The sequence below is a fragment of the Hyla sarda genome, chromosome 4 (assembly GCF_029499605.1).
Source record: "Hyla sarda isolate aHylSar1 chromosome 4, aHylSar1.hap1, whole genome shotgun sequence".
Classification (NCBI taxonomy): Eukaryota; Metazoa; Chordata; class Amphibia; order Anura; family Hylidae; genus Hyla; species Hyla sarda.
This window is the reverse complement of record NC_079192.1, coordinates 374,307,451-374,451,629: the sequence shown is the minus strand read 5'-3', so window position 1 is coordinate 374,451,629 and position 144,179 is coordinate 374,307,451. Positions and strand designations below refer to the sequence as shown.

At 42.8% G+C, this 144,179-nt stretch overlaps 1 protein-coding gene across 2 annotated transcripts; it reads right to left on the bottom strand.

Moving 5' to 3' along the window:
• Nucleotides 1-29,979: 29,979 nt before the first annotated feature.
• LOC130267301 (LON peptidase N-terminal domain and RING finger protein 1-like) lies at nt 29,980-121,998 on the bottom strand. 2 transcript variants are annotated; one of them, XM_056516834.1, is made up of 11 exons: nt 121,374-121,998; nt 88,498-88,616; nt 85,634-85,756; nt 84,134-84,292; nt 73,463-73,607; nt 67,115-67,214; nt 57,813-57,927; nt 57,604-57,725; nt 51,918-52,076; nt 50,644-50,956; nt 29,980-35,426 (listed from the first exon to the last, which is right to left on the bottom strand). In XM_056516834.1, the coding sequence occupies exons 1-11, from the start codon at nt 121,672-121,674 to the stop codon at nt 35,271-35,273; spliced, it is 1,812 nt and encodes a 603-aa protein (XP_056372809.1). In that variant the 5' UTR covers nt 121,675-121,998; the 3' UTR covers nt 29,980-35,270. The 2 variants fall into 2 exon arrangements, with proteins under 2 accessions (XP_056372809.1, XP_056372810.1); XM_056516835.1 differs by having other exon boundaries at nt 73,484-73,607.
• Between the last annotated feature and the right edge of the window lie 22,181 nt (nt 121,999-144,179).

The following is a 144,179-nucleotide window of genomic DNA, read 5'->3' as shown; positions in this document are numbered from 1 at the left end:
AGGAACTGTCCAGAGCAGGAGAAAATCCCCATAGCAAACATATTCTGCTCTAGACAGTTCCTAAAATGGACAGAGGTGTCAGCAGAGAGCACTGTGGTCGTGGCAAAAGAAATCCCAAAAGAAAATAATTTCCACTAATAAGTACTGGAATGATTGAGATTTTTTTTAATAGAAGTAATTTACAAATCTGTTTAACTTTCTGGCATCAGTTGATTTAAAGGGGTACTACCGTGGAAAACTTTTTTTTTAAATCAACTGGTGCCAGAAAGTTAAACAGATTTGTAAGTCAATGCTTGCAGTGAGAAACAGCGTTCGGCACAGCCAGCCGTGCAGCCTAGTGATCGCTCTTGGTAAAACAGGTGTGCATGTATGTCGCTGCTGGTGGGGTGCTCGGCCAGGACAGAATCATGAATCAAACGTGTGAGAGAGCATAGAGAAATGGTCTGACGAAGTGCAGAAGCACGATACGGCTGTGACCAGTCAGCCGGATTCCCCGGCGTTCTTGTCTCCCTGCACCTGTATGTTCCAACTGCACATCTAAGAAATAAAGAAGTTGTCGCTAGCTGTTTGTGGTGAGTGGCGCTCATTTTCTATGCTCTCTCACACGTTAGATTTGTAAGTCACTTCTATTAAAAAATCTTAATCCTTCCAGTACTTTTTAGGGGCTGTATACTAAAGAGAAATCCAAAAAGAAATGCATTTTCTGTGATGTCATGACCAGAGTGCTCTCTGCTGACCTCTGCTGTCCATTTTAGGAACTGGAGAAAATCCCCATAGCAAACATATGCTTCTCTGGACATTTCCTAAAATGGACAGCAGAGGTCAGCAGAGAGCACTGTGGTCAGGACATCACAGGAAATGCATTTCTTTTTGGATTTCTCTTTAGTATACAGCCTCTAAAAAGTACTGGAAGGATTAAGATTTTTTAATAGAAGGGATTTACAAATCTGTTTACCTTTCTGGCACCAGTTGATTTAAAAAAAAAAAAAAAAAGTTTTCCACGGTAGTACCCCTTTAAAAAAAAAAAAAAAAAGTTTTCCACCGGAGTACCCCTTTAAATCACAGCCAGACAGCTTTAGCACCAGCTCATCCCTCCAAGAGCAAAAAAATTGGGTGGTGAAAATCCATCACACCACTCCTCTTTACCGACATCATTTGTTAGTGGAGAGTTGGGAAGCCATATTTAAAAAGTTGGCCAAACTCACCAGCTCCAGCTTTAATATAAGGTGTATGGGTGCTAAAACTTAGTTTAACACTCATGCACCAGAGGAAGTGTCTGGAAGGCAGTTTTTTTTTAAATATTATCCTGCCTGGCTTGACAGCGCTCTTCCTATAAACAAAACCAGGAGAGCCCTATGTAACTTTTCAGCAGGTGCCTTTCCCTCCACGGTTGCTCAATGATTTCCTGATTTTTTTTCCAACTGTAAAGCCACTATTTGTTAGTCAGCAAGAGTAACTTACCTGTGAAGACCTGTCTATTCAGGGCCAGATTAAGGCTGCCTGGAAGATGGAGCACTTCATTATGTTGTCCCCCCCCCCCCCCCACCACCACCCCGACAGTTTCCTCACATTAGGTGTAGTATAGTTCCCCCACATTAGTTGATGTATAGTTCCCCCACATTAGGTGCAGTATAGTTCCCCCACATTAGGTGCAGTATAGTTCCCCACATTAGGTGCAGTATATTTCCCCCACATTAGGTGCAGTACAGTTCCGCCACATTAGGTGCAGTATAGTTCCCCCACATTAAGTGCAGTATAGTTCCCCACATTAGGTGCAGTACAGTTCCCCCACAGACATACAGCCTCCAGCCATATACAGTGTATGGATGGAGGCTGTATGTCTGTGTACTGCCCCACTTCAGTGTACCGGGGTCACGATCTACTGCTATGGCCAAAGCAGTAGGTCCCGGGAGCGGAGGTCGGAACACTGAAGATGACGTGCCGCTAGTGACTTACCATGCGCGCGCGTCCTCCTCGATGCTCCGCTCTGCTTTTCTCCTATGGGCGCACGCACGGGATATCAGTGATGTCCTTGTGTGCGCTACCTCCTGGCAGCCCCTGCGTTTTTAAAGTTAACGCGGGGGCCGCCACAGAGAGGTAACCGCTGGGACATCCTTGTGTCCTGAAAAGATTTTTTTCGGGACACAGGGATGTCCCGAGCATAACGGGGGCCCCCTGCGGGCACGGGGCCCGAAGCGGGCACTCAATAGCACCTATGATGATCCGGCCCTGTGTCTATTTCCATATCTATTTTGCAGTTGAAATAAAAGTTTTAAGTACCACTATCAGACATCTTCAAGTGCATTGGGAAGCGCCAAATGTAGGAGAGATCTCAACGGGACAGAAGGAGGTGTCGTTCCATTCTTACACTAAGTTCATTCTTATTTCACCACTGATCAAATCCTGTGAACAAGACCTTGAAATGTTGGATCATTGCTATGATTAAAGTAGTAGATATTCTGTGTTACACTTACTACTAATTCTACGTTGATATGTACAAACAAATAAAAGACTTTCACATACGAACTTGGAGTGCTGTGGTATCTCTACAAATGGAGGAGAGACTGTGACTGGGACCTTAAAACATAAGTTGAATAAATGCACTACAAACAAATGTTCTGTAAAGTCTATAAGAATCTATATTTCCTGCTGAATTTTTTTTAGATTACATCACAATCTCAGACATTAAAGATATACGTTATGTACATTTTCTAATGTTAAACATAAATTTTGTTGTTCTGTCAGAAACAGCAAAATAAATTTATGACAGAAGTTATAAATACAGACAAATACCCATGAATGCAATTATATTTTATATTTATCCAAGCCATTGGCATAGCTATAGGGGGGGGGGGAGAGGGAAGAAGTAGCAGTCACACCAGGGCCTTGGTGCCTGAAGGGCCCCTCTGCCACATTAGAAGTCACCAGTATTATAAATGGTAAATGATGGGTGGAGGCTCAGATGCACGTCGGGTGATATAGGACAGAGTAGGAATTTGCAATAAGAAAATGTGTGCGTGTGTATATATATATATATATATATATGTATATATGTATATATATATATATATACACAGAAAAGTTTTTTGTGGTACTGACCACTGCATAGGTTAGGTCTCCCAAATTTTAATTAGAAAGAATTTTCGTAAAGGGAACCTTTAAAATATTGCTTTTAATTTATCCTTTAAAAAATATACAAAAAACAAAAAACAAAATAATGAATGAAAGATTTTTTTGGAAAAAATTTTTTTGGAAAAAATCTTTTGAAAAATTATTTTCTTGACCGCCACCAGTGTATATGATTAACTTGTGTTCAAACAATGTTCATAATTCCGTAATAATTCTGAAAGTTCAAACAATGTTCATAAGTTCCTGTGTGTTAAAGGTCTATCGATCAATCTCAGTATCGGTGCCTATTCACATAGGTAGCCGCTGTGCCTGCGTTATTCTCCTTTTCTTATTTCGATATGTAATAAGCGCATCCACATTGGAATACCAGTACAATACAACAACAATTCCGTAATATAGTGCTGTGTTAAATTGCAATTAATCTCATATTGCTATATGCTTGTTCACATTCATGCCGGTTGCGATATATTGGTTATACTCCACATGAGTGTGTTCATTGGTATACAGGGTTAATCACCATCCCGGGCGTGTATCCAACACCTTGTATGTGCGCTTGTTCACACTCCTGCTAATGGATCGTCAATCTGGGTATATGTACGAACCCCTATATATGTGTTTGTTCACACTGCTGCCGGTTGATTCCCCTTCTGGGCGTATGTCCAACACCTTATATAGGTGCTTATTCACACTCCTACTGGTTGTAATATTTGAATAGTTTACAGATTAAAGTTCCTAAATAAATCGTTTTATCACCGGCTGAGGCATATATCCTCCACTGTATAACACTCTCCGATTGGGATCAATTTAATTCACATATGAATATATACGGTCCTGGTTGTTCGTCCTCGTATTTGTTTTATTTTTGTAGTTCTAATATCCACTCTGCGTTATTAGGTTTTAGCTTTCTGTTCACATTGATGTATTCATGTCTCAGCCTTTTTTAACCCTCTACATGAGACATTCGCAGTCACCACAGCACCTCATTCATACAGTGTTATCTGTTAATTATTATTATACTGAGGTGTATATATTCACTGCACTGTGGAGCTCTATATAGTGAATACTCAGGGTGTAATTCATACACCTCGATTCTTCACTATTACTTGTAGTGAGTATATTACTATGTATGTGAACCCATCAATCATCACAATACCAATAAATCACCACATGCATATTTCACACAATTTGTAGCCTTTTTGTTACTCATGCACAAATAGATTCAGGTATGATTGGACGATTGCATATAAACCTCTGAGTACGTAAAGACTCTATTCACATTGTGTTGCGGTCACACATATTGTTCAGCGTATATGGAGCCAATTGCAGATATGAGGATATTATCCAGTTTAATAATTTGTAGAGTTCAAACGTTAGTAATCATTAATTGTAGTTGTATTTAGTATGCACAGTCTATAATGCGATTGTCAGCAACTTATGACCTTTATCATATTGATATATTTAAATATGCACTTATTTCTTTTTGTTATCCATTTGCATATTTGATATATTTTATACAAGTGTTCCGTAATTATTATTCACTTAGTATCATATTTCCTTTCCCACAGGAATCCATTTACACTTTGCATGCATGCATTGCCTTATATCTTGTTTTAGAGAGGTCAATAGAAAAAAGTGCAAATGGAAAGAAAAAACCTGGTGTAGATCAAGGATGCAGTTCACATTGTCTAGGTTCGACGCGTTTCTTTTGCCAGGTCTTCAGGAACCATATTAGGCCATTTTCTTTCATCAAAAGTATAGAGCCATGTTGTTTGATGTCCGACACTGATGGCGGTCAGCACCAAATGCCGCCATTGTATCTTCCTTAAATAGGACGTCATTCCCACTCCACCCTCCTTCCTTTCTGGTTCTACCTATCACTGCTTGCTACGTCAGTTACCTGTCGTGTCTATGTGCAGAGAAGGTGATTGGGACCAGGTGTATGGGGGAGTGTATTCTGGTCAGGGTTAGGGTATTGCTACACGTTCTAACCAATCTGTCAGTTTTTGTTTAGATGGATTTATTGAGGCTGCAATGATATATTAATACGGAGATTCGCATTGTTACCGAGAAGCTGCAAATTCATTGACCGATCCAATATAACTATGAAAAATTATATATTTATTATTTACTTTATTTTGTTGGTCTTTCTTACTTTCTAGGGAGTATATTAGGGACGTTGGGGGAGGGATTATTTATTTCTCATTTAAATGAAGCTTGAAAATGCTATGAATTCATTCAATCCCTTGGGTCTGACTGAATCCATAAGAAATGTCCATTTAGCTTCTACCTGCAAGAGAATTTTATCCCAATTCCCCCCTCTGGCTGGGGGCTTAACCACTTCCAGTACCTGTACCATAAGTTCTCTAGGGTCACCGTCGTGGCTGCATGAGAAGTGATTTCCTACTGGGGTGTCTCTTCGATGCCTTATATCAGCCAAATGTTCCTGTACCCTATTTTTCAATGTTCTAAATGTTTTACCTACATAGTTGACCGGGCACGGGCAACTCAACACATAGACCACCCCTTTCGTGTTGCAATTTGCCCAATGCTTCAGGGGAAATGACTTTTGATTAGTAGCACTCATACAGTGATTACCCCTTTTGATATGTGGGCATACAATGCATCCACTACATGGATAGGTACCTTTTGCTCCCGTTTTTAGCCAGGTCTCCTGGTTTGTTTCTGGTTCCAAATTACTTCTAATGAGTCTATCTTTTAAACTTCTACCTCTTCGATATGTTATAGAGGGATCTTCTGGTAGCACTGTTGCCAGTGTCTTATCTGCCTTCAGGATCTCCCAATATTTTTGGAAAATTTCTTTTACCTCCCTCGATTTAACATCATAGTTACCTATTATTCTGAGAATCTCCTCTCCCTCCTGTTTAGGTTTTGGAATCAAAAGTTCTGTCCTAGGGCTATTCAGGGCCCTATGATAGGCTTTTTTCAGGACTTTATTGGGGTATCCCCTTTCCCTCAATCGCTGTCTTAACTCCATAGCTTTGGTTTGAAATTCCGAAAGACTTGAGCAATTGCGCTTTACCCGTAGGTATTGTCCTGTCGGAATACCCTTCCTCAGGGGGAGAGGGTGATGACTCTCCCACCGGAGAAGGGTATTAGTAGCTGTCTCTTTCCTATGAAGCGTGGTCTCAATATTGTTATTAGTTGTCAATTTTATTTTAATGTCCAAAAATTCAATTTCATATTGACTAATTGTGTAGGTAAATCTAAGATTCAATGCGTTTTTATTCAGACTTTGCACAAACTCTTCAAATTTGCTTTTGGATGACGTCCAAATTAGCAGGATATCATCTATAAATCGTATCCATAAACTGATATGTTGTGTCCATTCGATCATTTCGTCTCCGAATACGGTTTGGTCCTCCCACCAGCCTAAATATAGATTAGCGTAACTGGGGGCGCAGGGGCTCCCCATAGCTGTTCCACGCTGCTGGTGGAAGGACCTCCCCTCGAAGACAAAATAGTTTTTAGTAAGGACAAATGATAGCAATTGGATGACAAAATCATTGTGTGGAGTGTATTGAAGTCCCCTAGTTTTTAGGAAGGACTCTGTGGCTTGAAGCCCCAAGTCATGTGGGATGCTCGAGTATAGCGCCTCTACATCCAAAGACGCCAAATAGGACCCTTCCTCAAGTACTAACCCCTCGAGTCTTCTCAGTACATCCATTGTATCCCGTACATATGATGGTAATGAGTATACAAATGGTCTAAGTACTTGGTCCACATATTGACTTGGGGCTTGCGTCAAATTATCCACTCCTGACACAATGGGTCTTCCCTTCAGTGGGGGGTACCCTTTGTGTATCTTGGGAATAGTATAAAAGCATGCTGTTTGTGGCATGTCTGGTTTTAGATATTCATATTCGGCATTACTTATCAATTTCTCTGTTTTAGCTTCATTCAATATCTGTAATAGCTCAGCACTAAATTTTTTAGTAGGATTTTCCGGCAGACGCTGATAGCATTGCCTGTCATCTAGTAGATCGAGGCACATCCTTTTATATTCATCCCTGGTCATCAATACAATGTTTCCCCCTTTGTCCGAGGGTTTGATGACCAGGGAGGAATCCCGCTCCAGGGTTCTCAGTGCCTGTTCTTCTGCCCTAGTAAGATTTTGTAGTACACTGGATCTTGGGTCCAGGGATCTCAACGCTTTAGTCACAACATCTGTAAACACTTCTATATTGCTATAGTCTCCAATAGGGGCTGGTCTTGTACTCTTTTTATGTAATTTAGTGAATGGCCCCAATCCTTCACCCATCGATGCTTCTCTTGTTAGATCGACCATGTTGTGAAATAATGGTATGTCCTCTAATTCTAACCCCATTTCTCTACTTTGTTTTTGATCTTGTTGGAGGAAATATTTCCTCCATTTCAATTTTCTTGTAAACAAATTTAAATCTTTAACCCATATAAATGGGTCGAATTTTACTGTGGGAACAAAGGTGAGTCCTCTCGCTAGTAAATTCATTTCAGCCTCACTTAGTATTTTCCCTGATAAATTTATAACTTGCAGATCTTTTGAAGTGTTTGCACTATGTGTTGTACCTACTGTGCCCTGTATATTTATTGGGCCCCACTCCTGAGCAGGTAATTGGATATGTTCGACGGATTGTCTAAAAAACCACCTCGTCCTCCTCTTGATCCTCTGGGGCCTCTCGCTCCCCTCCTTCTACCTCTATTATATCCTCTATCTCTTGTACCTCTTGGAATATAATAATTGCTTTGTGGTCTCTCAGGGTCAGATTCCTCGCATTCAGAGGATGATATATCCGTTTCTTGAGGTTGAGCCCCGGAATTACGTAAAATTTCGTATTCTTGTTTATTTTTAAAGTCCTGAAGATCGCGTTTAAACTGTATATGTTTCCGCTCTTTTATATATGCCACAAATTTTGATACTGTTTCTTCTAATATTTTTTCTTTGTTTGAAAATGTAGAATCTTCTTTAAATATTTTTATATTCTCTATTGTTTGATTTAATTTAGCCGTTATTTGTTCAAATTGTATTTTCTCCTCTTCCAGAAGGATACGCATCAAACGGAGGGAGCTTTCTGTTGCCTCTTTCTCCCAACGGTCTTTTATATTTGGTGTTTGTATCCGTGATGCTGGTGCTAGTGGGATTCTTAGGCCTCTTGGTACAATAGAGTTTGCGAGATAGCTTTCCAGACTTGATATTTCCCAACTAGAACGGGCATGATCCTTGAACAATTTGGTCACATTTTTAAACGCTTGTTTAATTGAAGTTGCTTGAGTATTGAATGAAACTTCTTTTTCGGAAAACACCTCCTTTATATCCTCCAGCCAACGATTTCCATCAATTTTTCCTGACAGTAATTTCGCCATACCCTCATTCGAGGGGAATTATATACAGAAAAGTTTTTTGTGGTACTGACCACTGCATAGGTTAGGTCTCCCAAATTTTAATTAGAAAGAATTTTCGTAAAGGGAACCTTTAAAATATTGCTTTTAATTTATCCTTTAAAAAATATACAAAAAACAAAAAACAAAATAATGAATGAAAGATTTTTTTGGAAAAAATTTTTTTGGAAAAAATCTTTTGAAAAATTATTTTCTTGACCGCCACCAGTGTATATGATTAACTTGTGTTCAAACAATGTTCATAATTCCGTAATAATTCTGAAAGTTCAAACAATGTTCATAAGTTCCTGTGTGTTAAAGGTCTATCGATCAATCTCAGTATCGGTGCCTATTCACATAGGTAGCCGCTGTGCCTGCGTTATTCTCCTTTTCTTATTTCGATATGTAATAAGCGCATCCACATTGGAATACCAGTACAATACAACAACAATTCCGTAATATAGTGCTGTGTTAAATTGCAATTAATCTCATATTGCTATATGCTTGTTCACATTCATGCCGGTTGCGATATATTGGTTATACTCCACATGAGTGTGTTCATTGGTATACAGGGTTAATCACCATCCCGGGCGTGTATCCAACACCTTGTATGTGCGCTTGTTCACACTCCTGCTAATGGATCGTCAATCTGGGTATATGTACGAACCCCTATATATGTGTTTGTTCACACTGCTGCCGGTTGATTGCCCTTCTGGGCGTATGTCCAACACCTTATATAGGTGCTTATTCACACTCCTACTGGTTGTAATATTTGAATAGTTTACAGATTAAAGTTCCTAAATAAATCGTTTTATCACCGGCTGAGGCATATATCCTCCACTGTATAACACTCTCCGATTGGGATCAATTTAATTCACATATGAATATATACGGTCCTGGTTGTTCGTCCTCGTATTTGTTTTATTTTTGTAGTTCTAATATCCACTCTGCGTTATTAGGTTTTAGCTTTCTGTTCACATTGATGTATTCATGTCTCAGCCTTTTTTAACCCTCTACATGAGACATTCGCAGTCACCACAGCACCTCATTCATACAGTGTTATCTGTTAATTATTATTATACTGAGGTGTATATATTCACTGCACTGTGGAGCTCTATATAGTGAATACTCAGGGTGTAATTCATACACCTCGATTCTTCACTATTACTTGTAGTGAGTATATTACTATGTATGTGAACCCATCAATCATCACAATACCAATAAATCACCACATGCATATTTCACACAATTTGTAGCCTTTTTGTTACTCATGCACAAATAGATTCAGGTATGATTGGACGATTGCATATAAACCTCTGAGTACGTAAAGACTCTATTCACATTGTGTTGCGGTCACACATATTGTTCAGCGTATATGGAGCCAATTGCAGATATGAGGATATTATCCAGTTTAATAATTTGTAGAGTTCAAACGTTAGTAATCATTAATTGTAGTTGTATTTAGTATGCACAGTCTATAATGCGATTGTCAGCAACTTATGACCTTTATCATATTGATATATTTAAATATGCACTTATTTCTTTTTGTTATCCATTTGCATATTTGATATATTTTATACAAGTGTTCCGTAATTATTATTCACTTAGTATCATATTTCCTTTCCCACAGGAATCCATTTACACTTTGCATGCATGCATTGCCTTATATCTTGTTTTAGAGAGGTCAATAGAAAAAAGTGCAAATGGAAAGAAAAAACCTGGTGTAGATCAAGGATGCAGTTCACATTGTCTAGGTTCGACGCGTTTCTTTTGCCAGGTCTTCAGGAACCATATTAGGCCATTTTCTTTCATCAAAAGTATAGAGCCATGTTGTTTGATGTCCGACACTGATGGCGGTCAGCACCAAATGCCGCCATTGTATCTTCCTTAAATAGGACGTCATTCCCACTCCACCCTCCTTCCTTTCTGGTTCTACCTATCACTGCTTGCTACGTCAGTTACCTGTCGTGTCTATGTGCAGAGAAGGTGATTGGGACCAGGTGTATGGGGGAGTGTATTCTGGTCAGGGTTAGGGTATTGCTACACGTTCTAACCAATCTGTCAGTTTTTGTTTAGATGGATTTATTGAGGCTGCAATGATATATTAATACGGAGATTCGCATTGTTACCGAGAAGCTGCAAATTCATTGACCGATCCAATATAACTATGAAAAATTATATATTTATTATTTACTTTATTTTGTTGGTCTTTCTTACTTTCTAGGGAGTATATTAGGGACGTTGGGGGAGGGATTATTTATTTCTCATTTAAATGAAGCTTGAAAATGCTATGAATTCATTCAATCCCTTGGGTCTGACTGAATCCATAAGAAATGTCCATTTAGCTTCTACCTGCAAGAGAATTTTATCCCAATTCCCCCCTCTGGCTGGGGGCTTAACCACTTCCAGTACCTGTACCATAAGTTCTCTAGGGTCACCGTCGTGGCTGCATGAGAAGTGATTTCCTACTGGGGTGTCTCTTCGATGCCTTATATCAGCCAAATGTTCCTGTACCCTATTTTTCAATGTTCTAAATGTTTTACCTACATAGTTGACCGGGCACGGGCAACTCAACACATAGACCACCCCTTTCGTGTTGCAATTTGCCCAATGCTTCAGGGGAAATGACTTTTGATTAGTAGCACTCATACAGTGATTACCCCTTTTGATATGTGGGCATACAATGCATCCACTACATGGATAGGTACCTTTTGCTCCCGTTTTTAGCCAGGTCTCCTGGTTTGTTTCTGGTTCCAAATTACTTCTAATGAGTCTATCTTTTAAACTTCTACCTCTTCGATATGTTATAGAGGGATCTTCTGGTAGCACTGTTGCCAGTGTCTTATCTGCCTTCAGGATCTCCCAATATTTTTGGAAAATTTCTTTTACCTCCCTCGATTTAACATCATAGTTACCTATTATTCTGAGAATCTCCTCTCCCTCCTGTTTAGGTTTTGGAATCAAAAGTTCTGTCCTAGGGCTATTCAGGGCCCTATGATAGGCTTTTTTCAGGACTTTATTGGGGTATCCCCTTTCCCTCAATCGCTGTCTTAACTCCATAGCTTTGGTTTGAAATTCCGAAAGACTTGAGCAATTGCGCTTTACCCGTAGGTATTGTCCTGTCGGAATACCCTTCCTCAGGGGGAGAGGGTGATGACTCTCCCACCGGAGAAGGGTATTAGTAGCTGTCTCTTTCCTATGAAGCGTGGTCTCAATATTGTTATTAGTTGTCAATTTTATTTTAATGTCCAAAAATTCAATTTCATATTGACTAATTGTGTAGGTAAATCTAAGATTCAATGCGTTTTTATTCAGACTTTGCACAAACTCTTCAAATTTGCTTTTGGATGACGTCCAAATTAGCAGGATATCATCTATAAATCGTATCCATAAACTGATATGTTGTGTCCATTCGATCATTTCGTCTCCGAATACGGTTTGGTCCTCCCACCAGCCTAAATATAGATTAGCGTAACTGGGGGCGCAGGGGCTCCCCATAGCTGTTCCACGCTGCTGGTGGAAGGACCTCCCCTCGAAGACAAAATAGTTTTTAGTAAGGACAAATGATAGCAATTGGATGACAAAATCATTGTGTGGAGTGTATTGAAGTCCCCTAGTTTTTAGGAAGGACTCTGTGGCTTGAAGCCCCAAGTCATGTGGGATGCTCGAGTATAGCGCCTCTACATCCAAAGACGCCAAATAGGACCCTTCCTCAAGTACTAACCCCTCGAGTCTTCTCAGTACATCCATTGTATCCCGTACATATGATGGTAATGAGTATACAAATGGTCTAAGTACTTGGTCCACATATTGACTTGGGGCTTGCGTCAAATTATCCACTCCTGACACAATGGGTCTTCCCTTCAGTGGGGGGTACCCTTTGTGTATCTTGGGAATAGTATAAAAGCATGCTGTTTGTGGCATGTCTGGTTTTAGATATTCATATTCGGCATTACTTATCAATTTCTCTGTTTTAGCTTCATTCAATATCTGTAATAGCTCAGCACTAAATTTTTTAGTAGGATTTTCCGGCAGACGCTGATAGCATTGCCTGTCATCTAGTAGATCGAGGCACATCCTTTTATATTCATCCCTGGTCATCAATACAATGTTTCCCCCTTTGTCCGAGGGTTTGATGACCAGGGAGGAATCCCGCTCCAGGGTTCTCAGTGCCTGTTCTTCTGCCCTAGTAAGATTTTGTAGTACACTGGATCTTGGGTCCAGGGATCTCAACGCTTTAGTCACAACATCTGTAAACACTTCTATATTGCTATAGTCTCCAATAGGGGCTGGTCTTGTACTCTTTTTATGTAATTTAGTGAATGGCCCCAATCCTTCACCCATCGATGCTTCTCTTGTTAGATCGACCATGTTGTGAAATAATGGTATGTCCTCTAATTCTAACCCCATTTCTCTACTTTGTTTTTGATCTTGTTGGAGGAAATATTTCCTCCATTTCAATTTTCTTGTAAACAAATTTAAATCTTTAACCCATATAAATGGGTCGAATTTTACTGTGGGAACAAAGGTGAGTCCTCTCGCTAGTAAATTCATTTCAGCCTCACTTAGTATTTTCCCTGATAAATTTATAACTTGCAGATCTTTTGAAGTGTTTGCACTATGTGTTGTACCTACTGTGCCCTGTATATTTATTGGGCCCCACTCCTGAGCAGGTAATTGGATATGTTCGACGGATTGTCTAAAAAACCACCTCGTCCTCCTCTTGATCCTCTGGGGCCTCTCGCTCCCCTCCTTCTACCTCTATTATATCCTCTATCTCTTGTACCTCTTGGAATATAATAATTGCTTTGTGGTCTCTCAGGGTCAGATTCCTCGCATTCAGAGGATGATATATCCGTTTCTTGAGGTTGAGCCCCGGAATTACGTAAAATTTCGTATTCTTGTTTATTTTTAAAGTCCTGAAGATCGCGTTTAAACTGTATATGTTTCCGCTCTTTTATATATGCCACAAATTTTGATACTGTTTCTTCTAATATTTTTTCTTTGTTTGAAAATGTAGAATCTTCTTTAAATATTTTTATATTCTCTATTGTTTGATTTAATTTAGCCGTTATTTGTTCAAATTGTATTTTCTCCTCTTCCAGAAGGATACGCATCAAACGGAGGGAGCTTTCTGTTGCCTCTTTCTCCCAACGGTCTTTTATATTTGGTGTTTGTATCCGTGATGCTGGTGCTAGTGGGATTCTTAGGCCTCTTGGTACAATAGAGTTTGCGAGATAGCTTTCCAGACTTGATATTTCCCAACTAGAACGGGCATGATCCTTGAACAATTTGGTCACATTTTTAAACGCTTGTTTAATTGAAGTTGCTTGAGTATTGAATGAAACTTCTTTTTCGGAAAACACCTCCTTTATATCCTCCAGCCAACGATTTCCATCAATTTTTCCTGACAGTAATTTCGCCATACCCTCATTCGAGGGGAATTATATACAGAAAAGTTTTTTGTGGTACTGACCACTGCATAGGTTAGGTCTCCCAAATTTTAATTAGAAAGAATTTTCGTAAAGGGAACCTTTAAAATATTGCTTTTAATTTATCCTTTAAAAAATATACAAAAAACAAAAAACAAAATAATGAATGAAAGATTTTTTTGGAAAAAATTTTTTTGGAAAAAATCTTTTGAAAAATTATTTTCTTGACCGCCACCAGTGTATATGATTAACTTGTGTTCAAACAATGTTCATAATTCCGTAATAATTCTGAAAGTTCAAACAATGTTCATAAGTTCCTGTGTGTTAAAGGTCTATCGATCAATCTCAGTATCGGTGCCTATTCACATAGGTAGCCGCTGTGCCTGCGTTATTCTCCTTTTCTTATTTCGATATGTAATAAGCGCATCCACATTGGAATACCAGTACAATACAACAACAATTCCGTAATATAGTGCTGTGTTAAATTGCAATTAATCTCATATTGCTATATGCTTGTTCACATTCATGCCGGTTGCGATATATTGGTTATACTCCACATGAGTGTGTTCATTGGTATACAGGGTTAATCACCATCCCGGGCGTGTATCCAACACCTTGTATGTGCGCTTGTTCACACTCCTGCTAATGGATCGTCAATCTGGGTATATGTACGAACCCCTATATATGTGTTTGTTCACACTGCTGCCGGTTGATTGCCCTTCTGGGCGTATGTCCAACACCTTATATAGGTGCTTATTCACACTCCTACTGGTTGTAATATTTGAATAGTTTACAGATTAAAGTTCCTAAATAAATCGTTTTATCACCGGCTGAGGCATATATCCTCCACTGTATAACACTCTCCGATTGGGATCAATTTAATTCACATATGAATATATACGGTCCTGGTTGTTCGTCCTCGTATTTGTTTTATTTTTGTAGTTCTAATATCCACTCTGCGTTATTAGGTTTTAGCTTTCTGTTCACATTGATGTATTCATGTCTCAGCCTTTTTTAACCCTCTACATGAGACATTCGCAGTCACCACAGCACCTCATTCATACAGTGTTATCTGTTAATTATTATTATACTGAGGTGTATATATTCACTGCACTGTGGAGCTCTATATAGTGAATACTCAGGGTGTAATTCATACACCTCGATTCTTCACTATTACTTGTAGTGAGTATATTACTATGTATGTGAACCCATCAATCATCACAATACCAATAAATCACCACATGCATATTTCACACAATTTGTAGCCTTTTTGTTACTCATGCACAAATAGATTCAGGTATGATTGGACGATTGCATATAAACCTCTGAGTACGTAAAGACTCTATTCACATTGTGTTGCGGTCACACATATTGTTCAGCGTATATGGAGCCAATTGCAGATATGAGGATATTATCCAGTTTAATAATTTGTAGAGTTCAAACGTTAGTAATCATTAATTGTAGTTGTATTTAGTATGCACAGTCTATAATGCGATTGTCAGCAACTTATGACCTTTATCATATTGATATATTTAAATATGCACTTATTTCTTTTTGTTATCCATTTGCATATTTGATATATTTTATACAAGTGTTCCGTAATTATTATTCACTTAGTATCATATTTCCTTTCCCACAGGAATCCATTTACACTTTGCATGCATGCATTGCCTTATATCTTGTTTTAGAGAGGTCAATAGAAAAAAGTGCAAATGGAAAGAAAAAACCTGGTGTAGATCAAGGATGCAGTTCACATTGTCTAGGTTCGACGCGTTTCTTTTGCCAGGTCTTCAGGAACCATATTAGGCCATTTTCTTTCATCAAAAGTATAGAGCCATGTTGTTTGATGTCCGACACTGATGGCGGTCAGCACCAAATGCCGCCATTGTATCTTCCTTAAATAGGACGTCATTCCCACTCCACCCTCCTTCCTTTCTGGTTCTACCTATCACTGCTTGCTACGTCAGTTACCTGTCGTGTCTATGTGCAGAGAAGGTGATTGGGACCAGGTGTATGGGGGAGTGTATTCTGGTCAGGGTTAGGGTATTGCTACACGTTCTAACCAATCTGTCAGTTTTTGTTTAGATGGATTTATTGAGGCTGCAATGATATATTAATACGGAGATTCGCATTGTTACCGAGAAGCTGCAAATTCATTGACCGATCCAATATAACTATGAAAAATTATATATTTATTATTTACTTTATTTTGTTGGTCTTTCTTACTTTCTAGGGAGTATATTAGGGACGTTGGGGGAGGGATTATTTATTTCTCATTTAAATGAAGCTTGAAAATGCTATGAATTCATTCAATCCCTTGGGTCTGACTGAATCCATAAGAAATGTCCATTTAGCTTCTACCTGCAAGAGAATTTTATCCCAATTCCCCCCTCTGGCTGGGGGCTTAACCACTTCCAGTACCTGTACCATAAGTTCTCTAGGGTCACCGTCGTGGCTGCATGAGAAGTCCTTCCTAAAAACTAGGGGACTTCAATACACTCCACACAATGATTTTGTCATCCAATTGCTATCATTTGTCCTTACTAAAAACTATTTTGTCTTCGAGGGGAGGTCCTTCCACCAGCAGCGTGGAACAGCTATGGGGAGCCCCTGCGCCCCCAGTTACGCTAATCTATATTTAGGCTGGTGGGAGGACCAAACCGTATTCGGAGACGAAATGATCGAATGGACACAACATATCAGTTTATGGATACGATTTATAGATGATATCCTGCTAATTTGGACGTCATCCAAAAGCAAATTTGAAGAGTTTGTGCAAAGTCTGAATAAAAACGCATTGAATCTTAGATTTACCTACACAATTAGTCAATATGAAATTGAATTTTTGGACATTAAAATAAAATTGACAACTAATAACAATATTGAGACCACGCTTCATAGGAAAGAGACAGCTACTAATACCCTTCTCCGGTGGGAGAGTCATCACCCTCTCCCCCTGAGGAAGGGTATTCCGACAGGACAATACCTACGGGTAAAGCGCAATTGCTCAAGTCTTTCGGAATTTCAAACCAAAGCTATGGAGTTAAGACAGCGATTGAGGGAAAGGGGATACCCCAATAAAGTCCTGAAAAAAGCCTATCATAGGGCCCTGAATAGCCCTAGGACAGAACTTTTGATTCCAAAACCTAAACAGGAGGGAGAGGAGATTCTCAGAATAATAGGTAACTATGATGTTAAATCGAGGGAGGTAAAAGAAATTTTCCAAAAATATTGGGAGATCCTGAAGGCAGATAAGACACTGGCAACAGTGCTACCAGAAGATCCCTCTATAACATATCGAAGAGGTAGAAGTTTAAAAGATAGACTCATTAGAAGTAATTTGGAACCAGAAACAAACCAGGAGACCTGGCTAAAAACGGGAGCAAAAGGTACCTATCCATGTAGTGGATGCATTGTATGCCCACATATCAAAAGGGGTAATCACTGTATGAGTGCTACTAATCAAAAGTCATTTCCCCTGAAGCATTGGGCAAATTGCAACACGAAAGGGGTGGTCTATGTGTTGAGTTGCCCGTGCCCGGTCAACTATGTAGGTAAAACATTTAGAACATTGAAAAATAGGGTACAGGAACATTTGGCTGATATAAGGCATCGAAGAGACACCCCAGTAGGAAATCACTTCTCATGCAGCCACGACGGTGACCCTAGAGAACTTATGGTACAGGTACTGGAAGTGGTTAAGCCCCCAGCCAGAGGGGGGAATTGGGATAAAATTCTCTTGCAGGTAGAAGCTAAATGGACATTTCTTATGGATTCAGTCAGACCCAACGGATTGAATGAATTCATAGCATTTTCAAGCTTCATTTAAATGAGAAATAAATAATCCCTCCCCCAACGTCCCTAATATACTCCCTAGAAAGTAAGAAAGACCAACAAAATAAAGTAAATAATAAATATATAATTTTTCATAGTTATATTGGATCGGTCAATGAATTTGCAGCTTCTCGGTAACAATGCGAATCTCCGTATTAATATATCATTGCAGCCTCAATAAATCCATCTAAACAAAAACTGACAGATTGGTTAGAACGTGTAGCAATACCCTAACCCTGACCAGAATACACTCCCCCATACACCTGGTCCCAATCACCTTCTCTGCACATAGACACGACAGGTAACTGACGTAGCAAGCAGTGATAGGTAGAACCAGAAAGGAAGGAGGGTGGAGTGGGAATGACGTCCTATTTAAGGAAGATACAATGGCGGCATTTGGTGCTGACCGCCATCAGTGTCGGACATCAAACAACATGGCTCTATACTTTTGATGAAAGAAAATGGCCTAATATGGTTCCTGAAGACCTGGCAAAAGAAACGCGTCGAACCTAGACAATGTGAACTGCATCCTTGATCTACACCAGGTTTTTTCTTTCCATTTGCACTTTTTTCTATTGACCTCTCTAAAACAAGATATAAGGCAATGCATGCATGCAAAGTGTAAATGGATTCCTGTGGGAAAGGAAATATGATACTAAGTGAATAATAATTACGGAACACTTGTATAAAATATATCAAATATGCAAATGGATAACAAAAAGAAATAAGTGCATATTTAAATATATCAATATGATAAAGGTCATAAGTTGCTGACAATCGCATTATAGACTGTGCATACTAAATACAACTACAATTAATGATTACTAACGTTTGAACTCTACAAATTATTAAACTGGATAATATCCTCATATCTGCAATTGGCTCCATATACGCTGAACAATATGTGTGACCGCAACACAATGTGAATAGAGTCTTTACGTACTCAGAGGTTTATATGCAATCGTCCAATCATACCTGAATCTATTTGTGCATGAGTAACAAAAAGGCTACAAATTGTGTGAAATATGCATGTGGTGATTTATTGGTATTGTGATGATTGATGGGTTCACATACATAGTAATATACTCACTACAAGTAATAGTGAAGAATCGAGGTGTATGAATTACACCCTGAGTATTCACTATATAGAGCTCCACAGTGCAGTGAATATATACACCTCAGTATAATAATAATTAACAGATAACACTGTATGAATGAGGTGCTGTGGTGACTGCGAATGTCTCATGTAGAGGGTTAAAAAAGGCTGAGACATGAATACATCAATGTGAACAGAAAGCTAAAACCTAATAACGCAGAGTGGATATTAGAACTACAAAAATAAAACAAATACGAGGACGAACAACCAGGACCGTATATATTCATATGTGAATTAAATTGATCCCAATCGGAGAGTGTTATACAGTGGAGGATATATGCCTCAGCCGGTGATAAAACGATTTATTTAGGAACTTTAATCTGTAAACTATTCAAATATTACAACCAGTAGGAGTGTGAATAAGCACCTATATAAGGTGTTGGACATACGCCCAGAAGGGCAATCAACCGGCAGCAGTGTGAACAAACACATATATAGGGGTTCGTACATATACCCAGATTGACGATCCATTAGCAGGAGTGTGAACAAGCGCACATACAAGGTGTTGGATACACGCCCGGGATGGTGATTAACCCTGTATACCAATGAACACACTCATGTGGAGTATAACCAATATATCGCAACCGGCATGAATGTGAACAAGCATATAGCAATATGAGATTAATTGCAATTTAACACAGCACTATATTACGGAATTGTTGTTGTATTGTACTGGTATTCCAATGTGGATGCGCTTATTACATATCGAAATAAGAAAAGGAGAATAACGCAGGCACAGCGGCTACCTATGTGAATAGGCACCGATACTGAGATTGATCGATAGACCTTTAACACACAGGAACTTATGAACATTGTTTGAACTTTCAGAATTATTACGGAATTATGAACATTGTTTGAACACAAGTTAATCATATACACTGGTGGCGGTCAAGAAAATAATTTTTCAAAAGATTTTTTCCAAAAAAATTTTTTCCAAAAAAATCTTTCATTCATTATTTTGTTTTTTGTTTTTTGTATATTTTTTAAAGGATAAATTAAAAGCAATATTTTAAAGGTTCCCTTTACGAAAATTCTTTCTATATATATACACACACACACACACACAAGACACTACAGGGTGGGCCATTTATATGGATACACCTTAATAAAATGGGAATGGTTGTTAAAATTAACTTCCTGTTTGTGGCACATTAGTATATGTGAGGGGGGAAACTTTTCAAGATGGGTGGTGACCATGGCGGCCATTTTGAAGTCGGCCATTTTGAATCCAACTTTTGTTTTTTCAATAGGAAGAGGGTCATGTGACACATCAAACTTATTGGAAATTTCACAAGAAAAACAATGATGTGCTTAGTTTAACGTAACTTTATTCTTTCATGAGTTATTTACAAGTTTCTGACCACTTATAAAATGTGTTCAATGTGCTGCCCATTGTGTTGGATTGTCAATGCAACCCTCTTCTCCCACTCTTCACACACCGATAGTAACACCGCAGGAGAAATGCTAGCACAGGCTTCCAGTATCCGTATACACTGCTATATACTACTATATACACCGCAGGAGAAATGCTAGCACAGGCTTCCAGTATCCATAGTTTCAGGTGCTGCACATCTTGTATCTTCACAGCATAGACAATTGCCTTCAGATGACCCCAAAAGATAAAAGTCTAAGGGGGTCAGATCGGGAGACCTTGGGGGCCATTCAACTGGCCCACGACGATCAATCCACTTTCCAGGAAACTGTTCATCTAGGAATGCTCGGACCTGACACCCATAATGTGTTGGTGCACCATCTTCCTGGAAAGACTCAGGGAATGTACCAGCTTCAGTGCATAAAGAGGGAAACACATCATCATGTAGCAATTTCGCATATCAAGTGGCCTTGAGGTTTCCATTGATGAAGAATGGCCCCACTATCTTTGTGCCACATATACCACACCATACCATCAATTTTTGTGTTCCAACAGTCTTGGAAGGATCTATCCAATGTGGGTTAATGTCAGACCAATAGCGTTTGTTAACATCACCATTCACATAAAAGTTTGCCTCATCACTGAACAAAATCTTCTGCGTAAACTGAGGGTCCTGTTCCAATTTTTGTTTTGCCCATTCTGCAAATTCAGTGCGCCGATCTGGGTCATCCTCGTTGAGATGCTGCAGTAGCTGGAGTTTGTATGGGTGCCATTTGTGAGCAGCTAATATCCCCCAAAGGGATGTATGACGAATGCCCCTCTCCAGTGACATGCGGCGAGTGCTACGCTGTGGGCTCTTGTTGAATGAAGCTAGGACAGCCACTGATGTTTCTTGATTAGTGACAGATTTCATGCGTCCTCATTTTGGCAAATTTAACACTGAACCAGTTTCACGAAACTTAGCAAGCAGTTTGATAACTGTAGCATGGGAGATGGGTGGTCTCGTAGGGTGTCTTGCATTGAAATCTGCTGCAATGACCCGGTTACTGCGTTCACCAGACATCAACACAATTTCTATCCACTCCTCACGTGTTAACCTCGACAACATGTCAATGGCTGTAAACAAAGAGAAACTTGTAAATAACTCATGAAAGAATAAAGTTACGTTAAAACCAAGCACACCAGTGTTTTTCTTGTGAAATTCCCAATAAGTTTGATGTGTCACATGGCCCTCCATGGTCACCACCCATCTTGAAAAGTTTCCCCCCCTCACATATTTACTAATGTGCCACAAACAGGAAGTTAAAGGGGTACTCTGGTGAAAACCTTTTTTTTTCTTTTAAATCAACTGGTGGCAGAAAGTTAAACATATTTGTAAATTACTTCTATTAAGAAATCTTAATCCTTCCTGTACTTATTAGCTGATGAATACTACAGAGTAAATTATTTTCTTTTTGGAATGCTCTCTGATGACATCATGAACAGAGTTCTCTCTGCTGACCTTTATTTATTGTTGTCCTTAGTGGGATTTGAACCACTGTGAGCACTGTGTTCGTGATGTCATCAGTGTTCCAAAAAGAAAGGAATTTCCTCTGTAGCATTCAGCAGCTAATAAGTACTGGAAGAATTAAGATTTTTTAATAGAAGTAATTTACAAATATGTTTAACTTTCTGCCACCAGTTGATTTAAAAGAAAAAAGGTTTTCACCGGAGTACCCCTTTAATATCACCAACCATTCCCATTGTATTAATGTGTATCCATATAAATGGCCCACCCTGTAGTTTTACAACAGCTGTAGGCACACTGGTGGGGAACCACTAAGTTAGAAAACAGACTCTAGCTCAGTGATTCCAACCCGTGTGCCTCCAGCTGTTGCAAAACTACAACTCCCAGTATGTACGGTCTGTCAGTGCATTCTGGGAGTTGTAGTTTTGCAACAGCTGGAGGCACATGGGTTGGAGTCACTGAGTTAGGAAACAGACTCTAGCTCAGTGTTTCCCAACCAGTGTGCCTACAGCTATTGCAAAATTACAATTCCCAGCACGCCCAGACAGTCAGGGATGCTGGGCGTGTAATTCTGCAATATCTGGCCCTTCAGATGTTGCAGAACTACAACTCCCAGCATGCCTGGAAAGTCTGGGCATGCTAGGAGTTGTAGGTATGCAACAACTTGGGAAGAACAGTTTGGAGACCGCTAAGTAGTGGTCTCCAAACTGTAGCCCTCCAGATGATGCAAAACTACAACTCAATTTAGCCAAACAACAAAAACGGCAAAACAATACGTGCCGTATGTAGGTCCTGGGGGTACCAATATATAGCCAAAAACAAAGAGACCCACAATACTAATATTTCAAAAAGTATAACAATCTTTATTAGACAATAAAAAACAATTTAAAAAATTAGTAAAAGGCAGAGGATGACCTTACGCAGGAGACAACAAGTGCCAGTGGACCTGGTATGGGTAATGTAGGCATTCAGTCAAGAGCATACATAGTGTAAGACTAGCGTAGCTGCATAGATATTATATCTATTGTTACGATATCATAAGTAACATACATTGATGTAACATAGGGAGCAGCAATGCAATATAACAAACATAAATAGGGACCCAAGATGGGTGATACCTAAAAAGACTACCTGTCATATACCCAAAGGCCAGGAACACCAAGCACCAACACCCCAACGCACGTTTCGCGTATGGGCTTCGTCAGGGGGCGTGTGACATGCCCCCTGATGAAGCCCATACGCGAAACGTGCGTTGGGGTGTTGGTGCTTGGTGTTCCTGGCCTTTGGGTATATGACAGGTAGTCTTTTTAGGTATTACCCATCTTGGGTTCCTATTTATGTTTGTTATATTGCATTGCTGCTCCCTATGTTACATCAATGTATGTTAGATATTATATCTATTGTTACGATATCATAAGTATGCAGCTACGCTAGTCTTACACTATGTATGCTCTTGACTGAATGCCTACATTACCCATACCAGGTCCACTGGCACTTGTTGTCTCCTGCGTAAGGTCATCCTCTGCCTTTTACTAATTTTTAAAATTGTTTTTTATTGTCTAATAAAGATTGTTATACTTTTTGAAATAATATTAGTATTGTGGGTCTCTTTGTTTTTGGCTATATAAAACTACAACTCCAAACATGCCCAGACTGTCCGGCCATGCTGGGAGTTGTAGTTCTGCAACATCTGAAGGGCCAGATATTGCAGAACTATACACCCAGCATCCCTGACTGTCTGGCAATGCTGGGAATTGTAGTTTTGCAACATCTGGAGGGCTACAGTTTGGAGACCACCATATAGTGGTCTCCAAACTGTGCCACTTCAGATGTTGCAAAACTACAACTCCCAGCATGCCTAGACAGTCAATGCATGCTTAAAGTTGTAGTTTTGCAACATCTGGAGGACCACAGTTTAGAGACCACTACACAGTGGTCTCCAAACTGCGACCCTCCAGATGTTGCAAAACTACAACTCCCAGCATGCCCAGACAGCCTTTGGCTGTCTGGTCATGCTGTGAGTTGTAGTTTTGCAGCTTTTAGAAGGCCACAGTGAAGATCACTTACCGCGATCGTCACTCCAGCCTCCTCCACGCCGCACTTTCCGGCCGCACTTCTCCTGCCGTCGCCGATGCCGCCGCTGCTCAAGGATGCCGCCTCCGCCGGTCTGTGTAAGCCGGGCCATGCTCCCCACCTCACCGCCCGCGCTCTGCCCGGACTTTGATCGGTGGGCAGAGCGGGGGAAATGAACTCTACCCCCCGCGCCCAACTGCCATTGGTCATCAGCCTGATCAACCTATGGCAGGGGATAGGAGGGGGTGGCAACACTGCCACCTCGCTCTTATCCTTTAGGATGATCGGGGCTGTCGCTGACAGCTCCGATCATTCTTATTTTCCGGGCGATTGGCCTGGATCGGCGATTTGGGGGGGAGGGGGTCTCAGGACCCCCCTAGGCATTGCCATGGGATGCCTGCTGATGCTGGGATGCCTGCTAGATATCAGCAGTCATCCCGGTCCGATCACCCCCCGCGGTGATTGGAAATACGGAGGACATACAGGTATGCCGTCCGTCCTTAAGTACCGGGACGCGAGGGCTATCTATATGCACTCTGTCCCCAACATGTTAAATAAAAACCCAGTCTCTCGCAAATGGGGGTGGGTAAGGGTTAAATTACCTATCCTAGGTTTGTTGTTGACATATTAGTAACATGTGTGGCAAGTTTTATGTTAATATCTTTAGCGGTTTGGAAGTGATGCTGGAACATACACGTTGAGTTTTATATATATACACATATACACACACACATACACACACACTAGCGGAGCACCCAGCGTTGCCTGGTTTTTCCTTCCTAATCCTTCTTGGGGAGGAAAATCAACAAAGGAGGAAGCTTTTGACTTCATATCCCATCCCCATGTATTGTTGTCATATCCTAACTCCATATCCCTTCCTCATATCTCGTCCTCCTACCTTGACCTCGTATCCTGACCTCATAGCCCGGCCCCATATCCCGTCCTCAGGTGGGATTGATTTGTGATGAATTTATTGTAAGCTGAAAATTGAAGGGGACGAGGCTTTGTGGGACTGGGCATGATTTGCAAGCCAGACCGATGCACAAACAGGTTAGAGAATAAAGGGGTGTGGCTTAAACAGTGGGCGTGTCTTTGTGAGATGGGCTGTGGCTTGCAAGCCGGACTGACACATTCACCAGGAGATGCAGAGCGGAGCTTTTGGAGTAAGGTACTGGAAGTCCCATATACTTGCATCAGACTTGAAACAGAAGCCCATCTTTTATAGAAGGGTGTAGGTAAGGGTTAATTCATATATTTTTATTTGACATATGAGTAATATGTGTACCAGGTATTATTGAAATATCTCCAGCCGTACGGAAGTTATGTGGGAACATACATTTCCCATAGATTTGAATGGGACTTTAAACAAAACCCCAACCCTCAAAAATGGGGATAGTTAAGGGTTAAATTAACTATCCTATATTTTAAGTGGACATATAAGTAACATGTGACTATTGAAATTATCAAAATATCTCCAGCTGTTTGGAAGTTATGCAGTAACATATATTTCCCATAGACTTGTATGGGATTTTAAAGGGGTATTCCAGGAATTTTTTTTTACTTGACTATGCTGCATGGGCTGTAAAGTTAGTGTAGTACATAATATAGTGTCTGTACCTGTGTGTGATGGTTTTCTCACAATTCTTCTGTGATTTTCACCCCACTATTTATTTTTACCAGCATACAAAATGACTGTTGTCTCAGATTTTTCCCAGCTTGCAAAGACCTGACTCACTAGTCAGCTGATGACAGGGAGCCTGTCTGCTTCAATGGGCGGAGAGAGCAATCTGCAAGTAATGCAACAGCTGGAGGCATCCTAATTGAAAACCACAGGTATTTTGTTTCAATGGGTGGGGTGTCTGATGTGTGGGAGGGAGGAAAATGGCATTATGGGATTTGCACTAAAAAAAAACATAAAAGTCAAACAGGAAATACAAGTTCACAAAAAGCTAGCCACAGTGTTATGGTAATCTCATGACATAGCCATTTAGCCCCAAGACAAGCACAGATCATTCCTAAGCATGTCCATTACTGCCTGCCAGGTACAAAATCACCTTATGGTGGAGAACCCCTTTAAATCACCTATCCTATGTTTGTTGTTGACATATAAGTAACATGTGTGCCAAGTTTCATGTTAATATCTTTAGCCCTTTGGACGTGATGCTGAAACATACACACATATACACACATATACATACACACATACACAGTGAGTATATATATATATTGATATCCAATAAGAACAGCACCTCCAAAAATAAATAGAAAAAAAGAATTTAGGGTGCCCGCATCACCTGAACCTCGGTCCACTGGAAAAATATATAGGCAGCACACCAAGTAGACTTCAAACAAAAATAGGATTTATTCCATGATGTGGGAGACTACGTTTCTCCAGCCTCACGCCGGCTTTGGTAGATAGATAGATAGATAGGGAATAGATTTCCAATTACAAAGTATGGGTAAAAATGTTTTTAAATTGTAGGCGATCTGGGAAACTTGTATAAGCATGTGATCCACATTACTTCATGTAGCTTTACACATTCATTATAATGTGGGCGGGGGGGGGGGGGGGTGATTTAATAAGACAATAAGATTTTCCTCCATTTCTTAGCAAATGTGATGCCTAGTGTATTTGTGAATCACATTGGCTCACATTTATCATAGTAGGTGTAAGTGAAGCATTTTTTTTTACACCTTTTTTTGTGTGCTGATAATGTGTAGGTCACATTTTCTCAAATTTCTCTCTTCACGTACACTAAAAAGCTATGCCAGGTCTGGGATGGTGTAGTTTTAGAGACTTTTCAGTGGGTTTGCGCCTTTTTTGCACCTTTTTACAAAAAGGCGCAGTTCATAAATCCCTTCTATATCATGTGTATTGCCAAAATCAGTGGATTGCAACTCAAAATCAGCAGAAATGTGTAAACAAAAATGCGCAAATAGACCCTGCTTGCGCCTTTTGTAGACACAAAAAACAGTCTAAAGACAATGATAAATGTCGACCATTGGGTTTACCAAAAATGACTCCTTACCCCAGATAAACAGCTTAAAGGAAATGGTCTACTCACTGCTAGAATAGAACAGATTTCACAAAGTGGGTGCAGGTTTAGCTACTGCTATGTTCAGGGAAAAGAGAGCATGAGAGAGCAGAGGCTGTGGACCTGCACGCTGAGAGAGTCTGTCCGCTGAGGATGATCCACACGGTTTCTCAAAGGTTAATCAAGGCCTCGCTTTTATCTTTCATAACGCATAAAGCTTAGGTTAGCTGTTTCTTGTGTAAATACCAGTGTACCTACTGCTGTATGACCACAATGCAGTGTAATATATTTCTACAAAAAAAATTAAATCAGTATAATTTAGGTCTAAAGCTCCCCAAATAATTAAAAGTGAAGCGCCATTTAGCAGCACTAAAATCCTTTAAATGTAAAACTTAGTATCTTTTGTGAAATTTAAAAAAAAAAAAAAAAAAAGTCCAGCGGTAAGAAACTTCTCCCCTATCCTCAACTGCTGTGACCACCCCCCCTCCCCCCGCCAAAGATCTCCCATAAGGGGGCCCCGGCTCAACTCCTGTGTGTGACGTTTTGCACACAGTATGTCAACTGGTCCAAATACTCCCCCTCCATTCATCTCTATGGGAGAGGCGAAGACACAGCGTTTTTGCGTCTCCGCCTCTGGCATAGAGATAAGTGGATGGGTCGTGTGTTTGGGCCAGGGCAGAGCCCCCCATAATCAGACACATAGGATGCAGACAGGGAAAATGTTCTTACTGCAGGACATCTTCTACACTTCAATCAATAGGCAGACTATTTTATTCAATCTATATGGGGAAGATTTATCAAAACCTGTGCAGAGGAAAAGTTGTCCAGTTGCCCATATCAACCAATCAGATCGCTTCTTTCATTTTTCACAGGCCTTCTTAAAAATGAAAGAAGCGATCTGGTTGCTATGGACAACTGGACAACTTTTCCTCTGGACAGGAGTGCAGTGTAAAAATGGATAGATAATGAATTAAGGGGAGTTTGTCAGGAGAACTGCATAAAATCTCAACAGGCAAATGTTAAAATGTCTGGAAGGCGGGCTCTCTGGCTTAAAGGGGTTATCCACCATAAGGTGATTTTAGTACGTACCTGGCAGGCAGTAATGGACATGCTTAGGAAGGATATGCGCTTGTCTTAGGTCTAAATGGCTATGTTGTGAGATTACCATAACATTGTGGCTAGCTTTTTGTGAACTGGTATTTCCTGTTTGAGTTTTTCTTTTTTGCCTACAAATCCTATAATTCCATTTTCCTCTCTCCCACACATCAGCCACCCCACTCATTGAAACATAAATGAGCTGCATCCATTCAAAAGACCTGTGGTTTTCAATCAGGGTGCCTACAGCTGTTGCATTAGTTGCAGATTGATCTCTCTCCAACCAAGCGATCACTCCACCCATTGAAGCAGACAGGCTCCCTGTCATCAGCTGACTAGTGAGTCAGGTTTCGGCCGCATTACGACCTGGGAAAAATCTGAGACAACAGTCATTTTGTATGCTGTTAAAAATATTGGGGTGAAAATAACAGAAGAATTGTGAGAAAACCGTCACACACAGGTACAGACACTACAGGGTGGGCCATTTATATGGATACACCTTAATAAAATGGGAATGGTTGGTGATATTAATTTCCTGTTTGTGGTACATTAGTATATGTGAGGGGGGAAACTTTTCAAGATGGGTGGTGACCATGGCGGCCATTTTGAAATCGTCCATTTTGAATCCAACTTTTGTTTTTTCAATAGGAAGAGGGTCATGTGACACATCAAACTTATTTGGGAATTTCCCAAGAAAAACAATGATGTGCTTGGTTTTAATGTGACTTTATTCTTTCATGAGTTATTTACAAGTCTCTGACCACTTATAAAATGTGTTCAATGTGCTGCCCATTGTGTTGGATTGTCAATGCAACATTCTTCTCTCTTCACTCACTGATAGCAACACCGCAGGAGAAATGCTAGCACAGGCTTCCAGTATCCGTAGTTTCAGGTGCTGCACATCTTGTATCTTCACAGCATAGACAATTGCCTTCAGATGACCCCAAAGATAAAAGTCTAAGGGGGTCAGATCGGGAGACCTTGGGGGCCATTCAACTGGCCCACGACGACCAATCCACTTTCCAGGAAACTGTTCATCTAGGAATGCTCATACATTGGATAGATCCCTCAAAGACTGTTGGAACACAAAAATTGATGGTATGATGTGGTATATGGGTACAAAGATAGTGGGGCCATTCTTCATCAATGGAAACCTCAAGGCCACTGGAAATGCGAAATTGCTACATGATGATGGGTTTCCCTCTTTATGCACTGAAGCTGGCACGTTCCCTGAGTTTTTCCAGCAAGATGGTGCACCACCCCATTATGGGTGTCAGGTCCGAGCATTCCTAGATGAACACTTTCCTGGAAAGTGGATTGGTCATCGTAGGTCAGTTGAATGGCCCCCAAGGTGTCCCGCTCTGACCCCCTTAGACTTTTAGCTTTGGGGTCATCTGAAGGCAATTGTCTATGCTGTGAAGATACGAGATGTGCAGCACCTGAAACTACGGATACTGGAAGCCTGTGCTAGCATTTCTCCTGCGGTGTTGCTATTAGTGTGTAAAGTGTGGGAGAAGAGGGTTGCATTGACAATCCAACACAATGGGCAGCACATTGAACACATTTTATAAGTGGTCAGAAACTTGTAAATAACTCATGAAAGAATAAAGTTATGTTAAAACCAAAACCACATCATTGTTTTTCTTGTGAAATTCCCAATAAGTTTGATATGTCACATGACCCTCTTCGTATTGAAAAAACAAAAGTTTGATTCAAAATGGCCAACTTCAAAATGGCTGCCATGGTCCCCCCCCCCCCCCTCACATATACTAATGTGCCACAAACAGGAAGTTAATATCACCAACCATTCCCATTTTATTAAGGTGTAACTATATAAATGGCCCACCCTGTATATTATGAACTACACTAACTTTACAGCCCCTGTAGCATAGTCAAATAAAAATAATTCCTGGAATACCCCTCTAAGTTTTTTAATGTGAAATATTTTACAAATCTGTACAATCAGGCATGTTAATTTGAAAAAAAAAATTGCTCAGAAATATTCCATTAAATGTTGATAAACCAGTCACACCAACTGCCTACCAAATAGTAGATTTGTAGTGCAGTTAAGAACTGGCAAATAAAGAAGTCACAAATCTCGGGACACAATAGCAGAAAAAGTTTAAATTAAAATCCTTATTTACTAATATACAGTAATGATCTTCTATATGCATTATATCACTGTATGCAAAAATTAAATTTTGAATCATCACAACCCCAGTAATGTCACATGGGTTCTAAACATCTCAAACCTTAAGGGCCCATGCACACTACAGAATTTGTAATAGGCGGAGATTCCGCGTGTAAGCGTCATCACCACTGATGGCGGAATCCGGAATTTCCACTGCAGAAATTTCACATAGTACCTCGAGCAGCACAATCCCATTGAAAACCATGGGAGGTGTACATGGGCCCTAAATGTTTCTACATATCTGACCCTGTAGTTACAGTTCCTAAAGAAACAATTAATTGACATTAGTTTACAACATTTAGAATAAAAGCAGAAGAGGTAGTCTAATAAGTTATAACCTCATAATATAATCTGATGATAAAATCCTTATATAAAGATATAAATACACTTAACATTTAATGCAGTTATCCTACATGACTTCGTTTCTGGGATTGGTCAAGCTTATTAAGAATTACCAAATCACTCATCTATACCCTGACCTCAGCTTAGTGCCAACTGGTTGCTAGAGACACTGTTCTGGACAACTCGCTGTAGTTGTTAGGCAGTGTATCCATAGCAATCAGTCTTGTTGCATGCCCTTACCTAAAATACAAAACTAATTTGACAGTAAGGCTATGTTCACATGGCGTAAAATGTGCAAAATGCCCGCCCGAAAAACAAGTAGACATTCTGGGTGGACATTCCACACATTAGAATAATCCGTCGGATGCTAGGACCACTCAGAAATAAAGGGATAGAAGGCAATGCATTTCCAAGTGAAATTCGCAAAAAGAATAGTCAAGTCCATTCTTTCTGCAAAGCAAGAAGCAGGATTTCCGCAGCAGAGACATCTTTCCAACAGTACAGCAGAATCCAATTTAAATCAATGGGACGCTATTGGGGCTCTATTTAATACAACTTTAACCTTTAGTAATCTGAGACAGACTGGTTGCTATGGATAAGCTATCTGACCAAGGCAGAGTAATCCCAAGCAACCAGTCTAAGATTATTCAGTGCTGAAATGGTTCTGTGCTGATAAAGAAAAGCACTAAATGGATTCATCCAGTCCATATCTACACTATGAATCTGATAAAAAAAAAAAAATTATAATAATATCTGTAAGCCTTTTTACAGATATTACAACATGTTAGGACCAAGAAACCTATATAGACATCCCATTCAATGTAGTACATTACATAAGCAATAGTGTCCACTGAGAATCGAAAAGAAAAAAGTATATTGCTCAATTTATTTTTGAGTTTAAGGAGCGAAACAAAAGGCGATAGAATGCATTTCTTTTCATAAAAGTAGAATATTTACAGAGTTAACTTGTACACCATAAGCTGCCTAGGACCCATGCTCCCATCATGCAACCTAGGATGATGGAGTTCATAATGGTTGGTACAATGGTTGCCACCAGTTTAGGCAGTGTCTGCTGTGTGGGGTATATAATGAATCCACAGCACCATAGAACACAGAAATATTTAAAAACAATTTCAACAAAAGCCAAGTTTAATAAATTGTTGAAATAAAGAATGCTACATAATTTTCTTACAAACCCACCAGTGAATAATCATGTCCGGATTTAAAGGGCACCTGTTGAGTTGAACTCCTGTCCATTATTTCGAATGAAATGGAGAGATGCAGGTATACACTGGACGGTCAGATTGCCGGACCAATAGAGTATGCCAAGAGAGTTGCCAACTCAACTGCCTAGTATGGACCTTCCTCTCTCCACGGTGATCTTAAGAAAAAGGATGGAAGTTCAACTATGCAGGTACCCTTTAAAGGGAATCTGTAAGCTGTGTGTGCTGCAGATAGCTGTTAGGGTATAAAAGCAAACTGTACATCTCCTGGAGCTGATGATGGATGTCTAACTTATAAAATTGCTTTTTATTTCTCAGGAGATTGTCAAAGAGGCAGGGCCGTGCTGCTCAAGTGCCACAGCTTGGAACACCTCCATGCTCACACTTGCCTCTTAGCAAGGAGGGCTGCCAGGCTATGAAACTTCAGAAGCTAGGCTCTCCCTATTTGACACTTAGCTGAGAAATAAAAAGGGCAATTTTATATGTTTGCCACCCACCATCAGCTCCAGAAAGTTAGTTTGTATTTATACCTTTGCTACTACCGAATTGTGTCTGCAGCAAATACAGCTGACAGATTCCCTTTAAGGGTGCATGTTGTAGGAATTTTTGCATTTCAAAAACATACAGACAAGCTTCTTCAGAAAAACGATGGCTGTCATCTAAAACATTTCATAAAGTGCAAGTGTGCCTGCTGGACACTACTGCAAGAAAATAGTAACAGCATAGTATTTTCCATAGTAGTGCCAGGCTTTACAAATATCCATTCCCTTCTACTAAACAAAGTCTTATAGATAAGCCAACTATAAATACAGAACTGAACCAAGTAAAGAGGTACTTAAAGAATATGAACACCTTAGCAATAGTATCTATTTTATTGTACATTTGCTTCCTAAACAACATCCTTATTAGCATTAAAAATGTCCTACCATTTTTCTGCTGTGGGAACTCCCTTTACCTACAGGGCTGCCCTGCTGAAACTGACATAGAATCAACAGCAGTATGCTGCCTGTGGCTGTCAGCTCTCCCTACTTTCCCGCTTTTCTTCTCTCAGTGTTAGAGATAGCAGCAGAGAGGGGAAGGAGGTGTAGCAGACCAGAGAGTGGAGAGGGGGGAAAGCATCCAAGTTATCAGGGACAGCAGATCACACAGGCTGTAGATAGGAAAGCGCACAAGGCAGTTTTCAATGAAGAGAAGGGTGCATTACATAAGCTTTCATTGCAAATTCTAGAACAAGAGGCAGTCACACGCTTCTTACATCAGTGTCTATCCATAGAAGTGGAACCAGGACAGGAGGCTGTGCTGATACACAGGAGCTAGTGACAGCAGCATCCTGGACAACAGACCTCACATCCAGCATGTGTTACTGGAAGGGATACCTCACAGAAGAAAAGTCTATAACTTGTATCAGGTTTCAAAGTACTTATATAGGGGATCTGAAAACTAATGTAGGAATAAAGATTGCACCTTGAAACTTTTTTTCTTAAAGAATCCAGCAACCAATTGTGCAAGTTCTCCCACTTAAAAAGATGAGAGGCCTGCAATTTTCATCATAGGTATCTCTCAACTATGAGAGACATAATGAGAAAAAAAAATCCATAAAATCAAATTGTCTGATTTTGAAAGAATTTATTTGCAAATTATGGTGGAAAATAAGTATTTGGTCACCTACAAACAAGCAGGATTTCTGGCTCTCACAGACTTGTAACTTCTTCTTTAAGAGGCTCCTCTGTCCTCCACTTGTTACCAGTATTAATGGCACCTGTTTGAACTTATCAGTATAAAAGGCACCTGTCCACAACCTCAAACACTCACACTCCAAACTCCACTATGGCCAAGACCAAAGAGCTGTTGAAGAAGACCAGAAACAAAATTGTAGACCTGCACCAGGCTGGGAAGACTGAATCTGCAATAGACAAGCAGCTTGATGTGAAGAAATCAACTGTAGGAGCAATTATTAGAAAATGGAAGACATACAAAACCACTGATAATCTCCCTTGATCTGGGGCTCCACGATCTCACCCCGTTGTGTCAAAATTATCACAAGAACGGTGAGCAAAAATCTCAGAACCACACAGGGGTACCTTGTGAATGACCTGCAGAGAGCTGGGACCAAAGTAACAAAGGCTACTATCAGTAACACACTACACCGCAAGGGACTCAAATCATGCAGTGTCAGACGTGTCCCCCTGCTTAAGCCAGTACATGTCCAGGCCCATCTGAAGTTTGCTAGAGAGCATTTGGATGATCCAGAAGAGTATTGCCATATGGCCAGATGAAACCAAAGTAGAACTTGTTGGTAAAAACTCAAGTAGTCGTGTTTGGAGGAGAAAGTTGCATCCAAAGAACACTATACCTACTGTGAAGCATGGGGGTGGAAACATCATGCTTTGGGGCTGATTTTCTGCTAAGGGACCAGGTTGACTGATCCGTGTAAAGGAAAGAATGAATAGGGCTATCTATCTTGAGATTTTGAGTGAAAACCTCCTTCCACCAGCAAGGGCCTTGGAGATGAAATGTGGCTCGTCTTTCAGCATGACAATGATCCCAAACACACCACCTGGGCAAAAAAGGAGAGGCTTTGTAAGAAGCATTTCAAGATCCTGGAGTGGCCTAGCCAGTCTCCAGATCTCAACACCATAGAAAACCTTTGGAGGGAGTTGAAAGTCTGTGTTTCCCAGTGACAGCCCCAAAACGTCACTGCTCTAGAGGAGATCTGCATGGAGGAATGGGCAAAAATGCCAGCAACAGTGTGTGAAAACCTTGTGAAGACTTACAGAAAACATTTGACCTCTGTAATTGCCAACAAAGGGTATATAACAAAGTATTGAGACAAACTTTTGTTATTGACCAAATACTTATTTTTCACCATATTTTGCAAATAAAATCTTTAAAAATCAGACAGACAATGTGATTTTATGGATTTTTTTCCTCATTATGTCTCCCATAGTTGAGGTATACCTATGATGAAAATTATAGGCCTCTCTCATCTTTTTAAGTGGGAGAACTTGCACAATTGGAGGCTGACTAAATACTTTTTTGCCCCACTGTATGTAAAAATAACTTTTTCATTATTAAAAGGTGTCCATAGCAGTTACATCAAACAAAAGGCATATGGTATAGTACAATCATTATGCAGAAGTTTATCTACTGATTTGTAGGCAATAAAAATGCACTGCAAGAGAGAGCAAAATGGCCAATATGAGCTTAGGGGCCTTGTGGCACTTGAAGATAGTTTAAACAATAGAGTGGCTCAGAAAAGGAAATATTTTCACTATTTAGTTTTTCCAGGCAGGTTAAACATCATTGATGATATTGACAGAAAAAGGGGACGAGATGTTGTCCTGTCCGTAGACATCTTCAATTAGGTCTTCTTTATTTCATACTTGAAGTCAATCCAGTTCCTACCACTTGTAGTGCACTTAATCTCAAGTGACATTGGAAAGCACCAGAAACCCATATTTATATAATGGACGGAGGCCACAAGGTCTTAGAGGATCAATGGTTCCTAAGACCTGTTCTGAAGGAAAACAGATAGAATATGTTTCAAGTGGAAAAGCCTTTCTTTTAATGATGTCATGGAGAGAATCAGCATCTGGTAGGTTGGATCCAATGGTAACACGGACAAGAGCCACCAACACCAGTTAGGACCATCTGGAGATGCCTGTAAGAGAGATAAAAACTATTTTTTTTAAATACCTAAAAATTTGACATAACTATCGTTTCACGAGTCAAGAGTAGGTTTGCTTTGGTAGACTTGAGTCATTACAGTGGGCATAATTGCCAATGTAAGGGTTAACTACAATTGCAAAGCTCTATCCCACACTTGTCTCTTATACATGCTACAAATTGAGCACAAAGTATACCCCAAAAAGTCCACACATCCAGGAATACTAATGCTGCCACAGCTTATTAAATATGAGTAATAAATTCCAACACCGCACACACAGTATACTCACTGATACCAAACACACTACCAGTTAAATAGGTAACAAGGAAAGCAAAAACTTATATGCTACTAAGATATTGTACCAAAAGGTTCTTTAGGGCATCAAGGCAAAACTAGGAGTTTTAGCCTTTAACAAAGGGACAGTTATTAATAGAGTTCTTAAAAATAAAATAGTAAATGATATACACCAAGTATGAAGAAAAAGGAGAAACACAGAAAAGTCTAATACTGATCAGTTAGTGCGCACAAATCTACTTGGAATGGGTCACCAACTTGTCTCCTCATACAATTAGAATGTATATATATATATATATATATATATATATATATATATATATATATATATATTTTTATATATATATATATATATATATATATATTTTTTTTTTTTTTACGCTCGCGTAAGTTAGACAATACCCTTCTTACGTCAGCCCAGGGGAAGGGCACTTCATTATGCACAATGCCACCTACCCCTATAAAATATATTGCAACATATATCCAACCCACCAGGAAGACGTTACATGAAGGGTAGGGTCACACTCAGCACATTTGCAGCATATTTGACACTGTGGATGCGCTGCCAGCAGTCACAGAGCAAACTCCGTGTATCCACTCGTAGCTGCGGAATTCCTTATGGCAGTCATGAGCTGACACACACAGCTACCCATACTCAGCAGGGACACCTCTGCAGTTGCTCTTTGACTGCCGTCAGCACATCCGCAGCGTCAAACAGCTGCAGATGTGCTGTGTGTGACCCTACCCTAAAAGAGTATTCCAGGATTTTTCAGCCTTTGAGTGTATGATGCTAACTTACGAAATATTGTCTCTGGCTGCCTGAAATGCTGGGAAAGGTCAGAGTCAAAAGTAAAAACAAAAAGACTTGCACCACATCACTTTCGGTTGTGGGAACCTTGCATGAAAGCTGGACAAATGGAGCATGGAGATAATAGAAGCATACCACAAAGTATGATATCTTGGCATTAATGACACATTGTCCATGGCAGCATGAAATGCTGGTAAAGGTCAGTAAAATTAAAAGACTTGCACTTCCAGGTGTGGGTCCCATGCCTGAAAGTGGAAAAATCAGCACACAGAGGTAATATAAGTATATTTGAGCCTATGATTTCAAGTTATAATACTGTCTAAGGTTAAAGAAAAAAAAATCCTGGAATATCCCATTGGGGTAGCGTATTTGACGCTGCGGATGCGCTACTGACTGTCCCCAGAGTGAGCATCCTGCTGTGGTCATGTGTCCTGTATTGTCTGCTCGTAGCAGCAATCTGCCGCTAAGAGCAGACACAGGGATCTGCGAGTCGTGCGCACATTGCACAAACATTGCGGACGATCTCGGCCTAGCTCAAACTCTGAATGCACGTGCGACTCGCAGATCCCTGTGTCTGCTCTTAGCGGCAGATTGCTGCTACGAGCAGACAATACAGGAGGCACACGCTAGGGATGGTCAGTAGCCCATCCACAGTGCCAAATACACTGTGGATGTGCTAAGTGTGACCCTACGCTTATGGTGCGTTTACACATGCAAATTTTCTGCTGCAGACTTCAACAGCAAATCTGAAGCAAAAATGTGCATGTGTGAACGTACCATTAATGTAACTTCTTCCTGGTGAGCTGGAGATATGTGGTATTATATTCTAAAACAAAAAAAACAGTTGGTGGGTAAAATCCCAGCTCCTACACACATTAAAACAGTTGTCCGATCCAGTCAAAATTGGTGGGGACAACTGACTTTTCACTGATGTGTATAGAGGCCTTAACCCCTTAAGGACTCAGCCCATTTTGGCCTTAAGGACTCAGACAATTTAATTTTTATGTTTTCATTTTTTCCTCCTCGCCTTCTAAAAATCATAACTTTTATATTTTCATCCACAGACTAGTATGAGGGCTTGTTTTTTGCGCGACCAGTTGTCCTTTGTAATGACATCACTCATTATATCATAAAATGTATGGCGCAACCAAAAAACACTATTTTTGTGGGGAAATTAAAACGAAAAACGCAATTTTGCTAATTTTGGAAGGTTTTGTTTTCACGCCGTACAATTTCTGGTAAAAATGACATGTGTTCTTTATTCTGAGGGTCAATACAATTAAAATGATACCCATTATTATATACTTTTATATTATTGTTGCGCTTAAAAAAAATCACAAACTTTTTAACCAAATTAGTACGTTTATAATCCCTTTATTTTGATGACCTCTAACTTTTTATTTTTCCGTATAAGTGGCGGTATGGGGGCTCATTTTTTGCGCCATGATCTGTACTTTTTTTTGATACCACATTTGCATATAAAAAACTTAATACATTTTTTATAATTTTTTTTTAATAAAATGTATTAAAAAAGTAGGAATTTTGGACTTTTTTATTTTTTTTCGTTCACGCCGTTAACCGTACGGGATCATTAACATTTTATTTTAATAGTTCGGACATTTACGCACGCGGCGATACCAAATATGTCTATAAAAAATGTTTTTTACGCTTTTTGGGGGTAAAATAGGAAAAAACGGACGTTTTACTTTTTTATTGGGGGAGGGGATTTTTCACTTTTTTTTTACTTTTACATTTTTTTACATTTTTTTTACACTTGAATAGTCCCCATAGGGGACTATTCATAGCAATACCATGATTGCTAATACTGATCTGTTCTATGTATAGGACATAGAACAGATCAGTATTATCGGTCATCTCCTGCTCTGGTCTGCTCGATCACAGACCAGAGCAGGAGACGCCGGGAGCCGCACGGAGGAAGGAGAGGGGACCTCCGTGCGGCGTTATGAATGATCGGATCCCCGCAGCAGCGCTGCGGGCGATCCGATCGTTCATTTAAATGGCGAACTGCCGCAGATGCCGGGATCTGTATTGATCCCGGCACCTGAGGGGTTAATGGCGGACGCCCGCGAGATCGCGGGCGTCGGCCATTGCCGGCGGGTCCCTGGCTGCGATCAGCAGCCGGGATCAGCCGCGCATGACACGGGCATCGCTCCGATGCCCGCGGTTATGCTTAGGACGTAAATGTACGTCCTGGTGCGTTAAGTACCACCTCACCAGGACGTACATTTACGTCCTGCGTCCTTAAGGGGTTAAAAGGGTACTCCTGCCCTAAGACATCTTATCCCCTATCCTTTTGGAGAGGGGATAAGATGTCTGATCGCGGGGGGTCCCACCACTGGGGACCCTTCTATAAGGAAAGCACATCGTGCTATCGTGATGTCACAGCTCCGCCCCCTTGTGACATCATGCCCCACCCCCTCAATGCAAGTCCATGGGAGGGGGCGTAACGGCCGTCAATGCAAGTCTATGGGAGGGGGCGTGACGGACGTCAATGCAAGTCTATGGTAGGGAGGCGTGACTGACGTCACAATACTTAGGCCCCATAGTCGTGACCCTTCGGACACGGAGCGATCATGGCTCTGTGCAGCTGCCACAGGTGGGTGTCTGTATGAGAGATTGCGGGATCCCCGCGATCGGACATCTTATCCCCTATCCTTTGGATAGGAGATAAGATGACTTAGGGCTGGAGTACCCCTTTAAGCTTTTCTTGCAACCACACATTCTTGGCTCTTTAGCCCTAAGCCAGGCTGGCACTGTGCTTTCCTTATAGAAGGGTAACAGTAGCATGACATCAATCATATCATGCCAACCTCCCTCTTATGCTGTGGTATTAATCAGATTTTTCTAAAGCCTCTAAGTGCACAGGGTACCAGGTAGCACTGTCAGAAGATCTTGGCAGATCCGATATGCAATGTAGATTAGAAGCGCCATCAAAATGCTATATAAATTGTAGAACCAAAGACGACTGGATCAAACTGCAGCCTGTAATGTGAACATACATCCTACTTTTGCATGTCTATTCTCCGATTCCAGAATATTGAGGAAATGAAAATAAAAAAAAAATACTAAGAGAGTCATTTATAATCCCCTGTTTGGGTGAAAGTGTCCCCTCGGAGTCTTTAAGTATGCTATTTTGGTTTTGAGAACATTTTCCAGTCATTTGCTTGCAAGCACCTGGCGGCTTTTTAATGGACAGCAGTATCAATCTCGCTTTCAGAAGCAGACAGTGTGGGCAAGGAGAAGGACTGCAGGATGCGAGAAGGGGGAACAACTCTACACGGTGCACTGAGTCCGCTAACGTCTGACTTTAACCTTTTCCATGCCACCTTCCAGACTGTAATGATAATACACAGCAGGTATGTGTAATCGCGTTATTTGGCTTTTTTAAGGGCAGCTCCACCCTAAAATGGAGAATGTATCACATACTTTGACATCTTACCTCTAGTTTTCATGTACAGTTGTTCATAATGTACTCTCTTTATGCAATAGTTGATCATACATGCCTACTGCAAGTTCTTAGGGAAGACTTGCCAGAATCCTGGAAGAAACTTTTTCCCCAGATTATCACAGGTTCATTGGTGGTTAAGAAATGGCAACCCTAATGCCTGTATAATAGTGTGTGAGTGCGTACTTGTGTAGCATGCATGCATTCAAATGTATTCAAATGTATGCAGCCACCACTGTGCAGGCTGCAGGGTCCCTGCCTTATAACTGAACCACAAACGATGTCCATCCCAGGAAATAAGTAGGGGCTCTGAGCTGAGCACTATGACTATCCTAGAAATGGGGCACCGTAGCTGGGACTGCTATGTGTTCAAGGGCAATAGGTTGGGGGGGTTAGTAAAGATCTCATTTCAAGGGGTAGGATGAAAGACTGTGCATTTTCCTGCAGACGTTTTTCAAAAGCAAGCAAGTCTATAAAAAAAAAAGTTGACCTGTTGCATAATGTTCACATATCTCTAGAGATCCTTAGCCATGCTGGATGGAAACACTGGTTGCAAATAGATGGATTCATAGGACCAAGCTGTCCAAAGGCTGAAATAGAGAACGGAGCCCAGACCTTTAAAATATCCAGCATACATTGGGATTCAAAAGTTTGGGCACCCCAGGTAAAAATTTGTATTAATGTGCATAAAGAAGCCAAAGGAAAGATGGAAAAATCTCCAAAAGGCATCAAATTACAGATTAGACATTCTTATAATATGTCAACAAAAGTTAGATGTTATTTCCATCATTTACACTTTCAAAATAACAGAAAACAAAAAAAAATGGTGTCTGCAAAAGTTTGGGCACCCTGCAGAGTTAATATCTTGTACTGCCCCCTTTGGCAAGTATCACAGCTTGTAAACGTTTTTTGTAGCCAGCCAAGAGAGTCTTTCAATTCTTGTTTGAGGTATCTTTGCCCATTCTTCCTTACAAAAGTCTTCCAGTTCTTTGAGATTTCTGCACTACTCTTTTAAGGTCTATCCAAAGATTTTCAATTATGTTGAGGTCAGGAGATTGGGAAGGCCACAGCAAAAGCTTCAGTTTTAAGCCTCTTGATGTAATCTCTGTGGATTTCTAGGTGTGTTTAGGATCATTATCCATTTGTAGAAGCCATCCTCTCTTTAACTTCAGCTTTTTCACAGATGGCATCAAGTTAGCATCCAAAATTTGCTGAAATTTTATTGAATCCATTTTTCCTTCTACTCGTGAGATGTTTCCTGTGCCACTGGCTGCAATACAACCCCAAAGCATGATTGATCCACCCCCATGCTTAACAGTTGGACAGAGGTTCTTTTCATAAAATTCTGTTCCCCTTCTCCTCCAAACGTACCTTTGCTCATTCTGGCCAAAAAGTTCCATTTCAACCTCATCGGTCCACAGAACTCGTTTCCAAAATGCATCAGGCTTGTCTATATGTTCATTTGCAAAGTTCAAATGCTGATTTTTGTGGTGAGGACGTCGAAGAGGTTTTCTTCTGATGATTCTTCCATGAAGACCATATTTGTATGTAATAGTGTTATAGTGGAATAGTGTACCACAACCCCAGTGTCTGCCAGATCTTTCTGGAGGGATTGTGCAGTCAAACGTGGGTTTTCAATTGTTCTAGCATGATGGGAGTTGTAGTTTAGCATCAGCTGGAGGCGTCCCGTTCCTAAACTACAACTCCCATGATGGGAGTTGTAGTTTGGCAACAGCTGGAGTCACCAGCCACCCGCTAACTGTTGCAAGACTACAACTCCCAGCATGTCCTTTCAGTGAGGACATGCTGGGAGTTGCAGTTGTAGTGGCGAGCAGGTCGTGGTAGATGCAGGCTGTCCGGCTCCCAGGAATATGAAACTACACTGTAATTTCCTATTTCCCGGCCTGAGCCATGATTCGTTGAGAGCGACCAGCCAATCACAGCGCTCACCGGGAAATATGAAGTTACAGTGTAATTTCATATTCTGTGGAGCTGGTGTAGTGAAGAAAACGGTTCCCTATAGAGAAACGTTCCCAAGCAATGAATGATAAATGCAGTCAGCAAAAGCCACTGTGATTGGCTGAGAGGCGCACACCCGACCCATACTATTGGTTGTTGGGGGGGGGGGGGTGCATCCTTGCTCAGCTCAGTATTGGGCACCAGCTCCCTGGACACATTTCACTACACCCCGATCTCTGCGCTCTCACAGCCGGTTAAAGCAAACTGTATCCTTGCTATGAGAGCAGAGAGATTGGGACAGAAGTGGAGAACAGTGATGTTGAAAACTGTGTCCCTGCTTCTCCGGCTCACTCTCAACGCTGCTGTAAAACTGTGAACCCAATCCCCACGGCTTTCATCAGCCTGGGGGATGTAGAAGTGTGTGTGTCCACTGCTGGCTCCCTCGATCCTGATCCCTGCGACAAGGATGTAGGAATGTGTGTCCAAGTGGAGAGGCGGTGGAGACCGCTATCCATCACCGCTCTCCCCTGTCTCTGAGTACTTCTTCTTCAAATCAGTGTACCCGTGCCTCACTGCTTCCCCGTGAAGGTGTCCCCCCGCGCAGAGGCAGGGGAGAGTGATCACCGCTCTCCCCTGCCTCGAGGATGTAGAAAATCTGTGGGGAAGCAGTGAGGCACGGGTACACAGATTTGAAGAAGCAGTAATCAGAGGTAGGGAAGAGCGGTGATGGATAGCGGTCTCCCCTGCCTCTTCACCCCAAGACACACATTTCTACATCCCCACAGCAGGGATCGGGGATGGAGAGAGCCAGCAGCACTGACACACATTTCTACATCCCCCAGGCTGATGAAATCCGTGGGGATCGGGTTCACAGTTTTACAGCAGTGGCGAGAGAGAGCTGCAGCAGCGGGGACACAGTTTTCAACATTCCTGTTCTCCGCTTCTCTGCCCTCATAGAGAGGATACAGTTTGCTATATTCTGCTGTGAGAGCACAGAGATCAAGGTGTAGTGAAATGTGTCCAGGGAGCTGGTGCCAAATACTGAGCTGAGCGAGGATGCAACCCCCCAACAACCAATAGTATGGGGCGGGTGTGCGTGTCCCCGCCAAATCACAGTGGCTTTGCTGACTCAGCATTTATCATCAGCTGCTTGGGAACATTTCTCTACAGGGAACAGTTTTCTTCACTACACCAGCCTAGATCTACCACGGCCCGCTCGTTGCTGCAACTAAAACTCCCAACATGTCCTCAATGAAAGGGCGTTGTAATGCTGTAACAGCTAGCAGCGGGGTGGGAGATGTGCAGCGTGGCAAGGTGAAGATGAGCGGGGGCATTGTAGGAGATGATCAGGTGGGCGGGGGTTTGCGAGAGATGAGCTGGGGAGTGATGAGCAGAGGCAGATGGGAGGGCGGGGTGGCTGGTCTGATATGAGCAGAGGGGGGTTGGGGGGGTGACTGGTAAGAGGGAGATAAGGGGGTGTATGATGGGCAGAGGGGGGATGAAACACAGTGTAGGGTGGGTAGCTAGGATGGAATAAAAGAGGGAGCCCTGGTCGGCTGCACAGTGATGCCAGCCCGGACTCCCTTATACAGATATGATATCATATTTCCAGCTGGAGCCGTGGTCTCGGCTGCCAGTGGGAAATATGAAATTCCTCTCTCCAAAGCAAGTTTTGTAAGCCAGGTCCGGGCCGGCTTACATTTATGGTGCTTTGGAGGCAGTTTAGATTTTTTTGTGCGACTTTCGTACTTGATAAATCCCTGATTACTGCAAAGTAAAAACGAAATTTACTTTGGTAAGCTCTTTTGTATTTATTTGCTTACAGCCAAAAGTCACCAAAAAATAAACAAAATTATAAAATTACTTTTTGTGAGACTTTTTTAAGCAAAAAAAAAAAAAATGCTTTAAATCCCTTGATAAATCTCCCCCATAGTCAACTACACTATTGTATACAGCAATACTCCTTTTTTTAATAATGTAAGTTATGTATGGTATATAGCTAGAGCTGCAACGGTTAAATCGATAAAATCGATGAAATTCAATAACGGGATTCGTTGCCGAATCCAGTTATCGAATAATCTCGCGATTGGTTGTCCGCGGCGACAGTGAATGAATGACATGTCCCGCATGTAGGCTTCATTCATTCACCGCCGCCACCCAACATGTCCCTGCTGCTCTACTCCTAGCGCAATTAGTGCAGCGCCAGGACATGTCTATTCTTTGCTGCTCATCTCTGTACCAGACAAAGATGAGCAGCAGAGAATAGACATGTCCGGTGCGCTAATTGCGCTAGAAGTAGAGCAGCAGCAGGGACATGTTGGGCGGCGACGGTGAATGGAAGTATCGGGCCAATACTAGCAATTTGCATGGTATCAGGGACTCTTTCAGTGTCCCCGATACCAAAACTGATACCTGCTTCTCCCGTTCTCGTGTCTGCATCCGTCCCATGGAGCATGTGACACACCCGTCACTCCACCTCCTCCCCCGCGCCCAGCGTAACGCTTCGGAGAAAGCATAGTGATGTGTATGTCACATGCTCCTCCTTAGGACAACATGATACGGACAGGAGAATGGGGCAGAGGACAGCCGCAGGCGAGTGCCGTTTACAAGGGTGGGGGCTGCCGTCTACTGGAGGGGCTGCTACTAATGTCTACTCCGGGCCCTGCTGCCTAAAGGGGGGAACAAGGGTGCAATGCTCTGCACATACCCCTATCTGTATAGGAATGTACATACACTGCTATACACGTGTGTGTGTGTGTGGGGGGGGGGGGGGATATGTGCAGACTGCATAGCATTGCACCCCAGGGTCTGTAAAAGCAATGCTCTGCAGTCTGCACATAACCCCATGTGTATAGGAGTGCAATATAAATAAAATAAAAAAGCAAAAAAAAAAAAGTAAATTAACCGCTCCCCCAATAAAAATTAGCTCCCCCTTTTCCTATTGCTATACAAAAAAAACTTTCTTTTACAAATTTGATACTACTGTATGGCTAACTGTCTGAACTATTAAAATATTAATGAATCATTAACATTTTATTTTAATAGTTCAGACAGTTACCCATGCGGCAATATCAAAAACTTACCCTGGTTTCTGTACAGGATCATTAATTATGACAGCAACTGGCGTAAACGTTAAAAAAAAAATTGCTGCTGTTTGGTCACATCACATGCTAGAAACTTTTAATATGGCAATTGTACATAATTTTTCAAGTAGAATCAGCTGAACCCCTTTTTTTGCCATTTTCTTTTGATTAATCGATGAAATAATCAACAACTAATCGATTATTAAAATAATAGTTAGCTGTAACCCTATATATAGCAGATAAAGATTTTAGCATCCGTTAACTTAAATGTAAACAAATATAGAGTGTGAACGCATTCAAAATAAGGAAAGTCTAAAACACAAATATCTTGAGGCTTAGGTATTCACACCTAGAACCCTGGACACGCTCAGCAAGGGATTTTGGCTGTGCTTTAAGTGTGCCAAACAAAGGTAGGGATTTACTGCGAGGCAATTATATAGAGCCGCTGGGAGCCGGTGATAATATGCAGGGTATGAATAATTGAATACTGTCATCATATACCTAGTCCCATAGCAGGCGCTGGCAATTACACTGATTCACGTTCCCATATCCACCTGGTAAATGTTACATACAGCCACAATCCCCTCGTTCAATGACATCTCTTGTTGCAGAATTTCACTGCCGAAAGGAGGACACTGCCTTATGCTGGACAATGGTGACGCATAACATAACTTTCTTAGCCATGCAAATACTATAAAAGGTGCCAGGTAAACACAGCACATTCAGAGGTCACATACTGGTACAGCATAAATATCAAGGTTGTCCTTAGGAACCTGTTAGATGTCCTACACATAATCCCATTTTTGTGTCTGGAATCCTTAGTTAAGTGTTAAAACAATTATACAGAAGACAATACAATTACCTGTTATTGTGCAATCCCCGGTGGCGAATTGGGGGCTGGTTCCTAAAGGACTACTGCATGAGAATTGATACACTGTGTTATGACTAGTGCAGGGTCTGAGGGGTGGTGAATGACATGAGGGGTTGGTGCAAGACACAAGATAGGCCATTGACTACTTGCCAATTGCCATGGTTGCTGAAATCCCAGGCAATCATCTCAAGATCACGTGTCTCTAGAGTACACATGTCAAACACACAGCCTGTGATCCACATCATGATGTGGCCCGCGAGGTCCCGTCTGGACCTAACTACTATATAGAGGCAGTGTAGAGAACCTAATTACTATAAGAGGTAAGTATGGAGGCCTAACTAGTCTATGGGAGGGCAGATATGAGAACACACAGCCTGCAGCATTGCATAAGCTTTTACACTTTCATTGAGAAATACATTAAGTTTATCGAAAGACTTATGGTGGCATTTATCTAGCTTCCCCCAGCACACAGGCTCCACTACCAGCACACGGACATTGAGCCTGTGTGCCCATGCTGAACAGCTGGCAACATCAGTTTACGCTGGTTTGCCATGTAAACTGCCATAAAACTAGTAAGAGGGGTGGACAGGCTCCATTCGCCGCAAAGCTGTTCCCCTCTACCACAGGGCCACGTCTCTTTTGCGAGCCACTGCAAAAACTGGAAATATTCATACAACTGCAGCTAGCACAGGAATTGAGCAAATATTTGCGTTTTCGCCAGGCAGCAATATAATTGCAAATTATATATACCTCCTTTATTTACAGTGGAGACCTTTTTCAATTTCTGGGCCAAATCCTGACTGATACAAGAGATAAATCCCCCAACAGGGTGACGGGTTACATCAGGCGCTGAGACCAGGTAGAAGTTAAATGAGGTTTATTACCCACAATGCAACGCGTCTCACGGATTGCCTGCTTCCTCAGGCCTAAGGAAGCGGGCACTCCGTGAAACGCATTGCATTGTGGGTAACAGACCTCATTTATCTTCTACCTGGTCTCAGCGCCTGATGTATCCAGTCACCCTGTTGAAGGATTTATTTCTGTTGTATGCCGTTTACCTAAATGTGGAGTGGAGACAGTGCCCCTGATATATGCAGTCCCATTGTTGTACTTGGTCAACAGTACAACCACTTGTGGTAAGCGCAGTTCACATTAGCTTTTCCCACTGTGACGAAGGTATTACACCACGGAGCACATCCTTTTCTTTCTTTTTTAAATCCTGACTGATGACAACACAATTTTTCTGAATCGGTGCTTGGAGTTTATACAATTTCAGTGTTTTTGTATGCCCTCCCACTTTTTGAAGATTGACCAAAGGTTCTCAATGAGACTGAGATCTGGGGAGTTTCCTGGCCATGGACCCATAATTTCAATGTATTGTTTACAGAGCTGCTTAGTTATCTATCACATGGGAAAAAGCATTGTGGGAATAAGCATTGTGCATCACCAAATTGTATCTGGATGATTGGAAGAAGTTGCGTTTGGAGAATATTTAGATACCACCAAGTGCCAGGACCATCTCCTAAAGAGGAATCAGGAGTTTGTCACCCGATAAACCGATCAAGAATGATGTCTATGAGCAGCTTTACAGCAAAGGGCAAGCAATACTTACACACTGCAGTTGCATTGACGTGATGTGCGTCAAAGCCGTAGCTCTGTTCCTGGCAATCACATTAAGGCGTCTGCTCATTACTCAGAATAATTTAATAAAAGCAGTCTGTAGCAATATTGACATTACTCAGAACAACTGTGTGCTTTCTGCTTGTGAGGAGATTATTTTTGGAATAAATGAGGCTTGTATTTTTGGAGAGTGACAAGAACATTTTGCAGTCAACTTTTACGGCTAGTACAGTGGGATGAGATTATTGAGAAGTGCCAATGCTGTGTGCGGCTTAATGCTCATTGCCGTACCTGCGGAGAACATGTGGGACAGTAATAAAATGTGGGGTGTGAACAGTGTGTGGTTAACAAAAGCTGAGAGTAAACTGGCATGTAAAAACAAATGTGTGTGTGATGGGATGAGGTGTCGGATTGTACTCTAACACAAATAACCCATTTTATATCGTTCGAACACAACACTTTACTGTACATAAAGTTATACAAACAAAAGAAGTCAATTGTGTCAATTTCTGTTTTGACATATATGATTCTGGGGGTCCTAGACCTTGAGATATGCCATAAAGGTCCAGATGCGAATACCTCTTTAAGGGTAGGGTCAGGCAGAGTATACACAGCATATTTCACGCTGCATGAAATCTGCCAGTCAGTGGCAAATAAGCTGTGTGTTCTCCTATGAGCAGACACACAGGGCTACATGGCGGCAGCTTTGTGTGTACAATAGAAGGTGCGGCAAAAAGAACCCTTGAAACTGGCGCTGCGCCTATTAGGAGTGGTAGTGCTGTAATCCAGGTTATGGAGGAAGCAATGATGAAGTCCAGGTAATGGTAAAGATCCTCAACAGGATCATTTATTGACAAGAAATAAAATAGATAAAAGATTATGCATTTCGGGAGGAGCCCTCCCTTCCTCAGATCAGGGTCCCAAAACGCGTAATCTTTTATCTATTTTATTTCTTGTCAATAAATGATCCTGTTGAGGATCTTTACCATCACCTGAACTTCATAATTGCTTCCTCCATAACCTGGATTACAGCACTACCACTCCTAATAGTCGCAGCGCCAGTTTCAAGGGTTCTTTTTGACGCACCTTCTATTCACATGCAACCCACTGGTTTGACAGCGTCTCTAGGATTGATGGTACCCCATGTTGTTGAGGTTATATGCCTATTACTACCGTCTTGAGGTGAGCGGCCATCTATAAGCCCCGTGAGGTCATCCCCACTTTCCCCCCACCTCCTATATATATTTATATATATATTGGGGTAACACACGAGGCGCCGCCCGTTGGTCTTTCTCTTTTATACAGATTCTGTGTGTACAATGAGGTTTGGAGGAGGCACTGCCTGTCACAGTCACATGCGTCTGCCTCCAAACCTTACTGCACACACAGTGCTTCTGCAGCTAGACCTGTGTGTTTGCTCGAAGAATACTATGCAGCATATGTGTGATGTGTTGTGCCTTTGTTATTCCTCCTGAAAATGTATGAATAAACTGACAACTGGGCGTTACCATTCTCCTTGACCATAGAGTGCGTCCCTGCACACACATGACATTGCCAGTAGATTGGAAAGCCTATGTAAGAATATGCACCAGATATGTTATTTCACTAGAAATGCAATTATCTTTTAAAACAGACACAACATCAGATTTCCTTTATACTTCTGATTCTTTTAACACCTTAGAGATCCATGGGCTTAAGGTTGTATGGGGAGGTCTCAGGACTCAAGCCCACTCCACGTGCAGTTACAACCAGCTCCTTTCATCAGCCGAGGGCCGCAACTACCGGGGGGGAGATATCTCCACTGATGACTATAAACCATTTAGATGCCCCTGTGAAAAATGACAGCTGCATTCAAATAGCCACCCTATGTAACATTGGTGGTGCAGTGGTTTAAATTTGCTACCAATAGAGAGCAAATGTAATAGATCGGTGCAATATTGAAGTGTCTGAGCATGTAAATGATTCATACAAGTCCCCTGGGGGGGAGGGGGACAAAAAAAAAAAAGTGTAGAAAAAAAAAAAAAGGGTTTTAAAAATATAAATAAACCTCTCCCATGATAAAAAAAAAAAAAACATTTGGTATCACGGAATTGTCTGAACTATAAAAATATAAAATGTTTATTCCAGGCGATAAATGGTGGAAAAGAAAAAAAAAAATGCCAGAATTGCATGGTCTGATCTACGCTTAACTGGTACCAACAGAGATCCATAGGCTAAAAAATGTTTTAAGAGTTGGGGGAGTCAGAACAGCACAATTTTGAAGGAGTATTCTGGCCATAGACATCTTATCCCCTATCCAAAGGATAGGGGGATAAGGTGTCTGATCGCGAGGGGTCCGCCGATAGGACCCCTTGCGATCTCCATGCAGCACCCGGCATTCTGTGAGATGTGACATCACGGCGAGCGCCCCACGATTAGACATGTTCAGTCACGCTCCCTCCCAGTGGCAGGCATCCCACGATTAGACATCTTCAGAGGTCTATGGCCGGAATATCCCTTTAAGCAAACTTTTTTTTATTTCTTTTAAGTTTTACATTTTAAAACTGGTAAAGGCTAATGAAAAACTATATAAATTGGGTATAATTGTAATCGTAGTGACCTAAAAAATCTAGATAACATGTCAGTTTGACTGGATTGTGAACAGCATAAAAAAGGATCCCACATGCAATTAGCAAAATTGCATTTTTTTTTTTATCTCACAAATAATTTTTTTTTTGTTTTGCAGCACATTTTATGGAAAAAGAGAAGGATTTCATTACTAAGTACAATTGGTCCCGCAAAAAAAAAAAAAAAAAAAAAAAAAAAAAAAAAAAGGAAGAAGAAGAAGAGAAGAAAAAGGAGGAGGACAAAATGAAAAATGTCCTGGGTTATAAACCTGGCAGAAAAGTGTAAGAAAATAACAGACATGTTAAAGTCTGATCTCAGACCTCCATTGACTTTTACAATTTTTTATTGCATCCCTTTAACACTGTACTGAGATGTTTGTAACAGAAAAGTTAGAATCATATACTCGTCCCTTGCGCACACTGTAGCATAACTCAGCACAACGGATTGCTTTTGAGATTGACCACCAGAACATATGACCTGCAGTTCTTATCACCAACACTGACCTGTATGTCGTCCTCTTTCGGAGGTGGGTTGGCGTGATGAATGAAGATACGTCGGGGAAGACTCCCTCTGTTCTGGGAGAAGCATTCTTCTAGCTGCTGATACACCGCATCATGTAATCTCTGTACTTCCTGCAATTCCTCGCCTTCAAGCCTCTTGTCCACCAGGTATTCTATCTCTGCTATGTGGTATCCATCCAACTGGCCCCTCTGAAGTACCCGGAAACGTCTTCTGCCCACTGTCTCCACCAGTGACCGTCCGTCCGGCAGATAGTCTAAGTGCTGGATCTCCAGCATACACCCAAAGTCTGCAAAGCTGTGTAAATCAACAACCACAGATATATATGATCATTAATAATGAATTATTATAAGACATACATCATAAAAGCAACAAGGTCAGTATTATGGGTTATCAAGGACTAAATAAATCCTGGCTATACATTATTGACTTCAGATAGCTATATGCTGTAGTCAGCTAAATTCCATGCATCTAATGAAAGACCCTTTTCTAATCCTAGACAACCCCTTTTACAGTAGATTGTCCACTTGATGCAAACAAGAGTCATTTGACAATAGGGAACTCACAAAGTATCATCCTGCTGGAATCACTATCAATCAGCTGTGATCTGTGGGGAAACCTGGAAGTAAGTGTTTGATTTCCATGCAGCGCCACCACAGGGGACATTAAGCATTACACAGTGCCCATTCAAATTAATAGACTGTCTATTTAATGCCTGACAAACAGGTCCTCCAGATTGAGAGATGCTCTTTAAAACCCATCTCTACTCTGTTTATGAGATGAGGATTCAGAATAGTGGACCTACTACTATTATATGACAATTCTGTAATAGGGTAGACAAAAAATGATTTTTATGTTCCACCTAACAGCCAATGTTGGCTTTGTAAGAATAGTCCAGAAGTAGAGAAGTCTTCTTCACTCTTCTACTGTCACCTTCCTCTTCCAGTGATGGCTGGTGCAGATCCCAGAGTAAAATGCCATGGACCACCTTACTTACGTCTGGGTTCTCCTGGAAGAAGCACTGTTGCAGTGAGTAAGCAAGGCTGCTCTATAGGTACTTCTTTGTAATAGACAAGACAGGAGGGTGCACAAAACTTAGTAGAATACTAACCCAAATGGACGACAAAGAGTGGGCAAAAGAAAGAAGAATAAAACAAGTGTAATGTGTATCCTTTTAGTATATTTGCAGTATTTGTGTACAGCTGTATAGAGTGATGGAGGAATATATAGAAGACATGAAGTCATGTATGATCAGTACCTCTTGCCGCTCTCATATAAACACATCCCAAAGCTCTTGGTCCCAGTCTCAAGGCAACGGCGCATCATGAGGCGGTAACGTGGTTCAAATACATGGAGAGGACAGGGCACTTCAGGGAAAGCCACCGTGCAGACAAAGATTGGCACATTTCTAACCAGACTGAAAAAAGAGGCAATAAGTTTTACATGGAGTTTGACATTGCAGACTGTTTTGACATATTTTGTCATAAAATAGGACAGTTCAACAAAAAATACTTGTCCAAGGGACTAAAACAGAGCACAATCTACTTGTCCCTCATGACAAACCACTTGTCATAATACACAAAATTATTATAACCGAAATAGTACATAAATAAGGTCTTTTAAGGTTTCTTTATTTTGTTTTTGAACTTTGTCCTAAAATAGCCATAACTCTTTATATTCCCATCTACAGACGCATATGAGGGCTTGTTTTTTTTTTTTTGCTTTGTAAGGACGCCTTTCATTTTTCTATAACATGTGCTCCGAGGTGAGGTGAAATTGAAAAATAAAAAATTCAAATTTGCAAATTTAGGGGTTTTCTTTTTTACGCCATTCACCTTGTGGTCAAACTTACATGTTATTTTGATCCTTTAGGTCAGTCTGATTTCAGCATTACCAAATTTGTTTGGTTTTCGTCATATTAATTTAAAAAAATTCTAAACTTTTTAGAATTTTAATTACAATCTTCTGAACATTATTATTTTTCTGTATACTGGGCTGTATGAGGGCTAATTTTTTGCTCTGTAATCTGTTTGTATTGGTACCATTTTGGTATTGATCAGACTTTTTGATCGCTTTTTACTTTCTTTTTTCAGTTTTTTTAAATTTTTTTTTTTTTACGTTAACACCATTGACCGTATGGGATATATAATGTTATATTTTAATAGTTTGGGCAATTACGCACGCGCCAATGGGAAATTGGAAGGGGGAGGGGTGGTGTCAGCTTTGACAGCAGTGATCTAAAGGGTTAAATATCCGGCCGTGGCGAGGAATCTGCTGGAGGCCGCCAGGTATGAAGTTTGCTCGAGTCAGGAGCCCGCTGAACCCCGAGCGCTGCCAGGCCAGTCTGGCTCTGCTTGCCCGAAGCAGGGCTAAGTGTCATAGATATTCATATTTATTTTGTAATTTTTTTTTTTAGTCTGACCACAGTGCACTCTGCCGACACCTCTGTCCATGTCAGGAACTGTCCAGAGGAGGAGCAAATCCCCATAGCAAACCTCTCCTGCTCTGGACAGTTTCTGACACAGACAGAGGTGTCAGCAGAGAGCACTTTGGTCAGACAGAAAAGAAATTCAAAAAGAAAATAACTTTTTGTGGTGCATACAGCAGCTGATAAGTACTGGAAGGATTAAGATTTTTAAATAGAAGTAATTTACAAATCTGTTTTACAAATCAGTTTAACTTTCTGGCACCAGTTGATTTAAAACAAAACATTTACACCAGAGTACCCCTTTAACCAATTGGGGTGTTATGGTTAAGAAGTCCTTTAAAAGGTTATACGCATCTTGGAATTTAAGGCATATTCTTAGAATTTGTCAAAAATGTCCCATCGTTGTGGGACCTGGGATCAGCATGGAGGAAGAAAGATACTTGTAGATCTTCAGATTCCTGATGTTCTGGACTGAGGAATAGTCTCACGGACAACAGGTTAAATAAAAAAAAAAGTTTATTAAACAAATGGAATAAAATAGAACAAGTGTTATTCTATTTTATTTGCTTAATAAACCTTTTAACTCAACTTGCTGTCTAAGAGACTATTCCTGCATCTGAAACATAGGGGAGCACCAGGTCTACAAGGATCCTCCTTCCTCTAGCTAATCGCATGATGAGGCGGAGTTAAGAGTAACCCTTCGATACCGACGCTGCGACCTAAAGGGCATAAAGACAATAACGTCCAGGTTAAAAGTAAAAGATCCTAGACAGGACCATTTATTTGAACAAAAGTAAAATAAAACAATAAAAACAGTGGATTACGCGTTTCGGGAGGAGCCCTCCCTTCCTCAGATCAGGGTTCTGATCTGAGGAAGCCTGTCCATCCTAGCAGTTAAGATATACAGTTTTAGCAGGTTACTGACTTCAAATACACTGTCTAAAATTGACAACTGTCCTATTATTATGATTTGCAAACCATAGAATTTAGATACCAGAATTTGGCTTAAATCAAGCAACTTGCTTTGAAAAGATAGAAGCATCATGTTTCTGATTGGTTGCTGTGGTAAGACACTTTCATAAAATGCTGTAGCTCTAGACAGTAGATCTGCAGTCTTAGCTAAGCATATGACTAGACCAAATAGAAGACATCAGAGGGAGGTAAATTACATACAGGTACATAAATCCTTATTTTCAGGCCCAGAAGGCGGCAGAAGGTCATGACAAGTACATTAATTATGGCAGAATTTCTAAGGGCAGATTTCTAATTCTACCCGCTGCGGCTCCATATCAGCAGAGTCATTACGGAGGGGCCACAATTAGTGATCTCTGTTCTCCCGCTCAGTGCCTCTCTCTATAGTAATTATCTTTTCTTCATTATGAAGGTCTTCAGCCATTCCATTCATTCTACAGAAAGAACGTGCAGATTTACAGAACATCACTGTGTGATGTTGTGGTCTGTTTAATGGGGTACATCTGTTATAAAGCAGGGGAGCTGAACAGATTAATACATTGTTTTGTAAAAAATACCAGGAGCTTGTCATTGATTTGTGTAAACCTTTTCTCATTCTGGGCTAAGTAGTCATATGGGCGGTCCTATTCAAAGATTGACAGCTATCTGTGTGTATAAGTGCACATTTGGAGAAAGCTGTCTACCCACTTGATAACTTAGCGTGAATGAACAAATTGTTCAAGTGGGTTGTCATACTGAGCAACTGACAGCTCTTTCTACATGCACACTTATACACACAGAGCTGTCAATCACATGTTGGACCGCCCACATGACTACTTAGCCCAGAATGGACAGAAATATACATACGGTAAGTTACAAGATGTTCTGGAACTTATTCCACAAAACTACAGATAATTCTGCTCAGCTCCTCCTGCTTTATAACATGATGTCTGCAGATTGGACATAATTTTCAGCGACAAATGAATAAAGCCAAGCTATGTACTCTGCTATTCTTGTCTGGTCCATAGAGTTAAATGGAGTGGCAGTGCCATGTTCCACTGTTGCTGCATTCACTAGGACCCCTGATTATCAGGCACTCATTACCTATCCTTCTAGGTTAGATGATGAGTGTGTCTTATGAGAAGAGCTTGGCAATGTTTGGAAACCCTAGAGAAAGTAAATGGAGTGCTGGCTACACGTGAGTGCTTCTGCACCGATCATTTAGAGGACTGCATTTCTGAGTTCTCAGGATTGGCAGGCTTCCCAATGGTCGAATCCCCACCAATCTGCTAGTCATCCCCTATTCTATGGAGAGGGGACGACTTTCTGAAATACGAACAGGTGAGCATTGTTCTTAGGAGTGATTTTTATCCCCAACTGTTTGACCCTTTAACCCCTTAAGGACGCAGCCCATTTGGGCCTTAAAGGGGTTCTCCGATGCTTAGACATCTTATCCCCTCCCGTGGGCTTGCTTTGAGGGGTGGAGCATGACGTCACATGCCGCCGGCGGCGTGATGTCACACGCCGCCGGCCTTGTGGTCGTCCGTAATCAGACCCGGAGCGAACACGCTCCGCGGACTGATTACAAACGGGGTGCCGCGTGCAAGATCCCGGGAGTCCCCAGCGGCGGGACTCCCGCGATCAGGTATCTTATCCCCTATCCTTTGGATAGGGGATAATATGTCTAAGCACCGGAGAACCCCTTTAAGGACGCAGACAATAACATTTTTACGTTTTTGTTTTTTCCTCCTCACCTTCAAAAAATCATAACTCTTATATTTTTATCCACAGACTAGTAGGAGGGCTTGTTTTTTGGCGCGACCAGTTGTCCGTTGTAATGCCATCACTCACTTTACCATTCAATGTATGGCACAACAAAAAAAAAATACTATTTGTGTGGTGAAATTAAAAAGAAAACCGCAATTTTACTAATTTTGGAAGGTTTTGTTTTCACGCCGTACAATTTACGGTAAAAATGACATGTGTTCTTTATTCTTTGGGTCAATACGATTAAAATGATACCCATGATAACTTACTTTTCTATTACTGTTGCGCTTAAAATAAATCGCAAACTTTTTAACCAAATTAGTATGTTTAAAATCCCCCTATTTTGAAGACCTAACACTTTTTCATTTTTCCGTATAAGTGGCGGTATGAGGGCTCATTTTTTGCGCCGTGATCTATACTTTTTAATGATACCATATTTGCTTATATAGAACTTTTAATCCATTTTTTAAAAAAATTTTTGGGAATAAAATGTTATAACAAAGCATCTATTTTGGACTTTTTTTTATTTTTATGTTCACGCCGTTCACCGTACGGTATCATTAACATTTTATTTTAATAGTTCAGATATTTACGCACGCGGCGATACCAAATATGTATATAAAATATTTTTTGGAGGTGAAATAGGGAAAATGGGACAATTTATGTTTTTATTGGGGGAGGGGGTTTTTCACATTTTTTTTACTTTATATTTTTACTTTTATGTTTACACTTTAATAGTCCCCATAGGGGACTATTTATAGCAATCTCTCGATTGCTAATCCTGTTCAGTGCTATGTATAGGACACAGCACTGATCAGGGTTATCGGTCATCTTCTGCTCTGGTCTGCGGGAAGGCAGATCAGTGATTAAGACGCCGGGAAGGCAGCAGAGCCAGGTGAGGGGACCTCCGTCTGCCGTGCTGGAAGATCGGATCGCCGCGGCAGCGCTGTGGATGATCCGATCATCCCTTTTAGTGACCGCGATGCTGCAGATGCCGTGATCTGTATTGATTACGGCATCTGAGGGGTTAATGGCGGACATCCGAGGGATCGCGGGTGGCCGCCATTACGGGCAGGTCCGTGGCTGCGATCAGCAGCCGGGACCTGCCACGCATGATCCGGGAATCGCTCCGATGCTCGCGTTAAGTACCACCTCACCAGGACGTACATTTACGGCGCTAGTTCTTAAGTGTCAAAAAAAAAAAAAAACACCATAACTTTATCTTGATGTCTAGCCGGCGTGCACAGGATGTGCTATAGGAATACCATAGATGGCAACTGTATCTACTCTAATCATCTTTCTTCCATTTTTTGTATAACTTTGTCTTGAACTTCATAACTTACAAGGTCACTTCATGCTTATGAGATTTGAAAAAGAAACTACTCTCTAAGGTAGTGGTCACCAACCTGTTGCTTTCTAACTGTAGCAAAATTACAACTCTGAACAGGACAGCTCATAGGTGGGATTCAAATATGAAGGAAACTGTTCCTCCTACCAGCTGACAGTGGCTGTCCTTGTAGAGCATGTGGCTTTATGGGTCACACGTTTACTCCCATAGGCAGCACTTGGAAGCCAGTGTTCTTTTTTTTAGCACAACATATTCTTTTCAGCCTCTAGATGTGAGCAATGAATGCTCCACTGCATACAAGATATATTGAAAATGGTGAGGAACTAAGAAAAACTGCAGTTAAGCTAAAAAAATAAGTACCCTCCATTAACTATTGACTTACATAGTACAGTTGAAAAAAAAAAAAAAAAAAAAAAAGACCTATGTGCATCAAGTTCAACCATCACTTACTTGGACATCTCAGCGATTTCAGTAAGATGGACCTGCTTTCTGTCAGTCATCTCTGAGGGAAATATGGTCACCATGAGATCCTGCACTAGAGCAGTGATCGGATAGGATCCCACCCTCAGGTACTGCAAAGGAGATGACCAGGAATTCATTAGCTTATGGTATAATGCAGATGGGACATGAAGAATATTGAAGAGAAACATCCATGTTACCTCTCGTAAGCATTGCTTGCATAGTGGGCAGTATGGTTGGTGGTCCATGCAACGTTCCAAGCATTCCCTGCAGAATGTGTGTCCACATGGGGTGGTGACCGGCTCCAAAAACATCCTGAATTGCCAAAATTAAAAAAAAAGTTAAAAAGTTAGAAAGCTTGGCCTAGATTTATCAAACTTCCTCACTTTGCCCATAGAATGATTGTGTATGCAACTGGAGCAGATTGGTTGCTAAGGCAAAAGTCCCTACTGCAAGACTTCTATGGTCTAAGCAACCGCACCACCGCCTCTCTTGGGATACACATCTCTCCATTGCCTTTACACATGAAGGAAAATATATGACGGCCATCGATATTAGGGCCACCCCTTAAATATAATTCCTTGTTACAACGGCAATTCCAGCTGACAATCAGACACTTTCTATTCTCCTGCTCTGACTACTATATTTCACAGAGAACTTGCTGGTTGAGGCTGTGGTTTTACTCCTATGGCGTCTAATGGCTAGGAAAATTGGCACATAAAGGTAATGGCAGTCCTGGCACCTTACTTAAAGGAGTTTTTGCCACCATTAAGAGTTATCCCCTATATACAGGATAGGAAATAAGTGTTTGATAATGGGACTGCTTAAGATAGCCTAGCATTCAGCTAACTTTGACAGTCCAGTTTAGAACGAAAGGAGAGGCAGTACGTTTGGGAATGCCTCTCTTGACAACACAAGGGGTCCCATCAGTCAGACCCCCTGCGATCATACACTTATTTACATCCTGTAGACAGGGGATAGGGTAGTAGGCCTGACCTCATCTTCAGGTGCCGGTTACCATATCTATACCACAGGACCAAAGATAAGAATTACCCTGCCACAATTTATTTTTGAGCTATTGTTCCTCTGTTGACTCCTGACTGGCCATGATCTTGCCTACAATCCGGTCTTGTCCTCTGGCCCATCATATCCCGATTGCTTTCCTGTTGACAACCCATGGTTCTGTTCTTGGCGACAATTCTACCACATTGGCACTCCTTCCACCAATCCATGACCATTATGTGAACCACAATCTTCCAGTAACAAAGTCCACATCTCCTTTAAGGGTTTAAGTGTAAAAAACCAATGGATCCCCTGCATAAATAACTGTATATATTAAACCATATTCCCCACTAGAAGTTTTCACACTTTGATCCTTTCCCCAATAATGCAAATGTATTCTGTATGACAACAATTTTAAAGGATATATTTTATATATAATATTATATAAGTTTCTATAAACTAATGAAAAGTTCACATTGACATGTTCTGCGCTCTATTGTATTGTATGCAGCCTGTAATATGTCTGTGACATAAAGTGCCCTTTAGTACACTTTGTACCCCGTTGTGTTCAGGGCTCCTGCCAGGGGAGACAGACAGCTCTCCTGTGCATTAGCAGAGGCCATCAGTCCGCTTCACTCTACAAGGACAAGGTCTCTGCAGTTTTGGCTTTTTGCATGGATTCCGGCTGTGTTTTTTGCAACAATGAAACTCATTTCTGCATACAGTTTCCAGGGAAACATGCCAGCCACTCCAAATCCCACTAAATGTGTCTCTAAATAGACTGAAGGACTGTCATGCTGCTCTGTAGAGATGGCAGAGAACATCATGTAAAAAGGATGGGAAGGAGCTTGAAGATTTCGCTCGGTTAACCCTTGAAATGCTGTGAACAGTGGTAAAAAAAAAAAACATCAATTTGCCATTATTTATATAGCACTGACATTTTCTGCAATACTGTACAGGACCAATGTTAATGTAATGTCACATGCCTTGTTCCAGTATTGACAAATCAAACCTAAGGGCCTGTTCACTTCTTATTTTGGTCCCATTTTTGGCCAAAAAGAACTTTGGGGGGCATTTACTAATCTTTTACTATGTAGTCTGGTTTTTACCCTGTTTTTTTCTACTTCATTTTTGACTATGTGCGACAAATTTACTAAATTGTTGCACGGCATTAATAAATTTGGCACACATAGGCAAAAGTGGGAAATTTACTTCATGTAGTAGAAAAAATAGTCTGTTCCTTTTTCCTGCTGTCTGAATAGGTTTGGCTGCTGGTTTCCTTCTGGATCTTTTGTTTTTGAGTTTTTTTTTAGCTTTTTCACCACATCTAAATAATTCAATAACTACAGTGGTCCCTCAAGTTACAATATTAATTGGTTCCAGGAAAACCATTGTAAGTTGAAACCATTGTATGTTGAGACCATAACTCTATGGAAACAGGGTAATTGGTTCTAAAGGCACCAAAATGTCATCCAAAAATAGGAAAAAGTGACAAAGAAAAATAAGTAGATAACTGATATAGATAAAGCAAATCCTTACATATAAAAGTAATAAAGATCTGCTGGGAGCTGTAAATCACTGTCTATGTCAGTGTTTCCCAAGCAGGGAGCCTCCAGCTGTTGCAAAACTATAACTCCCAGCATGCCTGGACAGCCAAAGGCTGTCCGGGCATGCTGGGAGTTGTAGTTTTGCAAAAAATGGGGCCACCCTGCTTGGCAAACACTGGTCTATGTAGAGGACAGGAGCTTCTTCAGGGGTCCTGTACAGTACAGGCAATGTCCAAAACAAGTAATGGAGTTGCCCTCACCTGGTGTCCAAAAGAGCAGCTAACCCTGATACAGGTAAAGTGTACAGAACATGTAATACCAGTCAGTGCATACACTTCAGTAATACAGGGGTTTTACCAGTGAATGCCCATTTTGATTGGTTGGTTCTTCCAGCCATTGACACGTTTTACAGATCTGGACTGTCTGTAGCATTGTATGTTGAGTCTGGTTTCAACTTACGATGGTCCAGAAAAGACCATTGTATGTTGAAACTATTGTATGTTGAGGCCATTGTAAGTTGAGGGATCACTGTAAATTGTAGTCATGGCTCAGAAGTGGTAAACGGCGTTTAGTGTGTGTGTGTGTGTGTGTGTGTGTTTATTACATTTTTTTAACACAGTTTTTTTCTCCCTAAATGTACTTACACTTTTTTTTTTTTTGGTTACTTCTTCTACAGATCTGTGTATCCTGTGGACTCCTTCGGATTCGGTGGACTACTTCGATGACCAGCGTTTTTCTTTGCTTGATGTTAATAAAATGGTTAACGAGGGCTTGTGGGGGAGTGTTTTTTGTAATAAATTTTTTTTAAAACCTGTTGTGTTTTATTTTTATTTTACTTTACTAGACAGGCTTAGTAGTGGAAGCTGTCTTATAGACTGAGTGCATTACTAAGCCGGGCTTAGCGTTAGCCACAAAAACAGCTAGCGCTAACCCCCAATTATTACCCCGGTACCCAACACCACAGGGGTGCCGGGAAGAGCCGGTACCAACAGGCCCGGAGCGTCAAAAATGGCGCTCCTGGGCCTAGGCGGTAACAGGCTGGCGTTATTTAGGTTGGGGAGGGCCAGTAACAATGGTCCTCGCCCACCCTGGTAACGTCAGGCTGTTACTGTTTGGTTGGTATTTGGTTGAGAATAAAAATAGGGGGACCCTATGCGTTTTTTTAATATATTTAATTATTTATTTAAAAAAAAAAAACGCATAGGGTCCCCCCTATTTTCATTCTCAGCCAAATACCAACCAAACAGTAACAGCCTGACGTTCCCAGGGTGGGCGAGGACCATTGTTACTGGCCCTCCCCAGCCTAAATAACGCCAGCCTGTTACCGCCTAGGCCCAGGAGCGCCATTTTTGACGCTCCAGGCCTGTTGGTACCGGCTCTTCCCGGCACCCCTGTGGCGTTGGGTACCGGGGTAATAATAGGGGGTTAGCACTAGCTGTTTTTGTGGCTAGCGCTAAGCCCAGTTTAGTAATGGACTCTGTCTATAAGACAGCTTCCACTACTAAGCCTGTCTAGTAAAGTAAGAAAAAAACACAACAGGTTTTAAAAAATTTTTATTACAAAAAACACTCCCCCACAAGCCCTCGTTAACCATTTTATTAAAATCAAACAAAGAAAAACGCTGGTCATCGAAGTAGTCCACCGAATCCGAAGGAGTTCACAGGATAAACGGATCTGAAATGAGAAGAAAACAAAAAAATGGGTTAGTACATTTATTATCACCTGCTCACACATCTCCCGCCCCGCACGACTACAACTGCCAGCATGCCCTTACAGTAAGGACATGCTGGGAGTTGTAGTTGTGTGGTGCAGGAGATGTGTGAGCAGGTGATAATAAATGTGACAAGCTTGTCCCCTGCCCCCAGCTGCAGGACTACAACTCCCAGCATGCCCTTACAGTAAGGTGGGGCGGAGGCCGGGCACAGTGTTTCCCAACCTGGGACTTGTAGTTTTGCAACATCTGGAGGCACCCTGGTTGGGAAACACTGTTTTAGGCCAGTGTTTCCCAACCAGGGTGCCTCCAGATGTTGCAAAACTACAAGCCCCAGCATGCCTGGACAGTCAAAGGCTGTCCAGGCATGCTGGGAGTTGTAGTCTTGCAACATCTGGAGGCACCCTGGTTGGGAAACACTGGCCTAAAACAGTGTTTCCCAACCAGGGTGCCTCCAGATGTTGCAAAACTACAAGTCCCAGCATGCCTGGACAGTCAAAGGCTGTCTAGGCATGCTGGGAGTTGTAGTTTTGCAACATCTGGAGGCAACCTGGCTGGGAAACACTGGAATAAAACAGTGTTTCCCAACCAAGGTGCCTCCAGATGTTGCAAAACTACAAGTCCCAGCATGCCTGGACAGTCAAAGGCTGTCTAGGCATGCTGGGAGTTGTAGTTTTGCAACATCTGGAGGCAACCTGGCTGGGAAACAATGGCCTAAAACAGTGTTTCCCAACCAGGGTGCCTCCAGATGTTGCAAAACTACAAGTCCCAGCATGCCTGGACAGTCAAAGGCTGTCTAGGCATGCTGGGAGTTGTAGTTTTGCAACATCTGGAGGCAACCTGGCTGGGAAACACTGGCCTAAAACAGTGTTTCCCAACCAGGGTGCCTCCAGATGTTGCAAAACTACAAGTCCCAGCATGCCTGGACAGTCAAAGGCTGTCTAGGCATGCTGGGAGTTGTAGTTTTGCAACATCTGGAGGCAACCTGGCTGGGAAACACTGGCCTAAAACAGTGTTTCCCAACCAGGGTGCCTCCAGATGTTGCAAAACTACAAGCCCCAGCATGCCTGGACAGTCAAAGGCTGTCCAGGCATGCTGGGAGTTGTAGTCTTGCAACAACTGGAGGCACCCTGGTTGGGAAGCCTGCGCAACTTACCGGCTTCCGTAGGATCCAGCGCTGCACGACACTGCCGCGCGACAGTGCCGCGCGACGATCTCCGACAGCGATCGTCGCTGGAGCCTCGGAAGGGTAAGTGAACCTCTTCGCCGGTCCCCTTCAGCTGTTTAGTTTTGCAACAGCTGGAGGACTACAGTTTACAGACCACAAACCAGGGGTCTGCAAACTGTGGCCCTCCAGCTGTTGCAAAACTACAACTCCCAGCATGCCTGGACAGCCAATGGCTGTCCAGGCATGCTGGGAGTTGTAGTCTTGCAACATCTGGAGGCACCCTGGTTGGGAAACACTGTTTTAGGCCAGTGTTTCCCAACAAGGGTGCCTCCAGCTGTTGCAAAACTACAACTCCCAGCATGCCCGGACAGCCAATGGCTGTCCAGGCATGCTGGGAGTTGTAGTCTTGCAACATCTGGAGGCACCCTGGTTGGGAAACACTGTTTTAGGCCAGTGTTTCCCAACAAGGGTGCCTCCAGCTGTTGCAAAACTACAACTCCCAGCATGCCCGGACAGCCAATGGCTGTCCAGGCATGCTGGGAGTTGTAGTCTTGCAACATCTGGAGGCACCCTGGTTGGGAAACACTGTTTTAGGCCAGTGTTTCCCAACAAGGGTGCCTCCAGCTGTTGCAAAACTACAACTCCCAGCATGCCCGGACAGCCAAAGAGTGTCCAGGCATGCTGGGAGTTGTAGTCTTGCAACATTTGGAGGCACCCTGGTTGGGAAGCTTGCGCAACTTACCGGCTTCCGTAGGATCCAGCGCTGCGCGACACTGCCGCGCGACAGTGCCGCGCGACGATCTCCGTCAGCGATCGTCGCTGGAGCCTCGGAAGGGTAAGTGAACTTCTTCGCCGGTCCCCTTCAGCTGTTTAGTTTTGCAACAGCTGGAGGACTACAGTTTACAGACCACACACCAGTGGTCTGCAAACTGTGGCCCTCCAGCTGTTGCAAAACTACAACACCCAGCATGCCCTGACAGCCAAAGCCTATGGCTCTCAGGGCAGGAGCCCGGGCTGACATTACAGTGCAGCCGCCCGGGCTCCTCATACGGTCTCCCCGCTACCCCCCTTGTCTCCCGCCCGGGCTCCTCATACGGCCTCCCCGCTACCCCCCCCCCCTTGTCTCCCGCCCGCGCCGCTCAGCTCCCGCTGCTACAAGACTACAACTCCCAGCGTGTCCTCACTGTAAGGCCATGCTGGGACTTGTAGTCTTGCAACAGCAGACAGATGGGAGTTGTGTGGCGCTGGCAGGTGAGAGGGGGGAGGGGATGTAAATCACTGTAGTGTCCCGGTAGCGCAGTGAGGGTAGCGGGGAGAAAGTATGTCGGAGCCCGGGCGGCAGTAGCTTTTCCTGCTCCATGTTGGAGCTGGAGTAAATTTAGTCAATTTTTATGGCCGTTGCGACAGTTTATTGCGCAACTGCGACTGTCTCAGTTAATAAATTCCTGACCACTGCAAGTCAAAACTGAAAACTTGCGTAAATTAAGCGGGAATTTTTTTTTTGACTTTCTAGCTCTTGCTAGGGAAAGTCGCACAATTTATAGGGTAGGCGCAATTGCGACAATTTTGCGCCAAAAATAGTCAGAAAAAAATGACTAAACCCCTTAGTAAATGCCCCCCTATAACCTTTTGATCCACTGCAGATTTTCAGCAGTGAAATTTCCTCTGTGGAAAATCTGCCGCAGATCCCAATGAAGTAAAAGGATTCTGCAGCGTATTTTCTCCAGTGAAAATTCCGCTGTCGAAAGTCTGCCGCAGAAAGAGCCTGCTCCCATGGTAGCGGGAAACATGCTGCAAAATTTGCTAGCAAATCGGCAAGCCCCTATAGTAAGTTTTTGAAAGGAGAGGGAAAGAAATCTTCAGAGTTAAACCATGCAAACAAAGGGATGTGTGATCACACTATGTACCTACTATGATTTAGGGATTATACAGCCTAATGGAGAATGGTCCCCTGAACAATAAGTCGCCAACCTCTATCCCACAACTTACACTTATTTTTGCATAAGTAACAGACCCGAGTTAAACATACCATGTTATTTATTTTACTAGGGTGCTTTCACATGGGATGAGTATTACAGCGCCATTGATGTGAGGAAGAAATCTTCAGATGGAAACTAACATGTGGTTTGGATTTTAAATACTATGTGGTCCATTAGACACCATCAGTATCCATGGTATTACACTTCCCCAAACACCAATCTTCTCATTTTTCCTTCTTCAATGATGGAGAAGAACAATAAGAAATATAATACAGGTGTGAACACATAGGGCCGCTCTGGCCTACCGGAAAAATTTCTGGTAGGCCGTCTGCCCTGTGGGTTGGTCGGGCTTGGCCACCCAATGCGGCCCCAGAGAAAGAAGAAGTGCAGCTTGGCCGCCACCTTATGCTGGCACACAAGGTCCAGACACTGGTATCAGGTCCTTGCATGCAGCGGCCATATAGAGTAGTGGAGCTAAGAGCTAAAAACTCCCAGCACGTTATGTACGGGCAGCACGATCATATGACGTCATCACGCCGCCTGCGCTATGACGCTGACGTTACTGCGCCAGACAGAACGGCTCTGCGTGGGTGCGGTGGTAGGTAAGTTGCTGTTTATGTTTTATTTATTTTTTTTATACTAATAGTGCTAATATGGACGGGGGAGGTGTAAGGAAGCCAGCCAGCTATCTTACCTACCTGCCTAATTTAAAGGGGGGAGATCTACCTACTGGTATGGAGGGTGGAAAGGGGGGAGCCTGTATAGGGGGAGGGGAGAAGAAGCCTGCCTACCTACTGTAAAGAAGGGAATAGATTTACCTAGCTAAAATGAAGGGAAGGAGTTATAGATGGAGGGAGGAAAGGGGTGGGCACTCTTACCTACCTACCTTTCTTATATAAAGGGGGAATCTATCTAGGTAACATGGAGCAGACTGCTTACTGCCATATGTTGGCACAGAGAGGGCCTAACTACTATATAGGAGCACAGAGAGGACCTTATTACTATATAGGAGCATAGAGGGGGCCTAATACTATATGTTGGCACAGAAGGGGCCTAAGTGCTATATGGGGGCACAGAGGAGGCCTAACTACTAAATGGAGGCACTATTGCTATGTGAGACAATATTGATAGGAAGTTTGTAGAGATACGGATGGTGCTGAAGTGAGGAGCCTAATATAATAGTCTGGCAGATTCTGCAGTGACAAGTCTTGGCCGGGAGAAGTCATGATGCCCAGGACAGATGGAGAAGAAAAGTAAAAGTGAACCACTCTGAACAAAGAAGATGTCAGGTGGGATTCACTTGGAGAAGAAGTCACTTAACATTCACTGGATGTAACTAAGCATTTATCTGGTCTTCAAATCCTGTGTAGTGTTGGTGTCTATCTGTATATGGTCACTGTGTGAAGGGAATCTTGGTCTTTGGATAGTGGATTTTATTCAGTAGCAGTGTGGGAGTATTAGTCATTCTGTGGTGGTAGTGGTCCCGGTGTAGCAGTATTTTTTGTCCCTTGTATGCTGGTATTAGTAATATTGGTCTCAGTATACAGAATTTGATCAGTAACAGTATGAATGTATAGTGATAATATTTATCCTTGTATACTAGTAGTATTGGTAATATTGTCCTCAGTATACTGGATTTTCACAAGCAATGCTTCAGTTCCTCCATAGAACCTTTTTCAAGCATTGCCATCATTCACTATTAGGGTAGGGCCAAACGGAGCGCATCCACACTGCGTATGTGCTGACGGCAGTCACAACAGCAAGCTCTCTACTATGGCTGGGTAGCTCTGTGTGTCCGCTAGTGACTGCCAGCGGGAAATCTGCCCCTAAGAGTGGACACACAGAGCTACACAGTCGCAGCATAAGGCTCACTCTGTGTATATTATATATATTGTGTGTATAATATTTTTTTTTTTTTAAATGCCACGTAAAAACAATAGACCTTCACGCACAGCGGCCGTTGGCTGGAACAATGACACAATGCTGTGGGGCTGATATGCAATGATTTCCAGGGCTGGTTTTTATCCCCAGTCCAGCCCTGTGAACACAGCCTGGAATATGATTATTTCCTTATCTTCCTCTTTATGCAACTCACCGAATACACAGTGAACATTCTAGGTCCGACAGACTCAAGATATCTTTAAGTAATGGAGGCAGGGGGCACTCCTTGTGATTCTCCTCATCTTCCTGAGAATCTGCAAAACATAACAGAGAATGTGACATCTCCTATATTTCTTGGTAGTCTCCTATTTGCAGGGGTATAACTGCGGCACCAAGTTACATTAGTGAAAAGAGGTAGAAACAGGTTCATTCTTTGCGCAGATCAATTTCAGCAGCGGAATTCTCTGCCACTGAAGTTCTGCAGTGTGAATTGGTCCTCAGAAAACCCATTCACACCAATGGTAACGTTGATTTTCCGACACGCAATTCTGCGCAAGGAAATTCAGTTCAAATTACTCAGTGTGAACATACCCTGAAAGAGAACATAGTGCTCCAGAACGAGCTGCAGCCTCTTTTTTGTTTACCAGGCACAGAGCCGTATATCTTGTAGTGGCTGTGCTTGGTATTGAAGCTCAGTCCTTTTTAAGTGACTGGAAAGGATGAGGCTCCGACATGTGACTACAGAATTTTCTATCACCACTGCTACATCATAAACTGATAGCATGTTACATGTCGTCGAAGGTCCTACCACTATTTATACACAAAATATACAGACAACATCCCCATTTTTGGGGATTGTGATAATGGCAAGATTGGGGAAAGCCACAACATAATTGTTCGGACCAGGAAACGGGGTGTACGCAGAGCTGGGCGGTATGACCAAATATGTGTATCACAGTATTTTTGTAACTTATGGCGGCTCCACGGTATATAACGGTATTTCTTTCACCACCCCACCACCCCAAATCATGTGACCCTGCCAGCGCTGTTCTGCTCCCCCCAAATCATGTTACCCGCCAGCACTGTTCTGCTGCCCCCCAATTAATTATCAGCCCAGCAGGGTACTACTCACATATGTCACCCGCAAGCACTGCCCTCCTCCTCTTTTTTGCGGACCCCCGGCGCTGGAACTCTATACTGTACGCCAGTGGTCTCCAACATGCGGACCTCCAGGTGTTGCAAAACTACAACTCCCAGCATACCTGGACAGCCAACGGCTGTTCGGGCATGCTGGGAGTTGTAGCTTTGCAACAGCTGGAAGTCCGCAGGTTTGAGTCCACTGCTGTACGCTGTATCCCTATGCCCGGTTTGCAAAAGATATAAAAAATAAACTTTAACTTCCCTACATCAGCCGCACGCTGGGGACTGGAACGTCGGACAGCCGTCAGCCTATAACCGGCCGGAGCGATGTCCCGCCCCGGCTAGTGATAGGTTAAACGCACTGTCATGTAAGAAGCCGGCCAGAGCTCCTTACATGACAGTGGGCTCAGCCTATCACTGGCCGGTGATAGGCTGATGGCTGTCTGACGTTCCCGTCCCCAGCGTGTGGCCGACGTAGGTAAGTTAAAGTTTATTTTCTATATCTTTTGCAGTCTGGGCATAGGGATACAGCATACAACAGTGGTCTTCAGCCTGCGGACCTCCAGCTGTTGCAAAACTACAACTCCCAGCATGTCCGGACAGCCGTTGGCTGTCCGGGCATGCTGAGAGTTGTAGTTTTGCAACATCTGGAGGTCCGCAGGCTGGAGACCACTGGCGTACAGTATAGAGTTCCATCGCCGGCGGCCCCCAACAAAGAGGAGGAGGGCAGTGCTTGCGGGTGACACATGTGAGTAGTACCCCGCTGGGCTGATAATTAATTGGGGGGGGGAAGGGGAGCAGAACAGCGCTGGCGGGTAACATGATTTGGGGGAGCAGAACAGCGCTGGCTGGTCACATGATTGGGGGGGGAGCAGAACAGCACTGGCGGGTCACATGTTTTGGTGGGGGGGGGGAGCAGAACAGCGCTGGCGGGTCACATATGATTAGTTCCCCGATGTGGGGACAGCGCAGAGCTGGGCTGATAATTCATTCCCAAGGGGGAGGGGCCCAACCGGTATTGCGGTATGGGAAAAATTCATATCGTGCAGCCCAAAAATTTTGGTATTCGGTAAGAACCGGTATACCGCCCAGCCCTAGGTGTATGCAGCAGCATATAGTGTGGAGCTTTAATCCATTTAATGGTCTGGAGACAATAGGTGCAGATGCAGAACCTCTATGAGCCATCTCTTTACAGACAGGGAATGGGAGACAAGAAATAGGAGGCAAGTGGTAAAAGGATGTCAAGGGGGAAGATTCGTGCTGAAGTATGGCAGAGCGAACAGTGTGTCCCTGTCCATTATAACACCCCACTCATGTTCTCTCTCACCAAAGAGAGGACTGATATAGACTACTCAATTAGCCTGGAGTCACATTCTGTTATCTCAGTGACATCTGATATGCTTAATATGAAGTGCGGAGGGGGGTGTATTGCCTTAAATGGACCAGAATTTGAAATCTCCTGCAACCTTCTAATATACATTATGTTTGAATTCATTACTGGTTACAGGATCTCTGTTTGCAGTCAGTGAATGGGAACATGTCTTATCTTTAACAGACACTGTCAGAATTATTTTACCTAAACATTAACCTTTATAAATAAAAAATAAAAAAAAGGTTCTACTTTTCACAGAAATCATTGTTACTAGGGGTCCCCATACTATCCAGAACATAATCCTGTTCTGCTGCAGCATAATCTCTGTCCAAGCTAAGGCACAGGCTGGGACAAAGTCCAGTAAGTAAGGGCGAGACTAGCACTCCTCTGTTATCCCTCCTGTCTCATGAGACTGCAGAATGAAAACAGAGAGGGAGGGGGATACAAGGCAGCCTAAAGTGATTGGATGAAGAGATCCAGCACAGCACACTCAGGGAAGAAGTGAATGCATGGTGAGTGAGGCCGGCTCAGTGCTTGCCTCAGACACGCCCCTTCTTGAGCAGTGGATGTCAGAATGAGTGAGCAGCAGGACGGAGGGATTTGTGAGCTAAATACAGAAGGCAGACATATAAGACATGTAAATAATCTGCATAGCCTAGTACGTATAATATAAGTATTTTTTTTTTCTGTGATATAACAGGTACGCTTTTAATCTTGACCTGATTATGACCTTCCCATACAGGTGCACAGGAGAGCTCTCATACAGTGCAATTAGCTGCACAAGTGTATAAGTGTTCACATTATAGCAGTTGTTTTGTAGTAACTTTTTATTTTAAAAAAATTAATTTAAAAAAATTAATAAAAAAAAATTAATTACGTTACCACAATAATATTTTCATTCAAACAGAAGATTTGAAAATTGTGAAAAGCTGATACACAAACCATTACACAACCTCAAAGTATGGGGGAGTATGGGGCTCTGTACAGCACTTTATTATAGAACTATATTCCCCACAAAGCAATGCTTCTAGAGAGCTCTGTATTAGGACTAGGGATCGACCGATTATCGGTATGGCTGATATTATCGGCCGAAAATCACGATTTTGGGCATTATCGGTATCGGCAATTACCTTGCCGATAAGCCGATAATGCCCCGCCCCCCGCACCGCGACCGCCCCCCCCCCCCGACCCGCCGCACCGCACCGCACCGCGACCGCCCCCCCGTAGTGCTGGGCAGGAAAACCGGTATGGATTTTTGCCCATACCGCTATACCAGTCGGGCCCTTCCCCCACCCTCCGAGTCAATAAAAAAAAATTAAACTTACCCGTAATGGCGGTGGTTCGGGCCATCGATCCTTCCTGTAGTGTCCGACGGCATTCCGGGTGGAGGGTGAACCGAAGGGTGAAGGCTGTCCTTCTCCGGGGGTCATCTTCTCCACTCCGGGCAGGCTCCGGCCTAGTACGCTGCATAGACGCCGCTACGCCGTGACGTCAGGTGCGTCGCTGCGCACGGGAGTCACTGCGCAGCGGCGTCTATGCAGCGTACTAGGCCGGAGCCTGCCCGGAGTGGAGAAGATGACCCCCGGAAAAGAAGGACCGGTTCACCCTCCACCCGGAATGCCGCCGGACACTACAGGAAGGATGGATGGCCCGGTCCACCCTGAAAGGTAGGGGGAGAGAAGCAGGTGGTGGCGGCGGCGGCCTATGGCACCGCAAAAGCCACTGCAGTGCATTGATTTAAAGCGCCCGCTTTAAATCAATGCTCTGCAGCGGTGTCGAGGGGGGACAAATAGCCGATAACTTATACCGGAATATCGGTATAAGTTATCGGCTATCGGCCCTAACCTCCACAGATTATCGATATCGGTCGATCCCCAATTAGGACATCCAGTATTTGTTTCCAATGTTTCTGTCAGGTTTACAAAAAAGACTTCATAGGGATATGGAAGTATAGCAATGCTCTATAGACTTCTATGGCTATTGGATTATCACTCCATACTCTGAACCAATAGATTATATTGAGCCATACTACAGTCATATGCAGGAGACATAAGGCTGATAATCCTGATTAGAAAAGGTGGCTTTAAAGGGGTACTCCGGTGAAAACCTTTTTCTTTTAAATCAACTGGTGGCAGAAAGTTAAACATATATTTGTAAATTACTTCTATTAAAAAATCTTAATCCTTCCTGTACTTATTAGCTGCTGAATACTACAGAGGAAATTATTTTCTTTTTGGAATGCTCTCTGATGACATCATGAGCATAGTTCTCTCTGCTGACGTTATTATAATAATAGTAACACTTTATTTATTGTTGTCCTTAGTGGGATTTGAACCCAAGTCCCCAGCACTGCAAGGCAGCAGTGCTAACCACTGAGCCACCATGCTGCCCTTAGCATACATCTGCTATGCATGGTTGCTAAAATGGACAGAGATGTCAGCAGAGAGCACTGTGCTCGTGAGGTCATCAGTGTTCCAAAAAGAAAGGAATTTCCTCTGTAGCATTCAGCAGCTAATAAGTACTGGAAGGATTAAGATTTTTTAATAGAAGTAATTTACAAATTATGTTTAACTTTCTGCCACCAGTTGATTTAAAAGAAAAAAGGTTTTCACCGGAGTACCCCTTTAAAAACATTGTACAGACTTGTAACAAACTAAGGCTCTGTTCACACTGCCATTCCGTGGTCTGTCACTTTTGATGGCATGTAGTCTATTCTTACAGTCAGAATGCTAGAAACATTGACAGAACCCTAATGCTATTAATGGGGTGCACCGTTTAGGTTCAGTCGTAAGCCGTATCTGGCAAGCTGTTGTGGCTTCCATCATAATTTTAAAGGGTTACTCCGGCCCTAATATATCTTATCCCCTGTCCAAAGGATAGGGGATACGATGTCTGATCGTGGGGGTCCCGCCGCTGGGGACATGCAATCTGTCATTCAGCACCCACATTTGCGAGCTCTCCGCAGCGCTGGAAGCTCCGAGTGTGCAGCGTGACAACCATCGGGCTGGAGTATCGTGATGTCACGACTCTGCCCCTGTGTGACATCACACCCCACCCCCTCAATGCAAGCACTGCGGAGAGCTCGTAAAGGTGGGTGCTGAATGACAGAGGGACCCCCGCATTTTAACTGCTGCACCCGGCATTCGTTTAGAGTGACGTTATGGTCACAGCCCCTCAATTCAAGTCTATGGGAGGGGGCATGATGGCAGTCATGCCCCTCCCATAGACTTGCATTGAGGGGGCATGGCCTTGATGTCACGAGCCTCTGCCTCCCTTCGCCAGTCATTCGCCATGGAGTGAAGTTGACTCCATGCACCGGATGTCTGAGGTGCTACAGCCGAGATGACCTTTAAAGGGGTACCGCGGGGATACCCAGTAGCTGGACCCCCCGAGATCAGACATCTTATCCCCTATCCTTTGGATAGGGGATAAAATGTATTAGGGCTGGGGTACCCCTTTAAAGGTCATTGTAATAAATAACCCAATATTTATTTCCAACCATAGTGATAGGGATGACCCTTATGTTTCTAATGACTGATCAATATATTAATACTAATATGCCATTGCTGATGGAAAAATATATTTGTTCCCTACCCCTTAACCCACATACATCAGCTTGCAAAATGCTTGTGACTACGATTGAGGCCTTGCCATGAAGCCGATACAACTGAGATAAGGAGTAAAAGACAGAATATCTGACGAACAGAGAACTCTGGAATTTCCCAGTAGAGAAACTTCTGCCAAGAAATTAATGGACACTATATATGCTAATATATACGGACGCAATAATCAAACAGCCAATCAAAATGCAACATGCTAATTTTGACGTCATAACTAAACCTCCTTCTTTGTCCAATGTAAAAACTAATTGTACTTCCAGGATTAAACAGAAATTTTTTGGGGAACAGCTGAATTTCCTGCTAAGAGAGAGTTCATACCAACAACCTGTCTGGTGTATATTTTCTTATGTCGACACTTAGCAGTATATAACAGCACAGTCAATCACATTTGAAAGCCTCCCCTCGAGCAATCCCTAACAATAGTACTGACCTGTCAATCTTAAATGCTTACTTAGTCTCTCTTTGTTTGGCGAGGTTGACTCGTCTACGTCCTTCCTCTTCCTTCGCTCTTGGTGTAAGGCATGTGATGTCCCATCAGAAGGCTGAACCAATGGAGGAATCTTGTCTCCCTCAATCTAAGGAGCAGTAAGGAGGGAACATCTCAGTAAAGATACAGTATATGCAAAGTGTATAGAAGACCAAAAAACTGTATGTATCATATGTCCTAGGAGTAAAACTGGGAGTCACTGTAGAGAAGGATCTGGGTGTACTTGTAGATCATAGACTATAGAACAGCATGCAATGTCAAGCAGCTGCTTCTAAGGCCAGCAGGATATTATCATGTATCAAAACAAGCATAGAATTGCCGGACAGGGACATAGTACTACTACTACCACCGCTTTATAAATGATTGGTACAGCCTCACCTGGAATAGGCTGTTCAGTTTTGGGCACCGGTTCATAAAAGTGATATTATAGAGCTGGAAAGGTTACAGAGATGTCCAACTAAACTAATAAGGGGCAAAGAAAATCATATTTATAGAAGAAATATTAAAAGGATTACAGTTGTTTAGTCGTGAGAAGAAACGTTTGGTAGGATGTGATCAACTTATTTAAGTATATAAGTGGTCCAGACCAAAAAAATATATGAGGAAAACCTAGTCCCTCAAACAAGAGAAAAAATTGTTTAATCTCCAGGGCCGAAAAGCCTTCTTTATCATAAGAACAGTGAATTTATGGAACAGGAACTGGTCACAGCAAGAACAGTTGTGGGCTGCAAAACATGTTTAACTACATTCTTAGCACGAAATAACATTAAAGAAGCATTTCAGGAATTGTTTTTTGCTCATATAGTGCAACATATGCTATTCTTAGAGAATAATGTAAAGATTCTTGTGTATGTCTTGTGCTTATCTTTTTTAAGCTGATGTGGCAGGCACAGGATAGGCTTCATTTTGGTTTACAAGTGCACAATGATGTGGGTTCTGTAATGTAGCCTACATTGCCCATAACACTCTGGCTTTGGATGGGGATTACTGGTCATCTTAACAGGATCCTAATGCTGGAGAACACCCAGGTCTCACAGGTGGGTTGGTGTCCGTTCACACTGTGCACACCGCCACGATTTAGACACCATAAACAGCCAAGATGACGCATGTGACTATAAATCTGCAAAGTCTAGCAGCACATGGAGGGAAAAAAGGACTCAGAAGGTGTAAATTAATGATGCTGCCAACCCCCAGACCTCCTACAAAAGTAAAATTTTTAATGTACCTCTTCATCTGCGTGATGATCTGACGTGTACTTGGAAAAGTGTGGACATTTTCAGTAACTCTCTCCATAGCTTAAAGGGGTACTCTGCCCATAGACATCTTATCCCCTATCCAGCGACAGGACCCCCGCGATCTCACCGTTGCACCAAGCATTCGTTTAGACCATCAGGTGCAGCGCCGGAGGCTCATGAGCTCACAGTCGCGCCCCACTCGTGACGTCACAGTCACGCCCCCTCAATGCAAGTCTATGGTAGGGGCGTGACTTACATTGAGGGGGCATGGCCGTTACATCACGAGCGAGGCGTGACCATGACGTCACGAGCTTTCGTCATGCATGAAGTTCGCTCCGTGCACCAGATGTCTGGGGTGCCGCAGTAAAGATCTCGGGGGTCCCCAGCGGCGGATGTCTAGGGGCGGAGTACCCCTTTGAGTGACACTTCATAAATATATACATACTATATTCCATTACATTTACCCCAGAAAATTGATGTCAAAGCATTGACTTACCCTCTGGGGTTAAAGCATTTAAGATGCAAAGAAAAATAAAGCAGTGCCCATGAATGCTACAAGCTCCTTGGTTCTTACGGACACCTGCACCAGTTTTTTCTTTGAATTAGTTTCAATAAATCTTCTGCGCTGAGCAGGATATCCGTGAGCATTTTAGTAGCCTTTATTACTACTAGGCTGATACAGAAGTAAAGAAGAGGAAAATTCACGTGTCTACTTTGTAAAGTGACATGAACCTCTGTATACACAGCAGATTAACATGAAGCCTGAAGAGGAGTAGCCTAATGTATACACTAGGGGGCTCCATAAGACTGAATAATCAAAGAATTACTAAAAAAGACGCCTGTGTGTGCTATGGGATCGGAAATTTCCATATAGTAAATCATAAATAAATAAAAATAAAGAAATTACTAGGAAAATTAATTTGTGTCATTTGTTTGTATAGTTTTTGCCTGTTAGTGACTTCAATCCTTTAAGGATAGCGCAAAATGTATCATAGCCCTAATTTCTGTGACGGAATAAAGGAATTTTCTTTAATTTTAAGTTCTACAGCCATTTAAAAGTAACCAGTAAGCAATGTAGTTCACTGGACAGCTCTCTAATGTACAGTTGCCCACCCGCTATCATAAGTGTGGCAGCTCTACATCGTGGTAACGCAGAGCAGGTGAGATCCAGTTAACATGCACATAAACATGATCCATACACTGTATGCCTCCTGGCTTACTTTACATTTGCTTTTGCATCCTGCATATGTAGAGTGAGCGGAGATGCAGTGAATGGATCACACACTTCTGTAAAGGAGCAGGGAGCCTGGTGATAGACAGGGGTCTCTGCTTCTGTACATACATAATGGGGCCCACTACACAGCGTGATGTGCTACGGAATCATAGTAGCATGCCGCAAATCATCTTGGTGCCCGCTACATGTGTAGATGGCCTGTCTTTCTTAGTCAGCATTTCAGATGTTCCGGTGGCACACTGAACACTCCATGAAATATATTGACACTCATTTCTTGCCTGGGATATAGCAAGTAACAGGGTGTGTGCTTTATATATTACGTTAAAGTGGTACTCCGGTGTAAATTCCGGTTTGTAAATTCAGAACAGTAGAAGAAAACCGCACTCACCCGTAAGTTGTGCACCAAGACTTTATTCTGTGAGGACCATGAACACAAGATAGCAGGAAACCGGCAGGAACGCCAAGGGCACACACACGTGTAGTTACAGCTGTTTCACAGGACTCAGCCCGCTTCGTCAGACTACACCCCCTGATGACGCCTCGCAGGTTAAGTACTCACCTCCGTTGTTGTCATCAGATTGGCGTTTACACATGGAGGAACTGTCCATATGGTATGGCAGTCTTCATGGTATGGACCGCCATACCATACGGACAGTTCCTCAGTCTGCGAAGGATAAGTGATACACAGGACAGCTTCGAGAAGCAGGCTCAAGAGCTCACTTTGCGTCTTCTGGAGAGAGGGTATCCGCCCTCTGTCCTGAAGACAGCCTATGATAGGGCTAACAGACAAGAGAGAAGCATCCTGCTGCAGAATAGTGGTACATCTAAAAAAAGAAATGGACAGGGGGGCGGGGGGGGACAGCAAAAATCTGAGATTCTGCTTCACTTTTACCCACAGTCCTATGGCGGAAAAAATCTATCAAAGTATCCATAAAACTGGTACCTAATTCAAAATGATCCCTTGCTCTCAAAACACTTTAATAATAAACCCCTAATCACTTACAAAAGGGTCCCTAATTTGGGTGACTTGCTGACTTCTCTGCACAAGAGAACACAGGCTGGATCAGCAATTCTACTGTAAATGGCAATTTCCATTGCGGTAATTGCAAATGGTGTCCCCAAATGAAAATAGGAAAAACCTTTGTTATAGTTGGTGTACAAATTAGAGTGAAAGAGTTCATTAATTGTAAAATGAATTTTATTGTTTACTGTATCCATTGCGACTGTGGGCGTTATTACATAGGTAGCACCACCAGAGCGCTGCATATCAGATTTAGAGAACCTCTTTATTCCGTTCGTTCCGGAAAAGGGTGTCCTAGAGTGTTAGACCATTTGAAAACTTCCCACAATAACGACCCTGCAGCCCTCAGGTTTTTTGGGATAAAAAGAATATTACCTCGAGAAGGCATAGACAGAAAGAAAATGTTATTACGGGAAGAGGCGGAGTTAATTTTACGTACGGACGCCCAGGGACATCTTGGGCTTAACGATAAACTTGACTTTAGTGTTTTTCTTTGAAACTAGTGCTGGCGTGTCCTTAAAGTTATTATACCAACATGTTCATTGTCATAGAGTGCTGTTTTTAATGTTATTATTGGTTTTAGATGTTTCTTACCTGTGTGTAAACGCCCATCTGATGATGACAACGGAGGTGAGTACTTAACCTGCGAGGCGTCATCAGAGGGTGTAGTCTGACGAAGCGAGCCGAGTCCCGTGAAACAGCTGTAACTACACGTGTGTGTGCCCTTGGCGTTCCTGCCGGTTTCCTGCTATCTTATGTTCATGTTCATGGTCCTCACGGAATAAAGTCTTGGTGCACAACTTACGGGTGAGTGCGGTTTTCTTCTACTGTTCTGATGCCACAGCGATTTGTGCCTTTCTTACCTGCACCCCGTACTAGCACCTTTGATGGTCTCACTGCACTCCTTACGTACGGATCCTACCACTTCAATATACAACCCTTGTTTGCCAGTGCTGTGCCAGACATTCATTCATGTCTCTAGATACTATGTAGATTTGTAAATTACTTCAATTAAAAAAATCTTAATCCTTCCAGTACTTAATAGATGCTGAATACTACAGAGGAAATTATTTTCTTTTTGAAACACAGAGCTCTCTGCTGACATCTCTGTCCATTTTAGGAACTGTACAGAGTAGAAGAAAATCCCCATAGCAAACATATGCTGCTCTGGACAGTTCTGTCAGCAGAGAGCACTGTCAGCAGAGAGCACTGTGCTCGTGATGTCAGTAGAGAGCACCGTGTTCCAACAAGAAAATAATTTCCTCTGTAGTATTCAGCAGCTAATAAGTACTGGAAGGATTAAGATTTTTTTGTAGAAGTAATTTACAAATCTGTTTTACTTTCTTGCACCAGTTGATTAAAAAAAAAAAAAAAAAAAAAAAAAAGGTTTCCACCGGAGTACCCCTTTAACCCCTTAAGGACCAGGCCATTTTTCACTGTAGGACCAGAGCGTTTTTTGCACATCTGACCACTTTCACTTTAAGCATTAATAACTCTGGGATGCTTTTACCTATCATTCTGATTCCGAGACAGTTTTTTCGTGACATATTCTACTTTATGTTATTGGTAAAATTTTGTCGATACTTGCATAGTTTGTTAGAAAAATTCAAAATTTTAAATTTTTTCATAAAATTTGGGAATTTTTCACTATCTTTGAAGCTCTCTGCTTGTAATAGACATTCTAAATAAATTATATTTTCATTCACAAATACAATATGTCTACTTTATGTTTGCATCATAAAGTTGACATGTTTTTACTTTTGGAAGACATCAGAGGGCTTCAAAGTTCAGCAGCAATTTTCCAATTTTTCAAAAAAAATTCAAAATCAGAATTTTTCATGGACCAGTTCAGGTTTGAAGTGGATTTGAAGGGCTTTCTTATTAGAAATACCCCACAAATGACCCCATTATAAAAATTGCACCCCTCAAAGTATTCAAAATAATATTCAGCAAGTGTGTTAACCCTTTAGGTGTTTCACAGGCATAGCAGCAAAGTGAAGGAGAAAATTCAAAATCTTCATTTTTTACACTTGCATGTTCTTGTAGACCCAGTTTTTGAATTTTTACAAGGGGTAAAAGGACAAAAATCCTCTCAAAATTTGTAACCCAATTTCTCTCGAGTAAGGAAATATCTCATATGTGTATGTCAAGTGTTCGGTGGGCGCAGTAGAGGGCTCAGAAGGGAAGGAGCGACAGTGGGATTTTGGAGAGTGAGTTTTTCTGAAATGGTTTTTGGGGGCATGTCACATTTAGGAAGCCCCTATGGTCCCAGAACAGCAGAAAACCCCTCACATGGCATACCATTTTGGAAACTACACCCCTCAAGGCACGTAACAAGGGGTCCAGTGAGCCTTTAAACCCCACAGGTGTTTGACGACTTTTCGTTAAAGTCGGATGTGTAAATGAAAAAAAAAATGTTTTCACTAAAAAGTGCAGTTTTTTCCCCAAATTTACAATTTTTATAAAGGGTAATGGGAGAAAATTCCACCAAAATTTGTAACCCCATCTCTTCTGAGTATGGAAATACCCCATGTTAGGACGTAAAATGCTCTGCGGGCAAACTACAATGCTCAGAAGAGAAGGAGTCAAATTTGGCTTTTGGAAAGCAAATTTTGCTGAAATGGTTTTGGGGGGGCATAACGCATTTAGGAAGCCCCTATGGTGCCAGAACAGCAAAAATACCCACATGGCATACTATTTTGGAAACTACACCCCTCAAGGAACGTAACAAGGGGTACAGTGAGCCTTAACACCTCACAGGTATTTCACGACTTTTTGTTAAAATTGGATGTGTAAATGAAAAAAATAAATAAATAAAAATTCACTAAAACGCTGGTTTTTCCCCAAATTTTACATTTTTACAAGGGGTAATAGGAGAAAATTACCCCCAAAATTTGTAACCCCATTTCTTCCGAATATGGACACACCCCATGTGTGGACGTCAAGCGCTCTGCGGTCGAACTACAATGCTCAGAAGAGGAGGAGCGCCATTGAGCTTTTGAAGAGTGAATTTGTTTGGAATGGAAGTCAGGGGCCATGTGCGTTTACAAAGCCCCCCGTGGTGCCAGAACAGTGGACCCCCCCACATGTGACCCCATTTTGGAAACTACACCCCTCACAGAATTTAATAAGGGGTGCAGTGAGCATTTACACCCCACTGGCATTTGACAGATCTTTGGAACAGTGGGCTGAGCAAATGAAAAATTTTATTTTTCATTTTCACAGACCACTGTTCCAAAAATCTGTCAGACCCCTGTGGGGCGTAAATGCTCACTGTACCCCTTATTACATTACATGAGGGGTGTAGTTTCCAAAATGGGGTCACATGTTGGGTGGGTCCACTGTTCTGGTACCATGGGGGCTTCGTAAACACATGTGGCCTTCAATTCCGGACAAATTTTCTCTTCAAAATCCCAATGGCGCTCCTTCTCTTCTGAGCATTGTAATGCACCCGCAGAGCACTTTACATCCACATATGGGGTATGTTCTTACTCAGAAGAAATGGGGCTACAAATTTTGGGGGGCTTTTTTCCTATTTTCCCTTGTGAAAATGAAAAATGTAGGGTAACACCAGCATTTTAGTGAAAATTTTTTTTTTCTTCTTCATTTTCCCATCCAACTTAAATGAAAATTCGTAAAACACCTGTGGGGTGTTAAGGCTCACTATACCCCTTGTTACGTTCCGTGAGGGGTGTTGTTTCCAAAATGGGGTCACATGTACATGGTGCGCTCTCACTCCTGAGCCTTATTGTGCGTCCGCAGAACATTTTACACACACATATGGGGTAATAAAAAGAAAAGGATAACACCAGCATGTTAGTGTAATTTTTTTTTTCTTTTTTTACTCTAATAGGCTGGTGTAGACCCCAACTTTTCTTTTTCATAAGGCATAAAGGGAGAAAAAGCCCCCAAAATTTGTAGTGCAATTTCTCCCGAGTACGGGAATACCCCATATGTGGCACTAAACTGTTTCCTTGAAATACGACAGGGCTCTGAAGTGAGAGAGCGCCATGCCCATTTGAGGACTAAATTAGGGATTGCATAGGGGTGGACATAGGGGTATTCTACGCCAGTAATTCCCAAACAGGGTGCCTCCAGCTGTTGCTAAACTCCCAGCATGCCTGAACAGTCAGTGGCTGTCCGGAAATGTTGGGAGTTGTTGTTTTGCAACAGCTGGCGGCTCCGTTTTGGAAACACTGCCGTACAATACATTTTTCATTTTTATTGGGGGGACAGTGTAAGGGGTGTATATGTAGTGTTTTACCCTTTATTATGTGTTAGTGTAGTGTTTTTAGGGTACATTCGCACTGGCGGATATTTACAGTAAGCTTACCGCTAGGAGTATGTGCTGCGTCAAAAAATTTGCAACAGCTCCTACTTGAAGCAGGAAACTTACTGTAAACCTGCCCGTGTGAATGTACCCTGTACGTTCACATGGGGGGTGGGGGGGGGGTGGGGGGCAAACCTCCAGCTGTTTCAAAACTGCAACTCCCAGCATGCACTGACAGACCGACTTTTGCAACAGCTGGAGGCACACTGGTTGGAAAACCTTCAGTTAGGTACTGTTACCTAGCTCCGTATTTTCCAACCAGTGTGCCTCCTGCTGTTTCAAAACTACAACTCCCAGCATGTACTGATCGCCGAAGGGCATGCTGGGAGATGTAGTTATGCAACAGCTGGAGGTACGCAACAACAACTCCCAGCATGCAGAGACAGTTGTTTGCTGTTTGGGCATGCTGGGATTTGCAGTTTTGCAACATCTGTAGGGCTACAATTTAGAAATCTCCAAACTGTGGACCTCCAGCTGTTGCAAAACTACAAATCCCAGCATGCCCAGACAGCAAACTGCTGTTTGGGCATGCTAGGAGATGCAGTTTTGCAACATCTGGAGGGCCACAGTTAGGGATCACTGCCAGTGATATCCAAACTGTGGCCCTCCAGCTGTTGCAAAACTACAAATCCTTGCATGCCCAAACAGCTGTCTGGGCATGCTGGGAGTTGTAGTTTTGCAACATCTGGAGGGTTACAGTTTAGAAACCACTGTATAGTGGTCTCAAACTGTACCCTCCAGATGTTGCTAGGCAACTTACCGGCTTCCATCGGATCCAGGGAGCCAGCCGCAGGCTGTCCGGGCATGCTGGGAGTTGTAGTTTTGCAACAGCTGGAGGCACCCTGGTTGGGAAACACTGGTCTATCCCCTGTTTGTCAGTTCTGAGACCCACTGCAATCAAGAGTTATAACCTTGTAAAGTGCGTGGCAGCGCTCCTCACTCCTAGACCAGACCTGTCCATCTCATTCACTGCATTAGAGTCTATGGTGAATGAATCAGGTTAAGTGACAGCCAGGGAGTTAAACCCAGTGCAAGCTAAAATCTTGACAAAGTTGTGTGTCGACAAAATGTATGTCTAGGTGTCTGCGGGGGTCCCCATCTGGTCACGGGCAGGATGTCTGTAACCGACCTTATGATCATCCTGCCCGTGACCAGATGCAGATCAAAGATTTAAAGCGGGCGCTTGAAATCAATTAACTGCAGCGCCTTTTGCGGGGCCGGAGACCGCCGACACCATCCGCTACTCTTCCCCTGCCTGTCCTGGGGTCCTCCCTAGTCAAACCACCAATGCCGCTGCCCCATTGCCTCCCCCATTCCCGGTTTTATAATTACCTGTTCCCGGGGTCCGGGTTCTTCGCTACTTCTGGCTCCGGCCGGCGGCCTGAGCTGTCACTGTGCGCACTGACGGTGACGTTGCATCGAGGACGTCACTCATCATTGTACTGTGCACAGCAATGTCGCAGGAGCAAGAAGTAGCGCGGACCCCGGGAACAGGTAATTATAAAACGGGGGATGGGGGAGACAATGGGGCATATGTGGTTTACTTCAGAGTTTTAGGGTATATGTTTTTTTTATGAATTTTGTCCTTATCTTGTATATTATGATATACTGTGATTATTTAACCCCTTAGGACATGGTACATAAGGACAGGGCCAATTTTTATTTTTGCGTTTTAGTTTTTCCTCCTCTCCGTTTGATTCCATAACCAAATGTACTTTGTAATGACATCATTCATTTTACCATAAAGTGTACCACGAATTGTACCAAAAATAATTTTTTGTGAACAGAAATTTTTAATAAAATATAGTTTTTCTATTACTGTACTACTTTAAAAAAAAATGCTAACTTTTTATATATTTATATATATTTTTTTTAACAAAAATTGGTATGCATAGACTTTTCCTTTTCTGACCCCTATAACTTTTATATTTTTCCATATATGAGGGTTAATTTTTCGTCGTGGTCTGTAGTTTTTGTCGGAACCATTTTTTGTTTTGATGGGACCTTGATTGCTTTTTATAAATGTTTTCTGATATGATGTGATTAAAAATCTGTATTTTTTCACCTTAACGCAGTTTACCGTGTGGGATCATAAACATTATATTTTAATAGTTTGGATATTTACAAATGCGCCCATTCCAATTTTGTTTTTCATCCTGAAAATGTAGCATGAGCGGAGATGCAGTGTATGCATCATCGCACACTACTGTAAAGGATAGTAGCCGACACTCCCTGCTCTGCAGCAAGAGCAGATCCTGTGATCGCATCAAAGCTAAGTAAGGAATCAGATTGTACAGGTACACCCTTGGTCCTTAAAGCGGTACTCCGGTGCTTAGACATCTTATCCCCTATCCAAAGGATAGGGGATAAGATGCCTGATCGCGGGAGTCCCGCTGCTGGGGACCCCCGTGATCTTGCACACGGCACCCCTTTTGTAATCAGTCCGCCCCTCAATGCAAGCCTACGGGCCCCCTCCCGTAGGCTTGCATTGAGGGGCGGAGCGTGACTTCACACAGGGGCGGGGGCGTGACGTCACACGTCGCCCGCCCTGTGGTCGCCGGTAATCAGACCCGGAGCGAACACGCTCTGGGGACTGATTACACAGTCATTTTGTATGATGTTAAAAATAAATATTGGGGTTAAAATCACATAAGAAATGTGAGAAAACCGTCACACACAGGTACAGACACTATATTATGAACTACACTAACTTTACAGACCCTGTAGCATAGTCAAAGTGTATCCTACAAGGTGTGTAAACAAATTTTTGAGTGGTTTCCAATTGTAATGTTACCTTATTGCTGGTACCACAGTCCTGAGAACCAATGGTTGCAGCTTCAAGAGGTGCTATAAGGGTGGCTGTGTCTGCCATGGTCTGTTTTGATATGCGAGACACCTCATCCATTGGATCCTCCAGAGATGAAGGCACAGAGAAACCCAAGTCCTTCAGTATCTAAGGGGAATAATGGTATTGTTAGGCCTTGTACAGGTCCAGAACAAACTTTATATTACTGTCAATTACTAAAACACCTTTAAGATTTTAAAGTGAATAGATAAGGGCAAGTGCACATGAGCGGCCAAACGCAGAGCAGAAACAGGTGGTGGCCAATGGCCGCGCAAGATTGCTGGGATTATCAGCAATGTAGAGAACCCATTGGCCGCCACATGCAGCTGTGGTTTCAGTAACATGCATTCAAGTGTTATTCCAGGTTAAACCACTTATCCTCTATCCACAGTATAAAGGATAAATGTCACATCTCAGGGGGCCTGACTAACTGCTGGGATCCTCTGCGATCTCGAGAACAAGGACCTTGTTTTTGACAATTGTCTATTGAGCTACCTCAGATAGCCGGTAGTTTCAAAGACAATGAATAGAGATAACTTGCCGCTCTGTTCCAAAAAAAATAAAAATAAAAGACTTTGCATCCTCATTCTTGATATCCCAGGGGTCCCAGCAATCAGATAGATCCCCTGTGATCTGACATTTACCCCTTACTTGAAATACCCCTGTAGGAATATCTTGTGTATTTGAACAATTGTTCTAGAGGTCACAAGAAATTTACCAAAACCTGTGCAGAGGAAAAAATTACCAGTTGCCCATAGCAACCAATCAGATCACTTCTTCATTTTTCAAAGCCTTTCTAAAAATTAAAGCAATCTGATTGGCTTCTATGGGCAATTGCTCTATGTTACCTCTGCACAGGTTTTGACAAATCTCCCCCAATTTCTCTTTTTAGTCGTAATCGGGGTTGTACATGATTGGGAAAACACAGCTGCTTTATTAAAAAAAAAAATGCTGCACCTGTCCAAAGGTTGTGTCTGGTGTTGCAGCTCAATGTAGTAGTGAATGAGGCTGGGCTGCAATACCACGCACAACCTACAGACAAGTGTGGAGCTGCATTTGCATGAAAGCACACTTTTTTTTATAATCTTGTACAACCACGTTTCAGAGAAGTTCTCTTAATATATGAACGCTGCTTTTTGCTTTCCAAATCTCTCTAAAGATAGTGCCCCTGTTGTAAATAATACAGGACAGCAGCTAGTACGCCAGAGCTGTAATCTGGGTCATTCATTTTAAAGGTATAGCGCTTATTGTCACCCACCTACATACAAGCATACAACGTTCCTTCACGTTCTTTCCAACCTACTTTCCTTTTATCTTTCCATGTCTGTAAATCTTCAATCTTTGTTTACTGTAAACTGCTACATGTAGCTCTCTATGTTCTCAAGTATTTACATGGTGTCATCATATGTGATACACAGTATATTTATACAATACCAGAGCACGTGTTACCTGTTCAATCTCCTGACGGGCTGTAGTATAGTGGGGATTTAAGGCTAGGCATCGCTGAAATTCCTTAAGAGCCTCTTCCTTCTTTTCCATGTGAAGGAGAGCCATTCCCTTTCTGTAAAATCCCTGATGTGCAACAAGAAAACACAAAATTACAAACAAAACTTTTAAGGGTCTATCCACACGTACAGTATTCTGCGCAGATTTGATGTGCAGATTTTGAAACCATGTTCAGTCAGTCAGTTTACATTGAAATCTGCAGCCGAAAATCCTGCGCATCAAATCTGTGTATCAAATCTGCGCAGAATACTGTACGTGTGAATAGACCCTAAAAGGGTTTTACCACGAAGGTAAATGGGTCTAAACTGGTGCTTTGTGTGAAATTGATTTTAAATATGAATCTCTAAAATTATTGTTAGAGATTTGAATATATAAAAGGAGGTAACATTTCTCCTTGAGGAGAACACCATTAATGTGTGGAGATTCATAGGCCATTAGCACCAAACTGCGCTGTTTTAGGAAGAGAAATGTTACGCCTTTTACCTACAAGGCTTCTCACACACTAAGCAAGAACACCCTGTTTTGTACTGACGAGGGGCAACACCCCAAAACTACTGTCTGCAGATGGGTCGTCTTTCCTTCTGGTGAGATTTCTTGTTGGCTCAAAGTCCCTTAGCCTTGTCTTGCTTTCCCCGTGGTCACCTGGATTCTCCCGGAAGACAATTGGCTGTAGTGCTCAGGAGGCCGTGCCGGGACCAAGGACTATCCTGTTCAGCATGGACTGGCTGGCTGACAGTCGTTCACTATACTGCAGGCTGTGTGGGCCTTAGACCACTTTTTTAATAACAAAAAGTACTGATAGAAATATATGGACCTGCACTTAGGTGACATCAGCTGTGGACAGGCAAGGGACAGCTTATTTATTGGCCCTTTACTTTCTATGACAAAAACAACATTTTTCAGGCACCAAAATTTCAATGCATCCCTACTTGACACACCATGATTGAGTCACATGGGTTCCAACTGAAGACGTCCAGGACCAGCACCTGTAATGTAATGTCTAAATGCAGCATCCAAGAGCTTAAAAAGGTCCCCTCAGGTAGGAAAAGAAAAATGCCAAAACAGATTATTTTGGTTACCCTGCCTCCAAAAGGTGCGGAGTAAAAATGATCAAAAAAGTAGTATGTACCAAAAAATTCTATCATAAAAAAACTACAGCTTGTCAACCTAAAAAACAAGCCCCCCCAAATAACTCAAAAGGACGAAAAATAAAGTTAAGATGTTCAGAAAAAGATGTTCAGAAAATGGCAACACGACAGGTCCAGTCAGGTAGGAAGAGAAAAATGCCAAAAGTGATGATTTTGGTTACCCTGCCCCCAAAAGGTGTGGAATAAAAATGATTTAAAAAAAAAAAGTAGCATATACCAAAAAATGCTACCAATAAAAATTACAGCTTATCCCTTAAAAAAACAAGTCCCCACATTACTCAGATAGACAAAAAATAAAAATGTTAAAATGTTCAGAAAATGGCAGCACGAAAGACTGACTGCTGTGATGCAACTGGGTCAGGGCTGCACTCGTACTGCTGTCCCATGTCAGTCACTGTGGTCGGCAGTGGGGTGAAAAGGATAACGGACAGATTGTCAGTTTTACTTTTCTTCTTGGTGGCTACAGTGCGTGAGGCGCAGGCCCTGCACAATGATGACATTGTCTGTGCGCTGCCTTTGGTTGTTGCTCCTTGTGGCACGCAATACGGCAGAAGGACGTTGGAAGAAAAGGTCCTGTCAGCATGGGAGCAGATAGGAGGTGAGTATTTTTATTTTATTTATGTATTTATTTTTTTCAATATGGCATTGGCAACGATCTACCTAGTGGGGGGGGGACAATTGTTTACTGGGGATGGCAAACAAACATAACATACTAATCACAAATGTCCCCTAAAAGGACAATCCGGGATCTGATAAATTATAACCACTATAACCAAACAAACATAACACATACATACATAATGGGGGACAACTACTTATAAGGGGAGGCAATTATCTATCTAGTGGGGTGACAATTATTTAATAGGGGGGGGGGGGGGGCAACTATCTACCCTGCTGGGGAACTATGGGCTGGAGGAAGAAGAAAAAGCTAAGAGGATTACTAAAGAGAAGATGTCAGGAGTCATTAGACGGTGGCAATATGTGGTCAGGATGTGGCAGTATTATTTGTTTCTTTTGTGTGTTATTATTGGTAATTGGCCTTGGTATACTGGGTCTTATGCACTAACAGTTTGATAATCATTTTACAAGCTATGTAGTGGCAATATGGACCAACTCAACTCAGTAGGGACTGATTAGGGGTTATAGGTTGAACTTGATGGATTCTGGTCTTTTTTCAACCTTATGAACTACGTTACTATGTAGTGTGGTGGTACTATTTGGCCTTTATATAATGTTAGTTTTGGTGTAGAAGTTTTTTTTGTAACAGTACGCTGGTAATATGTATTGTAGTATATGTTCCTTGTACACTGGTATTACTTGGTGAACTGTATGATTATTATATTAATATATAGTCCTCTCTGCTGGTAGTGATGCAGATTTTCTGCACACAAACTTATTTTCCAGAGGGTGGCAGGGGGTGCCATTTCAGTTTCCTTCTCAGGCAGCAGAAAAGCTATAATCAGCCCTTATACTAAACCTTTATAAACCATATGTTACTACGCAGCAGAGTCTGTGCTGTATATAAATACACATGCTAAGGCAAAATGTCTAGGCAGCAGCCCCTCTGCACCCAGGGCACATGCAGCACCAGCCTCACCCACCTTTCCTAGCTATACCCCTGTAGGTCATCTCATATTTGTAAAGCTGATGTATACCTACCTCCGGGTTTTGTGGCTGCAGATCACAGATCACCTCCGCTTCCCGCAATGATTCTGGAAATTGCTTTAAACACATATACACCTGGGAGCGCAGTACTCTCAGGGGGGCATTTTCAGGAGCTGAAAAATATATTTTTCATATTATAGTTGTAGAACGTAAGAATGCTTAGTATAATGAATGGTTCTTGAGCATAACCAGTTTCTATTATCATATATGTGGCTAAGATGTATTTCACCAATATGATATATATATCAATATATCTAAGACAGTGTTTTCCAACCGGGTTACCTCCAGCTGTTGCAAAAGTACATCTCTCAGCATGTTTTATATGGTAAATCTGATGACAGGTTCCCTTCAAAGCAGTGTTTCCTAACTAGTGTTCCTCCAGCTGTTGCAAAACTACAATGTCTGGGCATAATGAGAGTTGTAGTTTTGCAACAGCTGGAGGCAAACTGGTTGCAAAACGCTGCTCTAGGGTACGTTCACATGGGCAGGTTACAAGCTGCTGAAGGTGGCCATACACGTTCAGTAGCTGTCAGGGGACAGTTATCTCTTCCCGCTTGTTATCTTTGTGTGTTCTCTATGGAGAGGGATATGCAGCAGCCAGACAGTTATGGCGGTGGCTTATCTCTCCAACAACAATATGGCTGGGCAGTTGATATCCAACATGTCTCAAAGTCTTTGGCAGTGTTTCTCAAACAGGGTGCCTCCAGTTGTTGCAAAACGACAGCCATTGGCTGTCAGGGCATGCTGGGAGTTGTAGTTTTGCAACAGCTGGAGGCACCCTGGCTGGGAAACACTGGTCTATGGGCTCGGCCAAATTTGTAAAAGGTGTAAAGGCACCTTAATCTGTGAGCAGTACTATGACTTTTACAGGTTTCATAGCCATTGGATGTAAACAAGAATGTTAACATTGACAGTAAAACGATCATGATAACAATGACATACCAAAGCATGAAGTACAGAATTACTAACCCTGAGTAATACTTAGACAGCAGAATGTGAACTAGGTGGTCTAAGGCTCTGTTGACAATACTGTGAGAGCCTCTGTTGGTAGTCCCGTTGTCACATTTGGGGGCGGGGGTGTTACCTCTAAAAGCTGTGACCAAATGTATGTGGGAGTGGGCCAGACTGGACACACATGCTGCTGGAACAGTAGGGAGTGGAACACACACCTGGCGGGAGCGCATAGTAATGGTCAGAAATCCAGTGGTAACAGGATTAAGAAAACAGTTCAGTGGAGGGGTTTAGTGTGAACCATCCCACCTTGGTAAGGTGACCCCGACAGATGCTTCTGTAAGTCAACAGGTCTGTTGGGCACAGTTGTTATCCATCAATCGATCAATGGGTATTGCATTTACATCATGGTTTCCAATGTGACGAAACATATCATGGCAATATGAATACAGCTTGAGGATGCTCCATATGTTTTCATATCTTTAGTCTACCTTTCTATTGGTTGACTAAACATTCATCAATAATGTACAACAACATTGTAAATAACAGAACAATAGAAGCACATATGCATTCACCACATAATAGGTGTCAAGAAGTTCGGGCATACAGGGTCATCCGTGCAGACGCATATATAGAGCGCTCAGAGGCAACACCGGCAGTTTTGCATGTCAGTGCGTACTTCTTCCTGCCTCCAGGAGGATGACCCCGTAAACCCAGACTCCAGAATGTTTCGACACCTATTATGCGGTGAGTTCATATTTGGTTCTATTGGGCTAGGTTTCCACTTGGCTTTTTTTGTACACCTAAAAAAACACCAGCAAAAACGCTGAAAAAACTGCCACAGGTTTTTCCTGCATTTTGGCAGTTTTTCTGGCGTTTTTTCCTGGTGTGTGGAAACAGCTAAATTTGTCCCCTGTGGCAGTTTTCGCACTGTCTTCAGGTACCACTCTGTGGGTCGGATGCTGAGCACCCGTTCCACAGAGAGTGTAAGGAGATGAGGAGTGATGTACAGCATCAATACTCCCCTCCCCCGGCCGTATAGTATACAGGGGGGAATAGTGTACTCGTGTATACTATACAGCAGCCAGGAATCCCGTCACCAGACTGACAGGACTCCCTGCTCCTATAGCCCCTTTGGGCAGTATACAGAACAGGAGGTCCACTTACCTTCCTCGCTCCCTGTCCCCGTCGGGTCCATGTAGCCCCGCCCCTAGTGATGACATCATTAGGGGTGGAGCTACAGACGGGAGTCAGGCTAGTAAGGCTCTGTTCACATTGTCTGTTTTGTATAATGTGAACGGACCCTTCTGGCAGTGTCTTCCCAGATAGGGAGACTCCAGCTGTTGCTAAACTACAACTCCCAGCATGCCCAGACAGCCAAAGGTTGTCTGGGCATGCTGGGAGTTGTGGTTTTGCAACAATAGGAGGCTCCCTGTTTGGGAAGACATTGCAATATGGGCGCTCTCCCCAGCGGACAGCGACAAAAATGTACTAACCAATATTTTGTGGGTTTTTTTGTCTTTTCGTTTCAGATCTGTGTATGCAGAACATTACGGAGGATTCGATGGATTACAACGGATAAACTGGATTTTTTTTATTTTAATAAAATGGTTAACAAGGGCTGTGGGGGGGAGTGTTTTTTTTTTTTTTTTTTTTTTCAAATAAAATAATTTTTCCAATGTGTTGTGTTTTTTTTTTACTGAATTTTCAGGCTGTAATGGAGGCTGTCTAATAGATGGAATCCATTACTAAGCTGGGGCTTAGCGTTAGCCCCAAAATCATCTAGCGTAACCGCAAATTACTACCCCGGTACCCACCACCACAGGTGTGCCAGGAAGAGCAGGTACCAAAAGACCCCGAGTATCAAAAATGTCACTCCTGGGCCTAGGCGGTAACAGGCTGGCGTTATTTAGGCTAGGGAGGGCCAGTAACAATGGTCCTCGCCCACCCTGGTAAGGTCAGGCTGTTGCTGCTTTGTTTGTATCTGGCTGATACTGAAAATAGGGGGAATCCTATGCGTTTTATTTTTTATTTTATTTTAATTTATTTATGAAAAAAAATAAACGCATATGGTTCCATGTATATTCAGTATCAGCCAGATACCAACCAAGCAGCAACAGCCTGATGTTACCAGGGTGGGCAAGGACCATTGTTACTGGCTCTCCCCAGCCTAAATAACGCCAGCCTGTTACCACCTAGGCACAGGAGCGCCATTTTTGACGCTCCGGGTCTGTTGGTACCGTCTCTTCCCGGCACCTCTGTGGCGGTGGGTACCGGGTAATAATTGGGGGTTAGTGCTAGCTGATTTTGGGGCTAACGCTAAGCCCTGGCTTAGTAATGGATTCTGTCTATTAGACAGCCTCCATTACTAAGCCTGAAAATTCAATAAAAAAAAAAAAAAAAAAACACACATTGGAAAAATTATTTTATTTAAAAAAAAAAAAAACACACTCCCCCACAGCCCTCGTTAACCATTTTATTAAAATAAAATAAAAATCCAGTTTATCCATCGTAATCCATCGAATCCGCTGTAATCCTCTGCATACACGGATCTGAAACGAGAAGAAAAAAAAAATGGGTTAGGACATTTTTTGCGCTCTGTCCGCAGGAGAGAGTGCCCACAATGCAATGTCTTCCCAAACAGGGAGCCTCCAATTGGTGCAAAACTACAACTCCCAGCATGCCCAAACAGCCTTTGGCTGTCTGGACATGCTGGGAGTTGTAGTTTAGCAATAGCTGGAGTCTCCCTGTCTGGTAAGATACTGGCAGAAGGGTCTGTTCACATTATACAAAACGGACAATGTTAACAGAGCCTTATACCCTTAACAGCCTGGATCCTGTATGTAGCTCCGCCCCTAATGATGTCATCACTAGGGGCGGAGCTACACAGACCCGCGGGGACTGGAGGGAGGTAAGGGGACTTCATCTTCTGTATACACTATATACAGCTATCTATATATAGCTGTATATCTTGTATACTGCCCAAAGGGTTAACTTACACTGTTCAAAAGTAAGTTAATGCTTTCCTTGCCGGGCTGGCTTAGCGCACAGCTCTGCAAGGGGTTAATTGAGCCAGCAATGTGTATACAGTATACACATTGCAGGCTCACTGTAAGTTCCTGCTGGGCAGTCGATATACGATGTATACATACTGCTCAGCATCAGCTGTTCTCCCGGCTCTGTAGCCTTGAGAACAGCTGAGTCCCCACAGTCACTTCAGGAGGATTGCAGCGGGTGTCAGGAGGAGTGACATCTGCTGTGATCTGTCCCTTACTGCAGGTACTACTGCTCCCAACATGGAGCACACTCTGCTTCATGCTGGGAGCTGTAGTACCTGCATTAATAGACAGCTCTCAGCGAGTGTAACTTCTGACACCCGCTGTGATCCTCCAGTATAATGTATAGATGCGGCGGACGCTCTTCTATGGTCCCCTGCACTGCCGTATATATACACATCGATTCATATTTCCCACAGAGAGCTGTGATTGGCTGGAATCATCTGACCAATCACAGCTCTGCAGGATATTTAAATAGGTGTATATATACGGCAGTGCAGGGGACCATAGAAGAGAGGCCGCATCTATGCATTATACAGGATGATCGCAACAAACCCCGGTGATCTTTCAATTAGTACAGGTAACTACTACTCCCATCATGGAACATGCTGGGAGTAGTAGTACTACCTAAAAAAAAAAAATTTAAAAGTGAAAAACAGAAACACACACTACATTTTTATTATTGTCGGCTACATTTTTTGTGCCCTACCCGCCCAAATAAATTGATCCCTGTTTAAAAGTTAACTAAAATTTTGTTATAAAAAAGATAAATTTAGTTAAATTAAATTTTTTCCATCACTACTGTATCTTTTTTATTATAATTTTTTTAATGGTACCCTACGAAAGTTCAAAAAAGAATAAAAACCGGCTGAAATAACACCAAAGTTAAAACCCACATGGCGTTTTTCTTGGCGTTTTTTCACTCCCATAGACTTCTATGGGAGAAAAACGCCAAGAGGTTGTTTTTTAGAAACTGTCAAGGAGCCCAAAAACGCCCAAAAAGATTTAAAAAAACGACAAACTGAAAAACGGCAAGTGGATTTGGCATTTTGCAGTCTATTGACTTGCAGCTAACATCTGGCCGCAGCGTTTTTTCACACAAAAAACGTCATGCGGCAGAATGGGCGTTTTTATAAGAAAAAAAAAAAAAAACAAGTGGAAACCTAGCCTTGTTCTTCTGTTATTTATACTAGACCCAAGTGAGGATTGCTGCTACTCCATTAAGATGTATGTACTCAGGAGGAATTTGAGATCTGATCACTCTGTGTGCGCCCTCCCCTTTCCTATTTTATATTTTTGATAGAACAAAATTGTGCCACACTTCATCAAATTTAAGCCACCCCAACTCCCATGAAGACATATCTATTCCTATCTAAGTCACACCCATCCTAAAGACATAATAAATGTAATAAAAAAAAATGAAGCAACGAAAGTACATGAAAAATATTTATGAAACTGAAAGTATTATGAGAAAGTTTGCAAGACTTTAAACTGGTTTTCTTAGGAAACAAATGCAATAGCCAAGGCTGGAGTTGTGTAAATGTTCACCTGGGCGATGTACAACCATATACACCAACCTCTAATACTCCACCTAAGTCTGCTGCAAGTAAACAACCTGTTATGTAAAAGGCCATCATCTGATCTCTGTCAGTGAAGGGAACGCAATACTCAATTACTTCCTTGTACTCTCAATTTACACATTACAAGGCAACAGCGCCAAGTCTTATCTATCCAGGATCAGGAGGCGAAAGTTTCTGCAAGTAGAGACAGCTAGAAGTGTAATGTATCAGCAAAAGAGACAGATTAGTGATGTGAGGCCAGGTTCACATAGGCGTACGGCTCAGTTCGGGAGGAGCTCCGTTTACTGGGTCTAGGGCTGCAGCTAACCATTATTCGTAAAAATAAAAATAGTTGGCCGATCAAAAAAATGAAAATAAAAAAATGGGATTATGGGACCAGTGAAGGGTTAACGGGAGGTTATCAGGACCGCGGGCTTCTGGTGACTTGGAGGCGATGCCAGATTCCTGATTATCCTATCCTGAATCCTATCAATAGTCCCTGGCCCTATTTTATATGAAGGATAGCCTTATGCCTATCCCATGGATGCTTAACCCCTTAAGGACTCAGCCCATTTTGGCCTTAAGGACTCAGACAATTTAATTTTGACGTTTTAATTTTTTCCTCCTCGCCTTCTAAAAATCATAACTCTTTTATATTTTCATCCACAGACTAGTATGAGGGCTTGTTTTTTGCGCGACCAGTTGTCCTTTGTAATGACATCACTCATTATATCATAAAATGTATGGCGCAACCAAAAAACACTATTTTTGTGGGAAAATTAAAACGAAAAACGCAATTTTGCTAATTTTGGAAGGTTTCGTTTTCACACCGTACAATTTATGGTAAAAATGACGTGGGTTCTTTATTCTGAGGGTCAATACGATTAAAATGATACCCATTATTACATACTTTTATATTATTGTTGCGCTTAAAAAAAAAATCACAAACTTTTTAACCAAATTAGTACGTTTATAATCCCTTTATTTTGATGACCTCTAACTTTTTTATTTTTCCGTATAAGCGGCGGTATGGGGGCTCATTTTTTGCGCCATGATCTGTACTTTTTTTTGATACCACATTTGCATATAAAAAACTTTTAATACATTTTTTATAATTTTTTTTTTAATAAAATGTATTTAAAAAGTAGGAATTTTGGACTTTTTATTTTTTTTTTCATTCACGCCGCTCACCGTACGGGATCATTAACATTTTATTTTAATAGTTCGGACATTTACGCACGCGGCGATACCAAATATGTCTATAAAATTAATTTTTTACGCTTTTTGGGGGTAAAATAGGAAAAAACGGACGTTTTACTTTTTTATTGGGGGAGGGGATTTTTCACTTTTTTTTACTTTTACATATTTTTTTTTTTTTCTTTACATTTGAATAGTCCCCATAGGGGACTATTCATAGCAATACCATGATTGCTAATACTGATCTGTTCTATGTATAGGACATAGAACAGATCAATGTTATCGGTCATCTCCTGCTCTGGTCTGCTCGATCACAGACCAGAGCAGGAGACGCCGGGAGCCGGACGGAGGAAGGAGAGGGGACCTCCGTGCGGCGTTATGAATGATCGGATCCCCGCAGCAGCGCTGCGGGCGATCCGATCATTCATTCAAATCGCGCACTGCCGCAGATGCCGGGATCTGTATTGATCCCGGCACCTGAGGGGTTAATGGCGGATCAGCAGCCGGGATCAGCCGCGCATGACACGGGCATCGCTCCGATGCCCGCGGTTATGCACAGGACGTAAATGTACGTCCTGGTGCGTTAAGTACCACCTCACCAGGACGTACATTTACGTCCTGCGTCCTTAAGGGGTTAAAGGAGTACTCCCGTGAAAAACTTTTTATTTTTTTAAATCAATCTTAATCCTTCCAGTACTTTTTAGGGGCTACATAGGAAATGCTTTACTTTTTGGATTTCTCTTCTGTCACGACCATGGTGCTCTCTGCTGACCTCTGCTGTCCATTTTAGGAACTGTCCAGAGCAGCATATGTTTGCTATGGGGATTTTATCCTGCTATGGACAGTTCCTAAAATGGGCAGCAGAGGTCAGCAGAGAGCACTGTGGTCGTGACAGAAGAGAAATCCAAAACGAAAAGCATTTCCTATGTAGTATACAGCCCGTAAAAAGTACTGGAAGGATTAAGATTTTTTAATAGAAGTAATTTACAAATCTGTTTAATTTTCTGGCACCAGTTGATTTAAAAAAAAAAAAAACGTTTTCCACAGGAGTACCCCTTTAACTCCTTGGGGACGGAGCCCATTATAACCCTAGGGACAGGAGCATTTTTTCCAATTCTGACCACTGTCACTTTAAGCAATAATAACTCTGGGATGCTTTTACCTTTCATCCTGATTCCGAGATTGTTTTTTCGTGACATATTCTACTTCATGTTAGTGGTAAATTTTTGTCGATACTTGCATCATTTCTTGGTGAAAAATTCCCAAATTTGATGAAAAAAATAGAAAATGTTGCATTTTTCGAACTTTGAAGCTCTCTGCTTGTAAGGAAAACAGACATTCCAAATAAATGATATATTGATTCACAAATACAATATGTCTACTTAATGTTTGCATCATAAGGTTGACATGTTTTTACTTTTGGAAGACATCAGAGGGCTTCAAAGTTCAGCAACAATTTTCCAATTTTTCACAACATTTTCTAAATCGGAATTTTTCAGGGACCAGTTCAGTTTTGAAGTGGATTTGAAGGGTCTTCATATTAGAAATACCCCATAAATTACCCCATTATAAAAACTGCACCCCTCAAAGTATTCAAAATGACATTCAGAAAGTTTGTTAACCCTTTAGGTGTTTCACAGGAATAGCAGCAAAGTGAAGGAGAAAATTCATGAATTTTTACAAGGGGTAATAGGAGAAAAAGCCCCCCAAAATTTGTAACCCAATTTCTCTCGAGTAAGGAGTAAGGTTTTTGAGGGGCATGTCCCATTTAGGAAGCCCCTATGTGCCAGAACAGCAAAAAAAAAAAAAAAACACACATGGCGTACTATTTTAGAAACTACACCCCTCAAGGCACTTGACAAGGGGTCCAGTGAGCCTTAACACCCCACAGGTGTTTGACGACTTTTCGTTAACGTCAGATATGTAAATGAAAAAAAAAAAATTTCACTAAAGTGGTTTTTTCCCCCCAAATTTACCATTTTTACAAAGGGTAATGGGAGAAAATGCCCCCCAAAATGTGTAACCCCATCTCTTCTGAGTATGGAAATACCCCATGTTAGGACGTAAAATGCTCTGCGGGCGAACTACAATGCTCAGAAGAGAAGGAGTCACATTTGGCTTGAGGAAAGCAAATTTTGATGAAATGGTTTTTGGGGGGCATGTGGCATTTAGGAAGCCCCTATGGTGCCAGAACAGCACAAAATACCCACATGGCATAATATTTTGGAAACTACACCCCTCAAGGAAGGTAACAAGGGGTACAGTGAGCCTTAACACCCCACAGGTGATTGACGAACTTTCGTTAAATTGGGACGTGAAAATGAAAAATTAGATTTTTAACACTGAAATGCTGGTGTTACCTAAACCTTTTCATTTTCACAAGGAGTAATAGGAGAAAATGCCCCACAAAATTTGTAACCCCATTTCTCTCGAGTAAGGAAATACCTCATATGTGTATGTAAAGTGCTCTGTGGGTGCACTAGAGGGCTCAGAAGGGAAAAAGCAACATTGGGCTTTTGGAGAGCGAATTTTGCTGAAATGGTTTTTGGGGGCATGTCGCATTTAGGAAGCCCCCATGATGCCAGAACAGTAAAAAAAAAAAAAACACATGGCATACTATTTTGGAAACTACACCCCTCACAGAACTTAATAATGGGTGCAGTGAGAATTTATACCCCACTGGCATTTGACATATCTTTGGAACAGTGGGCTGTGCTAATGAAAAATTACATTTTTCATTTTTACGGCCGACTGTTCAAAAAATGCTCACTGTACTCGTTGTTAGATTCCATGAGGAGTGTAGTTTCCAAAATGGGGTCACATGTGGAGGGGGTCCACTGTTCTGGCACCATGAGGGCTTTGTAAACACACATAGCCTTCAATTCCAGCCTAATTCTCTCTCAAAAAGCCCAATGGCGCTCCTTCTCTTCTGAGCATTGTAGTTTGCCCGCAGAGCACTTTACTTCCACATATGGGGTATTTATATACTCAGAAGAAATGGGGTTACAAATTTTGGGGGGGCTTTTTTCCTATTAACCCTTGCGAAATTGAAAAATTTGGGGTAACGCCAGCATTTCAGGGGAAAAAATTTTTTTTTTTATTTTCATGTCCAACTTTAACGAAAATTTGTCAAAGACCTGAAGGGTGTTACCTGGGAGGGGTGATCGAGGAGGTCAGACATCATATCCACTATACAAAGGATAGAGGATAAGATGTCTTTAAAGGGGTTATCCTGGGAAATAAAATAATACTTAATTTCTTGCAAAAACTGCACCACACCTGTCCCCAGATTGTTTGTGATATTACAACCCTCAGGTTGAAGGCAGGTGTGGTGCCGTTTTCAGAAGAAATCAGCTCTAATCCTGGATAACATTTTATATTATTTACTTCTTTAGCATGTCCTAACATATGGGAAACAAAACCATGATCAAAAACAAAACTGTATACCTTTTATCCTACTGAAAAGATTTAAATTAAAAGGGGTATTCTCATATCCCTTATTCACAGGATCCTGAAAATGGGGGCAAAATTCACCCCGGAATGAATGAAGCATACCATGTACGTTCAGCCAGCACTCCATTTATTTACCATAAGGCTGCCGAACATTGCTTAGCACCAAATTCAGTAATGTTCGGCAGCCCAAAGAAAGAAGAAAAAATAAATAAAAGTACTAACCTCAGTTATCCCCTACTGCTATTCCAAGTCCTACTCTCATTTAAAGGGTAAAATAAATTTTTGCTATAGCACTCCTTATGGTAAATAAAAAATATTTCTAATATACTTTGTTTTAAAAAAAAAAATTACGTTTTCTATGTGCTGTTTTATTTGTGCTTAAAAAAGCTCAAGAGCACATTTCCCCCATCTTATACACAGACTTAGGACCGAGGTTCAAACATAGAAATTGCAGCCTGGAGTGCTGAGGGTGGTGTGCCCAGCCTCATCCAATCATAGCTCCTCTCACACTTAACTGCCATATGCTGTTGGTTGGACACACACCCCTCAGCACTCCATGCTGCACTTTCTGTGTTTGGACCTCAGTCCTAAGTCTGTGTATGAGATGGGGGAAAATGTGCATTTTTTTTTAAAACAAAGTATATTAGAAATATTTTTTAAGTTTTTGAGAGTGACCATTTAAAATCCAGTTAAATCATTAAGGCAATATAAATATAATCTATATTGCAATACATTTAATATCAAAATTCTTCTCAGTTCTCGACTCCGGTTCATGGCAGGCCTCTGTATACACTAGACCTCAGTTGATGGCCATAATGATATGACATGACACGGCCATGTCACCCAACTGCTGTGGGCTTAAGTGATATTGCATCCATAGTGTTATGCCCCCACATTACTATGACATATACGGTAATCACCGCCATGGGATGTTAAGCCACTATGCCCAGAGTTTAACTAAAGCCTTGAGAGGAAGGATTTCATAAAGATTGTGCGAGCTTTTATTGTTTAATATTTCCAACAAAAAGCAATAACAAAAAAATTAAAAATTATAAACAATGGACTCCCATAGCAAAAAGTTATACCCCATTTATTTATGTCTCTAAGAAACCTGTGGAATAAACATATCACCATTACAGCTCCAACAACTTGGTTGTCATCCAGATTTCTTAAAGGGGTACTCCGCTGAAAAAAAATATTTTTAATCAACTGTGCCAGAAAGTTAAGAAGATTTGTAATTTACTTCTATTAAAAAATCTTAATTATTTTCAGTACTTATCAGCTGCTGTATGCTCTAGAGGAAGGTATTTTCCTTTTTGAATTTCCTTTCTGTCTGACCACAGTGCTCTCTGCTGACACCTCTGTCTGTCTCAGGAACTGTCCAGAGTAGAAGCAAATTCTCATAGCAAACCTATCCTGCTCTGGACAGTTCCTAAAATAGACAGAGGTGTCAGCAGAGAGCACTGTGGTCAGACAGAAAGGAAATTCAAAAATAAAAGAACATCCTGGGGAGCATACAACAGCAGATAAGGACTGGTAGGTAGGGATCGACCGATATTCACAATTACCTTGCCGATAATCCGATAATGCCCCCGTGCCGCACCACACCCCCACCGCACCGCGCCGCACCCCCCACCGCCCCGCCGCCCCATTGCCTCCCCCATTCCCGGTTTTATAATTACCTGTTCCCGGGGTCCACGCTATTTCTGGCTCCTGCGCCGTCCTGTGTTACGCTGTGCGCTGCACAGCGCAATGATGAGTCAGTGCGCACAGTGACAGCTCAGGAGGATGCCGCCGGAGCCAGAAGTAGAGCGGACCCTGGGCCCCGGGAACAGGTAATTATAAAGGACAGGCAGGGGGAGAGAAGCGGGTGGCGGCGGCGGTCTCTAGCACCGCAAAAGCCGCTGCAGTTCATTGATTTAAAGCGCCCGCTTTAAATCAATGATCTGCAGCGGTGTCGCCGGGGGGGTTGTTTAAATAGCCGATAACTTATACTGGAATATCGGTATAAGTTATTGGCTATCGGTCCTAACCTCCACAGAGTAACGGTATCGGCCCTAAAAAAACGATAATCGGTCGATCCCTACTGGAAAGGTTAAGATTTTTTAATAGAGCAATTTACAAATCTGTTTAACTTTCTGGCACCGGTTAATTTAAAAAATCCAGGGGAGTACCCCCTTTAGGTCCTACACAATAAATGTCAACCAGCCAACCAGCTTTTCCTGAAACAAATCTATAAAAAAAAAAAAAAAAAAAAGTTTTTAAAAACTTGCAAAATGCCCTTTAAGATTTATTAGTTTTTTAGCCCCCTAAAAATGTAAGATTCTGTACAGATTCTCAGGTGTTGGTTTTTCCTCAAGGAGAATATATACAAAAGTACATGCAAAATAGCTCTCCAGAAGAAAAGAAAAAACTGTATCTCTAGTGACACCTATAGGAGGCGTTCCTGCAAGTAAATGTCCACTCCAACAAAAAACGATCCAGCATTGAAGTCATGCAAGTGAAAAGCCATTATTTCGGATTATCTTCATGAATTGATACTGTAAACAAAATGTACATACTTCCTCACTGACACATTACTAAGGGTGTGCGTTCACACGGCCGTTTGTCCCCATTTTTGTATCCCGGTTTTGGTTCAGTTTTTGCAGGCTGTAAACGGATTAAAAACGTTTTTACAATCCGTTTACATACGTTTGCACCCGTCTGCACTAATTTCCGTTTTTTTTTTCACGGCAGAAAAAAATGGCACAGGCAGTATTTTTTCTTCCGTGAAAAAAAAAAACGGAAGAAAAAAAACAGACATCATAATTTTAACATTGAAGTCTATGGCAAACAGACGAACCTTTAATGTCATCCGTTTGCCCCTGGTTTATACTAACCGTTATTTCTTCTGAGCATGCTCAGAAGAGGTGAAATCAGCAGACTCCTGCAGTGTTGTGGGACCACTACTACTCCCATCATGGAACAGACTTGTTTCCATGATGGGAGTAGTAGCTCCCTGGCTGCAGGAGTCTGCGGGTGGCTGGGGAGACTACGTTATTGATTGTACTACTACCCCCATCATGGAACAGACTCTGTACAGGGGCTGAGGGATTGATCGCACCGGGTCTCACTTCTGACACCCAATGCGATCAGAAGTTATTAAGCAGGGGAGCTGTATGGGGTGTTATAACTTTAATTTTTAAATCCCTCGCGGGGAGCTTTGAATGGCCAGTACTGAGGAACCATTCAGGGCTCTTTGTGAGTAGCAGGGGTGGCCATATCTATATTAAAAGCGCTGTGGTGGGGAAAGATATATAGCGCTGCAGGGGGGGGGGGCAGACATATAGCCTATATATCTAGCCCCCCCCCCCCCCCCCAGCGCATTTATAATATGCTCCCTGCAGCGAATTAATAAATATATAACCCCCGCCAGCGCATTTATATATATACCCCCCTGCAGCGCATGTATAATGTACCTCCCTGCAGCGCATGTATAATGTACCCCCTGCAGCGCATGTATAATGTACCCCCCTGCAGCGCATGTATAATGTACCCCCCTGCAGCGCATGTATAATGTACCCCCCTGCAGCGCATGTATAATGTACCCCCCTGCAGCGCATGTATAATGTACCCCCCTGCAGCGCATGTATAATGTACCCCCCTGCAGCGCATGTATAATGTACCCCCCTGCAGCGCATGTATAATGTACCCCCCTGCAGCGCATGTATAATGTACCCCCCTGCAGCGCATGTATAATGTACCCCCCTGCAGCGCATGTATAATGTACCCCCCTGCAGCGCATGTATAATATACCCCCCTGCAGCGCAGTGCATGTATAATATGCCACCGCATCGCTATATTTGAAAAGAACCGGCCAGCCTGATGATGCTGATAGAAATACTTTTCATTCATAGCGCCGCAGGGGCATATGTATATAGATGCGCTGGGGGGGCAGACATATAGCGCTATCTTCTCCCCCCAGCGCATCTATATACATATGGCACCACAGCCCTATGAATGAAAAGTATATTTTTTATCATCATCATCTGGCTGGCAGATGTTGCTGCTAGAATGTTTTTCACATATAGCGATGCGGTGGCATATTATACATGCGCTGCGCTGCTTGGGGGTACATTATACATGCGCTGCTTGGGGGTACATTATACAAGCGCTGCTTGGGGGTACATGTACATGCGCTGCTTGGGGGTATATATAAATGCGCTGGCGGGGGTATACACATATATATATGCGCTGGTGGGGGATATATATTTATTAATGCGCTGCAAGGGGCATATTATAAGTGCGCTGTATATATAGGCTATATGTCTGATCCCCCTGTAGCGCTATATATATCTTGCCCCCTACAACGCTTTTAATATAGATATGCCCCCCCTGCTACTCACAATGTTCATTTTTAAATCCCCCGCTGGGAGCCCTGAATGGCTCCTCAGTTCTGGTCATTCAGGGCTCCCCACGGGGGATTTAAAAATGAAAGTTAAAAACACAATACCAAAGAGGAAGCCACAGAATGTTTGCATCCATTAGTAGTATGGTCCGTTTAGGGGAGAAAAACGGGAAGGAAGTAAACGGCCTTGTAAACGCACCCCAAGTCATGGTATTTGCCAATTCTTTAAAGAGCTTTAAATCATTACTTTCTTCATAATTTTAACATTGAAGTCTATGGCAAACAGACGAACCTTTAATGTCATCCGTTTGCCCCTGGTTTATACTAACCGTTATTTCTTCTGAGCATGCTCAGAAGAGGTGAAATCAGCAGACTCCTGCAGTGTTGTGGGACCACTACTACTCCCATCATGGAACAGACTTGTTTCCATGATGGGAGTAGTAGCTCCCTGGCTGCAGGAGTCTGCGGGTGGCTGGGGAGACTACGTTATTGATTGTACTACTACCCCCATCATGGAACAGACTCTGTACAGGGGCTGAGGGATTGATCGCACCGGGTCTCACTTCTGACACCCAATGCGATCAGAAGTTATTAAGCAGGGGAGCTGTATGGGGTGTTATAACTTTAATTTTTAAATCCCTCGCGGGGAGCTTTGAATGGCCAGTACTGAGGAACCATTCAGGGCTCTTTGTGAGTAGCAGGGGTGGCCATATCTATATTAAAAGCGCTGTGGTGGGGAAAGATATATAGCGCTGCAGGGGGGGGGCAGACATATAGCCTATATATCTAGCCCCCCCCCAGCGCATTTATAATATGCTCCCTGCAGCGAATTAATAAATATATACCCCCCGCCAGCGCATTTATATATATACCCCCCTGCAGCGCATGTATAATGTACCCCCCTGCAGCGCATGTATAATGTACCCCCCTGCAGCGCATGTATAATGTACCCCCCTGCAGCGCATGTATAATGTACCCCCCTGCAGCGCATGTATAATGTACCCCCCTGCAGCGCAGCGCATGTATAATATGCCACCGCATCGCTATATTTGAAAAGCACCGGCCAGCCTGATGATGCTGATAGAAATACTTTTCATTCATAGCGCCGCAGGGGCATATGTATATAGATGCGCTGGGGGGGCAGACATATAGCGCTATCTTCTCCCCCCAGCGCATCTATATACATATGGCACCACAGCCCTATGAATGAAAAGTATATTTTTTATCATCATCATCTGGCTGGCAGATGTTGCTGCTAGAATGTTTTTCACATATAGCGATGCGGTGGCATATTATACATGCGCTGCGCTGCTTGGGGGTACATTATACATGCGCTGCTTGGGGGTACATTATACAAGCGCTGCTTGGGGGTACATGTACATGCGCTGCTTGGGGGTATATATAAATGCGCTGGCGGGGGTATACACATATATATATGCGCTGGTGGGGGATATATATTTATTAATGCGCTGCAAGGGGCATATTATAAGTGCGCTGTATATATAGGCTATATGTCTGATCCCCCCTGTAGCGCTATATATATATCTTGCCCCCTACAACGCTTTTAATATAGATATGCCCCCCCCCCTGCTACTCACAATGTTCATTTTTAAATCCCCCGCTGGGAGCCCTAAATGGCTCCTCAGTTCTGGTCATTCAGGGCTCCCCACGGGGGATTTAAAAATGAAAGTTAAAAACACAATACCAAAGAGGAAGCCACAGAATGTTTGCATCCATTAGTAGTATGGTCCGTTTAGGGGAGAAAAACGGGAAGGAAGTAATCGGCCTTGTAAACGCACCCCAAGTCATGGTATTTGCCAATTCTTTAAAGAGCTTTAAATCATTACTTTCTTGGTGTCTCAAGTTTATCTAATAACTCAATTAATCAAATCAAGATTTATAAGGGTACAGCAAACCTGAACCAATTCTGCAACAAAATCCGATTGTTCTGCAGAATTACAGTGAATTTCACCCTATATATTGAAAAAGAAAAGCACACATTTTAGCAAGGTAGTGAGCATGCTAAACAGCATGTTCATTTTTCCACTACATGTAGACATGGATGGGGCCTACGCTTGGAATTGTTACATGAATTTTTTCGTGGCTTTGAGAGCCCATAAGTACCATTGACATGTTAAGTGAAATATGGCATTGATTCCCTATACAAACAATGGGACATACCTATTACCCAAACAACAGCTTCCCAACCTCTATACACATGCATCCTTGGTTCAAATGAGCATGCATGTGTTTGAAGCCACTGCTGGAGGTATATGGCCTACAAGTTAAAATCAGCTGAAGGCTTGTTCTTAACTCCCGCAAGAATAAAGTGTCAGGCGTGTTTATTTCATCAACATGTCCGATCCATTATTCCACCAACATCTGCCACTGGGTCAGGACAGTGAAGGTCAGCGGTTCCACTTAAATATTTTAAGTTCAGCCAAAATTCATCTATGTATTTGGAAACATATAGAAAGCAAATGTCCCATATTCCACCTAGGGTTAGGTGTCACAAGTTACATATGTAAATGATAAGATGTCTGTCTGTCTTATCAGCCCAGGGCTATTTCTACTAACAAAAGTAGCTACAAACCAGGATGCCTTTTAAAAAAAAAAAAAAAAAAAAAAAAAAAAAAATTATATGGAATCTACAGGTGATAAACACAGCGGTGATGTAACTCACTGTTTATGGGAACAAACCATCTATAAGTGACTTTTTGAAACATGTTTTGTGTAGGGTTTCTCCATGTTCATGATCCGTGATAATTGTGTCCTTTCTATTAAATCCACCTTAAAAAGGGGTATTCCAGTAGAAAACATTTATTTTTATTTTTTTAAATCAACTGGTGCCAAAAAGTTATACAGATCTGTAAATTACTTGTATTTAAAAATCTTAATCCTTCCAGTACATATCAACTGCTGTATGCTCCACAGGAAGTTGTATAGTTATTTTCTGTCTGACCACAGTGCTCTCTCTGCTGACACCTCTGTCCATGTCAGGAACTGTGCTGAGCAGGAGAGGTTTGCTATGGGGATTTGTTTCTGGACAGATCCTTACATGGACAGAGGTGTCAGCAGAGAGAACTGTGGTAAGACTGAAAATAACTGTACAACTTCCTCTGGAGCATACAGCAGCTGTTAAGTACTGGAATGATTCATATTTTTATATAGAAGTAATTTACAAATCTGTATAAACTTTCTGGTACCAGTTGATTAGAAAAAAAAATGTTTTCCACCATAGTACCCCTTTAAATCTAAAACACCACCAGTTTTACTTTGCCAAAAGTTCTCTATTCAGAGAGGGTGACAACCAAGAGAGACCTCATATAGAATGATAGTTCTTTTAGTTTTCCCTATTTCTCAGTCCACCTACATTAATAAGGCAGGATGGGATATATATTTACACATATAAAGAGCCCCCATATATTAGATTAAATGTGGCCTCTCAGAACCTAAGGTTTCTTTCACAGTACGTTTTCAGCATTACTTTACTTTACTTTACTTTACAGAGAAGTATCAAAGAGGGATGCAGACTTATAGACTGACCTGTTGCCAAAATGTCCACAGACTCATATAGGTTCTCTGTCTGGGACTCGAAAATGTGGCGGACAGTGTTTCCAGAGTCTATCACAGATGATGTATATACCGTATTTTTCGTCCTATAGGACGCACCGGCGTATAAGACGCACCCAATTTTTAGGGGCAAAATCTAAAAAAATAAAGATTTTGAACCCAATAGTGGTCTTCAACCTGCAGACCTCCAGATGTTGCAAAACTACAACTCCCAGCATGCCCGGACAGCCAACGGCTGTCCGGGCATGCTGGGAGTTGTAGTTTTGCAACATCTGGAGGTCCGCAGATTGAAGACCACTGCAAGAGGAGGTAATACTCACGTGTCCCCGCCGCTCCGGACCCGTCACCGCTGCCCTGGATGTCGCTCCCGTCGCTCTGGAACGTCTCTGCTGCCGGCCGGGTATCCTCGCTCTCCATCGCCGCCATCACGTCGTTACGCACGCCGACGCACGTACGCGACGACATGATGACGAGGAAGGAGAGCGCCAACATACAGGGGATCCCTGAACGGAGAAGACACCGAGGAGGCAGGTAAGGTCCCTCCCGGTGTCCTGTAAGCACAAACCCGGCTATTCAGTCGGGCTGTTCGGGACCGCCGCGATTTCACCGCGGCGGTCCCGAACAGCCCGACTGAACAGCCGGGTTAGTGTCACTTTCCCTTCAGACGCGGCGGTCAGCTTTCATCGCCGCGTCTGAAGGGTTAATACAGGGCATCACCGCGATCGGTGATGTCCTGTATTAGCCGCGGGTCCCGGCCGTTGATGGCCGCAGGGACCGCCGCGATAGGGGTGTATTCGCCGTATAAGACGCACCGACTTTTCCCCCCCAAAAACTTTTCCCCCCCAAAAACTTTTCCCCCCTAGAAAAAGTGCGTCTTATACGGCGAAAAATACGGTAATGGGCAAAGGATTGATTGTAGTCACAGATGAGCAACATTCTGCCTATTGAAGTCTATGAGTCTATCGGCAACATGGTCACGTCGGCATCCCTTTTTGACATTCTGCCAAAAGTACAGCCCAAAGCGTACCAAGAAACTTAATGTGACCGTGAATGGGTCACCCATCTGATGGCATATGTTAAGCAAAATAAGTATCTGGCATGTTGAAATTCGACATGTGCAATCCCTTGATCAAATATATATATATATATATATATATATATATATATATATATATATATATATATATATATATATATATATATATATATATATATATATATCTCAATGGCCCTTATTTACTAAGAGTGGAGTGTAGGTTTCTTTTAGGGTTATAATTCCCTACAATTTTTTTTTCCACAGTATTTACTAAGGTTTCCCTACATTTTTCTCTTTTTCTATTTTTTTATTTATTTTTTTTACACATGCTCTGATCTGTCTGGTTTTCCTCAACATTTTCTGAGGAAACTTTAGTAAATATGTTGGGTTTTTGTGAAAATGTCGGGAACATGCCCCTTTTAGGTGACCACACCGCCTTTTGCTTAAAATGGAGATTTAGTCGAGGTTTTTTAACCCATTGGGGACGGAGCCCTTTTATAACCCTAAGGGTGGGAAAATGTTTTTCAAATCTGACCTCTATCACTTTATGCATTAATAACTCTGGGATGCTTTTACTTATAAATTTGATTCAGAAATTGTTTTTTCGTGACATATTCTACTTTAAGTTAGTGGTAAATTTTCGTCGATCCTTGCATCATTTCTTGGTGAAAAATTCCCAAATTTCAGCAAAAATTTGAAAATTTTGCATTTTTCTAACTTTGAAACTCTTTGCTTGTAAGGAAAAAAGGACATGTCAAATAAATTACATATTGATTCACATAAAAAATAGGTTAACTTTATGTTTGCATCATAAAGTTGACATGTTTTTACTTTTTGAAGAGATCAGTGGGCTTTAACCCCTTAAGGACTGAGCCCTTTTTCACCTTAAGGACTCAGCCCTTTTTCGCAATTCTGACCACAGTCACTTTAAGCGTTAATAACTCTAAAACGCTTTTACAGAATATTCTGATTCTGAGATTGTTTTTTTGTGACATATTCTACTTTATATTAGTGGTAAATTTTCAGCGTTATTTGCATCCTTTATTGGTGAAAAATCCCAAAATTTCATGAAAATTTAGAAAATTTAGCATTTTTTCTAACTTTGAAGCTCTCTGCTTGTAAGGAAAATGGATATTCCAAATAAATTTAATTTTTATTCACAAATACAATGAGGGACATTTATCAATGTTTGCTTATGTATTCTTTTTTTTAGTAATTTTTTCCTTACTTTTTTTTTTGCTTATGTGCGACTTATTTATCAACTGGTTTCAGCCTGTTGATAATTTTCTTTCACGTAAGTAATTTTTCTTTTTTACTTTGGTAGTAGCTTTTTCTGCTCCATGTTTGAGCTGGAGTAAATTTACCGTATATACTCGAGTATAAGCCGACCCGAGTATAAGCCAAGACCCCTAATTTCAACCCAAAATCCCAGGAAAAGTTATTGACTCGAGTATAAGCCTAGGGTGGGAAATACATCATCCCCCCCTGTCATCATCCAGACCCCCGTCATTAACATCCTCATCATCATCACCGCCTGTCATCATCCAGACCCTCATCATCATCACCTGTCATCATCCCCTTGTCATCATCCCACACCCCCCCTTCATCATCCCCTTGTCATCATCCCCACCCCCCTTCATCATCATCCCACACCCCCCCTTCATCATCCCCACCCCCCTTCATCATCCCCTTGTCATCATCCCCTTGTAATCATCCCACACACCCCCCTTCATCATCCCCTTGTCATCAGCCCACACACCCCCCTTCATCATCCCACACCCCCACCCCTTCATCATCCTCTTGTCATCATCCGCCCGCAGTGGTCTTCAACCTGCGGACCTCCAGAGGTTTCAAAACTACAACTCCCAGCAAGCCGGGGCAGCCATCGGCTGTCCGGGCTTGCTGGGAGTTGTAGTTTTGAAACCTCCGGAGGTCCGCAGGTTGAAGACCACTGCGGCCTTCGACATCATCCAGCCCCCTCTCACCCCCTTTAGTTCTGTACAGTACTCACCTCCGCTCGGCGCTGGTCCGGTCCTGCAGGACTGTTCGGTGAGGAGGTGGTCCGGTGGGATAGTGGTTCCGGGCTGCTATCTTCACTGGGGGCGCCTCTTCTCCGCGCTTCCGGCCCGGAATAGAGGCGTTGCCTTGACAATGACGCAGAAGTACGTTGGCAATGAACGTACCTCTGCGTTGTTGTCAAGGCAACGTGACTATTCTGGGGCCGGGCCCGAAGCGCTTAGAAGAGGCCTCCCCGGTGAAGATAGCAGCCCGGAACCACTATCCCACCGGACCACCTCCTCTCCGGACAGTCCTGCAGCACCGGACCAGCGCCGAGTGGAGGTGAGTACTGTACAGAACTAAAGGGGGTGAGAGGGGGCTGGATGATGTCGAAGGCCGCAGTGGTCTTCAACCTGCGGACCTCGGAGGTTTCAAAACTACAACTCCCAGCAAGCCCGGACAGCCGATGGCTGCCCGGGCTTGCTGGGAGTTGTAGTTTTGAAACCTCTGGAGGTCCGCAGGTTGAAGACCACTGCGGGTGGAGAGTTCACTCGAGTATAAGCCGAGGGGGGTGTTTTCAGCACGAAAAATCGTGCTGAAAAACTCGACTTATACTCGAGTATATACGGTAGTCAATTTTTAACCCTATTGCTTTTTTTTGCGCAGTTGCGACTGTCGCAGTTAATAAATACCCGACTACCCGTAGTCCATTTTAAAATTATTACTATGTAGCTAATTTTTGGAAAACTTGCTTTTCTCGCTTTCCAGTCAAAATGTCGCACAAAAAATCGCGTAGTCGCAGTTGCGACAATTATAGTAAAGAAAACCTGACTAAACCCGTTGATAAATGTCCATTAACATGTCCACTTTATGTTGGCATCATAAAATGGACATATTTTTACTTTTTGAAAAAATTAGAGGGCTTCAAATTAGAGCAGCAATTTTCAAAACTGTAATGAAAATGGCAAAATCTGAAGGGACAGATGTTACAGAACTACAACTCCCAGCATGCCTGGGTGGTCTAGGCATGCTGAGAGTTGTAGTTTGGCAACATCTGGAGGGCTACCATTTGGGCACCACTGTAACAGTGGTCACCAAACTATGACCCACCAGATGTTGCAAAACTACAACTCCCAGCATGCCCAGACACCCTTTGGCTGTCTGGGCATGCTGGGAGTTGCACTCCGGCCTTCCTAGTGGTTGCCACAGTAAAGATCACTTTACTTTCACTTTCATTTCTCCCCCCCGTCGATTCCCTACCTGAGCCGTGAGCATTTACACCCCACTGGCGTTTGACAGATCTTTGGAACAGTGGGCTGTGCAAATGAAAAATTTTTTCATTTTCACGGACCACTGTTCCAAAAATCTGTCAGACACCTGTGGGGTGTAAATGCTCACTGTACCCCTTATTATATTACATAAAGGGGTGTAGTTTCCAAAATGGGGTCACATGTGGGGGGGTCCACTGTTCTGGCAGCATGGGGCTTTGTAAACACACATGGCCTTCAATTCCAGCCTAATTTTCTCTCCAAAAGCCCAATGGCGCTCATTCTCTTCTGAGCCTTGTAGTTCACCAGCAGAGCACTTTACATCCACATATGGGGTATTTCCATACTCAGAAGAACTGGGGTTACAAATTTTAGGAGGCTTTTTTCCTATTACCCCTTGTGAAAATGAAAGATTTGGGGTAACACCAGCATTTCAGGGGAAATTTTTTTTATTTTTTTATTTTCACGTCCAACTTTAACGAAAATTCGTAAAAACACCTGTGGGGTGTTAAGGCTCACTTTACCCCTTTGTTACATTCCGTGAGGGGTGTAGTTTCCAAAATGGGGTCACGTGTGTATTATTTCTTTTGTGTTTATGTCAGAACCGCTGTAACCAGCTGTCACCCCTGTGCAAATCACCAATTTAGACCTCAAATGCACATTGTGCGCTCTCACTCCTGAGCCTTGTTGTGCACCCACAGAGCATTTTACGGCCACATATTGTGTATTTCCATACTCAGGAGAAATTGCGCTACAAATTTTGGGGGTCTTTTTTTCCTTTAACCGCTTGTGAAAATAAGAAGTATCAAGCAACACGAGCATGTTAGTGTAAAAAATATTTAAAAACTTTACACTAACAGGCTGGTGTAGCCCCCAACTTTTCCTTTTCATAAGGGGTAAAAGGAGAAAAATCCCCCTAAAATTTGTAACACAATTTCTCCCGAGTACGGAGATACCCCATATGTGACCCTAAACTGTTGCCTTGAAATACGACTGAAGTGAGAGAGCGCCATGCGCACTTGAGGCATAAATTAGGACTTTGCAATAGGGGCAGACCCGGATACAAGGATGGGGCTTGTTTCCACTAAAACCGGTCTCCCCCCCCCCCCCCCCCTTGCTTGTTTCTCCCCCGCTCTGCCCAAACTTCGATCGGTGGGCAGAGCGGGGGAAATGAACTCTAACACTCCCACCCCCCAACTGTCATTGGTCGACAGCCTGATCGACCAATGGCAGGGGATAGGAGGAGGTGGCAGCACTGCCACCTCGCTCCTATCCTTTAGCATGGTCCGAGCTATGGGGTCACCAGTTACCCCATTAAACCGGAATCGCTGAAAGTCGTCGGTCTGAATTGACCGGCGATTTGCGGCGATCGCCGACATGGGGGTGGGGGGGGGGGGTCGGGTTGTCTCAGGACCCCCCCTAGGCATTGCCACGGGATGCCTGCTGATAGATATCAGCAGTCATTCCGGTCTGATCACAGCCCGGCAGTGATCGGAAATGCGGAAGGCGTACAGGTACGCCCTCCGTCCTCAAGTGATAAGACGCGAGGGCATATCCATATGCCCTCCGTCCCCAACAAGTTAAATTCTGGTGCAAATTCTGGTGCAGACAGAATTTCGCCCGCAATGCGCCAGAATTTGGCGCACAACCCCACAAAACATGTCGGGTTTGCAACAGTAAATGAGGACCAATGTGTGTGTGTGTGTGTGTGTGTGTGTGTGTGTTCCAGCATCATGTCCAAACGGCTAAAGATATTAACATGAAACTTGGCACACATGTTACTTTATATGTCAACAACAAACATAGGATAGGTAATTTAACCATTACTCATCCCCATTGGCCAGGGTCAGGGTTTTTGTTTAACCCCTACAGGACCCATGACGTAACGGTACGTCACGACACCCTGGGTCTTAAGGACCAAGGACGTACATTTACGTCATAGGCAGTTCTGGTCCCCGCCGTGCGCCGGGCGGGGATCGGACCGGGATGCCTGCTGAAATCATTCAGCAGGCATCCCGTGCAAATGCCCAGGGGGGTCATTAGACCCCCCCATGTCGGCGATTCACACATGCGATTTGCGGCTATTCCGGCGATGCGGGTCACGTGTGACCCGCTGACCCGGAGATACAAGGTGATCGGGGGTGTATGATACACCCCCTATCACCCACTGTATCTATGGGGAGGTGGCGATTTCGCCACCCCCCCAGGACCGCTGCTATTGGCTGGACGATCGTCAGGGGAGGAGATAACAGCATTCTCCTGCAGCTCCCGCGGCTGGCTGAGTTCTGTCAGCGGTCAGAGCTGCTGGAGGAAGCCGGGGACCCCCTCCCCCCCCCCCCCCCCCTCTGCCGAGATCGGAGCCCCCAGAGAAGAAAAGAAGCCCCCCCATAGATCAGGGAAAGCATACAGCCCAGGGAAAGGTAGGGTAAATAGTAAAAAATAAAGTAAAAAAAATAAATCCCCCCCCCCCTGACCCCCTAATAGGTCCCCAAGGGTCTTCTGCAGTTTTTCAGTGTGACCCGGGCCCTATTAGGGGTTCAGGGCGCTGCATGAGCCCCCCCATTTATTTTTTGGCTGCAGCATTATTTCTCCCCCATATAACGGAGAGTGATTTCTAATCACACACCATTATATATAGTATACACCAAGCACACACACAGTACATAACCCCCCCCCCCCCCCCACACACACACACACACACACACTACCCTCCCCCCGGTATGGCGTGAAGCTCTATAAACTTTGTGAGAGTACCTCCGGGTACACTCTCAAGTTTAGAGTGAATGAGGGACGAGAATCCCGTATTGAACCCCCAGATTGTTCCCCCACTCTGGGTGTTAGAGGGAAAATCGTTTGGGAGCTTGTGCACCCATTGCTGGATAAGGGTTACCACGTGTACGTGGACAACTTTTATACCAGCATCCCTCTGTTCACATCCCTTGCCGCCAGATCCACGTCCGCTTGGGGGACCATGCGGAAAAACCAGAGAGGCCTCCCTCTAAATTTTGTTAAGATACCTATTCCCAAGGGCGAGTCCCGTGCCCTTGCCCATGAAAACCTGTTGCTGGTCAAGTATAAGGATAAGAGGGATGTCCTTATGCTGACCACTATTCATGGCAACGGCAGCTCACCTGTCCCTGTGCGAGGTACCACAACACCGGTCCTCAAGCCCGATTGTATTCTGGACTACAATCGGTATATGGGGAGAGTTGATCTTTCTGATCAAGTCCTCAAGCCATATAATGCCATGCGGAAAACACGGGTATGGTACAAGAAAGTTGCGGTCTACATGGTACAGGTTGCCATGTACAACTCTTTTGTACTGTCCCAGTACGCTGGCAACACAGGGACATTCCTCCAGTTCCAAGAAGAAGTCCTAAAGGTCCTGATCTTTGGCGACCGGGAAAGAGCAGGCCGGACTTCCCAAGGAACTGAAGTAATAGGTGTCAGGATCATCCCAGGCCAACACTTTCCAGGTGAGATCCCCCACACTGGAAAGAAGGGACGAGCCCAGAAAAGATGCAGAGTGTGTTACAAGAGGGGGATTCGGAAGGACACCACCACTCAATGTGACACTTGCCCCGATCATCCGGGCCTCTGAATTAAGAATTGCTTCAGGGAGTATCACACTTCCATGGAGTTCTAAATTTTCCCTCTTCATTTTAATTTTCCACAATTTGACCCAAATGTACCAAGTCCAGAGTACATTCCAAGTTTTAACCCCATAAAACCACTAAATTGCCCAAAAAAATATTTAATCCCAAAAAAAAAAAAACTGATAAGACCTCTGGGGGTATTTTTTTTTAATAAAAAATGGGTCATGGGTCACTGAGTCACTATCATCAGGGACTTTTTATGTTGCCTCAAATGTGCAGCGCTCTCTCTCCACCTGAGCGCGGTGCGCATTTGAGGCAACAAGTTAGGGACGGCCACACATATCACATTCCAGAATGATGATTCAGAGCATAGGGTTTGGGGCGGGCATATTTTTTTGCTTTGGCTATGCTCTGGGTTATCATTCTGGGAACATAATCTGTTTTATAATTTTATGTCCCACTGTACCCCATTTTAGTTACTTAGTGTACCCCAGTTATTTACCCCATGTAATGCCCCTTGAGGGGGGGTCCCACTGTTCTGGCTCCATAGGAGAAAGCCAAAGCTCAAGGACCCTGACTGATCTCCGGCACCTCTGAGACCGGTGTGCACGCTGTTACGCCCAGACTTGAGGTATGTCCTTACTCCAAAGAAATGTATTTACACATTTACAATGACATTACCACTTGTGAAAAATGAAAAATTTGGGGTAACCCCAGCATTTTAGTGTAAAAAAAAATTAAAATTTTCATTTTCACATCCCACTTCATGAATATTTATTAAACACCTGTGGGGTGTTAAGGCTCTCTGTACCCCTTGTTATGTTCCTTGAGGGGTGCAGTTTCCAAAATAGTATGCCATGTGTTTTTTTTTTTTTTTTGCTGTCCTGGCACCATAGGGGCTTCCTAAATGCAACATGTCCCCCCCATTTCAGCAAAATTTGCAAATGTGACTCCTTCTCTTCTGAGCATTGTAGAGCTCCTGTAGTGCATTTGACGTCCACTTATGGGGTACTTCCATACTCCGAAGAGATGGGGTTACAAATTTTGGGGGGTATTTTCTGCTATTAACCCTTGCAAAAATGTGAAATTTGGGGGGAAACACATTTTAGTGGAACATTTTTTTTTACATATGCAAAAGTCGTGAAACCCCTGTGGGGTATTAAGGCTCACTTTATTCCTTGTTACGTTCCTCAAGGGGTCTAGTTTCCAAAATGGTATGCCATGTGTTTTTTTTTTTGCTGTTCTGGCACCATAGGGGCTTCCTAAATGCGGCATGCCCCCGAGCAAAATTTGCTCTCAAAAAGCCAAATATGACTCCTTCTCTTCTGAGCATTGTAGTTCGCCCATAGTGCACTTCAGGCCAACTTATGGGGTACCTCCATACTCAGAAGAGATGGGGTTACAAATTTTGGGGGGTATTTTCTGCTATTAACCCTTGCAAAAATGTGAAATTTGTGGGGGGAAACACACATTTTAGTGAAAATTTTTTTTTTCTTTTTTTACATATGCAAAAGTCGTGAAACCCCTGTGGGGTATTAAGGCTCACTTTATTCCTTGTTACGTTCCTCAAGGGGTCTAGTTTCCAAAATGGTATGCCATGTGTTTTTTTTTTTGCTGTTCTGGCCCCATAGGGGCTTCCTAAATGCGACATGCCCCCCAAAAACCATTTCAGAAAAACGTACTCTCCAAAATCCCCTTGTCGCTCCTTTGCTTCTGAGCCCTCTACTGCGCCCGCCGAACCCTTTACATAGACATATGAGGTATGTGCTTACTCGAGAGAAATTGGGCTACAAATACAAGTATACATTTTCTCCTTTTACCCCTTGTAAAAATTCAAAAATTGGGTCTACAAGAACATGCGAGTGTAAAAAATGAAGATTGTGAATTTTCTCCTTCACTTTTCTGCTATTCCTGTGAAACACCTAAAGGTTAAAACGCTGACTGAATGTCATTTAGAATATTTTGGGGGGTGCAGTTTTTATAATGGGGTAATTTGTGGGGTATTTCTAAGATGAAGACCCTTCAAATCCACTTCAAACCTGAACTGGTCCCTGAAAAATTGGAAAATTGCTGCTGAACTTTGAAGCCCTCTGGTGTCTTCCAAAAGTATTATTATATTATTTGGAATATCCATTTTCCAAGCAGAGAGCTTCAAAGTTAGAAAAATGCAAAATTTTCAATTTTTTCATCAAATTTTGGGATTTTCACCAAGAAAGGATGCAAGTATCGACAAAAATTTACCACCATGTTAAAGTAGAATATGTCACGAAAAAACTATCTCGGAATCAGAATGTTAACTAAAAGCATTCCAGAGTTATTAATGTTTAAAGTGACAGTGGTCAGATGTTCAAAAAGCGCTCTGGTCCTAAGGTGTAAAATGGCCTGGTCCTTAAGGGGTTAAAGTCCCAAACAAGTCTATGGGAAATATATGTTCCTGCATAACGTCCAAACGGCTGGAGATATTTCAATAATACTTGGTCACATGTTACTTATATGTCCACTTAAAATATAGGATAGTTAATTTAACCCTTAACTACCCCCATTCGTGAGGGTCGGAGCGTTTGTTTAAAGTCTCATTCAAATCAATGGGAAATGTATGTTCCTGCATAACTTCTGTACGGCTGGAGATATTTCAATAATACCTGGTACACATATTAAATAAAAAATATGATAGTGAAATTAACCCTTACCTTACCTTATATAAAAGATGGGTTTTTGTTTCAAGTCCCATACATGTATATAGGACTTCCAGTACCTTACTCCACAAGCTCCATTCAGCATCTCCTTGTGAATATGTCAGTCCGGCTTGCAAGCCACACCCCATCTTACAAAGACACACCCACTGTTTAAGCCCCAGCCCTTTTATCCTCTATCCTTTGTGTGTATCGGTCTGGCTGGCAAATCACGCCCAGTCCCACAAAGCCACATCCCCTTCTATTTTCAGCTTACAATATCTTCATCACAAATCAGTCCCATATGAGGACAGGATACGAGTAAGGGACAGGGGGACAGGACAGGAGGTCGGGATAGGAAGTTGAGATATGGGGTTGGGATATGACAACAATATATAAGGACAGGATATGGAGTCAAAAGCTTTCTGCTTTGTTGATTTTCCTCCACAACAAGGATTAGGAAGGAAAAACTGGGCAACGCGGGGTACTCAGCTAGTAGGTGATAAGAATGAGCATTCGGTAACTCTAGCTATAAATGTTACGGACAGCAGGAAACTTGGGTAACCACCTGTGAGGAACATGACAGGACAAAAGGGTCAGACGTAGGCAAGCAACAGCTCTAATTCTTTAAGGAGAAATATACCCAAAGGAGAACAAAAGCTTTAAGATTCCTACTGATGCCTATACCCCACATAAAGGATTGGGAAGGCTAAAATCTTTTCCCTGATATCTTGTATAAGGGACAAGAACCATGCACCCCTAAAACAAGATTGTAGGCCAATTCTGTTAACATTGGTAGGTTCAGCCAAGTCTAAGGCCAACTTTAAAGTGGGTCTGCTGAAGCTGAAATCTGAATGGTGCAAAAGTGGTTCTGACACAATGGGGGAGATTTATCAAAACCTGTACAGAGGAAAAGCTGCTCAGTTGCCCATAGCAACCAATCATTTCTTTTTTCATTTTTCACAAAGCCTCTACAAAATGAAAGTAGTAATCTGATTGGTTGCTATGGGCAACCGGTCATTTTTTGCTCTGTACAGGTTTTGATAAATCTCCACCAATGAAATTTATCACAAGCTGTGCAGAGGAAAAGTTGCCCATAGAAACCAATCTGACCCCGTCTTACATATTTAAGGCCTCTGCAAAATGAAAGTGGTGATCTGATTGGTTGCTATGGGCAACTAGAGTTTTCCCTTGCACAGGTTTTGATACATCTCCCCCAATGGTCCCATTATTCTTGGAATAGTTGTTTCAGGTCACAGACTCTTTTGTTTTGATTTTCTGTCTAGAAAACCTGAAAAAATCTTTCCATCTGAAAATATTGGAGCATTATTACATAAACATTGTGAGATAGTTATCCTTGCCTTCCCTCAGCACTGTAAAGATTGACAAAGGTGTCAATGAAATAGCTGGCCACACTACACAACAACAACACTATAGTCCTGTGTTTCCACCTGGTAATCCCCAGAACCTGTAGATGTATTGCTAAAAACACTGAAGAGGTTCTTCTTGGTATGAGGGGGATATCAGAAAACAATCATGACCCAATGAGTATAAAAGATTCCAGATACACCAGTCATCACATAAAATTAGTACTCTGGGGGGTGCTGGCTTTGCAATGCTCCATGAGAAAAAAAAATACACAAATTAGTTATTCTCCAAAAGGAAGAAAGCTTCCATCATTAAAAGGGTACTCCGCCCCTTTACATCTTATCTCCTATCCTTTGGCTAGGGGATAAGATGTCTGATCGCGGGGGTCTCGTCGCTGAGGACCCCTGCCATCTCTTTTCTGCACCCAGCATTCATTTACAGCATCGGGCCCCGCTCGTGACGTAATGGCCATACCCCCTCAATGCAAGCCCAATAGACTTGAATTGATGGGGCATGGCCATGACATCACGAGCGGGGCCTGGCCGTGACATCAAAAGCCTACGTCCCGCAAAGCTTGCTCAGATGCACCTGATGTCTGGGGTGCCCCAGCCTAGATCACGGAGGTGCCCAGCGGCGGGACCCCCCCAGTCAGACATCTTAGCCCCTCTCCTTTGGATAGGGGATAAGATGTCTAGGGGCGGGGTACCCCTTTAAGTAGTTGAAGCACGACTAAAGGATTTAGTGATAGTGTTTTTCAAAAGGAAAAGGCACTCCTCTGTAGACAGAGATTTTGAGGTTCTCGTCCCTCGTCAATGGGTTTTATGTACAGATGGGACTAGAAAGACAGGTTTCCCCCTTCTGGAGAAGAGCTCATTTGCATAAAACAGCACCTAAAGCAATAAACACTTCCCCGGGTTAAAGATCACACTAATCTGATTTGTGTAGACTTGAAGGTGTTTTATAACCTTTGTTAGCGGGATGATGGGACTCTCATGGCTGCCATACCACAGTCGATAAGGGGACCAGGTAGTTTGGCAGCGTGTGGTGCCACTGATATCTAGTGACCACTCCGCCAAAATTTTAGAAAGAAAATTTCCCTTATGGTTTTTCTCAGCCTGCTCATACCACAAAACGGAATTCCGCTCTGAAATTCCGTAGTGTGAAATTTCCGGTGCAGCAATGGGATTTCGCTACACAGGGCACACTGCAGAGTTTTTGAGGCAAACTTTCCGCCTGGAGAATCCCCTTGGAAAATTCTTGCCTTTAATATTTTATAGGTGTGGGTCCTAGAGGTGGGACCCACCGTTATCTGAGATCAGGGCTGGCTGGAGGAGGTTGCGAAGCTGAAAACAGCTGAATGGGCTGTTCTACACTCTAATGGTTCATATGTAAACAGAATGGCACCACCTGCTAGTCTTTTTACATAACTTGGATTAACATCAATGGGAGTTACGCAAAGTGCGTATAAGGCTAGGTTCACACTACAGAATTTTCGCTTGCAATTCCGTTTTGAAATTGCAGGCAGAAATTCCACTTAGGCTGCTTTCACACTATAAAATGTATCCGTTTTAAAGGTCCGTTCAATGTTCTGTTATAAAAACCCTTAAAATCGGCCTTTACAAAACCCCATACGGCCGTTAGAAAATCCCATTATAGTCTCTGGGATTTTTACAGTATCCATTTTAACCCGTTATAGCCCGATATTAATAACAGACATTATTTTGTAGCGGAAGATGGTAACGGGAGAAATAGTGCATACACTATTTCTTCCGTTCATTCTCCTGTGACAAAATAACGTCCGCTATTAATAACGGGCTATAACGGGTTAAAACGGATACACGGATTTTATAACGGAACATTGAATGGATCTTTAAAGCTGATCCATTTTGATAGTGTGAAAGCAGCCTTTTTTTTTTATTTATTTATTTTTATTGCTAGAGTACCCATACATATACAAGTCAGATATCAGATCTTCACCTGGATGGTAAATGAATGGGTTACAGAGAGCATTTACTGAAACTCAAAAAATCCACAACCAATCCACAAAGTGCGCATTAAAGGGGAACTCTGCTGGAAAACATTACTTTATTTATTTTTTTAATCAACTGGTGCCAATCTGAGGAAGGAGGGCTCTACCTCCGAAACGCGTCACTGGTTGATTTTTTTCAATAAACATAGTGCCAAATGGCACTTTAAATGGCACACCTGAATCCGAAAAATGTTATTCAATAACTGGAACTTTGAACAAAGGCGCCATACGTGGCCATTCAATGAACCAGCTTTCCTCAACCTGTTCTTCTCTAGCTGTCCCAAAACTACAGACATGATGGGAGTTGTAGTTGTGCGACAGCTGGCATGCCTCAGGTTAGGAGAACCCTACTGTAGAAGAATAGGTCAATGCAACAGATGGGGGTCAGATGAGGACACAATCTCAGGCCCATGCAGCCAACACTCCCTCAATATCTACAGCAGTGTTTCCCAACCAGAATGCCTCCAGCTGTTGCAAAACTACAACTCCCAGCATGCCCGGACAGCCAAAGGCTGTCCGGGCATGCTGGAAGTTGTAGTTTTGCAACAGCTGGAGGCACCCTGGTTGGGAAACACTGATCTATATAAATACATCTATAAGGGCAGGTTCACAGACGTTGCAGAATTAAATTTATTTTGGCAAATCGGCAACACATCATCAGGTGTCTCCGCCAGTAGTGAACATACCCATAAGGGGCATCGGCTTTTAACCCTTTCCCGCTCCTTACCCATGACTATTCCTCTGCAGGCCACCTTGCCAGCCTCCTCATACTGCTGGTTGGAGATCAGCTCCTCCAGGTCCCTTGTGATCCTCTTCACTTTGGTGTCCTTGTCCAGGCACTTGTCCACCAGGTTGGACAGGAGGGTATTGCACCTGAGATCCTGGGCACCCCTGGCCTTTAGCCTTTGCTTGCAGATCTGGCATCTATTGACCGCTCCTAGGCATTTCTTGCAGAATGTGTGCCCACAGGGCAAAGTCACAGGGTCCCAGAGGGTCTGCTGGCAGGATGGGCACCTGAACAGATCCATTGATGCTGCTTTGGACCTGTAGCTGTAGAGATAGGCAGAAGATTCCTCCGCTAGCAAGAGGGCATCTTAGCTCAGCAGCTGGTGAGTGCCATCCCTCTGCCCTGGCATGCCATACAAAGAACAGCTGATTTCCAAGCAGAAGTGGGCACGTCCTGGGAGACAGTCACCGCTGCCAGGGTACGGGGGGAGGGGAAGGGGTGCACAGACGATGCCAGCAGTGCCCCTGCCCGACGCCCCACAGTGCACCCAGGAAACCAGATCCCGCACACACAAAGCATAAGCCACCCTGATATAACATGTGCATTACATAAAGTCCGCGGTCACATGACACGGCACCGCGCCCTCCCATTGGCTGCAGCGGGGACTCCCTGCCCTTGTTGTGAAACAGCCAAGAGTCTGTGTTTCATAATGGTCACATAACCGGGAGGAGGGGGGAGCGGACTGCTATTGTGATAGTCACGATATACTGGGCTCCTACAAGAACCCTCACTGTTTTTTAATAGGGGGATTCCAATGCTAAAATAAAGATATAACCTATGTATAAAGCAGTGTTTCCCAACCAGGGTGCCTTCAGCTGTTGCAAAACTACAACTCCCAGCATGCCCGGACAGCCAAAGGCCAGAGTCCCCCTGGTTGGGAAACACTGGTATAAAGGATGTCATGTCTTGTGTAGACTGTTCTAAGATAAATCTGATCAGGGGTCAAGTCCTGGGGAAAAAAAGTGTGGGAATTCACCCAAGATTTCCACTTAAAGGGGTACTCAGCCTCTAGACATCTTATCCCCTATCCAAAGGATAGGGGATAAGATGTCTGATCGCAGGGTTCCCGCCGCTGGGGACCCCCGCAATCTCCCTGCTCACCCGGTATTCGTATAGAGCGTTGGGTGCAGCGCCGGAGGCTCGTGAGGTGCAATGCAAGTCTATGGGAGGGGGAATTACGGCCGTTACGCCCCCTCCCATAGACTTGCATTGAGGGGGCATGGCCGTGATGTCAGGAGTCTCTGCCCCCTTTCGCCAGTCATTCGGCACGGAGCGAAGTTCACTCCATGTCTGGGGGGACACAGCCGAGCACCGCCGCTGGGGACCCCTGCGTTCAGACATCTTATCCCCTATCCTTGGGATAGGGAATACGATGTATACAGGCAGAGTACCCCTTTAAGGGCTGGTCCTGCAGGACTCCTACTAATGGGAACTGCGTTCCTGCTGTGGAAAAAGTGCAGGAACTCCATTCCCATGAGTTCCTGCAGGACTTGAGCCCTGAATCTGATCCTGGAATAGTTGGATGGCTATCAATATGGCTGCCAGTGTAGCCATCGTTAACCTTCGTGGGAAAGCTGGGTGACCACCAATATGGGTGTCGTAGTCACTATTAGTTATCCTGGAAAATGTGTGTGACTACCAATATAGCCACTGTTAAATATCCTGGGAAAGCTAGTTGACTACCAATATAACTGCCATTGTAGCCATGATTGAATATTCTGGGAAAGCTGAGTGACTGCCACTATTATAGCTACCATTAAATATCCTGGGAAAGCTAGGTGACTACCTATAGAACTGCCATTGTAGCCATGGTTGAGTATTCTGGGAAAGCTGAGTGACTACCAATATAGCTACCGTTAAATATCCTGGGGAAGCTGGGTGACTACCAATGTGACCACAATTGGAGCCACTGTTGAATATCCCGGGAAAGCTGGGCAACTACCAAAATGGCCACTACTGTAGCCACCATTGAATATCTTGGGAAAGGTTGTTTGGCTACCAATTTGGCCACCATTGTAGCCACTAGAGTCGACCAAACTTACAGTAAATTGGCTCGTAGTGAATGTTGCAGCTCGGCTGTTGATTACTTTAGTCTGCATAAATTAGTTCAGCTTTCCAAGGGCTCCAGTTGCCTGGAAAAGGTGGACACAGACCTAGGAGACCTAAGACTGTCATCCAGGACTTTTTCAGGCAACCAGAGCCCTTGGAAAGCTGAACTAAATTACGCAGACTAAAGTAATCAACAGCCGAGCTGCGAGGTTTGCTATGAGCCAATTTACTTCAAGTTCGCTCAACTCTAGTAGCCACCTCTGAATTACCTGGGGAAGCTGGGTGACTACCAATATGGTCTCGAATGTAGCCCCCTCTGAATAACCTGGGAAAGCTGGGTGACTACCAATATGGTCACCATTGTAGCCACAGTTGACTGTTACATCTGTGTCAGAGGCTCAGTTCGGGGTCTCATTAAGGCCTATGGTGTCTGTCAGGCTCCGTTCGTGTCATGCAGTGATGTGGCCGGCTATGTTTACAGGTGCCATACGAAATCTGCAACACAGATGTGAACTTAGCTTAATAAGGATGCGTTCCCACATTCAGGGTTTTGAATGTAGTTTTGAAAGGCAGAGCTGAAAACGGATCATAAATGAAGGACAGGTTTAACCCCTTCCTGTTTTTGCCATCTTTCGTTTTAGGCTGCGTTCACATCAAGATTTCTCCATCCGACTTGAGTAAATGATTTTTATAACTTAAAATCATATGGAATCATATATAAAGTCAGATTCACTGACCTCCATAAAAAAAAATCGGATCCATTACACACCCAATTTGATCCGCATCCGATTTCAGACGATTTTTGTTCAGGTCTGAAATCGTGGTCAACCCCGATTTCAGACCCAAACAAAAATCGTGTGAAATCGGATGCGGATCAAATCGGATGTGTGTAATGGATCCAAGTTTTTTTTTTTATGGAGGTCAGTGGATCTGACTTTATATGTGATTTCATACGATTTTAAGCTATAAAAATCGTGTACTCAAGTCGGATGGAGAAATCGTGATGTGAATGCAGCCTTACCGTCTAATTTATCGCAAAACTGTAAAAAAAAAAAATATTTTGTTGCAAAATTAAAAAATGTAAAACAAAAACACAATTGTGCAATTGTGTGGGCCAAAATGTTTTCACTGTACAATAAAAATGTCAGATTACAGTGTTATCAAATTTATTTAGTTCTTGTTTGTTTGTTGTTTTTACAACTTTTAACCCCTTCCCCCATGATGCATTCTTTGCCTTTAAGGGATAAAAAAAAATTCAGCCTTTCTCAAGAAATCCTTAAAGTGTACCTGTCATTTGCAAAAACCTTTTATATAATATAGATAATAACATTATATGTATAGTTGTATTTTGTAAATTTGTATTTTGGGTGAAAAAAATCCTGGCTTATCCCTGCAGCTATTGTCTATGCAGAGACAAAATACAGGGCAGGGCTCTGTGCACTTGAGGACAAACAGGGCTCTGTGCACTTGAGGACAAACAGGGCTCTGTGCACTGAGGACAAGCAGGACTCTGTACACTGAGGACAAACAGGGCTCTGTATACTGAGGACAAGCAGGACTCTGTACACTGAGGACAAGCAGGGCTCTGTACACTGAGGACAAGCAGGGCTCTGTACACTGAGGACAAGCAGGGCTCTGTACACTGAGGACAAACAGGGGTCTGGACACTGAGGACAAGCAGGGCTCTGTACACTGATAACAAGCAGGGCTCTGTGCTGTGAGGACAAGCAGAGCTCTGTACACTGAGGGCAAGCAGGGCTCTGTACACTGAGGACAAGCAGGGCTCTGTACACTGAGGACAAACAGGGGTCTGGACACTGAGGACAAGCAGGGCTCTGTACACTGATGACAAGCAGGGCTCTGTGCAGTGAGGACAAGCAGAGCTCTGTACACTGAGGACAAGCAGGGCTCTGTACACTGAGGACAAGCTGGGCTCTGTACACTGAGAACAAGCAGGGCTCTGTGCAGTGAGGACAAGCAGGGCTCTGTGCAGTGAGGACAAGCAGGGCTCTGTACACTGAGGACAAGCAGGGCTCTGTACACTGAGGACAAGCAGGGCTCTGCACACTGAGGACAAACAGGGCTCTGTAGACTGAGGACAAGCAGGGCTCTGTTCAGTAAGGACAAGCAGGGCTCTGTTCAGTGAGGACAAGCAGGGCTCTGTACACTGAGGACAAGCAGGGGTCTGTACAGTGAGGACAAGCAGGACTTTGTGCAGTGAGGATAAGCAGGGCTCTGTAGACTGAGGACAAGCAGGGCTCTGTGCACTGAGGACAAGCAGGCTATGTACACTGAGGATAAGCGGGGCTCTGTATACTGAGGACAAGCAGAGCTCTGTGCAGTGAAGCTCTGTGACTTTCCCACAGCTCACACAGCAGGATGATTGACAAGCCAGGAGCCTGCACAGAACCCTGCATGTCCCACCCACACTTCCTATATTTTGTCTCCACACAAAAACAGGCAATAGCTACAGGGACAAGACAGCATTTTTTCACCCAAAAATATTAAATGAGAGCTGTAGGAGATAGGGGATAAGTTATAGATCTCGGGGGGTCTGAGCGCTGGGACCCACGGCGATCTCCCGAACGGGCCACAGCAATGTACATAAAAGGGGGCGTTCCGTCCCCGCATGACGCGGCAGCCGGCACACCCCTCTATGTATCTCTATGGGATTCCTGGAGGTGCGTGCTAGCTGCCGCGTCATGCGGGGACGGAACGCTCCCTTTCCTGTACATTGCCGTGACCCGTTTGGGAGATTGCGGGGGGCCCAGCGATCGGACCCCCCGCAATCTATAACTTATCCCCTATCCTTCGAATAGGGGATAAGTTCAGAGCACTACAGATCTCCTTTAACAATTTTGTAACCAATGTATATTACAAATATACAAAGAATGTTATTATCTACATTATATAAAACGTTTTTACAAACGACAGGTACACTTTAATATTGCATTTATTGAACATTGACAAGATGTGCTAAGCCTAGGCCCGCGTCACAGCTTCTTTGCTAGGTAAAGCGAGTAGCACTGCATGCACAGTGGCTGGCAAAGGAGCTATGATGTGGGTCCAACCTTCAGTTCAGGAGAAGGAGAATATTGATAAAGGGCCATGTTGGACAGAAGTAAAAAAAAAAAGCTGGGTAGGTAAGGGGGCATTACTCACGGCTATCTGTGTATAGGCAGAGGGGCTTCAATCAGTGCTGGTGGAGCAGCTGCCCCACTGAATAGTTACCTGGGTTCCGGCATCTTTTTAAACTATGATTTCTCATAGGAGCCATAACTATTTAATTTATCTATTGACAAACCACAGCATAGTTTTTATCAGTACCATTTTAGAGTGGATGGGACTTTTTGATCACCTTTTAGTCAGTGTTATATGGAGTGTAATGTGACCAAAAAAAAAAAAAAAAAAAAAAAATACTATTCTTGCATTTGGCATTTATTTCCTTTATAGCTTTTGTCATCCAGGAACAATAATGTTATATTTAAATAAGGCCCCTTTCACACTGTCGTTGCTCCCTGTCGAGAACAGACGTCAAATTCTCTTTTTTTAATGATTTTAATGGACGTTCTCATGATGGGGAGCAACGGCAAACAACGGGTCCCAGGGGCTACCATTTGCTATTATTGGGGCCGCCGGGCGCCATTATGAATAGTGGGAGAAAAAGACGGCACATGCAGTAATTTTTCTCCCGCTATTCTGCCCGGCTCTCCCGACGGCCGTCACACTGCCCTGTACTAACGGCAGTGTGAAAGAAGCCGAACTCTGACGTTTCCGCATGCAGTTTTACCCAATATTTTAGACTTTTTTTTATTTAAAGAATGATAAAATTGGGGTGATTAAAATTTTTAGGCAGGATTTTTCATAAAAAATACTTAAAGGGTTACTCCGCCCATAGACATCTTATGGCAAAGCCATAGGCAAAGGATGGGGATAAGATGTCCGATCGTTTTAAATAGGTGATAAAGTGTCTAGGGGTGGAGTACCCCTTTAATTTACATTAGAACTGTCAGACTGCAAACCAAATCACCATCTAAAACTTAATCTTTTATAATTACTCATAAAAGCATTTAAACAAAAACACCACAGTGATTGTGAAATATCAAAAAAAAGAAAAAGATGAACAATAAATAAATATATATGTGTGTGTATAAAGGTCCCTATAATCTCAATCAAGGTATTTCCTGGTAGCCCCTAGATAGCTATGATGCCCTGCCTAGTGATGCAAGACTGACAGCCTAAAAAGGCAATTCAGCACAGGATTCTCCTCTCTATCCTTAAATCTATACCCTGCAGATACAGACAAATTCTAACAATAAATACTCAGTGACCTGCACGTTGCACAAGAATAGGCAGAAAATTTGTTCTATTGAAAAATATAATATCTAGTGATATACTGTCTCCAAATTAAAGGGGTTATCCAGCCAAATACATCTTATCCCCTATCCAAAGGAAAGGGGATAAGATGTCTGATCATGGGGGGCCCCGATGCTGGAACCCCCCCGCGATCTCCGTGCAGCACCCGCATTCTTTCTTTCCGGGACTGAAGATGTGACGTAACACCACGCCCCCTCGTGACGCCATGACCCCTCCATTCATGTCTATGGGAGGGGGAGGGGACGTGATGGCCGTCACACCCCCTCTCCCATAGAGATGAATGGAGGTGGCTTGGCGCTTTACGTCACGTCTCCATTCACGGAAAGAAAGAGCTTTCCGAGACTGGAGATGCAGCCCTGCATAGAATGCGGGTGCTGTATGGAGATCCCAGGGGGTTCCAGTGGTGGGCGCCCCGCGATAAGACATCTTATCCTCTATCCTTTGGAATATAAAGCAGTAAATTCTATCTATATTGCACAGAACCCAATAATATGTCACAAACCTATGACGCATTTAGCTGTGCTGTGTACATGATAGCACAGCTCTTAAGAAATCGAGCCAACAAAGATACAAACTCAAATAGGATGTGTCAATAGAATAGAAAAAATGCAAAATCCTTGTTAGTTGTTTATATGCAAGGTTGTCAGTTATGAAGTGCAAAACTAAAGTAAATATGGGTGCAGGTAATGGATAATGTAGGTAATGGACAACCATGTCTGCACAGGGCCGGCCCTACAATGGGTCCTGCTGAGTCCATTTGACCAAGGCGGTACCTTCACAAGAGCAGCAAATTGCCACCCTGAGAAGATTTGTAACCTATTAAAGGGGTAGTCCAGTACTGAAAAACTTTTCCTCTATCCAAAGGATAGGGGATAAGTTTCAGATCGCAGGGGGTCCGAGCGCTGGGGCCCCGGCTCACTGGCCAGAGAGCGCGTGTTGACCACGGCAGGAAGCGGCGGCCGACACACCCCCTCATTACAGCGCTATGGCACAGCCGGAGATTGCCGAAGACAGCGCTCCGGCTTTGCCATAAAGTTGTATTGAGGGGGCGTGTCAGCCGCCGCTTCGTGCGGTGGTCAACACGCCCCCTTCCCGCGGTCTGCCAGGGCCCCGTATGGGAGATTTAGGGGGGTTACAGCGGTTGGACCCCCTGCGATCTGAAATTTTTTCAAGACTGGAGATCTCCTTTAAACGGGTACTCCGGTGGAAAACTTTTTTTTTTTAAATCAACTGGTGCCAGAAAGTTAAACAGATTTTAAATTACTCCTATTAAAAAATCCCAATCCTTCCAGTACTTATTAGCTGCTGAATACTACAGAGGAAATTATTTTCTTTTTGGAACACAGTGCTCTTTGCTGACATCACAAGCACAGTGCTCTCTGATGACATCTCTGTCCATTTTAGGAACTGTCCAGAGCAGCATATGTTTGCTATGGGGATTTTCTCCTACTCTGGACAGTTTTTAAAATGGACAGAGATGTCAGCAGAGAGCACTGTGCTCGTGATTCAGCAGAGAGCTCTGTGTTCCAGGAAGAAAATAATTTCCTCTGTAGTATTCAGCAGCTAATAAGTACTGGAAGGATTAAGATTTTTTAAGTAAGTAAGTAACTTACAAATCTGTTTAACTTTCTGGCACCAGTTGATTAAAAAAAAAAAAAAAGTTTTCCACCGGAGTACCCCTTTAAGGATCAAGGGTATACCTGTACCCCCTTGTCCCACTCCCAAACTATGAAGCGCATTTAGCAGCTGACCGCACATCATAGCCGGTTTGTCCCAACTGCTGTCAGCAGCCTGGACCCGTGGCTAATGCCGAACATTGCTGATTAGGCTGATGCCCGGCATTTACCCTTTAAACGATGCAATCAAAGTTGATCATGTCTAAAATGTAAAAAAAACACTCCCAGCTAGCTCCGTGGGCTGATCGGGACCACTGCGGGGAAATCGCAATGTCCCAATCAGCTGAGAGGACAGCAGGAGGGCCCTTACCTGCCTCCTCGCCAGCTGATTGGTGCTCCTATTCTCCTGTCAGCCATAGCAGGCTGGAGCAATGGAGCGCCGATACCACTGATCAATGTTGCTCTGTGGTGCAGCATTGAACAGTATATGCAATCACAAGATTGCATGTAATAGTCCCCTATGTGGACTAAAAAATGGTGAAAAAAAGTGTGAAAAACGATCCCCCAAACGATCAAAAAGTCCCTTTTTTTTTTTTGCAGCAGCAGCATTTCACTCTTGGACCCAGGCAGCACAATGTCTTGGGCCGGCCTTGCGTTTGCAGGATGATTTCCCCCATGTAATAAGCCACAATGATGGTGTTCAGGAATAGGTACTTCCAAATAGACAATCCAATCCTGAGCTGATGATACAGGCTGTTTTATCCCCAGTCCAGAGAGAGTACATCCTAGAAGCTACATGCAGTACACAGATATCTCCCTTCAAAGCCTGCCTGTGGCGGTCTTGAGAAAACTGGGGGCCGCGGTGACAACTGATTGGCATGTTCAGGCCACTTCCTGCACCTTCTGTGTGTGCGTACAGTATATGAGGGACATCTTCCCCCGAGGCTGGACATGCAATCACATGTCTACAGTCCACCCCTCAGCTATATCATTCTTGTAACATGCACAAGGTTTACAGATACCTGACACACCTATAAGAGTGGAAACACACGCTCAGGTTGCGTTGCAGTTTTTAATACTGCAATTAAATTCTTCCATTATTTACTATCAGAAACTGAGGTTTCAAACCGCAATGCATTGTGTGTTTTCACTCTTATATAATGCCCTAGTATATGGAACATTAGTGCATTTCATGGGCACTAACTGCTTCCTATCTTCCTATATCCCTTATTATATTATGACATTATTGAAATGTTTTGCTATCTTAACAATTATATTAGATCAGTAAATATACAATTTTTTCAACTCTTTCTTCAAATTGCAAAAGAATATTAGCATTCATCTGGTTCTGTTAAATATTCTTAAAGGGGTTATCCAACCAAAGACATCTTTTCCCCTATCCAAAGGATTTTTTTCGAGTCCAAAATTTTGTCTGATTTACTCTCACCATTATTAGTGTATGGAGCCAGCAGGTGCCTTTGCAGAACCTTTCTTGAATCAAATGCTTAGGCTAGGTTTCCACTCCACTCCAATAAAAACGTCCATTCTGCCACATGGCGTTTTTTTTGTGAAAAAACGCTGCAGCCAGATGTTAGCTCCAAGTCAATAGTTAACTGCAAAATGCCAAATCCACTTGGCATTTTTCAGTTTGGCGTTTTTTTCTTTTCTTTTTGGCGTTTTTGGGCTTCTTGGCAGTTTAAAAAAAAAAAACAACCTCTTTTTGAGACTTTGGCGTTTTTTCAGGAAATTTTGGCATTTTCCTCCCATAGAAGTCTATGGGAGTGAAAAAACGCCAAGAAAAACGCCATGTGGGTTTTATCTTTTTTTGCAGGCGGTTTATTTTTAGACTTTAGCGATCCAAAAAAGTGTTGGAGATACCTTTTTTATTAAAATTTCGTAGGGTACCATTAAAAAATAATAATAAAAAAGACACAGTAGTGATATATTTAACTACATTTTTCTTTTTTTATAATAACAATTTAATAAAATTTTAAACAGGGATCAATTCATGTGGGCAGGCAGGGCACTAAAAATGTAGCCGACAATATAAAAAATGTAGTGTGTGTGTGTTTTTCACTTTTTTTAAAACATTTTTTTAGGTGGTACTACTACTCCAAGCATGGAACAAACTGTTCCATCATGGGAGTAGTAGTACCTGTACTAATTCACAGATCGCCCCAGGTCCATTGCGATCCTTCTGTATAATGTATAGATGCGGCCGGCCGCTCTTCTATGGTCCCTGCACTGCCATATATATATATATACACCTATTCATATTTCCCGCAGAGAGCTGTGATTGGCCAGATGGTTCCAGCCAATCACAACTCTGTGGGAAATATGAATAGGTGTATATATACGTCAGTGCAGGGGACCATAGAAGAGCGGCCACCGGCATCTGTACATTATACAGGAGGATCGTATGGGGTGTCAGGAGTTACGCTCTCTGCGATCTGTCTATTAATGCAGGTACTACAGCTCCCAGCATGGAGCAGAGTGTGCTCCATGTTGGTAGCAGTAGTACCTGCAGTAAGGGACAGATCACAGCAAATTTCAGTCCTCTTGACACCCACTGCAATCCTCCTAAAGTGAATTTTGGGACTCAGCTGTGCTCATTGCTACATAGCCGGGAGAACAGCTGGTGCTGAGCAGTAGATATACATATCTACTGCCCAGCAAGAACTTATAGTGAGCCTGCAATGTGTATACAGTATACACATTGCTGCCTCACTTAACCCCTTGCTGAGCTGTGCATTATGCGCCAGCCCAGCAAGAAAAGTGTTAACTTACACTGCTGGACAGTGTAGGTTAACCCTTTGGGCAGTATACAATATATATAGCTATCTATAGATAGCTGTATATAGTGTATACAGAAGACAAAGTCCGCTTACTTATCTCCAGTCCCGGCTGGGTCTGTGTAGCTCCGCCCCCTAATGAAGTCATTAGGGGTGGAGCGACAGACAGGAGCCAAGCTGGTAATTATCCAAGCTGGTAATTATCCATTTTGTATAATGTGAACAGACCTTTCTGCCAGTGTCTTTCCAGACAGGGAGACTCCAGCTGTTGCTAAACTACAACTCCCAGCATGCCTAGACAACTAAAGGCTGTCTGGGCATGCTGGGAGTTGTAGTTTTGCACCAATTGGAGGCTCTCTGTTTGGGAAGACATTGCATTATTGGCGCTTTTTTGTGTTTTTTTTTCTTCTCATTTCAGATCTGTGCATGCAGAGGATTATGGCGGATTCGATGGATTACGGCAGATGAACTGGATTTTTTTTTCTTTTAATAAAATGGTTGATGAGGCCTGTGGGGAGTGTTTTTAAAAAAAAAATTTTTCCAATGTGTTGTGTTTTTTTTTTTTTATTGAATCTTCAGGCTAAGTAGTGAATGCTGTCTAATAGACGGAATCATTACTAAGCCGGGGCTTAACGTTAGCCCCAAAAACATCTAACCCCCAATTATTCCAACAGGCCTGGAGTGTCAAAAATGGCACTCCTGGGCCGAGGCGGTAACAGGCTGGTGTTATTTAGGCTGGGGAGGGCCATTAACAATGGTCCTCGCCTACCCTGGTAAGGTCAGGCTGTTGCTGCTTGGTTGGTATTGTGCTGAGAATAAAAATACGGGGAACCCTATGCATTTCTTTTCATAAATAAATAAAAAAACACATAGGGTTCCCCGTATTTTTATTCTCAGCCAGATACCAACCAAGCAGGAACAGCCTGACGTTACCAGGGTGGGCGAGGACCATTGTAACTGGCCCTCCCCAGCCTAAATAATGCCAGCCTGTTACCGCCTAGGCCCAGGAGCGCCATTTTTGATGCTCCAGGCCTGTTGGTACTGGCTCTTCCTGGCACCCCTGTGGCGGTGGGTACCGGCGAAATAATTGGGGGTTAGTGCTAGCTGTTTTGGGGGCTACCGCTGAGCCCCGGCTTAGTAATGGACAGCTTTCACTACTAAGCCTGTAAATTCTATTTAAAAAAAAACACAATACATTGGAAAAATTATTTTATTTTAACCCCTTAAGGAACCAGCCAATTTTCAGTGTAGGATCCGGCCATTTTTTGCACATCTGACCACTGTCACTTTAAGCATTAATCACTCTGGGATGCTTTTAGCTTTCATTCTGATTACGAGACTGTTTTTTTGACATATTCTACTTTATGTTAGTGGTAAAATTTTGTTGATACTTTCATCATTTATTGGTGAAAAATTCAAAAATTTTATGGAAAAATGTAAAATGTAGCATTTTTTTATTTAAAGCTCTCTGCTTATAAGGAAAATGAATATTCCAAAAAAATTATATATTGATTCACATATACAATATGTCTACTTTATGTTTGCATCATAAAGTTGAAATGTTTTTACTTTTGGAAGACATTATAGGGCTTCAAAATATAGCAGCAATTTTTCACATTTTCAAAATCAAAATTTTTCCGGGACCAGTTCAGTTTTGAAGTGGATTTGAAGGGCCTTCTTATTAGAAATACTCCATAAATGACCCTATTATAAAAACTGAACCCCTAAAAGTATTCAAAATGACATTCATAAGGTTTGTTAACCCTTTAGGTGTTTCACAGGAATAGCAGCAAATTGAAGGAGAAAATTCAAAATCTTCATTTTTTACACTGGCATGTTCTTGTAGACCCAGTTTTTGAATTTTTACAAGGGGTAAAAGGAGAGAAATCTTCCTAAAATGTGTAACCCAATTCCTCTCGAGTAAGGAAATACCTCACTAGAGGGCTCAGAAGGGAAAGAGTAACAGTGTGATTTTGGAGAGTGAGTTTTTCTGAAATGGTTTTGGGGGGGCATGTCCCATTTAAGAAGCACCCATGGTGCCAGAACAGCAAAAAAAAATCAAATACACATGGCATACTATCTTGGAAACTACACCCCTCAAGGCACGTAACAAGGGGTACAGTGAGCCTTAACACCCCACAGGTGTTTGACGACTTTTCGTTAAAGTTGGATGTATAAATTATTATTTTTTTCACTAAAATTTTTCCCCAAAATTTTAAATTTTTGCAAGGGGTAATAGGAGAAAATGCCCCCCAAAATTTGTCACCCCCATCTCTTCTGAGTATGGAAATACCCCATGTGTGGACATCAAGTGCTCTGCTGGCAAACTACAATGCTCAGAACAGAAGGAGTCACATTTAGCTTTTGAAAAGCAAATTTAGCTGAAATCGTTTTTGAGGGGCATGTCGCATTTAGGAAGCCCCTATGGTGCCAGAACAGCAAAAAAAAACAAAAAAAAAAAAACACACATTGCATACTGTTTTGGAAACTACACCCTTCAAGGAATGTAACAAGGGTACAGTGAGCCTTAACACCTCACAGGTGTTTGACGACTTTTTGTTAAAGTTTGATGTGTAAATGAAAAAAAAAAATGAGTTTTTTTCCCCCCACATTTTTACAAGGGGTAATAGGAGAAAATGACCCCCATGGGCTGTACAAGTGAAAAACTACTTTTTTCATTTTCACCGACCACTGTTCCAAAAATCTGTCAAATGCCAGTGGGGAGTAAATACCCTTATTAAATTCTGTAAGGGGTGTAGTTTCCAAAATGGGGTCAAAATGGGGTCAAAATGGGGGGGGGGGGTAACTGCACATGGCCTTCAATTCCAGACAAATTTTCTCTTAAAAAGGTCAATGGCGCTCCTTCTCTTCTGAGCATTGTAGTGTGTCTGGACAGCACTTTACATCCACATATGGAGTATATTCTTAATCAGAAGGAATGGGGTTACAAATTTTGGGGGACTTTTTTCCTATTTTTCCTTGTGAAAATGAAAAATTTAGCGTAACACTAGCATTTTAGTGAAAAAATTTTTTTTTTCATTTTCCCTTCCAACTTTAATGAAAATTCATCAAACACCTGTGGGGTGTTAAAGCTCACTATACCCCTTGTTACATTCCGTGAGGGGTGTTCTTGTGCACCCACAGAGCATTTTATGCCCACATATGGGGTATTTCCGTACTCAGGAGAAATTGCGTTACAAATTTTGGGGGTCTTTTTCCTTTTACCGCTTGTGAAAATAAAATGTATGGGGCCACACCAGCATAGTAGTGTAACATTTTTTATATTTTGCACTAACAGGCCAGTGTAGCCCCCAACTTTTCCTTTTTATAAGGGGTAAAAGGAGAAAAATCCCCCCAAAATTTGTAGTACAATTTCTCCCGAGTACGGAAATACCCCATATGTGGCCCTAAACTGTTTCCTTGAAATACGACAGGGCTCCGAAGTGAGAGAGCGCCATGCACATTTGAGGACTAAATTAGGGATTGCATAGGGGTGGACATAGGGGTATTCTACGCCAGTGATTCCCAAACAGGGTGCATTTAGCTGTTGCTAAACTCCCAGCATGCCTGGACAGTGGCTGTTCGGAAATGCTGGGAGTTGTTGTTTTGCAACAGCTGGAGGATCTGTTTTGGAAACACTGCCATACCATACTTTTTCATTTTTATTGGGGGGGGGGGGGGGCAGTGTAAGAGGGTGTATATGTAGTGTTTTACCCTTTATCATGTGTTAGTGTAGTGTAGTGTTTTTAGGGTACATTCACACTGGCGGAGGTTTACAGTGAGTTTCCCGCTAGGAGTTTGCGCTGCAGCGAAAAATTTGCCGCAGCTCATACTTGAAGCAGAAAACTTACTGTTAACCCGCCAGTGTGAATGTACCCTGTACGTTCACATGGGGGGGGGGGGGGGGGGAAACCTCCAGCTGTTTCAAAACTACAACTCCCAGCATGTACTGACAGACCGTGCATGCTGGGAGTTGTACTTTTGCAACAGCTGGAGGCACACTGGATGGGAAACCTTCAGTTAGGTTCTGTTACCTAACTCAGTATTTTCCAACTAGTGTGCCTCCAGCTGTTGCAAAACTACAACTCCCAGCATGTACTGATCGCCGAAGGGCATGCTGGGAGATGTAGTTATGCAACAGCTGGAGGTATGCAACTACAAATCCCAGCATGCCGAGACAGCTGTTTGCTGTTTGGACATGCTGAGATTTGCAGTTTTGTAACATCTGGAGGGCTACAGTTTATAGACCACTACACAGTGATCTCCAAACTGTGGCCCTCCAGCTGTTGCAAAACTACAAATCCCAGCATGCCCAGACAGCAAACTGCTGTGTGGGCATGCTAGGAGTTGTAGTTTTGCAAGATCTAGAGGGCCACAATTTAGAGACCACTGCACAGTGAACTCCAAACTGTAGCCCTCCAGCTGTTGCAAAATTGCAAATCCCAGCATGCCCACACAGCAAACAGCTGTCCGGGCATATTGGGAGTTGTAGTTTTGCAACATCTGGAGTGCTACAGTTTAGAGACCACTGTATAGTGGACTCCAAACTGTAGCCCTCCAGATGTTGCTAGGCAACTCACCGATTTCCGTAGGATCCAGGGAGCCGCATCGCCATCCTCTTCTGCCGCCGACCACCGCCGCCGATCGCCGCCCGTCGCCGATGGGTAAGTGGACCTTCGGTGCCAGTCCTCGTCTGTTTGCCCGTTCTGCCCAGCCTACTGTGGAAACCGAAAGTTAACCCCCCTGCCCCGGCTCTGCTTTTGGTTGTCGCTTCTAGACGACGAATAGCAGGGATAGGATGGGTGGCACCCCTGCGACCTCACTCCTATCCATTCAGTGGGATCGTGGGTGTCTTGGACAACCCCGATCCCCCTTATTTTCCGGGTCACCGGATACCCATATGACCCAGAATTGTCTCAAATCGTGTGAATTCTCCGGTGATCTGTTGACCCACATGGGCATTTGCGTGGGGTGCCTGCTGATCGATATCAGCAGTCACCCCGGTCAGGTCCCCGCCCCGCGCATGGCGGGGACCAAAATTCCCAGGGGTGTACATTTACATCCTGTGTCCTTAAGTACCAGGGTGTCAGGACGTACCTGTACGCCCTGGGTCCTTAACTGGTTAAAAAACACTCCCCCACAGCCCTCGTTAACCATTTTATTAAAAGAAAAAAAATCCAGTTCATCCGCCGTAATCCATCGAATCCGCCTTAATCCTCTGCATACATGGATCTGAAATGAGAAGAAAAAAAAACACAAAAAATTGGTTAGGACATTTTTGGCGCTGCCCGCTGCCCGCTGCCCATAATGCAATGTCTACCTTAACAGTGAGCCTCCAATTGTGCAAAACTACAGCTCCCAGCATGCCCAGACAGCCTTTGGCTGTCTGGGCATGCAGGGAGTTGTAGTTTAGCAACAGCCGAAGTCTCCCTGTCTGGCAGCAGGGGCGGATCCAGAGTCGAGTCTCGGGAGGGGCACTATTAGAGTATTTTGTGTTGGCGGACAGAAAATAAGATGTTGCTTACGGAACTTACAATATTATTAAATGTAACATACAGTCCTGACCTTGTTTAAGACTCTTAAGCCATGTTCACATGTCAGAATAATAATCAAATATACCATTTGCCACAGAATGGGAAAGTGCTAAAGAAGTTTTTACCATTTAAAACTACAGCTCCCAGTATGACCTAAGCAGTGGTAAGGGGATGCTGGGAGTTGTTGTTTCACCCATCATTACTGCAGAACTTCTTCAGTGACTACAGCTCTGATGGGACACACACAGGAGGATATAGAATGATATCAGTGACTACAGGTGACGTCTTCTCTATAGTCTTTCCTTATCTAATTCAGATGTACATACCACCGGGACTTGTTTCAGCTAAATGTTCTCCCTGCAGAACTTGATGCCCAGACGTCTCCTCACTATGTCAGCGGATTCTGATCCTCTATATGAAAACAATAATTATTATAATACTGCTAAACACTGTATTCTTCGAATATAATACTGGCACATACCTTCTGAATATAATTCTGACACACTGTACCTCCTGAATATACAACACACTGTACCCTCTGAATATAATACCGCCACACACCGTACCCTCTAAATATAATACTATCACACACTGTGCCCTCTGAATATAACACTACCACACACTGTGCCCTCTAAATTTAATACTAACAAACACTGCACTCTCTGAATATAATACTACCACACACTGCACTCTCTGAATATAATACTACCACACATTGTGCCCTCTAAATTTAATACTACCACACACTGCACTCTCTGAATAGAATACTACCACACACTGCACTCTCTGAAAATAATACTACCACACATATTGCCCTCTAAATTTAATACTACCACACACTGCACTCTCTGAATAGAATACTACCACACACTGTACCCTCTGTATATAATACTACCAAACACTGCACTCTCTGAATATAATACTACCACGCACTGCACTCTCTGAATATACTACCACACACTGTGCCCTCTAAATTTAATACTACCACACACTGCACTCTCTGAATAGAATACTACCACACACTGTACCCTCTGTATATAATACTACCACACACTGCACTCTCTGAATATAATACTACCACACACTGTACCCTCTAAATTTAATACTACCACACACTGCACTCTGAATATAACTTGCTGTGCAGTGCATCCTCTGAATAAAATACCCAAATGTATTGTGGCCCATAAAAAAATGTACCACCCCAGAAATTCCTTATAATCTACAATATACTTCTGAAATGCAAAACACTCTGTGCCTTCACATATAGTAATAATGCCCCATCTTGTGCCCCTACATGTAATAATTCTGACCCGTCCTGTTCCCCCCACATAATAATGCCCTGTGCCCCTAACATATATTGCCCCCTGTGCTGTGCCCTTCACATATAATTCCCCGTTCTTTGCCCCTCACATATAATGCCCCCATCATGCGTCCCTTACATATAATGCCCCCTGTGCTGTGCCCCTCACATATAATGCCCCCCGTGCTGTGCCCCTCACATATAATGTCCCCTGTGCTGTTCCCCTCACATATAATGCCCCCTGTGCTGTGCCCCTCACATATAATGCCCCCCATGCTGTGCCCCTCACATATAATGCTCCTGTCATATGCCCCACACATATAATGCCCCCTGTGCTGTGCCCTTCACATATAATGCCCCCGTTCTTTGCCCCTCACATATAATGCCCCCATCATGCACCCCTCACATATAATGCCCCGTGCTGTGCCCTTCACATATAATGCCCCCGTTCTTTGCCCCTCACATATAATGCCCTCATCATGCGCCCCTCACATATAATGCCCCCTGTCCTGTCCAGTCAGGGGGCATTATATGTGAGGGGCACAGCACAGGGGGCATTATATGTTTGGGGCACATGACAGGAGCATTATATGTGAGAGGCACAGGACAGGGGGCATTATATGTGAGGGGCGCATGATGGCGCATTATATATGAGGGGCACAGGATGGGGGCATTATATATGAGGGGCGCATGATGGGGGCATTATTTGTGAGGGGCACAGCACAGGGGGCATTATATGTGTGGGGCACAGTACAGGGGGAATTATATGTGATGGGCACAGAACAAGGGGCATTATATGTGTGGGGCACAGCACGGGCATTATATGTGAGGGGAACAGCACAGGGGACATTATGTGTGGGGCACAGCACAGGGGGCATTATATGTGTGGGGCACAGCACAGGGGGCATTATATGTGTGGGGCACAGCACAGGGGGCATTATGTGTGGGGCACAGCACAGGGGGCATTATATGATATAATGCCCCCCTGTGCTGTGCCCCACACATAATGCCCCCTGTGCTGTGCCCCACACATATAATGCCCCCTGTGCTGTGCCCCTCACATATAATGCCCCCTGTGCTGTGCCCACACATATAAATTATATGTGTGGGGGGCACAGCACAGGGGGCATTATATGTGTGGGGCACAGCACAGGGGGTATTATATGTGTGGGGCACAGCACAGCGGGCATTATATCATATAATGCCCCCTGTGCTGTGCCCCACACATATAATACCCCCTGTGCTGTGCCCCACACATATAATGCCCCCTGTGCTGTGCCCCCCACACATATAATTTATATGTGTGGGCACAGCACAGGGGGCATTATATGTGAGGGGCACAGCACAGGGGGCCCCCCTGTCATGTGCTCTTAACATATAGTGCCCCCAGTGCTTTGCCCTGCAGCACCTCACATTAAAAATTCCCCTTTCTCTCTCCCCCCCCCCTAAGTTTTTAAATCCCCCTCCCCCTCCGATACAGTGCCCTTAACAGTGGCACATATTCCAAATCCCAAATCCCCTGGGCCCTGAGCATACTCTTCTTACTTACTGTATGCTGGCCGCGGGGACGGGATTTCCGGGCGCCGGCCCGATGATGTGACGTCATCGCGCCGGCCTGCAGAGGATCGTGTCCCCGCAGCTCACACGCTGTGTACTCACAGCGTGTGACTGCCTAGGTTAGTGAATGGTGGAGCGGAAGCTTACAGCTTCGGCTCCACCATTCTAGAGGGCGGGGGACAGCAATCTCGGGGGGGGGGGGGCAATTGCCCCGTTGCCCCCCCCCTGGATCCGCCACTGTCTGGCAGAAGGGTCTGTTCACATTGTACAAAACGGACAATGTGAACAGAGCTTCAGACCCTCACCAGCCTGGCTCCTGTCTGTAGCTCCGCCCCTAATGACGTCATCACTAGGGGCGGACCTACATGGACCCAGCCGGGACAGGAGCAAGGGAGGTAAGCGGACGTCGGCTCTGTATACACTATATACAGCTATCTATAGATAGCTGTATATACTGTATACCGGCCAAAGGGGCTATAGGAGCAGGGAGTCCTGTCAGTCTGGTGACTGGATTCCCAGCTCCAATATAGTATATAGGGGTACACTATGCACCCCTGTATACTATAAGTCCGAGGGAGGTTAGTAGTGATGCTGTACATCACTCCTCATCTCCTTACACTCTGTGGACCGGGTGGTCAGCATCCAACCCACAGAATGGTACCTGAAGGTAGGGAGAAAACTGCCACAGGGGACAAATTTGGCTGTTTCCACACCCCAGAAAAAACACCAGAAAAATGCCAGAAAAACTGCTAAAATGCAGGAAAAAGCTTTGGCAGTTTTTCTGGCGTTTTTGCTGGCGTTTTTTGGGGTGTTAAAAAAAAAAAAAAAAAAAACAGTGTAAACCTAGCCTTACTATGTTTTTAGACTTGGCATAAATCAATTATTTTTTTTATTTTTTATTTTTTAAGTTTTTTTTATTTCAAATTACAAAATTACAATAATGCATTTCAAAATTCGCTTTACACAATATAAATAATCCCACCCACACCCCTATCCCCCCACCCACTACCAGCTAGGATGCCTCATCCCATTTCTTCCACTCGTTTTCAACTTTTTGACCTATCTTTTTTCCCTGATAGTAAATAGCTTCAAATCTTCTCATTTGTTGAACTTCCCTCTGCCACTCAACCCAACATGGGCCCTGGGGAGCAAACCATCTCCTAAGAATAATTATTCTAGCTAATCCGAAAGTCTTTATCAGAACACTGTTCTTGCACTGCATCCTAAGTCCTATCCCTAGAATGGCCGTTTTAATATCAAAGCTTATCTTACTACCCAATTTCGTTTCTACCATCTTGTATACCCCTGTCCAAAAGGAAAGCAGTTTTGGGCAGCTCCATGCCATATGTGACAAATCTGCACCTTCCATATTACATTTCGGGCATTTAGACTCAAGTCTTTTTCCTATCTTATACAAGAACCCCGGCGTATATGGGATCCTATGTATCAGCTTTATCATAGAGGTTTTATGGTTCATATTGAGAGATGATTGGGAAATATTAGAAATACTTCCCTCCATTCTTCCCCATCGATCTGACCTACTACTTGCTTCCATTTATCCCTACTCTTTGGAGGAAATTTTTCAACGGAAAATCTAACTAGGCCCTTATATAAGTTACCTAATACCTTTGTCGAGGAGGACCGAAGCCCAAACATATAGTCAATTAACTCATGTCTATTTATTGCCCATCTAGGGTTGTTCTTCTCCTTCTCAAAAGCGCTTTTAATTTGTAAGTATGAAAAGTATTCGCTCTGACTAATACTAAATTCCCTATTGAATGTTTTCCACTCTTTTAACGTGCTTTCTATCACAAAATCTTTAACTCTAATAACCCCATTTCTTTCCCAGTTAACATATTCCTTTAGTTTAATCATTTCTGGAAAATTTCCATTACCTCACATTAGTGTGTAGTGCATACTACCCTTAATCCCTAATAAACGTCTCGTGAATCTCCATACCTTATTAAACATATTACAAGTGGGGATTTTTCCCCTGTGCATACATCTTCCCCCTTCAATTAACTCCAAAGTGCTATCCCCCCTAATACCTAATTTAGAAAAAAAAACTTTTAAAACATCATCTTCCTTTATCATGTATTCAATTTGTGCCGCTAAATAATACAGTTGCATATTTGGTATACCCAAACCACCACTACTCAAGGGAGGACTCAGAAATGTGTGTTTCATCCGTGTTTGTTTCCCATCCCATAAAAAATCATTGATCTCACTCTGTATTTTATTAAAATGGTGTTCCCCTAACCAAACTGGTGCTGCTCTAATCACATGCAAAACCATAGGGAAAATAATTGTCTTTATCAGAGTAATTCTTTCAGCCATATTCATAAGCAACTTTTTCCATATTTGAATTTTGTTTCTTACTTTCTGTCTCAATGGGGTAATATTCAACTGGGCAAACTCTTCTATATTTCTCGAAATCTTAATTCCTAGGTATTCCAGGGCCTTGTTTTCCTGCAAAACATGTATCACTCTCTGACAGCCCTGGCTATCACCTGACAACATTAATAATCCTGATTTATTCCAGTTTATCTGAAAGCCAGAATATTTACCAAAATCCTTTATCAAATCAATAATGCTAACAAGCTTTCTTCCTGGATCTGTGACAAACAATACAACATCGTCTGCATAAAGCAGTATTTTCTCCTCCTCTCCCTCGACACCAAACCCATCAAACAAGCTGGAAGATCTAATCAACTGCGCGAGTGGTTCAATGAAGAGGGAGAAGAGGAGCGGTGATAGGGGGCATCCCTGCCTGGTTCCTCTCTGCAGCGTCACTACCTCCCGGGAAATAATATTATTAATATTAACTTTGGCTTTGGGGGATCTATATAGGGCCCTGAGCCCCTGTAAGAAGCCTTCTGCAAGATTCATATGTTCTATTATTTTAAAGAGGAAGCCCCACTCCACCCTGTCAAACGCTTTTTGAGCGTCAAGAGACAGGATGGAGTGGGAGCCCCCCTCACCCCTTGCCTGCATATTAAGAAAAACTCTTCTAATATTATTATAGATATTTCTTCCCTGCATAAATCCTTTCTATTCCTTCCCTATTAGCTTATCCATCACTCGTTGCAAGCGCCTGGCCCAAATTTTAGCTAGTATTTTCTGGTCTGTGTTTAGGAGTGAAATTGGCCTAAAATCATCCATTGCGCCACTTTCCCTACCTTTCTTAGGAATCAGTACAATGATGGCTTCAGCCATAGTTGGGGATAACTCCCCCTACTCAAGGATTCATTATTAACCTCTAAAAGGTATGGCAGTAGCACACCCCCAAAACATTTATAAACTTCAAAGACCAGACCATCTGAGCCCGGGGCGGAGTTATGTACAAAGGACTTTAGGGCAGATTCCATTTCTTCTATACTAATCTCTTCTCCCATTTTCACCTTTTCTTCCTCGCTGCTACTAGGGAGCCCTATTTTCTTCAAAAAAAAAATGTCAATTTCATCATCTGACACAAAGCTTTCCCTCGAGTATAAATCCTGGTAAAATTGGGTTGCCACACT

What these genes read in the sequence shown, in the direction of transcription:
- LOC130267301 (XM_056516834.1), bottom strand. Translation starts at nt 121,674, where the DNA reads ATGGATCTGTTCAGGTGCCCATCCTGCCAGCAGACCCTCTGGGACCCT. An exon ending in GCAAGCAATGCTTACGAGAG is followed by an intron (nt 57,726 to 57,812) that starts GTAACATGGATG and finishes TCTCCTTTGCAG; the next exon opens with TACCTGAGGGTGGGATCCTA. An exon ending in TTATATGAGAGCGGCAAGAG is followed by an intron (nt 50,957 to 51,917) that starts GTACTGATCATA and finishes TGATTTACACAG; the next exon opens with CTTTGCAGACTTTGGGTGTA.